Consider the following 144,179-nt stretch of genomic DNA (forward strand, 5'->3'; position numbering starts at 1 on the left):
GAGGTAACAAAAGCATGAATGAGGGTTTCAGCAACAGACAGGCGATATTACGAAGGCGGATGTGGGCGGTCTTGGTGATGGAAAGGATATAGGGTCAGAAGTTCAGCTCAGGGTCAAATAGGATGCCGAGGTTGCAAACAGTCTGGTTCAGCCTCTGACGCTGGCCAGGGAGGGGGATGGAGTCGGTGGCTAGGGAACGGAGTTTGTGGCAGGGATCGAAGGCAATGGTTTTGGTCTTCCTAATATTTAACTGAAGGAAATTTCTGCTCATCCAATATCGGATGTTGGATAAGCAGCGCCGCAAATCCAAGGCAGTGGAGGGGGTCGAGAGGTAGTGTAGTGCCGAAGCGAGCCAGGGATCCTGCCCCTCGTATCTGGCATCTTGCTGCCACTCATTGCCCTGACTCATGGAACCATAGAAAGGCCATTTGGGCAAGGTACTAGAAACGGTGGAACACTACCCAGACTCAAGGCCATTAGGTCAAGACAGGAGAAAAATGTGGGGAAACGTTTTTTTTAAAAAGAAAACATCAGTCACTCATCTAAGTTTTCAATTTATTGTAAAATACAGATACACACAAAATGTATGCAACGTCTAGACTGCAGAAATAAGCCAAATTAGGAGGTTTTTTTGCAACACTGAACATAAACAAGAACACGGAAATGTGACTTATTCCATTGCATTTATGTACCACAAAAGGTAACAATTCTGACACGGTTCTTTCATAATTAATGAAAAACGTACAAGATCAAACAAGTGCGGGATTTTTCTCCTCTCTTAATATTCTATAATTGAGGGCACAGTGGTGCATTGAAGTACAAGACCTGTAGGCGAAGCACTTACAAGAAATGACCTGACCAGTGCGTGAAGAACCGATGAACTGGCTGGCTATTCAAAGGAAAACATCAGTCACTACACAAATGGTCACTGCCACTCACACCAGGAGCTGTTAGTATGCACTACTTATAGTGCTTCTGAAGAGTTTTTTTAAAAAAAGAGACAAAGACTACAGAGCAAAGGACATTCTCAATAAGCTTGGCAAGTTGAAAATATAAGCTGTTTGTTTTATTTCTGGTGTAAGGGGGAAAAGACAGAAGAGGGAAAGAGACGGTATAACGGTTCTCCGAAGCAGCACCGTGTGCGCGGGGGAGAGAAGGCGGAATCGCATTTCAGCGACGTCAGCACAAATTAAATTAAATGCTAATTACAAGTGGCTGCTTTCAGCATGGAACAGGGACTACTGGAGAAAGAAAAATAATTTCTTGTGCGTGTGGACTTCTAGCCTACCACCAGATGGTAGAGCATTACAGATAAGTTTTAACATGACTTTTTTTTCCCTCCAGGAGTTTCCCTTTTAAGTGTTTTTTTTTATTGAAATTAAAACTCACAAGAGTCTTACTACTTATTGGAAGTGAACATGTCAAACTTACTGCAGCTAATCACTAAACTGCACCGCTAGCTATTAAAGATCATCGAAAGTTTATTCTAACAACCCCCCCCCAATATAGAGACTATTTACACAAAGTTAAAAATGATGCCTTGTCCTGAAACTGACAAATTATTACGCATCATTCAAACATTCCTTTCAGTATCTCACCCAAATAGCCTTCATTCGAGAGTGAGCTTTGACAGCGTGTCAGACCGCATCCTCACCCGATGCCCGGCTGGATAGTAATCGGAAGCAAGAGTCTCGACTCCAGCTTTTCCCTTACATAACCCGGGGTACACACTGTGGCAATTGTGGTGCCCCCTGCCCTAGCCGTGCTCAGCTAACTCGGCTGAGAGGGAGGATCGAACGAGAGATCTTCCCAGTCTGCGTGGCTCAGAGGTGGTGTTTTGACCCCTAAGCCATTCGGGAGGGGGGGGGGGGGGGGGGGAGGAAAGCTATACCTGTGGCCATTTTATCCAAAATATCTTTTACAAGTATATGGTACAGAGCATTACGAAAAGAATCATTCCACATTAGCAATTGGCTTAAGAAACTCACAAATGGGTATGTTTTTTTTAATATAAATGAAAGGGTAGTATGAATAACAAGCTTTGTAATGCAAAAGACCCAAGATTAATTTCAAGGGTCAACGTATTTCACAGAAATGGAATTCTAACACAATTATCAGTTAATAGGAAAGCAAGTGTCCATGAAACTTAATTGCATTTTTAAAAAAATCTGCTCATTGTAACAAGTGAACGGTTAATTTGATTTTAAGCCGCCGTGACACGCTTTTAAAAATTAAAATGCTGATGCTTCTACGTCGGTGTGTTGCATTTACAAACCTCACTAACGCAGTAGTAATATTTTATACAGAAAGCAACATGTCGATAAATCAAATCCAGTAACTCTGACGAGGAGGCTGGAAGAATGCACTGAACCTTTTAAAACTAAATTCAAAGAGCTTGGTGCACTGGATCATCATTAAATTCTCAAGACTGCCCACTTAGAGCATGACGAGAGCTCCCTCCGATGGCCTAGTATATAAACGCACTGCCCAATGCAGTATTTGGTCCCAGGTTTAATTTCCGGTCCGTGTTGAGGTAGTTGATTTTTGTCTGGGCAGCAACTGAAGCTTGGAGAGGGTGGGGAGGGGGGGGTGGGGAGGAGGGGAAAATCAGCTAGGCTCCCTGTTCCCGATTGCTATCCAGGTGAACAATGTGCTGGTGGGGATGTCAAACGAGGACAAGATTAGATCCAACCATGATGCCTTTGATGGTTGCATGGGCTGCTGATGCTCACTGGTCCCCCTAAAAATATATCTGCACGTGGAATCAGTACACCTGTATTCATGTCCTCCACCGTTGTCCCATCTCTACTTGGTCGGTTCCCCTCCCCATATCAAGCTCTGAGGAACGACCACAGCCCAAAGCATTAATCTTTGCAAATTGGCCCGTTGCATTTGCAGCTTTCACTGGAAGCCAGTATTTGTAATCCCCCCTCCCCCCTGGGATTGCTGGAATCATATGCTGGTATAATAGGAAAATGCTCCCAAAATTCTCTATAGTCGTCCATCCCCCCGCCAATTCCTCCTCCCACACCTGAAGGCTCATCTCCAGATATGGATAATTGCAGCAATGCTGTATAGCCCTACATGGGAGATGCTATGAATACTCTCTACCGAACTGAATCATTTCCCTTCCTTCCTCTCCTAAGGTGCTGACACATTCTGGCCCGGGGTGGTGGGGGGTGGGGGGGGCAGGCAGGCAGAGTAGTTCCAGTAGTTCCACAGGCAGCAGCAGCCCTCATTCAAGTGGTCATTTTTCATTTGAGTAGGCAGTGAGTGCAGGCAGGCTATAAGACCAGAAGGGGAGGGAGGAATCACAGGTGAGCCCTCATGCTGTGTTCACATATACTGGAGTTACTGGATAGCAATTGTGAATAGAAATCCTGACCAATTTTTCACCTTCACAGCCCACAGGCACTGAAGTCAATTATAGTCTTAACTCCGCACAGACCAGGGATGGAACATGGGCCCTTATGCGTGGCTCAGTTGCACAATGCCTTTACTACCCGAGCCATCGGGAAGAAAATTTAACATTTCAACTAAATGCACTATCAAGCAGATGCAAAATTTGCCCCTGGATGGAAGAATTTAAGAAAATAGAACAAGACAAATAGTAAAAAGGCATCTCATTTTCTGGAAAACAATTTCATTCAATTCAACTCCCAACTGCCTAATCTTCAACTCAAAATATGTCGGAGACACGAATAGTGATGCTGCTTTTTCCCAGGCAACATGAAGTTAGTTCTACAACAGTACTGAATATGTATCTGTATAATCCCAACTTGAATGTTACAAAGATGTACTTAACCTAGGAAGTGACAGTGAGCACTTCTCCCAGTGATTTTGATCAATTTCTTTCTAATGGATGTGGTCATTTTCTATTCCCCACCCCAACTCAGTATGCACAGTCAAGAAAAATGTAGGAACTCCAGTGTATGCAGTGGATTCTTCCCTTCCCTGAATGAACCAGTCACCTCAATTCACTGTATGACTAGCATATTAAAGGAGAATTAAACCCAAACTATGAAGTAACTCTGATATTTTCTGAGTAATGTGGGACCTTGCTGTGTGCAAAGCAACTATCAGATTCACCTACATTGCAGTGACTGCAATTCAAAAGTAATTAACTGGAGGCTCTTGGATGTCCAGAGATGTCATATGGCACCACATAAATGCAAGTTTTTTCTTTAGTGTTTCATTCCTTCAATCAAATAATGGGCTGAGGTCATATTTAGGTTTCTCAAGATGCCATGATCTATCTTGCTGTACATTATTTGTAAGTTCTGTCACTAGGAACACACTTCCAGTGCAAAGCTGATGCCACGCAACAGCAGTTAAATTAACATCTAAAGCAATTAGATGCCATGATGAATCAGGAGAGGTCTTAATGGGGAAAGTGGCCTTTTCCCATATTTGACCTTTTTGGTGGAATATCAAATATTGTGCTGTTGACTGTTGAAATTGTTGATACTGTAACTATCCTGCAAACACAAAACACCAGCTTAGTAAAGAAACTGGTTGTTACAGAGGTTACTGGAATATGTCCTTTTGTCTCCAAGAGACGGGTTTCAATTCATCTCAGAATAATGAAAGTTTTTCCCCTTTTCAGTCTCCTGACCTCTTTAGTAAGCAGTGACTAATGCAGGGGTAGGGGTCCACAGACATCAGCAGCACTAATGCTCTTATCCTGTTGGCCACTGTTAGCAGGTTGTTCAAATCATGATCATTACAGTGTACTGAGCCTGTCCTCACCCCACATCCACATGTCTCAGCAGATATCAATGGACAGAGAGCAGACAGATTTCTCCTCTCTTCCTTGCCAGTGGAGACACAGTCAATTATATTTCCCACCCTGCTGCCATGCTGAGATTAACTAACTCAGCACAGACCAAGGATCAGATCGGGAACTTTCCCCATCTGTATGTTTCAGCACCGCACCGCTTATCCACTGGTCTTTTCTGGTGGCTGTAAGCATTTGTAATGACTGTCAGCAGTTCCAACCCAATTCAATTCCAAAGGGCCACTGCACAAAACTACCCCAAATCTGCTACAAATTGGCCATCTCACCGAGAACCTACAAGAATGGTTGGCACGGCAAGTGGGAAAATTCAAGACTGCTGTACTAGAGAGTGCTCCTCTGAGATTAGGAATAAGGCAGGCTGGAACAGAAGCATTGAGGAAACTTTATTCTCCATAAATCAAAAGCTATAGCGACTTTAAGAGTACTGGATGCTCAAGACAGTCTATCAAAAGTAGGAAAAATGTTTCACGTCTCAGTACTGACATCTCTCACCTTGAGTCTAAACACTTACTTCCCCTAGCACTAAAAAAATATAAAAAAGTATGTTTCTGAAACATTCCTCATCTTAGTCAGGATGGTAGCTACACCATAACCATTGACTAGGGTGGACAGAAAGAAACTGAAACCTATGTCAGAGACAAAAGGACATGTTCCAATAGCCACTGTAACACCCAGTTTCTTTACAAAGATGGTATTCTGTGTTTGCAGGATAGTTAGCCAAGGTTCCCACTCCCAGTTGCTATCCAGTGATCCCTGCTGCTGGACAATGCATGTATAGACATGGATGAAGACAAGATCAGGATCAGTTGAGCTGGTCAGCACTCCGTGAATAGGCTCAGATTGAAGGAGTGGCCACTTGGCTTGGTAGTGAAGGATGTCAGGCATAAGTGCATCTATACTCCAGCAGGAGCCAATGCCTTTAGGAGTGGACGGGGTGGGAAGGGAAATAAAAGATAATTTCTGAAACCATTCATGAATCTCCATTAGACCTGCCATTTCCAATTATTATTAACCAAACAGCATGTGATTGTAGCTTATCCCCATTTTCCTTGGAGTGTGGACTACAACAGACAACAGTCTCACTTCCACATCCACCATTGTATCTGATGCATAGATAGGGTGCAGAGAGAGGGGACAGACTGGGCTAAAGGTGTCCAAAGGAAGTTACTGTAAAACAAATCATATATTTTAAAACACCTCAGGTGGACCATGGGTATATCGAAACATTTGTAAAAAATAAAATTTCATTAAACAAGCTTGATTGGCCTCCAATGACTTGCGGTACAGAGCCATGCAGACCAGGAAGGTAATAGGCTCAATCCCTGATCTATGAGAGTTGGTTGATCTGTGTCTCAATACTAGTTTTTGAAGGGGAGTTGGGGGGGGGGGGGGGGGGGGGGGGAGGGAAAAAGAGGAGGAAGAACAGCACTAAAATAAAAACAGCCAGAGTTCCCACCTCTGTTCAGTACCCAGAACATCAATATGGACATCAGGTAATTCACTGTATGAGCTCATGCAGAGTACCAAAGGAATGTCTCACAGCATAAGTCAATGGCTTAAGGATAAGCAAATTCAACCTCCAGTAGCAAATGTACTTAGGCAAAGATGTTTTATGCTTAAACATTGTTTCTTACTCATGTATAATGCTCAATCACATATGTTTCTATCTACACACCACTTTTTCTAAACTTAATTTTGCAATTGCGACAGAGGCTAATGTTACATTAAAAAAAAAGCACAGTGCTCCTTTAAATAAGCATCATGGGGCAGGTTTTACATGTGGACGCGTCTTTGGCGAGACCATTTTCCTGGGCCAAAATTAAAAGCAAAGAATGCTTGAATCAGAGGTAATTGGAGATGGGCGAGAAGATAAAATAGTACTCAAAGGGGTGGGGGGAAGTAAATAAAACAATGAATGGAAATAATTCAAAATTTTAATTTATTTCCCCCTTAATGAACATCTTGGAGAACCCCATGCAGAAGTCTCCAGATTTAAACATATCCAAGTTTACTTGGTCACAGATTTAGATGTAGACTGTTACGAATATATCCGAAGTAGCACAATTAATCATTTTATTGTACGGCTACTTCAGAACTATTTACATTACTTACACTAGAAATGTTCATTTCTGAATTGCTTTCTTCTGAATTTTTAACTTCCAAAATCTTTATTCCGTGACCGTTTACATCCTGATTGCACACACTCGCACTGTCCACTTCCAAGACGCCTTCTTCTGGATGGTGTTGCAACTCCATTGCCTCTGGACGGTTCTCCAGCTCTACACCGCATGCCTCGGGATACTGCCCCAGCTTCACGGTGCCCGATTCTGGGTGGTGACCCATTTCCACCGCAATTGCATCTGAATGGTGCTCTAATTCCACTGTGTTCATCTCTGGACGGTCCTCCATCACAGTACCAGACTCCAGATGGTGCTGTAGCGCCATCGTGCCAGCTTCTGGGTGACGCTGTAAGTCCATGGCAACAGGTTGGTGTTGTAACTCGGCGGCGTCAGGTTCTGGAGGACACTGGACCTCCGTGACTCCGGCCCCCGGGAGGCACTGGACCTCCGTGACTCCGGCCCCCGGGAGGCACTGGACCTCCGTGACTCCGGCCCCCGGGAGGCACTGGACCTCCGTGACTCCGGCCCCCGGGAGGCACTGGACCTCCGAGACTCCGGCCCCCGGGAGGCACTGGACCTCCGAGACTCCGGCCCCCGGGAGGCACTGGACCTCCGAGACTCCGGCCCCCGGGAGGCACTGGACCTCCGAGACTCCGGCCCCCGGGAGGCACTGGACCTCCGTGACTCCGGCCCCCGGGAGGCACTGGACCTCCGTGACTCCGGCCCCCGGGAGGCACTGGACCTCCGTGACTCCGGCCCCCGGGAGGCACTGGACCTCCGTGACTCCGGCCCCCGGGTGGCACTGGACCTCCGTGACTCCGGCCCCCGGGAGGCACGGGACCTCCGTGACTCCGGGCTCCGAATGGCACGGGACTTCCGTGACTCCGGGCTCCGAATGGCACGGGACTTCCGTGACTCCGGGCTCCGAATGGCACGGGACTTCCGTGACTCCGGGCTCCGAATGGCACGGGACTTCCGTGACTCCGGGCTCCGAATGGCAGGGGACTTCCGTGACTCCAGGCTCCGAATGGCACGGGACTTCCGTGACTCCAGGCTCCGAATGGCACTGGATTTCCATGACTCCAGGCTCCGGAAGGCACTGGATTTCCGTGACTTCAACCTCGGCATAGTGCTGCTGCTGCTCCAATTCTACAGCACTGGGCTCTGCATGTTGCTGCAACTCCGCTACAACATGGTCTGGATGGTGCTGTAACTCTGTAACACCAGGCTCTGGACAATGATCCAACTCCATAGAGCTCTCTTCTGTATGGTTGCTCAACTTCACGGCACTTGTTGTTAAATGGTGCAACTCCACAGCACTTGCCTCTGGATGTTGCAACTCCACAGTGCTGCCCTCTGGACGGTGCTGTAATTCCACAGCACTTCCCTCCAGATGGTGCTGCAATGTCACAGCACCTCCCTGAACTTGGTGCTGTAACTCCAAGGTGCTAGCCTCCAAATGCGGCTGGAACTCCACAGCTCTCACCTCAATAACTTCTCCTTCTGGATGGTGCTGTAATTCCATACCATTCGCCTCGGAGTTGTGTTGTAATTCTATACCATTCACCTCTGGATGGTGGATCACCTCCACCACTCTTCCCTCTATGTGGTGCTGTAGTTCCACATGGCTTTCCACTGGCTGCTGGTTCACCTCAGCCCCTTCTGGATGGTGTTGCAATTCCACGCTGGGCTCTGCTGAATGCTGGGTCACAATCATGGTGCTGCTCGCTGGAAGCTGTTCCAGTTCTACAGTGCTCCCCTCTGCATGCTGGGTCACTTCTATGACATTCTTGTCCGGATTCTGACAGACCTTCATAAGACTCTCCCCTTGGTGATGCAATACCACTCCACTCCCCACTGTGTGGCTCGCCACCTCCATGCAGTTTCCATCCACTTCGTACATTGTTCGAGTACTGACATCCAAATTGTTTATTTCCATGCTGCTTCCATCATGATTATTTACATCCACATTATCCGAATCAGTCACATGCGGCAGCTGCATTTTCTCTGGGTACAGTTTGGCATAGGTATCGACCATCATGTCATAGTCATGTTTCGCATCATAATTGATATGGATCAGTGCCAGACTACTTGTCCTCTCCTCGACCGGAGTGACTTTCAAATATGCTTTGAGTCGTTTGCGTCCAATTTCACACTTGTCAGTTTCAAGTTTAATAATAGGCAGGTTAGAGATAATTTTAAGCAAAGTGTAGACATTTGGAAAGAACTTGATGTCAGGATGGCGCAGCGTGTCAAAAATAGTGCTGGGAAGTTCTACATCTCGGCTTCTATGCTTCCATTTTATCTTCCAACAGTGAAGTTCTGCAGAAAGGGTATCTGGATTTGGGAGATCGTCTTTATATAAATCAGCCATGTTTTCCTCCCCGGTGTTATATTTCAGCTGTGCCATGACAGAAGGCACCAATGACAGGCACTTGAGGGCCTTTAACTGCTGCTCGGAGAACATGTCTTTGATTTCTAAAATAATGTGGTCCAGAAACGGTGCAGTGGTTGATTCTTTGTAGTAATTTTCAGGAGTCTCCTCAGACACCTCTTCGCTCTGAGGTTGCCTGCGGCACCTCCATGGCAACTTTAGTTCAATCCCCATTTTGAACGACAAATTGGTAGCTTCCTCTAACCAGAACTCATGGTACACATCAATATTGTCCCGCATTTCGTTCAACGAGTGCAGGACTGCTGTCAAAGTGCTCGAGGCAAAATAGGTGTCCGATGCTTGACCCTGGAGATTTTTGCCAAAGGCTCTTGTGTAAGAGAGGACGTTCTTCAGGACCATAAGAGAGACGACTATTTCAAAATCTCTCATGGTTGAGGACAGCATGCTGGCCTGGGTTGCTATCTCAGCATTCCACCTACCGCATGTATCGTAGCTGATCTCATCCAAACAGGTCACCAGCACTTCATAAAGATCTGCCAAGATCTCGAAAGTGTCGTGTCGTTCATACCAATTGATTTGAAAAAGTTTTTTCAGCTCCTTTGCCTTTTCCTCATTCGTTTGATAGATGCTGTCGATACTAACATCGAAAACCTTCTGGAGCTGAGGCGACAAACTAAAAAACAATACAATGTTCTCCATCAAGCTCAACACCATGTTAATACCAAAAATCAGGCTGGACTTTGCTATCCATATGTTTAAGGGGTAGGAGGAACAAGGAGTGCACAGTGCCTTTGGGCACTGCTGTAAAATGCTAGTCACCACAACTCGTTTTTTGTAAGACATTGTCCCTGAGCCATTATATGCTTGTCCGCGACAATAATACATGTTCAGGCCCCACTTTTCCGTAAGCGTCTCATGGATCCGACTTGCCAAAAACTCTCCGTCAAGCTCGCACGGTATGAACCCAACAAACTCTTGCCTCAAACAATCAGACTCATCTACAAACCTAATCAATAGGGACACATGGTCGACCCCTGCTACATTGATCACTTCATCGGTCACAATTGAGAAGAAGTTGCTGTCACGTACTTCTCGGAGTACCTCCTCCCGTATGCACATCTCACAAATGTCCAACAGGTCTTTTTGCAAGTTCTTTGGGCAGTACACTGCATTCACGGCAGTAGTCTCAAACCTCTTCCGAAGAATTTCATCACCTGCGTTCATTCTGAACTCCAACAGCGCTTGAATGTTATCAGGGGTATTGCACAAGTTGCTCAAGTTTTCAGTGGCAGAGCCACCCAATGGAACATTTTGCCTTCCCAACAGGAGTACAGTTTCAAATAAAACTTTGAGAAATTCTTTGTTCCCTTTCTCCTCAGGTGTTAAGTTCAAAGATTCTTCCAAAAGAGCGGATTCCTCAAGGCTTTCTGTGGCTCCCTCCAGGTCTGTTTTGTCTAGTTCATTGATTGCCTCCTGCTTGCACTGCAGACCTCTCAAGACATCGCCATCGGCTTAAAAAAATTATTAAAAAGTGGGTTATGAACATATTGTGAAAGCTTAATATTTAACATTAATATAGAACTACAAGTCAAAGAGAGCTAGAAGTTGACTCGGCAAACTCTTAGAATCTACCTCTTGCATAGCACGAAAAGTTCTTCTAATACAAGGATCAGATACACTCAACCAATTGACATCAATTTTTACAGTCATGCCTCAGGTGAGGTAATCAGTTTTAAATTTTTAAATATATACTGAAATTATAAATATTTGGAAGTAATAAAACTTATTCAAAAATCTTTTTAAATGTTGCTCAGGTACCAAACTCAAAATAAATTACTACCTTGTCTTCACTTTCTGTCACCATTAATTTTTAATCTCAAAAAAATGAAAACAATACTAATGATGGCTAAGTTAGTGCCGAACTAATCATTAATTCAGGACCGAAAGGCTATTATGATTTCATCGCTGTACAATATCACAAAATTCAAAAAGCACAGCAGGTTCCAAAAGAACAAAACCACAAGGGAAGTTGCAGCTTCATGGTTATGCACCATATAATGTCAGTAAGTATTAACATATGTCCTAGAGAAATAAACTACAAAGGATTACTCACCATTCTGTACATAAGTCCATGCTCACTGACTCACGATAAAGCAGGTACCCAAGAGCATGTTACATATCCATTATAAAAGAGCGGTTGGACTAGAGTGACTAAGGGAAGTGCATCAGTTCTACATCTCTGGGAATAATGACCATGCTGTTTACAGAGTGCTTAGACTCTTTGGCCATTTGCACTTCTGATACTTGGTACATTTTCAGCAAGTGTTCAAATGTGAATATGGACATAGTTAAACTGTGAGGATAGAACAAGGAGTCGAAGGTTTAAACTAGTAAAAGGCAGATTTACGACTGATAGCAGGAAGTTCTTCTTCACAAAGAGTGATTAGCACATGGAATGAACACGCAGATAAGAGTAGTGGAAGAAAAAAACCCTAGAATGATTTAAGAACCTAATGGACGCTGCAATGAGGAGAGTTTAAGGTTATTTTGGAGGATGCGTTCAGATGGGCCAAATGGCCTCCCCATCTGTAATTATCTTGCGTGAGCTGCTGCTTTCAAACATAGTCAACAAATGAGATTCAGGGTAATTAGAAATGCACTATGGGAATACCATGGATAGATGTGATAGATGCACCAACGGTCTGTTCCTGCCCAAAACTGCTACTATGTTACGATAATGGAAAACAATATGGAGGTTTTTAATCCAGGGAAAAGCTTAGACATGTCTATTTGTTAAAATATTTCCCTTGATGACCCAGTTATTAAACAGCCACTAAGTATGATGTAATGTAATATTCTCAAGTCCTTCTCTCTTCCCTTAGCATCTATACTGAGCAACTCAGTCACTGATTTCAATCTTCACTTCCAACTCCCCTTTCTCCTCAAAATGCACTCCCACCCTTTCTTCTTAATCTCACCCTTCATATAAACTCCCCATATCATATCCTTGGCTACCCATTAAATCTTACCATCTCTCATGGTCTTGGCACCCATAGTTTCTTGAAAACGCTATCTCTGATATTTTCCTCATCTCCCTTACCCTCCCCCAATCCCACTACTTTCACCATCTCTCCCCAGTTGGCTTATAACTAGACAAACTCTCAAATCCCTCAGCTGTGGCCCTGTTCTAGTCATGCCACCACTGCAGCTGTCAGCTTATTAACTGCTCGCTCACCTCTACTTTAAATGCTCTTGTACCCAGCAAAACAATCATTGTCTCCCATTCCTTCATTCCCCTAGTACAGTCCCCATCTTCACTCCAAATCAGACAGGGCATAAACTTGAGGGTGTGTGACAACAACTAGCCTAGTTATTGATCAGCAGATCTAGCTTAGCCCTGTTGAGCATTACTATACTCTCCTTTGCCAAAACCACTCACTACTCCATGATTATCCTGGATGGAAAAGATAACCCATGGCTCCTTTTTTTTAATACCAACCACTTCCTTAAACCGTTCTCCCCCACACTCTTCCCTCACTTAAATAGCATGGGCAAGGAGCTCATGGATTTTTTGCACCACCAAAATCAAGCCCATACACGCAGCTACCTCTGCTTAGTTCTCCCCTCCTCTTGATCTGGACCTAGCTCCCCCTCCCCGCCATGTCCCTCACCCACTCCAGCCATATGCCCTTGTTCTCTGCAGTTTCACCCCATCTCACGCCTGTCCCCTTCAAGCTCATCTTATCCATGAAACCTACCTCCTGCTCTCTTGATCTTTTTTCTAAACTCCGAACAAACCAACTCACCTTCCTGGCCCCCAAGCTAGCAGATATCATCAATAGTTCCCTCTCAGGCAACATCGCCTCCCTTTCAAAACGACTGTTATCATTCCCTCCTCAAATAAATTGACTCGTCCTTCCATTCTTGCCAACTAACCCCCATCTCTAACCTCCCTTCCTCTCTTAAGGTCCACCAATATTTTGTTATAACTTCTACAAATAATTTAATTGGCTGTAAAGCGCTTTGGATCGCCCTGAGGTCGTGCAAGGCGCTATATAAATGCAAGTTCTTTCCCTCTTTTCTTGAAAAGCTCATCTCTTCAACCAAACTTTCGGTTACGCCTCCTGATCATTTGTTTCCTGGCTTGGCACCCCTTTTCTGTATGCCTATATATAACATACTCGGATTTTTTAAAAAACATTAGAGGTACTAATGCAAATTGTTATGGCTCAGCCAGTTACCATCATAGAACTAGCAGCTGTCAGGGGTGCATTTTTGAAAACATGGCAAAGGTAACTATTTTCCAGATGTTTTAAATGTTGAAATAACTTCTTCTGAATTCAAACTTAAATATCTGGTTAATTAGCCTACCACAAAAATACTAGCCCCAGAACAATTTGTTTGAAAGTATATAATCTATACACACTATTTCCTGGGTCACATGCTTTCATTGTGTGAACTACTTACTTCTTGGTGCCTTCACCCTCAGCAAATCTTCCTCGGTCTATAACAAGAAAGGAGGGGGGAAAAAAGGCTTTAGGCTATTTTAAACATATCCAAAGGTTCACAAAATACCACACAAGCAACAATCATCATTGTGAATCGTACAGAAGCAATATCTTACCAGTTCTTTTATCCTCTTGTGCTTTCTGTGTTTGCCTTCAGGTTTATTAAGATGACTTGTTAAATCAAACAAAGTCGGCACTGCATTATCCTTGAGGACTGTTCTGTAAGGGCTCTGAAAAGAAGTTTATGATTTTAAATTATGTTAGATGTTTTATTGTTGGACCTTTGATGTCAAATGCCTTTTGTTAAAATCTTAGTTCCGCCATCTAAATTTTCTCCATTCCTCTCCCACGAGTTCTGGCAGCTCTCTGATGCATCACTGTCAGTTCTTTATGTTTGAAGCCAGACAATCAGCACTACAATCTATTCGACCATTGCAGGCATCACGGGCCACCAATTGGAACAATGTTCGGCGGCAGTGAGTAAAGAAAATCAGATGTTGGGATGTATTAAAAGTTTAATACTGAGCTGAAATAGTGGAGTAATCCTGCCATTAAATTATTAGTGCAACAGCGCTGCAACTTTCACTGCAGAAGTGCATTGGGTTAGCACGTGCCTCCTGTCTCTACTGGGGCTGCTCTCCTTCAGACAAGACCTGATTCAGGAATCCACAATACTGCAATTCCCAACTTAATTCAGAACAATGGGGCATAATTTTAAAATTAGAGCCAGGCCATTTAGGAGTGAAATCAGGAAGCATTTTTTCCACACAAAGGGTAGTGGAAATCTGGAACTCTTTCCCAAAAGGCTGTGAATAGTCATAGAGAGAGTCATAGAGTTAGACAGCACGGATAGAGGCCCTTCGGCCCATCGTGTCCGCGCCGGCCATCAAGCCCTGTCTAATCTAATCCCATATTCCAGCATTTGGTCCGTAGCCTTGTATGCTATGGCATTTCAAGTGCTCATCCAAATGCTTCTTGAATGTTGTGAGGGTTCCTGCCTCCACAACCCTTTCAGGCAGTGAGTTCCAGACTCCAACCACCCTCTGGGTAAAAAAGTTCTTTCTCAAATCCCCTCTAAACCTCCCGCCTTTTACCTTGAATCTATGCCCCCTTGTTATAGAACCCTCAACGAAGGGAAAAAGCTCCTTAGTATCCATCCTATCTGTGCCCCTCATAATTTTGTACACCTCAATCATGTCCCCCCTCAGCCTCCTCTGCTCCAAGGAAAACAAACCCAATCTTCCCAGTCTCTCATCATAGCTGAAGCGCTCCAGCCCTGGTAACATCCTGGTGAATCTCCTCTGCACCCTCTCCAAAGCGATCACATCCTTCCTGTAGTGTGGCGACCAGAACTGCACACAGTACTCCAGCTGTGGCCTAACCAGTGTTTTATACAGCTCCATCATAACCTCCTTGCTCTTATATTCTATGCCTCGGCTAATAAAGGCAAGTATCCCATATGCCTTCTTTACCACCTTATCTACCTGTTCCGCCGCCTTCAGGGATCTGTGAATTTGCACACCAAGATCCCTCTGACCCTCTGTCTTGCCTAGGGTCCTCCCATTCATTGTGTATTCCCTTGCCTTGTTAGTCCCTCCAAAGAGCATCACCTCGCACTTTTCCGGGTTAAATTCCATTTGCCACTGTTCCGCCCATCTGACCAACCCATCTATATCGTCCTGCAGACTGAGGCTATCCTCCTCGCTATTTACCACCCTACCAATTTTTGTATCATCAGCGAACTTACTGATCATACCTTTTACATTCATATCCAAGTCATTAATGTAGACCACAAACAGCAAGGGACCCAGCACCGATCCCTGTGGTACCCCACTGGCCACAAGCTTTCAGTCACAAAAACAACCTTCGACCATCACCCTCTGCCTTCTGCCACTAAGCCAGTTTTGTATCCAAAGTGCCAAGGCACCCTGGATTCCATGGGCTCGTACCTTCTGGGTTAATTGAAATTTTCAAGACTGAGATCGATAGATTTTTATTAGGTACGGGTATCAAGGAATCCAGAGCAAAAGCGGGTAAATGGGAGTTGAGGTACAGATCGGCCATGATCTAATTGAATGGCGGGACATGCTTGAGGGGCTAAAATGGCCTACTCCAGTTCCTATGTTCCTACTAAGAGCAGTAAAACCAGGAGCAGGAGACGCCTGTCAATCTAGCACATTCCTGCCGAGAAAGTCTACAGTACTGTTTGATTTCTTTTTAAAATTCCTGTGACGTACAGACAAAGGAGTCTTTTCTGTTGGCAGATCAAAAGGCTCCACAGGCCAGATAAAACTTAGAAGTGGGTCAGGACTTGGACATCTGGATTAGTTCTACACATTTATTCCAAGTGGTCATTATTATTTCCAACAGCTTGTCATAGAATAAGCTGGAAGAATTCTGTTTCAACTTACGTTTGTGCATATCAGGGATTGTTCAAAGTGTCTCGCACATAGTCTGTACTGTTTGTGAAGCTGTTCAGCAGACCTGTTTTCCAAATCTGCTCTCCGACAGTTCTCCACCCATTTCTGACACCTGCATTAAAACACAAGAATAATGTTTTTTTTTATTACCCAACATCTGATAAAGCGCTTGCATTTTAATTTATTTTATTGACGGGGATAAAGATGAACGTTGAGTACATTTTCTTCATAAAAAGCAGAATCTTTATTAAGGATTTTTTCAATGATATTTTGAATGTATTTGTCTCAAAGGAGTGTCCCTGTACTTCCATCCCCATGTCACAGACTGCAACCTTCCCTACAGTAGATCTACAGTTAAGGCACCTTTTGGATACCAATCCAAAACAAGTGTCAATTTGTGTCTGCTTACGCTCCTGTGAAGCGTCTTGGCACATTTTCCTACGTAAAAAGCGCTATATAAATGCAAGTTTTTGTTGGAATTGAGAATACCAAGCAATTTGTGAATTGTCGTTGGAGAACTCAACACATTCTCTCCTCCCTCCCCCCCAACACACCACCCCACCCCACCCCCATCCCTCCCAGGAACCAAAAGTAGAACACAGGAGGAGAAACAAGTCAGCAATTATGACTCTTCCAAAGAGAGGCAAGGACAATGGCATTAACTCACGGTAATGATTGATAGGCAAAGAGGGTCCCACCGCCAACAGGATCACTGGTAGGCACTGCCCTACTTGAAACTCAGGGACCTACAATGCACCCAGCACAACCATATTAAGAAGCTTTAATCAATCAATGATATTCCTCCTAAGGCACTTTTATGTAATAAGAATGCAGAGGATGGAGGGAGACCTGGTGTCCCTCCCTTGGCTGCACTTCACTATAAATAAGCTCAGTTACCGTATCTCAAAAGCTGAGATCCACATTTTCTTAGAGATAGGTGAGCCGATTTTAGTAAACAAAGAATTGGCTGGCCATAGGATTCGGCATTAAAGTGAAGCCCAGCGTGCCTAAGTAGACCAGCCCCCCACTCCGAATATAGAAGCAGAAGTGCTCCCAAAAACACGATTCAGTTCATGTGTTTAGGATCACTACAAAAATGCAAGTTGCTGTATCACATGTCAGTGCAGCCCTCCTACACCTCCTCCTCCTTGTGGCAAAAGAGTAAGAGGCTATGGGGAAAGAGCAGGGTGTGGGGCTAATTGGTTAGCTCTATGCTACAACAAGGAGCAATTGAGGGTTGGAGTACAAGAGCAAAGAAGTCTTACTACAGTTGTATAGCGCTTTAGTGAGATCTCATCTGGAGTAGTGCGTACAATTTTGGTCTCCTTATCAAAGGAAGGATATACTTGCCTTGGAGGTGGTACAACGAAGGTTCACTAGATTAATTCCTGGGAAGAGAGGGTTGTCCTATGAGGAGAGGTTGAGTTGAATGGGTCTGATCTCTCTGGAGTTTAGAAGAATGAGAGGTGATCTCATTGAAACATATAAGATTATTAGGAGGCTTGAGAGGGTAGATGCTGAGCTTGAGAGTCTAGAACTATGGGGCATAGTCGCAGGATAAGAGGTTGGCCATTCAAGACTGAGACGAGGAAGAATTTCTTCACGCAGAGGTTTGTGAATCTTTGGAATTCTATACCCGAGAGTCGTGGATGCTGAGTCATTGAATATATTCAAGGCTGAGATGAATAGATTTTTGGACTCTAGGGGAATCAAGGGATTATGGGGATCGGGCGGGAAAGTGCAGTTAGGTTGAAGATCAGCCATGATCTGATCGAATGGCGGAGCAGGCGCAGGGAGCCATATGGCCTACTCCTGCTCCTATTTCTTATGTTCTTATGTAAGGAATCTTACAACACCAGGTTATAGTCCAACAGTTTTATTTGAAAATCACAAGCTTTCGGAGCTTACCTCCTTCATCAGGTGAATGAGTGAAGGGTTCTAAGATCTCTTAGAACCCTTCACTCACTCACCTGACGAAGGAGGTAAGCTCCCAAAGCTTGTGATTTTCAAATAAAACTGTTGGACTATAACCTGGTGTTGTAAGATTTACATTTGTCCACCCCAGTCCATCACCGGCATCTCCACATTATGTTCTTATAGCATAGATGCATTTAAAGGGGAAGCTAAATAAACACACGAGGGAGAAAGGAGTAGAAGGATATGTTGATAGGGTTAAATGAAATAAGGTGGGAGGCGGCTGGTGTGGGGCACAAACCAGTTGAGCCGAACTGGTTCGTTTCTGTGCTGTACCTGCTCAGTGATTCGAGATGAAGAGGTGGGGCGAGGGGATTTGCAGCGTGCCGCTTTTTGCGCATGCGCCCTTCCCTGCCGCCCGCCCTGGACGGCGAGGCCTAGCGACGGAAAGTGGAAACACAAGCCCGAAAATAAATTTTAAAGCACCATCCTCGCTCGCACAGCTAAAAAAAAAACCCATATCGTGCAGCTGGTTCCGAACAATGCTCGCGGGTCCCTGAACTAACGACTATATTCTTTTAAAAAAAATCTACCACATTTCCGTTTTTCCATTGGAAGATGCTTTTTTTAAATATATATATTTATAAATGTTTAGTCCTCACCTCTCGGGGTCTCGAGGGAACCTGAAAAAAGGTAGGTCCGGGTAGTTGGTGCTCCCCCTGCTGCAGTTCGGAGCCGCGCAGAAATTCGGCATGTTTTATTTTAAATTATTATTCCCCTCCACCCTCTTGCCCTGCAAAGACGGAAATTAATTTTTCTAAAGCAAGCAAATCCGCCTTTCCCTTCCCTTCGTCGCGTCGCCCCTGCTACAGATGCAGGTTGGGAGGTCACGCTGGTCCTCCGCTATACCACAATGCGCCGCGCCAACGCGCCAAAAAAAAGTGTGTATAATTGCAATTGCTTAAAGCTGTCACACCGCACAGACATTTAGAGCGCTGTAGGTTAACAGCAGCTGCAATACCATCGGGAGATAGCAAAATGATTTAATATCATCTTCAAAGATTTTCTACATTGTAGCAATTTTAAAATTAATATTGTAAAGACCCGTGATGTGGGGGTGGGAAAGTCGTTTCATTTTTTTTTTGGCGGTGATAATGAAAATTCATCAAAACCAAACCTAAATTTATTAATGACTTCACATCATAACACCAGGGGTTGCCCATCACGAATCACCTAATTGGATTTAAAAGGTGATCCATTTTGCTGCATTCCATTCTGAAACTTAAAACCTTGTGTTTAAATGGCTTTGCATTCTACCATGGTTGTGTTCTTCAACATATTTGCAGTGTTGATGGTTCTGGTATAGATGCCATTTTCAGGAGATTTCATAAGCCGGATTCATAGTAATGTTGAAGGTTTTATGAATGCTTATAAAATATAATTTAAATTAGCAGATCCCAGAAAACATGACTGAAAAATAAACCAGTACTAAAGATGAACAATTATACAACAGAAGCAAGCTTACTTCTGTATCACAAAACATGGTTTCAATGCTGCTCTCTCTGTGGACAATTTCACACATCTGCAGGCTGATTCCAGCTGATCCCAGTTTAGGCTTCACTTTCCCTGGCAAAGTTTTAATTGTGTAAAAATACTTTCAATTGCACTCTTAACATGCATCCCATTTAATACATTTACTTCAATTAATATTTTATAAAGTGCAGAATATTAATTGCCAGACAAGGCATCTCTCAGATTGTTGTAAACACCCATTAATGTCCTTCAGGGAACGGGACTTAGCACTCCTATCCTACACATGACTTTAGTCCAACACTAAATGCCCTCTGAAAAATGAATTAAAAGTAGCATGTTCTCCTGAATCTCAATATTTTTAAATCATAGTATCTCAACTGTAACAACTTGCATTTATATAGCGCCTTTAATGTTATAAAACGGTCCCAAGGCTCTTCACAGGAGTGATATCAGACAAAAATTGAGCCACATAAGGAGATATTAGGACAGGTGACCAAAAGCTTAGTCAAAGAGGTAGGTTTTAAGGAGCATCTTAAAGGAGGAGAGAGAGATCGAGGGGATAGGGAGGGAATTCCAGAGCTTAAGGCCTAGGCAGCTGAAGGGATGGCCGCCAATGGGGGATGAAAATCGGGGATGCGCGAGAGGCCAGAATTGGAGGAGCGCAGAGATCTTGGCGGCTACAGAGATAGGGAGGGGTGAGGCCATTTAGGGATTTGAAAACAAGGATGAGAATTTTTTGAAATCGAAGTGTTGCCGAACCGGGAGCCAATGTAAGTCAGCGAGCACAACGGTGATGGGTGAACGGGACTTGGTGCGAGTTAGGATATGTGCAGCAAAATAAGTGGTGCAATAGTGCTGCCTGTTGGCAGATTGTAGTGAGAATGGGAGGATACAAAGGCAAGCAAGAAAGGTGATTGAGAAATTACAAGCAAAGGTTAAGGAAGTTGAGCCTTTTTTGGAAAAGAGAGAGATTTTAAGATGATGTCATTGAAGTTTTCAAGTCTAACTAGCAAACTGATAAAAATCAATCCAAGCAAATTGTTCAATATGGTTAAAAGTTAGGAGCAGAAATGGAAATCAGGCAGAACAATTTCACAGAATGATACAGAATCATAGAATGACACAGCACAGGAGGAGGCCATTCGGCCCATCGTGCCAGAGGATTGTGGAATTAGCTGCCTGTTAGAGTGAATGAATTAAACAATAGAAATGGGTTCACAAGAGAATTAGATACATTTCTAGAGAGAGAGGGATTGAAGGGATATGGCGAGAAGGCAAGTTGGCAGGCTTGATCCACGAAAAAAGGTATCTATGCTTGGGATGATAGCCTTCCACTATTAAAATTTCTTCCGTTCTTATAAATACCTATTTTTAAAAAAAATTGGATTGCAAGTTTTTGCTCAAAACTGGACAAGGAGCATGGAAGTGACTGGGATCAGTTTGAGTTCCAATGTTTGCTTTGTTGCTGATGAATTTTCATTAAAAATGACAATTTTAATAACGTCTGGTCAGATTGTAACTTTGCAAACCAAGCTAAAATCCAATTAAACATTTCTAAATCAATTTTTCCAAGACTGTGGATTTTTGATCAAGCAGAGTAAAGTAGTTACCGGGATGTCTAATACCTGGTAGAATTTAGTATCCGTGCAACTCTTACATTTAGCTTTGGTTAAGGCAAGTGGGCATCGGGTCCAAAAGACCAATAAGAGTTGGTCTGCTAGCACAATTCAATTTTAAAATGGAAAAAATTTAGGAACTGGATTAGGTAATCTAAATAGACCAATCAAAAGCTTAAAAATTCACTGTCAGACCAACTAAAGGAAGACTCTCAATTATCAGCCAATTTCCACTATGGTGAAGCATTGTATACTTTAAAAAGCAGACTTTTGCTATCTCCTATGCATTTTACAAATTTCCAGTCCACAGCTGGACATATCGCAACCCTAATTAAATATCCCTTCCTGCCTCCTGCATTCTTTCTATATAGTCTAATCTTCACATTTAAACATTTAAAAACATGTTTTGATCTACGTGGCTTTATTTTATTTATATCACAAACAACATCTACAGCCCTCTGCCCAGCCGACCAGATACCTCTTCTTCAGGTGTAATCAGATTGGTTACTGCGAACAGAGAAAGACCCAGAAAAATTGTGCTAGGACGGCTATGCAAACAGACAAATGGTAGGCTTAAAGACGCTCTAATATCTCTTGCCATCAAGTGATGGGTAACTGCCTGAAATTTAACTTAAAAGATGCTTAGCATTGGGAGGTTCTAGAGGGGCAAAATACCAAACAGAAAAAAGGGAGTGCTTTTCAGATGTAATGCAGAGGATGCAAACTAAATATACGAATTAATTTCTTGCAACATTACTCACAGACAAAATAATTGCCTGTCTTTCTGTTTCTCAAGCTTTTAATGGCTAGACCTAGATTTAAGTGGCTAGGTAGAATAAGCAGAGCAAGTTAATAAAACAAATTTTCACAAGGTAAAATGGAGAATGGAAAATACATGAATTAAATTAATCATCAAAAGAATCTTGGATGAAAAGTGACATTTTAAAAAAAATAGCAAGGATATGGGGATGATTTTCTTTTGGGGGGGTGGGTGATTTTCTTTTGGGGGGGGGGGTGGCAGATTTTTTTTTCGGGGAGCAAGGTATCTTTGGAATAAGCAAAGAATGGAAGGACAAAAGAGGCGTCTTAAGAGATAGCGGGAGAGGAAAACAATATGGTGGAATTTGGGTTAAACAGCACTTTTCATTAGTATTAATATGTCTTTTTCTTCTCTCTTACCAAAATTAGTGGAACGGTGTTTCCCAGCAGTTAAAGGGGCAGCGATGCAACTGAACTCGTGCAGCAACCGGATTAGTAAATGGTAATCAAAGCAAAACTAGCACGATGTTCTTCAGAATGGCTCAGTGGGTAAAAGCACACCAGGATGTGCTGCTCAGCCATACAGACCAGGAAGCTCAGGTGTGAATCTTAGTCTGCGCTTGGCTGTGATTCCTCTATTTCAAATAACCCACTGACATTCACTCTCTAGGCTGATACACGAAGAATGGTTAGCTGAGTAAGGTGATGAAAGGCTGTCAATACCACACCGCACATGATCTTCAACAGAGATGTGGTGGGGGGGAAACCTAGAATGTTTGAATTATTCATATGAAAACAAACCAGATTAAATACATCCGAAAATATATATATTTTTGGCAATTGTTCCTCTTCTCCTGCTGGGATACAGTTCCATTGGCATTGGGTGCCCTCTGTCACCTCGCCCGAGTGTGATGGCCTAGGCAGCAAGTGCTAGCCAGCTATTTGACCATGAAAGTACCACTGCCAAGTCTAATGCAATCCTCACCAGGTGACCACACGTGCACCTTCCAACAATTAACTGGATATAAATCAGGAACAGGAACCCTAGATGATTTCCCTCCCCTAGTCCAGGGGTGCCGAAGCCAATTGTAGTGCCCATACTGCCAACCCAGCTGAGATCAGCTAACTCAACGCAGACAAATAATCAAGTCTCCAATATTCTGATCTGTGTAGCTCGGTTGCATACTGTCTTTATCAAGCAAGCAATCATAGAATGGTTACTGCACAGGAGGAGGCCATTCGGCCCGTGCCGGCTCTCTGCAAGAGCAATCCAGCTAGTCCCATTCCCCCGCCCTTTCCCCGTAGCCCTGCAACTTTTTTTCCCTCATGTACTTATCCAATTCCCTTTTGAAAGCCATTATTGAATCCACCTCCACCACCCTTTCAGGCGGTGTATTCCAGATTATAACCATTCGCTGTGTAAAAAAGTTTTTCTTCATGTCGCCTCTGGTTCTTCTGCCAATTACAGTAAATCTGTGTCCTCTGGTTCTCGACCCTTCTGCCAGTGGGAACAGCTTCTCTCTATCTACTCTGTCTAGACCCCTCATGATTTTGGACACCTCTATCAAATCACCTTTCGACGTTCTCAGGCAGGTAATAGACACTGTACATTAGGTATTTTACAGCTCACTAAATGTAAGGGTACTATCGTAAGTTTGGAAGATAGGCTTTAAAATTTTCTTTTTTAAAAAGAGTTGAACAGTTGCCCAATGGTCTAGATCCAGATCAATGCATCCAAGTCAAGCCAGGTTGTATCCTGGTCTATGCTAAGCTAGCTGATCTCAAGAGCAGGAACACAACTGACCCCAATGTCACTGGAAAAGGAGGGGCAAGAAAAGCAGCTAGGATTCCAGCTCCCGATTACTGTCCAGTAACCTCTGCTGCAAAGTTTCTGAGTGCAGATGTCAGGTGAGAACATACTGGGTTCAGTAGTGATGGCTGAATAGGCTTCTGACATTCACTTTCTAGCCTCACACATGAAACACAGAAAATAGGAGCAACAGTAGGTCATTCGGCCTTTCGGGCCTGCTCCGCCATTCAAAATGATCATGGCTGATCATCTAATTCAGTACCCTGTTCCCGCTTTTTCCCCATAATCCCTTTTAGCATTAAGAAATATATCTATCTCCTTCTTGAATACATCTAATGACTTGGCCTCCACAGCCTTCTGTGGTAGAGAATTCCACAGGTTCATCATCCTCTGAGTGAAGAAATTTCTCCTCATCTCGGTTCTAAATGGCATACCCCGTATCCTGAGACTGTGACCCCTGGTTCTGGACTCCCCAGCCATCGGGAATATCCTCCCTGCATCTAGTCTGTCTAGTCCTGTTAGAATTTTATATGTTTCAATGAGATCACCTCACATTCTTCTAAACTCTAGTGAATATAGACCTAATCTCTCCTCATACGTCAGTCCTGTCATCCCATGAATCAGTCTGGTAAACCTTCGTTGCATTCCCGCCATGGCAAGGACATCCTTCCTCAGATAAGGAGACTGAAACTGCACACAATACTCCAGATGTGGTCTCACCAAGGCCCTGTATAACTGCAGTAAGACATCCCTGTGCCTGTACTCAAATCCTCTTGCAATGAAGGCCAACATACCATTCGCCTTCCTAACTGCTTGCTGCACCTGAATGCTCGCTTTCAGCGACTGGTGTACAAGGACACCCAGGTCTTGTTGCACCTCCCCATTTCCCAATCTATCACCATTCAGATAATAATCTGCCTTTCTGTTTTTACAACCAAAGTGGATAACCTCACATTTATCCACATTATACTGCATCTGCCATGTTCTTGCCCACTCACCCAACTTGTCTAAATCACATTGGAGCCTCTTTGCATCCTCCTCACAGCTCACATTCCACCCCAGCTTTGTGTCATCTGCAAACTTGGAAATGTTACATTCCGTCCCCTCATCCAAATCATTGATATATACTGTGAATAGCTGGGGCCCAAGCATTGATCCCTGCGGTACCCCACTAGTCACTGCCTGCCACCTGGAAAAAGACCCGTTTATTCCTACTCTCTGTTTCCTGTCTGTCAACCAATTCTCAATCCATGCCAGTATATTCCCCCCAATCCCGTGTGCTTTAATTTTGCACACTAACCTCTTGTGTGGGACCTTATCAAAAGCCTTCTGAAAATCCAAGTACACCACATCCACTGGTTCTCCCCTATCTATTCTACTAGTTACATCCTCAAAAGGCACCTGTGTAACTGTATCCCAGCAAGAGTCAACAACATCAGGAGAGAAAGACAGATGACAGAAGTTTGGAAAAATAAAAGCATTTTTAAGTCAGAAGCATGATCCTTGTGATTATAGTCCTGACAATATAACACTTATAGTCGGACATTGTTTTTTTTGAACTGGCAAATCTTACCTTAAAGCAGGGGCCAGAAATTATGCAGATTATGGGGCAATATGATAGGTGTTTAATATTATGAAAGGATGAGACAGGGAAGATAGAAGCAGATTGTTTCCAGTAGTTGAGGGGTCAAGAACAAAAAGCCATAGATACAAGATTAAATGTAAAAAAAAATTCAAACAGAGGACAGAAGAAACTCCTTTACAGAGTTGTGAGGCTGTGCAATTCATTTCCAGGGTTAGTGATTGAGGCAGAAACTATGTCAACATTCAAGATTGGATTGGATAGGTGGATGAAGAAAAAGGGGTTGAAGGCATATGGGAACATGGTGGGTAATCATCATAGAATGATAGAAAGTTAGGGCAAAGAAGGAGGCCATTCGGCCCATCATGTCCGTGCCACCCGAAAAAAAGCTATCCAGCTTAAACCCACTTTCCAGCACTTGGTCCATAGCCCTGTGGGTTACGGCACTTCAAGTGCACAACCAAGTACTTTTTAAATAAGTTGAAGGTTTCTGCCTCCATCAACCTTTCAGGCAGTGAGTTCCAGACCCCCACCACCCTCTGGGTGAAAAAATTTCTCCTCAGCTCCCCTCTAATCCTTCTACCAATTACTTTAAATCTAAGCCCCCCTCTGCTAAAGGGAAACAGGTTCTCCCTATCCACTCCATCTAGTCCCGTCATAATTTTATATACCTCAATTAAATCTCCCCTCAGCCTCCTTTGTTCCAAAGAAAAAATGTTGACATTTTTATGTATTTTGGCATGTTTAGCATGCAGGGATATACTATGCACTTCAGTTTTTTTGTTCTATGTTGTTGATACCTTAAAAATTCAGAGCCCATGAAAAAAAAAGATCGGCAGTTAACTGTGTAAGTCAGGTAAAACCTAATGATGTATCTTGCCAACAGACGGATGTGGCATGAAACCAACCCTTGAGATCAATTTCCCTAGCATCAGTTCCAACTTGGCCTCAGCAGGGGGGCAAGAAAGCATTCCCCGATGGTCAGCTAATTTATCCAGGAAGTACAGACCAGGATGTTTTAGATGATTCCAGTCAGAATAGAAAAGAAGTCAAGATAAATCAGGAAATACTGATTAGGTGACAACAAGCTTGAGTTTTAAAAGCCTGAAGTTTGTAGCAGGAAGGACTGAAGTTCTCAGAAAGAATTAAAGTTAATGTAGGAGACTTATTATATTTTAGATTTAAAGCTCAAACTATATACCAAGGTATAAAAAGGATCAAGTCCAATTGTTTGAGAAATGTAAAAATCAGGCACTTTCCAGACCGAAACTCCTTTAATATTGTAGAGTTGGTCTGCAATGTGCTTAGGTTTTAATTTTTCATACTTCTCAATAAAATGGATTATAAAGCAGGTTCAAATCCAAATTTATGACTAATGTGGAATGTAATGTATATTAACATAATCTTACACTTCCCTCCCTTCTAAAACAAACTTCTCAGAGTAATGTGGAACACCTGAGGCCCAAAGCAACACTCGGACTGCTGAGCTTTTCCAACTATCATTGGCCCCAGTTCTTAAAGCCTTTACATAGGCTTACATGCCCCATAGAAAAGGATAACAAGATTTAAATAAGATTTACTTCTCATTAAATGGCACTTATAGAGTAAATGAGTGTGTGTCTTGATATAAATTAACATGAAAGAGTGAGATTTGTTAATAAATAATTTGAGTAGCTTGTAATCCCTTTTTAAATGCATACTAAAAAATATGCTTATTTTGGAAGACTGTGACGGAGGAAATGATTAAAAGCTTAAAATGACTAATCTCCCTATAGGACTGACAAATTCCAAAATCATGAGCTTATCATCCTGATATTGTGTTTTAAAAGTTGGAAGATTTGTTTTTTGCAGCATTTTCAATAATGGATGTCACTTTCCTTGCTGATCTGCCTATAAGTTGGTGTGTCATTGAAATGTATAAAATTCTGAGAGGACTTGACAGGGTAGATGCTGAGAAACTGTTTCCACTGGTTGGAGAGTCTAGAACTAGGGGGTCATAGTCTCAAGATAAGGGGTCGGCCATTTAGGACCGAGATGAGGAAAAATTTCTTCACTCAGAGGGTTGTGAATCTTTGGAATTCTCTACCCCAGAGGGCAGTGGATGCTCAGTCGTTAAGTATATTCAAATGTAAGGAATCTTACAACACAAATTTTGTTGGACTATAACCTGGTGTTGTAAGATTCCTTACATTTGTCCACCCCAATCCATCACCGGCATCTCCACATCAAGTATATTCAAGACTGAGATCGATAGATTTTTGGACACTAAGTGAATCAAGGGATACGGGGATAGGGCAGGAAAGTGGAGTTGAGGTCGAAGATCAGCCATGATCTTATTGAATGGCGGAGCACGCTCGAGGGGCCGTGAGGCCTACTCCTGCTCCTATTTCTTATGATGCCATTCGATAACTCACAGGAAGATCAGCCATTTCGAGAGTACTTTACAGGGAGGGGGGTTGCGGGTATCAGATGAGTTATTAGGAGGCTTGCGAAGGCAGGGAGAAAGGGAGCACGTGATGTGAGTTTGGAAGAAATTCCTACCAGTGGGTCCATATCAAAGCACCACCAGCCAGGTTTTGTGTACTCAATCAGCCCACTGTAAAAAGAGCAATCAGACAATACACTGGCTGCACAATGCTGGAGCCCTGCTTTTCCACTACTGCTGGTGCCTATAGAAGAGGATTCATGGGACACCTACAGAAGTTGCATTTGGAGTATTGCTGCTGCAATATCCCCTTTTGCAAAATGGTTGGTTAAATAACCTGCAAGTGATTCTAAGTTCCACCAGCAGCCAATCTTTCACTATCTCAGGAATTCTTTTCCAAACGATTCACCTTGTTCCTTACCCTCAATAGCCTCCTAAAAACTTATCTGTCTTCATTCTTTCTCCCCCCGCCCCCCCCCCACCCCTCCCAATTCCCCACTTTTCTTGCTCGATGTCCACATTTACCCTTGTAATATACAGAGATAGTCCTCTCAGATGTGCTATATAAATGCAATCTATTGTTGTTTTACTTTCTGCTGCGTTACTCTTGAAAGAGCTCGAAGCATTTTTATTTTTAGATTTTGAGTAATTTGCCTTCCATTTTAATGGTATGTATTTTTAATGTGACCAGCCTTTTCCCCCTGCTTGTTGGAAGCATTTTGCAATTGAATTTGTGGAGACCATAACAATGCATTAAAAGTACAGGAAAATAGAAATGAAATATTGTTATTTGAATAATTCATGAGCTACACATATTAAAAAAAAGTCCCTGATTTTCACGAGGTGAACTTATATCACAAGAAAAAAGCCCAATCAGCCCATCAAGCCCGTTCCTTTTACAGACCACATACAAATTAGCACGGACCTCTGGGAGATGTTTAGCTAAAATGCACAGAATGCATAGCTACTGGACTCAGTTCAGTACCACCCAATCCACGCTGGTTTGTTCTATCCCCCATCAGTACGGCTCTCTTCAAAACACCCAATAAGATCAACCTTTCCTGATTCCTTACTAACTCGCTGGCACGTAGAGTTGACAGCAAGTGCTGCAATAATTCGCCACATCATCCCCGACCCTGCAGATGATCAACCAGGATTCAACTGGCCACGTAGTAGCCCTTCGAACTGGACAGGGACAGCGCATCTCAAATCTTCACCTACGGGCACTTAGTGACGATGACAAATGTTCTTGCGGACAAATACAAACCACGTCCCACGTCGCTGATGGCAATTAACTAAACTATCTGGTAGCCTATACGCTTTGCATGCTGTGCTTTAACATGACTGGAATTATAGACCGACTCTGCATACGCTAAACAAGTTCGAAGATTAGATCTACCAATTTTTATTTGTTTATTAGAAATGACAATCACTCGTTTTAATCTAAAGCTATGACCTATCTTTGACATGTCACTCTTTGAAAATAAACATAATTGCACTTATTTAAACAGCTTTTCAACCTGCCTTGTAAATCTTCCTAGCATTTCCTCAACGTTAACAGCTTGCATCAGAATGCAAGAAATTATTTTTAAAAGAAATCGGGAGGATGTCTGCTGCTAGAATAGCTAAATGTTACAACCTACGCCAACAAGAACCAACATGGGGCTTCTTTTAAGAGCAATGCAAGGGCAGGTTTGATAAAAGTGGAGGTGCGGTTATAACTTGGCATGTTTGGGAAGCCTGTAAGCTATAGCAGCAGATCTATTAATATCCATTACGAGTGAAACACATTTATTTTGATTTTAATAATACAACTTATTTAGATGCATGCCCAGCTTTAAAAAAAACATTAACATATGTTTAAATAGGTTTGCAACCTTAATCACTCTCTTTCATAAATGTCACTACAATTCCTGAACGCTGACAACCGTACAAATGGGGGACAAAGAATTTTTTAAAAACCATGTTGAGTTGGCTGGCTCCTGCAGAGGGCCAGACCAGCTCATTGTAATGTTTTTTGCAACTATTGGTATTTATTGGCTCTACCGCATCAAAATTCTTAAGTTGACTCCAGAACGAACCCAAGATGAGTGCAGCAAGTGACTTTTCCCCCAATAAATTCCATCTTCCATGTTTGTGTACTCTTAGCATATATATATCTATGTTAAAAAATGTCTTGTCTCCAGTGTGCACTTCCTGCAAGCATCACTTACTTCTGGTCACATTTCAGACATCACACTTATCATATCCTCTGACTACTGTCAGGGGAGATCTATTGTTACTGATTCATATTCTATTTAGGAACATAGGAACAGGAGTAGGCCATTCAGCCCCTCGTGCCTGCTCCGCCATTTGATAAGATCATGGCTGATCTGTGATCTAACTCCATATACCTGCCTTTGGCCCATATCCCTTAATACTTTTGGTTGCCAAAAAGCTATCTATCTCAGGATTTAAATTGAGCAATTGAGCTAGTATTAATTGCCGTTTGTGGAAGAGAGTGCCAAACTTCTATTTGCTGTATAGTTATCTATATCTATTTCACAGCCATCCATGATATCACTGGCTGGGGGGGGGACTCAGTTTATATCAGTCAAGAACAGTCCCCTAGCAGATTTTCACCTGAGAAACAAGGATAACAGCAGGTGTCAACCGTGGCTCCGTAACAGCACTCTCGCCTTTGCAGTCAGAAGGTCATCGGTTCAAGGCTGAATCCAGAGACTTCAGCACATATTCTGAACTGACACTTCAGTGCAGTACTGAGGGAGTGCTGCACTGTAGGAGGTGCCGTCTTTTGGATGAGACGTTAAACCAAATCTTCCTTCTCAGGTGGATGTAGAAGATTCCATGGCAGGATTTCAAAGAAGAGCAGGGAAGATCTGCCTCAACCAACATCACTGAAATAGATTATCTGGTAATCATTACATAACGCTCCTGGGAGGTTTTACTACGATAAAGGCGCTATATAAATGTTATTGTTGCTGTTTGTGCGACCTTATCATAGAAAGTTACGGCACAGGAGGAGGCCATTCGGCCCATCATGTCCATGCCACCCGAAAAAGAACTATCCAGCTTAAACCCACTTTCCAGCACTTGGACCGTAGCCCTGTAGGTTACAGCACTTCAAGTGCACATCCAAGTACTTTTTAAATGAGTTGAGGGTTTCTGCCTCTACCACCCTTTCAGGCAGTGAGTTCCAGACCCCCACCACCCTCTGGGTGAAAACATTTCTCCTCAACTCCCCTCTAATCCTTCTACCAATTACTTTAAATCTATGCCCCCTGGTCACTGACACCTCTGCTAAGGAAAATAGTTCCTCCCTATCCACTCTATCTAGTCCCGTCATACACCTCAATTAAATCTCCCCTCAGCCTACTTGGTTCCAAAGAAAACATCCTCAGCCCATCCAATCTTTCCTCACAGCTAAAATTCTCCAGTCCTGGCAACATCCTCGTAAAACTCCTCTGTACCCTCTCCAGTGCAATCACATCTTTCCTGTAATATGATGACCTGATCTGTATGCATTATTCAAGCTGTGGCCGAACCAATGTTTTATACAGTTCTGGTATAACCTCCGTGCTCTTATAGTCTATGCCTCGGCTAATAAAGGAAAGTATCCCAAATGCCTTTTTAACCATCTTATCTAACTGTCCTGCTATTTTCAGGGATCTGTGGACATGACTCCAAGGTCCCTTTGTTCCTCTACACCTCTCAGTATCCTCCCATTTATTATGTACTCCCTTGCCTTGTTTGCCCTTCCCAAATGCATTAACTCACACTTGTCTGGATTGAATTCCATTTGCCAGTTTTCAGCCCACCTGACCAGTCCATTGATATCTTCCTGCAGTTTTGTTTTATTCGTTCATGGGATGTGGGCGTCGCTGGCAAGGCTAGCATTTATTGCCCATCCCGAATTGCCCTTGAGAAGGTGGTGGTGAGCCGCTTTCTTGAGCCGCTGCAGTCCGTGTGGTAAAGGTTCTCCAGGATTTTGACCCAGTGACGATGAAGGAACGGCGATATATTTCCAAGTCGGGATGGTGTGTGACTTGGAGGGGGAACGTGCAGATGGTGTTGTTCCCATGTGCCTGCTGCCCTTGTCCTTCTAGGTGTTAGAGGTCGTGGGTTTGGGAGGTGCTGTCGAAGAAGCCTTGGCGAGTTGCTGCAGTGCATCCTGTAGATGGTACACACTGCAGCCAGGGTGCACCGGTGGTAAAGGGAGTGAATATTTAGGGTGTTGGATGGGGTGCCAATCAAGCAGGCTGCTTTGTCCTGGATGGTGTCGAGCTTCTTGATTGTTGTCGGAGCTGCACTCATCCAGGCAAGTGGAAAGTATTTCATCACACTCCTGACTTGTGCCTTGTAGATGGTGGAAAGGCTTTGGGGAGTCAGGAGGTGTGTCACTCGCCACAGAATGCCCAGCCTCTGACCTGCTCTTGTAGTCACAGTGTTTATGTGGCTGGTCCAGTTAAGTTTCTGGTCAGGATGTTGATGGTGGTGGATTCGGCAATGATAATGCCGTTGAATGTCAAGGGGAGGTGGTTAGACTCTCTCTTGTTGGAGATCGTCATTGTCTGGCCCGAATGTTACTCGCCACTTATCAGCCCAATGTCTATCAGCCAATCAGTCTACAGCTTTCCTCATCACTATTAACCACACGGCCAATTTTTGTATCATCTGCAAACTTCTTGATCAAACTCCCCACATTCAAGTCCAAATCATTAATATACACCACAAAAAGCAAGGGACCTAGTACTGAGCCTTGCGGGACCCCACTGGAAACAGCCTTCCAGTCGCAAAAACACCCGTCAACCATTACCCTTTGCTTCCCGCCACTGTGCCAATTTTGGATCCAACTAGCCACTTGCTAAAATCCATGTACACTTCATCAAACGAGTTACCCTCATCGACCCTCCTTGTTACCTCCTCAAAAAATTCAATCAAGTTGGTCATACACGACCTTCCTTTAATAAATCCATGCTGACTGTCCTTGATTAACACGTGCTTTTCTAAATGATGATTTACGCTGTCCCTCAGAATCGATTCCAATAATTTGCCCACCACCGAGGTTAGACTGACTGGCCTATAATTACTCGGTCTATCTCTTTCTCCCTTTTTAAACAACGGCACAACATTAGCAGTCCTCCAATCCTCCGGCACCATGCCTGTGGCCAGGGAGGTTTGGAAAATGATGATGTGGAGATGCCGGTGATGGACTGGGGTTGACAATTGTAAACAATTTTACAACACCAAGTTATAGTCCAGCAATTTTATTTTAAATTCACAAGCTTTCGGAGGCTTCCTCCTTCCTCAGGTGAACGTTTCCAACAACGTTCACCTGAGGAAGGAGGAAGCCTCCGAAAGCTTGTGAATTTAAAATAAAATTGCTGGACTATAACTTGGTGTTGTAAAATTGTTTACAATTGGAAAATGATGGTCAGAGCCTCCATTATTTCCTCCCTTAACAGCCTGGGATACATTTCATCTGAGCCCGGCAATTTATCTACTTTCAAAGATGTTAATCCCCTTAATACTTCCTCTCTCACTATATTTATCCCTTCCAATATTTCACACCTGCCCTCCCGAAATGCAATCTCTGCATCAGCCCCTCTTTTGTGAAGATAGACGCAAAGTATTCATTAAGAACCATACCCACATCTTCTGCCTCCATACATAGGTTATCTTTTTGGTCTCTAATAGGCCCTACTCTTTCCTTATTTATCCTCTTGCTCTTTATGTATTTATAAAACATTTTTGGGTTTTCCTTAATTTCACTTGCCAGTATTTTTTTCATATCCTCTCTTTGCTTTCCTAATTTCCTTTTTAATTTCACCCCTGCACTGCCGATACTCCTCTAGGCTTTCTGCAGCATTGAGCTCTTGGTGTCTGACTTAAGCTTCTCTCTTTGCCTCATCCACACCGTTCACCTGACGAAGGAGGAAGCCTCCGAAAGCTTGTGGAATTTAAAATAAATTTGTTGGACTATAACTTGGCGTTGTAAAATTGTTTACAATCATCTTAACCTGTATGCTATCTTGTCACCTTGCTGTGCGCAATTTGGCTGCCGCATTCCCCTACATCACAGCAGTGACTGCACTTCAAATCATTGGCTGTAAAGTGCTTTTGGGACGTCCTGAGGTTGTGAAAGGCGCGATGTAAATGCAAGTTCTTTCTTTCTCTAGCACCACCCCAGCTGAGATCAGCACAGACCAAGCAACGGGTACTTCCTGGCTTGTGGGGGGGGGGGGGTGGGCAGAGTACCCACCTCAATCACAAAGTGGAAGGTGCCAAGTGCAGACAATCAGCAACAAGAACATAAAAAATCTCCACTATGGAGAGTGAAGTGCGGGCGGGCGGGGGTCCCTTTAATAGGGTCGCAGAGCGCATGCGCGGCTATCATCGGACATTTTTTTTATTTTGGAAGGCCTGTGGCGAGAGGATAAAGAAGAAAACAAACCGATGGAAACATATGTTCGAATAAAAACGGAGCAAGGGAATCCGAGGCAACAAGCACGAGTAATTTCTTTCCCCCCCCCCCCACCCTTTTCCAGGTGGTCGAACATTCTGGTAAAAGATAAGACTCAAAGCCGCCTCACCTCTCAGGGTCTTTGGGGAACCTGAAGAAAGGGATGTCGGGGCAGTTGGTGCTTTTTCTGCTGCAATTCGGCGCCGCGCAGAAGTTCGGCATCGTCTTTACGCTGCTTTTTTGGTTTTTTAAAAATAATAAGTGTTTTGTTTGATTGACCCGCCTACCAGGCTCAGCGTGAAATGACAGGCGGCCGCCGCCGAACGATTGAAAATCCCCAGCAGTACCGGGCCTGCCGCCACTACGTGCGTACATACGTCAGCACGCACGCACGCACGCAGGAAGAGCGTCCGGCCCTCCTGTATCCCACAGTGCAACGCGGTCGGTAGCTATCAGCTGCTTTGTTTTGCTGGTGTAGCAGTTTGGACTGACAGCTGTTTTCCTGCAGTCCAGCCGCCCTCACCGGATCTCCCAGGGCATTGCTGCAGGAGTTCCTCAGGGCAGTGTCCTAGGCCCAACCATCTTCAGCTGCTTCATCAATGACCTTCCCTCCATCATAAGGTCAGAAATGGGCATGTTCGCTGATGACTGCACAGTGTTCAGTTCCATTCGCAACCCCTCAGATAATGAAGCAGTCCGAGCCCGCATGCAGCAAGACCTGGACAACATCCAGGCTTGGGCTGATAAGTGGCAAGTAACATTCGTGCCAGACAATGACCATCTCCAACAAGAGAGAGTCTAACCAACTCCCCTTGACATTCAACGGCATTACCATCGCCGAATCCCCCACCATCAACATCCTGGGGATCGCCATTGACCAGAAACTTAACTGGACCAGCCATATAAATACTGTGGCTACAAGAGCAGGTCAGAGGCTGGGTATTCTGCAGCGAGTGACTCACCTCCTGACTCCCGAAAGCCTTTCCACCATCTACAAGGCACAAGTCAGGAGTGTGATGGAATACTCTCCACTTGCCTGGATGAGTGCAGCTCCAACAACACTCAAGAAGCTCGACACCATCCAAGACAAAGCAGCCCGCTTGATTGACACCCCATCCACCACCCTAAACATTCACTCCCTTCACCACCGGCGCACTTTGGCTGCAGTGTGTACCATCCACAGGATGCACTGCAGCAACTCGCCAAGGCTTCTTCGGCAGCACCTCCCAAACTCACGACCTCTACCACATGGGAACAACACCACCTGCACGTTCCCCTCCAAGTCACACACCATCCCAACTTGGAAATATATCACCGTTCTTTCATCGTCGCTGGGTCAAAATCCTGGAACTCCCTTCCTAACAGCACTGTGGGAGAACCTTCACCACACGGACTGCAGCGATTCAAGAAGGCAGCTCACCGCCACCTTCTCAAGGGCAATTAGGGATGGGCAATAAATGCCGGCCTCGCCAGCGACGCCCACATCCCATGAACGAATAAAAAAAACTGCTCTATGCTGGTGTTTTTTTATATAAGAAGGGTGTGCTTTTTTTAAAAAAGAAATTAAATAATAAAGTGTCAAATAATAATTCTATTGTTCTGGTCAAGGGCGCACTCCAGTCCCTGTAGTGCCCATTGGTTGCGGAAACCTATGCCGGTGTTAATATCGCACCCTACGTCATCTATCCCTATCAGCATAACCTTCTGTTCTTCTCCCCTTCATGTACTTATCTAGCTTCCCCGTAAATGCATCTATGCTATTCGCCTCAACCACTCCATAAACCGGTGAGTAATGATCAGGACCATGAAGCCTGGCCGTTCCCTCCAGCCCAGCGGTGCTCAGGCCAACTGTAGCACCCTCCTCCTCCCCAAAAATTTTGCCTTAAATCAGCTAACTCAACAATAACAACTAGAACTTGCATTTATATAGTGCCTTTCACAACCTCATCACATCCCAAAGCACTTTACTGCCAATTAAGTACTTTTGACGTGTAATCATCATTGTAATGTAGGAAACATGACAACCAAATTGCACGCAGCAAGATCCCACAACAGCAATGAGATGATGACCAGACAATCTTTTTTTAGTGAATGTTGGTTGAGGGATAAAGATTGAACGTGACACTGGGGCTATCTCCCCTGCTTCTCTTCGCAGTAGTAGCATTGGATCTTTTACATCCACCTGAGAGGGCAGACAGGGCCTCGATGTAACATCTCATCCGAAAGACAGCGACTCCGACAGTGCAACATTTCCTCTACTGCACTGGAGTGTCAGTCTAAATTATGTGCTCAAGACTCTGCGGTGGGCCTTAAAACCACAACCTCCTGACATAGCGGCGAGATTGCTACCCCTGAGCCACAGCTGACACCTTGCACTTATACAACATTTCTCATATCATGAAGGCATATCAGAATGCTTCACAGAGCATGAACACTAAGCAAGAGGGTATAAATGGAATTGGGGACGGGGCTGGAAGAGAGGGTGAAACAAGTTTTTCAAAAGCAGGCCAGGAGATGGTAAGGTAGAAAGATGTCAGGAAGGAATTCCAGAGTACAGGTGGCTGATAAAATGGTGAGCAAAGGTGGAGCAAAGATGGCAGGGAACAAGTAGACTCGTGTCTGAGGAGCTAAAGGTGAGAGCGGAAGCACAGGGCTAGAGGAGGCTGCAGAGGTAAGGGTGAGGCAAGGCTGTCGATGCATTGCAAGGTAAGGACAAGAATTTTGAAATTTGCTTGAAGAGGCACGGGGAACCAGTGGATCCTGCCAAGAACCGGGATGGTAGAATTTCTGGGGTTTAACCGAGTAAGGATGTGGACAGCAGCATTTAATTGAGGGTAAAAGCAGGGAGGCTGACCAGAAGAGGTGTACAAGCATGAAATAGAATCTCAACAGTAGTTGGGGAGATGTAGGGTGGAGGCGGCAATGTTTTTAAGACAGTGAAGGCTGTCCTCAGGCTCAAGCACATGTTTTTTTTTATTCGTTCACGGGATGTGGGCGTCGCTGGCGAGGCCAGCATTTATTGCCTATCCCTAATTGCCCTCGAGAGTCAGTATTCTGTATCACTGGACTTAGCCTGAAGTGGCAGTCGGGGAATTTGATGGAATTAATGGAGACAAGCAGGAGCTGATGGGAGCCAAAAGGCATGCTTTTACGAATTCAGGTCTGACGTAGATACTTTCTCAGATTCAGTGATGTCAGTCACTCCCTGAGGCCATCTGAATATCTTTTATGGGAGTTGACACAATGCTGTTATCTCCTTGTAACATAACCCAGGGATGTAACAATAGCATTCTATTATGATCTGGACTGGATACTCATGCCTTTCACACATGTTTTTCTTTAAACTCTCCAAAGGGTGGATCGAGTTAACACTAGGTTCAAAACATTGAGCTGCTTTTTTCCACAGTAAGGTGAATGTACAGAGCAATAGTTATGATCAGGTTCATTTAATTCAATTGGTATGACTTATTTCCACAAAATGATACAAAATAAAGAAGATGCTTTTCCACTTTAGTGGGTCATCTCACTTAGTATCATAGTATGTTACAGCACAGAAGGAGACAATTCGGCCCATCGTGCCTGTGCTGGATCTTTGAAAGAGCTATCCCAATTAGTCCCATTCCCTTGTTCTTTCCCCTTAGCCCTTCCAAGTATTTTTCCAATTCCCTTTTGAAATTTATTATTGAATCTGCTTCCACCACCCTTTCAGGAAGTGCATTCGAGATCATAACAACTTGCTGCGTAAAAAAAATGTTTCCTCATGTTGCCTCTGGTTCTTTTGCCAATCACTTGACTTGCTCCACTAACCTTATCAGGGGAGCTTGGTTGGTATGGGATCTGAGAGACCTTTTCAGTTTTTTCTGTAATCTGAGTGACATTTATATAGTTGTTTGCGCTGATGCTCTTGCTGCTGTTTACCGTGTGCAAATGCCTGTATATAAAGTTCGTTCCCTCTTTCATGCACAGCAGAGAATTTTTTTTCATACAACTGTCACTGTTTTTAACCTGTGTCATCACATTAATTTCCTTTCTATAACTGGAATGCGCTGCCTGAAAGGGCAGTGGAAGCGGATTCAAGAGTGACTTTCAAAAGGGAATTGGATATATATTTGAAAAGGAAAAATTTTGCAGTGCTATGGGGAAAGAGCGGGCATGTGGGACTAATTGGATAGCTCTTTCAAAGAGCCGGCACAGTCATGTTGGGCCGAGTGGCCTCCTTCTGTGGTGTAAGATTCTATGATATATAATTTTACTTTCTTTCAATGTGTGCTGTGTTCTGCTACTACAGATTCTTCTCCACGCCTACAGCTTCATGTTATCTCTGTCAGAATATATTGGATACCATACAGGAAGTAGTGGTAAATGTACAAGCACTTGTGTGGCCTGTGTACCTGCATTTAATTTTTAAAAAAATACTTTTTCACATTGCACTGGAAATTCTGACAAATGATGAATGAGTAATCAGCATTGCCCAACTAACTAGGTCAATGGGGGACATCTTAAAGAAGAAGGGTTTTGCAACCAGTGACTTTTTAAAAACAAACAAACACAGATTACAATAATTAAATTTTAAATCATAGAATCATAGAATAATAGAACCATACAGCTCAGAAGGCCATTCGGCCCATCGTGCCTGTGCTGGTTCTTTGAAAGAGCTATCCAATTAGTCCCACTTACCTCGTTCCCCATAGGCCTGCAGTTTTTTTCCCCTTTGAGTATATATCCAATTCTCTTTTGAATTGGAACAAATCCTTTTTGGTTTTTTTTTGCTGCTGGCTGTTTTCGTTTTGACAATGTTCCTGAAAGTACAGGTCGACGGACGCCAGCAGCCGCTGCTACCTCGTTCAAGTGGCTGCTCTTTGCGTGTGAGCCTGGATAGAAAACGCCTATTCGACTTGTTATAGAACCCTCCCTTCGTTGAGGGTTCTATAACAAGGGGACATAGATTCAAGGTAAAAGGCGGGAGGTTTAGAGGGGATTTGAGAAAGAACTTTTTCACCCAGAGGGTGGTTGGAGTCTGGAACTCACTGCCTGAAAGGGTTGTGGAGGCAGGAACCCTCACAACATTCAAGAAGCATTTGGATGAGCACTTGAAATGCCATAGCATACAAGGCTACGGACCAAATGCTGGAATATGGGATTAGAGTAGACAGGGCTGATGGCCGGCGCGGACACGATGGGCCGAAGGGCCTCTATCCGTGCTGTATGACTCTATGACTCTATGACCACAGAAGGCATCAAGGCTGAGCTGATTCTTTGTTAGCCTGGGTTCCGCACACGCGGCCTTTCTAGCCAGGTTCATTAGATAGGAGACAGGAAGGCGGGGTGAGCCCTGGCTGTGTTTTTCAGACTCCCCAGCCCAAAGTTGCTGAGTCTAATTGTAGTGCCCCCACAACCACACTGGGTTAGATCAGCTAGCTCAGCATTGTCTGGGAATAATGCCTATCAACGGCTCAGTGGGAGAGCACCTGCCAGAAATATAGGGTATGCTGGTACAGTAGTTATGTTATTGGACTAGTACTCTGGTGGCTTGGACTAATAATCTAGGCAGAATGTGAGTTCAAATCCCACCATGGCAGTTTGAGAATTTGAATTCAGTTGCAAAAGCTGGAAATAAAAAAAACTGGCATCAGTAAAAGTGACCATGATGCTGTCAGATTGTCATAAAAACCCAAGTGGTTCATTAATGCCTTTTAGGGAAGGAAACTGGTCATCATTACCTGGCTACCTGTGGCTCCAACAACAACAACTTGCATTTTTATAGCGCCTTTAATGTAGTAAGACGTCCCAAGGTGCTTCACAGGAGCGAAATCAGACAAAAATTGACACCAAGCCAAAGAAGGAGATATTTGGACAGGTGACCAAAAGCTTGGTCAAAGAGGTAGGTTTTAAGGAGCGCCTTAAAGGAGGAGAGAGGGGTGGAGAGGTGGAGAGGTTTAGGGAGGGAATTCCACAGCTTAGGGCCTAGGCAGCTGAAAGCACAACTGCAAATGGTGGAGCGAAGGAAGTGGGTAATGCACGTGGCTAAAGTTGGAAGAACGCAGAGATCTTGTAAGGCTGGAGGAGGTTACAGAGATTGGGAGAGGCGAGGCCATGGAGAGATTTGAAAACTAGGATGAGAATTTTAAATTTGAGCTGTTGCTAGGCTGGGAGACAATGTAGGTCAGCGAGCACTGGGGTGATGGGTGAATGGAACTTGGTGCAAGTTAGGATACGGGCAGCAGGGTTCTGGACGAGCTCAAGTTTCCGGATGAAGATGGGAGGCCGGCCAGGAGAGCATTGGAATAGTCAAGTCTGGAGATGACAAAAGAATGGATGCAGGTTTCAGTAGCTGATGGGCTGAGGCAGAGGTAGAGATGGCCGATATTATGGAGTGGACATAGGCAGTCTTGGTAACAGAGAGGATATCGGATCGGAAGCTCAGCTCAGATTCAAACAAGATGCCGAGATTGTGAACAATCTGGTTCAGCCTTGGGCAGTGGCCAGGGAGGGGGATGGAATGGGTGGCTAGTGAACGGGGTTAGTGGTGGGGACCAAAAATAATGGCTTGCGTTTTCCCAATATTTAATTGAGGGAAATTTCTACTCATCTCTGCCTCAGCTCATCTGCTGCTGAAACCGACATCCAGACTCGGCTATTCCAATGCTCCCCTCGCCGGCCTCCCATCTTCTACCCTCCAAAAACTTGAGTTCATCCAAATCTCAGCTGCCCATATCCTAACTTGCACTGTCCCGTTCACCCATGACCCCTGTGCTTGCTGACCGACATAGGCTCCCAGTCCGGCAACAGCTCAATACCTCGATTTTAAAATTCTCATCCTTGTTTTCAAATCCCTCCATGGCCTCGCCCCTCCCTATCTCTGTAACCCCCTCCAGCTCTACAACCCGCCAAGATCTCTGCGTTCCTCCAATTCCGGCCTCTTAGACATCCCTGATTTTAATCGCTCCACCATTGGTGGCCGTGCCTTCAGCTGCCCAGGCCCTAAGCTCTGGAATTCCCTTCCTAAACCTCTCCGCCTCTCTCTCCTCCTTTAAGACACTCCTTAAAATCTACCGTCACCTGTCCTAATATCACCTTATGTGGCTCGGTGATAAATTTTGTTTGGTAATCGCTCCTGTGAAGCGCCTTGGGACGTTTTATTAAAGGCGCTATATAAATGCAAGTTGGTGTTTTACACACCTATGCTCTTTACTTTGTCTTTTACACACCTATGCTCTTTACTGTGTCTTTTACACACCTATGCTGTTTTACACACCTATGCTCTTTACTTTGTCTTTTACACACCTATGCTCTTTACTGTGTCTTTTACACACCTATGCTGTTTTACACACCTATGCTCTTTACTTTGTCTTTTACACACCTATGCTCTTTACTGTGTCTTTTACACACCTATGCTGTTTTACACACCTATGTTCTTTACTTTGTCTTTTACACACCTATGCTCTTTACTGTGTCTTTTACACACCTATGCTGTTTTACACACCTATGCTCTTTACTTTGTCTTTTACACACCTATGCTCTTTACTGTGTCTTTTACACACCTATGCTGTTTTACACACCTATGCTGTTTACTATGTCATTGCATTGATCTCGATGGAAAACGAGATGGAGCAGCTGATTGGTCACCCGGTGCCTGCCTGGGCTCCGCCCCTTTCGGGGGCTTGCGCTGTGCATTGTGGGATACTGGAGGTCCGCTCTTCGCGTCGCAGTCGGCCATTTTATTTTTTAAAAACTGAGACCTACCGCTCTGCGCCCCTACCTCCCCGAGAGGGGGGGGAAAAAATCTAAACGATGCCGAGTCTTTGCACGACCCCGAAGCGCAGCAGGATAAGCACCGACATCCGTTCCTCCAGGTTGCCCAGAGACCCCGAGAGGTGAGGCGGCTTCTTGAGTGATTTATTTTCCTTTCTCTCGAGGCAGGTCACTGGAATGTTCTACGGGATGAGAGATATGTGTGAGGGGAAATAACCACGGCCCTTGGTGACAGATCGAAGCCGCAGCTTGGTCCTCTTGTCTTATGTTTAACCGTCGCCCGGTTCGCCTTTTGTTTTTTTCCCCCGCCGTGTGGCTCGAGCCGTTAGGCCGTTTCAGGCCCGCTCGGTGCGGGAGGTAAACATTGCGCACTGCGCACGCGCAGTCCGACCAATGAATGAAGCATAGAAATTTAAGGGCACAGAAGGCCGAAAATAAATCAACCAGCCAGCCAGCCTAATCCCACTTTCCAGCACTTGGTCCGTAGCCCTGTAGGTTACGGCACTTCAAGTGCACATCCAAGTACTTTTTAAATGGGTTTCTGCCTCTACCAGCCTTTCATGCAGTGAGTTCCAGACCCCCACCACCCTCTGGGTGAAAACATGTCTCCTCAGCTCCCCTCTAATCCTTCTACCAATTACTTTAAATCTATGCCCCCCCCCCCCTCCCCCTGGTCACTGACTCCTCTGCTAAGGGAAATAGGTCCTCCCTATTAACTTTATCTAGGCCTTTCATAATTTTACATACCTCAGTTAAATCTCCCCTCAGCCTCCTTTGTTCCAAAGAAAACAACCACAATCTATCCAGTCTTTCCCCATAGCTAAAATTCTCTGGTCCTGGCAACATCCTTGTAAATCTTCTCTGTGAAGCGACCACATTTTTTTTTGCAATCTTTCTGCTCAAGTGTGAAAAGCAGTGGAGTGCTTCGGTTGAGCTCCTTGCACGCCATTCGTTGGATGCGATACTGTTACAAAGCCCAGGCAGTCCAGAAGGTTTGATCCACAGTCTGTACTGAGTTATCACCTGAAGCTGACTGTAAAGTCGTTTCTTGGATGGGTGCAAGTTCTTTCTTGGATGCATGAGCTAGGATGGGATGAATGGTTTTCCACATATATATGTAAGGACATAAGAAAGAAATAGGAGCAGGAGTAGGCCATGCAGCCCCTTGAGCCTGCTCTGCAACTCAATACGATTGTGGCTGTTCTTCTACCTCAACTTCACTTTCCTGCCCTATCCCCATATCCATTGATTCCCTAAGTGTCCAAATATCCATCGATATCGGTATTGAATATATTCAACACTGAGCATCCATAACCCTCTGGGGTAGAGAATTCCAAAGATTCATAACCCTCTGAGTGAAGAAATTTTTCTTCATCTCGGTCCTAAATGGCCGACCCCTTATCTTGAGACTGTGCCCCCCTAGTTCTAGACTCTCCAGCCAGGGGAAACAGCCTCTCAGCGTCTACCCTGTCAAGCCCTCTAAAAAATGTTATACATTTCAATGAGATCACCTCTCATTCTTCTAAACTCCAGAGAACATAGGCCCAGTCTACACAATCTCTCCTCATAGGACAACCCTCTGATCCCAGGAATGAATCTAGTGAACTATATATATCTCGTGATCTCAGCCAGGACAGCATTTTGAAGTGTTACAATTGGCCTCTGTGGCCCTAGGTGAGAGAGGGAGAAAAATCAACTGTGGTCCTGCTATCCCCTGCTGAAAAGTGTGTGTATTTGAACTTCAGGTGAGGACAGGACCAGGGTTGTCGTTGATTTTTATGGTTAATTAGCTATTGACTCGTTTTCTAGGTGCATGGCAGCTTGGATATGGAACCAGAAATTTATTGCCACCCATGGAACAGTATCAAGTTGAGTCTAAAACCTTCATAAAATAAAATCTCATGGATTTGTGACTACCCCATTCTCACTTTTATTACACATTTCAAACTTTGTGTTTCTGTGGATTTATGTTGCAACGGTTTATGAATTTTTCTGTTTTGAACAAAGATTCTGGTGCAGTCGCTCCCAAAAAATGTTGATATTTAAAAAAAATCATTAACGCAAGTAATTGAGGATTAGTTCACTGAAAGTTTGTTGATACTTGACAGCACCTGTGGTTATATTATTTAGAAATAATCGAAAGACATGAATGGTTTGGATTTTGGGTTAATTTAAGGGATAGGAGTATGCTTCTTTGTCATTGTGGGCTACGTTTACCTCCCATTGATTTACACGTGTCTACAGATTTAAAATGTAAGTATTATAAATCTGTCCAACACTGTTGGGAGGGAAAGACATCAAAATTCAAACTTACAACACATTTTTCATAAATATTTTTGCTTTGGGGAAAAGCATTAAGAAAATATCAAATCCTTTTGGTGAAGTGAGACAACTTTTTCTTACTGTTTTTTTCCTTGCTGGCCTGAAGGAAATGAAACCTTTCTGGGATACTGTTCCACAGATGGTGGATACCCTCTAATAGTCATTGTTCCTGATCCTGACCATATCTCTTGTCCACACGTATACTTTCAGTGGGAGTTGCTGGATAGTAACCAGGAGTGAGAATCCAGGCTGATTTTCTATTGCCCTGCTTGGAATCCACTAACTGAGCCCACACTGTATAGGGATCAAGACATTCCTTATTAAGGCATATTTGTTTTCTCCCCTTTCTGTTGACACCATGTACCTGTGAGGGTGACTGACCTTCCAATGGTCTGCAAGTGCTCTGGGAAACTGGCAGCAGTAGGTGTTCCTTCCATTCCACTTATCAAAGTGCCGTTTATCTATGCTATCTCTCTTGAGAGCAAAAACTCATCATATGGGGCATTTTGGGGATCAACCCTTGGTCCCATCACTCTGAACTCCATTGTGCAGTCCAGGGTAATAAGCCAGTTTGTAATGTATTTGCCACTAATTTGTGGTTATGATTACAATGGACTGCTTTTAGATTGGAGCTTATAATTAGTAGTTATACCCGCCTGGTTGATTGACAGTGCTCTAAAGTTGGATTGATATTTGTATTCATCCCTGTCCCCTACCATAATGTAAATTGAATATACAGATTTTTGTTCTTGAGATGTGTGTGTCCCTAGAAAAGCTACATTTATTGCCCATTCCTAGTTGCTCTGAGAAGGTAGTGGTGGGCCTTCTTGAAGCACTACAGTCCTTGTGCTGATAGTGTTAGGTAGGAAGTTTCAGGTTAATGCCTAGAGATAGTGAAGGAATGGTGGTATATCAGATCAGGATGTTATGAGACTTGGAGGTGATAGTGTTCCCATGATCTTGCTGCTTTTGTCATACTTTACAGAAAATCCATTGAGTGGCACTTGGGCTCCATAGATGCAAGTGAGTTTATTTACAGTAAGCTTTATTCCACAATGTATTTTATTTGTACTAGATGTGTTTTTTCTAAAAACTTTACACAAAGTCCTGTGTTAGCTGCTTTATGGTGATGGTTCTCCATATATACTGTAATATTGATGATGCATGTATTTTTTTTAAATGAAGAAATCTAGGTAAAATGCTAGGGCCCATGCTATCAAGAATACAATCAAGCTTGAAAAGTTGAATATAGAGGTAGTGGTTAGATGATGTCAAGCTTGGGTTTTAAAGTTCCCTTCCTCTTGCATAGTTTAGACAACATGGGAAAGAATAAGTAGGATACTCTCCTACTTATGAGTCTTGATTTCAACATGGTGAGCAGCAACTACATGTAGGATGGTGTTTTTGGAGCATAGTAGGGACAAGCAAATAAAGTTCAGAGCAGCAACGGCCATAATATCAATAAAATGAAGATAAAGGTTGTGACAGAAATGGAGGTTCCAGGCCAGAGGAGCACACTTTTTTGCGGGGGGGGGAAGCTTCATATGGAAACAGCTGAGAATCAAATAGCAATGAAAGAGAGAAAAAACCCAAGGGTTCAGATGATGGAGTGGAGAAGGACAAAGAGGAAAAAACAGCAAAATCATTTAAACTAGAAGAAAGTAAGCTCGACAGAAAAAGGTGTGCATAAGTAAGTACTGCATTGCTGACAGCTGTGAGGAGGAGATGCTCATCTGTGTGTTCTAAAGAAGCTTCAGGAGTGGTACTGTAGATGCTAAAGTACAGAAATAAGACATTTGAGTAATTGCAGTCCTTGCATTGCATTGGAAAAGCTTTAAAATTCCTAAGCAGGATCTAAACAATATTTTCAAATTACATGTTTTAAAAAAACTCATCCAAATAAAAGTCCAAACTTTTTGAAATCTAATATTTTTGAGCAACTGTTAAAACTGGCATATGAATGTTTTGCTTACATTATCTAACACGGTGAATTTTACACTTTCATGTTTATGTGAAGTAAACAGCATTTATAACTAAGATTTTTGAGTGGCATTCTTTGCTCCTACCAGTGACAGACTAATCACTACTTGAAGCTCATCCTAGTTCAAACTTTTCTCTAGATATAACCCACATTGGACAAGATAAAATCTGTAATTGTGTTGCTGGTTATTTTTCATGATTCTCATGGGCTTAGTGTGAAACTTCTACACACGCACCATTAATGGTTGCTGAAATCTTAATGATAGCACTAGACATAAAGAGGGAGAGTTTCTTGTCATGTTGGCGAGTATGCATGATGAATTGCAGTTTCTGCTTGATTTGGAAAATGCTTCAAAATAAATGTGGAGTCTTGCAACTTCAGTTGAAACGGTAATATTTACTAATATTTCAGTGTTACAAAATCATATAGTTACTTCCATTTCAAAAGTGTTTGTGTAGGTTAGTTTACTTTTTTAAAATTGCTGGATGTGGCAGAGGAATTAAACCTCACTCTTTTCAATTTAGTTGCAGAGTTAGGCTGACCCTGTAGGACACCGCCTACCGCTATGCCTGCTGTTTGGCCGACTCTTCTGGATCTCAGCAGGGATGAGTGCAAGAGAATACTCCGAAAACTTGGTAGAACATTGTGGATTATTTTCTTTTACTTTTCCGCTACAGTCAGATTCTGTTCAGTGAATAACTGGTTTCCCAGATTCTGTCTGCAACCTGTGCTAAGTTAACTGATCTTTACTGGGGCAGTGGTTAGGGCGTTAAAATTGGCCTCAAAGTCTCTGCGTTAGGAATGGGGGAAAAAAAATCAGCCAGGGTTCCTGCTCCTGATTAGCTATTAAGTGATCTCCATCGGTAAATCTGTATGTGGACATTAAGTGATGAAAGGATTACATCTGGCTTTGATGTGCCTTATGTTCAAAAAGTCTGACATTTACTGTCAAGGATGTGGCATGAGTAATAGCCCCCGAAGGCAACTGGCACCCATAGAACAGCAAGGAGAAGAGTGCATAAAATTGGAGAAAATTGATTGGGGTGAGGAACTGTTTTCCTCCAACAGTTTATTCATTTATTAGGAAAATCCTATGTTAGAAATATGTAATGATCAGTGATAATTTTCTTTCTTGCATGCTTTGCATCAGAATAAAATATTGTAGAGCACTAATCTGCTGACATTTGACATGGTGTTGAAATGCATTAGTCAGAGGCTGTAAGTTGCTAAATCTATTCAGATATAACAGTGACTACAGATTGAAAATTACTTCAGATTTACAATTTTGATTTCATGTAATTGGAGATTATTTCCTATTTGTTCAAAATTACATTTCTCCTTTCTGTATATATAGTACTGGAGTCAAACTAATGTTAGAGTTACTAGACATAGGCTAGTAGCTGAAAGTCAGTCTGCAGCAAAAGCAATGGAACAAAATGTTTGCTTGTGTTCAGCTTTGAAATACTGGGAGACTAGTTACCTGGTAATATTTTTCAATTAGTCAGAGGGATGTATTTATCAGAGGATGCTTGAAGATAAGACAACTGTAGTGCTTCATTCTGTGTCGTTTGCCTTCAGAGTACTGCATAGTCTTACAAAGCAGCTGATATCCTGAATAGAATCCTTGTTCTTCCTCCACTATATGAAAATGTATGAAAATACTACATTTTTAAAAGCTGCTCAGTATTTTTCAAAGATTACCATTTGCTGTCTTGTATATTTAAAATTCTTCTGTGGCATTTGTGGTGAACATTCAATTTGGTTACTGGTGTTTATGAATCAGGGTGGAGGAGCCATAATTTGGCATTAATGTGCATCTTCCTTTGAGAAGCTATATGGTTGGTTGGTGTGGGAAATATCTCACTAGTACGTTGGCAGTTAAGCGAAGGTTGGGGCAGAATAGAGGGACATTGCACCTGCATCTAACTCATGCTGTAATTAGCCAGGAAGTGCACGATGCACTAGCTTGCTCAAAGAGGAAAAATCTTATATATCACAGCCATGGAATTTAGCGGAATGATTTCAAAATTTACCTGAATAACTTCAATTGTTAGTAACTTGCCTCTGAAGGCAGATACCGTAAAATCCAGTTTATAAGTCACAGTGACGCCCCCATTTATCTGTATCCTTGGGTAAAACCTAGTAAGTCTCCTTATATTTCTGAGACCTGAAACATACACACAGTTGTAACTTTTTGCATTGGATTTGTAGTAATTGATTTGACAGGCATGCGTTGAGTGAAAAATTTTGGAAAAATAAAGAAAAATCTTAAGTACTGTTGGAAAATAAATGAATTGATAAGCATACACGATACAGCAAAATCTTAATATTTTCCTGGATGGATAGAAAATATGTAGGTTTGAAATGTGATTAGCTTTTTTTCCCTTGCTTTTTAGAACTGGAAGCTTATGCTGGTGCTATCAGTGCACTCCGTGCACAGGGCGACCTTACAAAAGAAAAGAAGGACCTCCTTGGAGAACTGGCCAAGGTTCTTAGGTAAATGTTATAAGGAGAGAAAAACTGTTTTTCTTTAATTTTGTACTTATCATTTGTTGTTTTTTTTATTATCCTCACTCTCAATCTCAAATGCAGTGTATGAGTATTTATTTTCTCATGCCTTTCCAATAGCATTCTTGAAACGATTGCAGGGAGGTAATTTGGAGAGATTCCAAAATGGGTTTGCAATTATATTAAATTGGTTTTTGCTTGTTTCATATGTCCCATGGAGAAATTCATAGCCCTGGCCTTGGGCTTCTTCAGTCTAGCCATTGATATTGGGGAACCTCACCAGGCCTTGAAGGGCCCTTCTCCACAGTACATTAACTTGACATAATGCATCAAAATGTCTCTCAGCGCTTCACACAATAAATTACATTTTGTTGTGTGGTGACTTATTTAGGCAAACAATTCCATATGTACAATTCTAAAATTCATAAAATACCCTTTGCCAGTTCTGTCAAAAGGACGCACACCAGAGTCATACAGTTGCACCAATGTACAAGATCCTCCCCTAGACTTCTGCTAAAATGGAGAAGATGTGATTATATATGCCCCATCTACTGTTCCTCTAGCCAAGTGTTACTTAGAAGCGAGTGGCAGTTTGAAGTATAAAAACTACCTCTATTGTAGATGGACATATTGAAGATTTTTCTTTTCTTCTATAACAGCATTTCTACAGAGCGTCACCGTGCAGAAGTCCGCAGGGCAGTTAACGATGAAAGACTGATGACCATTGCACATCAGTAAGTTGCTCCGCAAAGGCTTTATTTATTTTCTCTAATAGTTTCCTGTTACAGTTCTCCTGGTTTTAAAAGTTAAAATGAGTTATATTGTTCAGCACATCATAATGGTTTCCCAGCAGGACCCTTCTCCACAGTACATTAACTTGACATTGGCAGCAGCATCACTGTACTCTTTAATTCCCAGTTCCCACTGTAAAGTTGTCATTTTCCCTATTGAATCCCACAGTTACTGTAACTGATGTGGACTGAGTAGCTGCCCAGCAGATACAGAAGTTTTTCATGTACATGCATGTTTTGAGGATGAAACTTAAAAAAATATATAATTCCTTCTAATTTTCTTCCTTTCTCTCAGGAATTTGCTGATTAATAGTGGGGTGTGGTTTCACAGGAGCTGGCGGCTCTCTGCACCTAACTCAAGTGGTCATTCTTCCAGAGTCAGTCTAGACAGTGAATGTGGGGAGAGGGGAGAGGGGAGAGGACATCACAGCTGAAGTCAATCCTGATCCTATTGTGCCCATTGTTTGCATGTTTTCTATTTTCCAGCAATGGTCAGTGAATAATCTATTGTGCAGAGATAAGTTGCAGATCCCTTACCACCACCAACTGAGATTAATTTCATTCTACAGACTGGGAATCAATCCTGACACCTGGTGGTCAGTATGGCTGAGTTACAGACTCCCTTTATCAGCTGAGCCATTGGGGAAGCTAAGACTTCCTGTTATTAACATATTGTTTCCCTGCAACATGCACTGCTCTGCTTGAGAGGTGCAAACTTGTCCTAGACCGTTGCTCTGAAACAAGTAACCAGGAAGTGCACCTACTTATGATGGCACAGCTGAGAACAGGAAATTAGTGTGCTACAGAATTTCAGGCACCGACCCATATCTTCCCAGTCTGATGCATCAACTGCCAGCTCAAGGAAAACTAAGGTCTCATGATGGTGCTGTTAGGGTAGCTAATCTGGTGATAGGAGAATAGCATGAAAAGGATTGACCAGAGTCTTTCCACAATAAATCAACTTGTGCATATAAGTGAAAAATGGTGAATGTAAAATTGTCATTTTAAAAATGAGAATAAATTGTCTCTTTCCCTTCTTTTAGCTTCAGTTTTCTTTAAAGCAGTAGTAAGTTTTTTGTGCTCATCAAGAAAGAGTAGAGCGATGTTAGTGCTGGGTAATCTTCCTATTTGTGGCACACTCACTGTGAGCATCGAGCACTTCCAAGGTCAGAAATAGCAAAGCCAGATGCAGAATAACGTTCCATTTACAATGCCGAAACAATGTGATTTAGCCCCATTCTCGTAAGAGCTCACCATACCATATTAGTGTGACATTTCTTCCATTTTTCACAACAGGCCCTCAATGAGATTGCTGTAACCCCATACCCACTAGGAATTTGACTAAGCCTGTCAAAATTTATTTCACATAGGACTCCAACAGCCAGCAAACAGGAGACTTTCATCCCATCGGTCTGGGCTAGAGGTCTCTGGTGAAAGGCCAGTGTCTAACCTATGAGGCAACTGAGTTCCTCAATTTTGATAATAATTCCCCACTCTTATGGTATACATTTGAACTTGTGAATTTGTCCTTTGTTAAAATCTAATGTTCAAATTTCTAAATTGAAGAGTAATGTGGAACATGTATTTTGAGATTTTATATGTATTGTGTATACATTTTTATGTACTAGTTCATAGATTTTTAAACTGGGTGGAGCAGTGTGAGGGAAGTTATCAGGGGAATATAGGAACAGGAAGCCATTCAGCCCTTCGAGCCTGTTCCGCCATTTAGTTAGATCGTGTACCTCAACTCCATTTGTCTACTGTTGCCCCATATGCCTTGATACCTGTACCTAACAAAAATCAATCGATCCAAGTCTTGAAAATTTCAATTGACCCAGCCCTTTGCAGGAGAGAGTTCCAGATTTCCACTACCCTTTGTGTGGAAAAAGTGCTTCCTGACATCACCTTTGCATGGCCAAGCTCTAATTTTAAGATTATGCTCCCTTGTTCTGAATTTCCCTACCAGAGGAAATAATTTCTTTGTATATACCCTATCGAATCCCTTTATTTTAAGCCCCTCGATTAGATCACCCTTCAACCTTCTAAACTCAAGGGAATATAAAACATTTTAATGCACATTTTTAAGTTCTCATAATTTAACCCTTTAAACTCTGGTATCATTCTGGTGAATCTGTGCTGTACCCCTTCCAAGGACATTCAAACAGTGACTGACAGGGAAAGACTCTCTGGTCCATCCAGCCTGTCCCACACAATTGTAATACCTTGTGTATCACTATATATACACTCCCCACCCCACCCAGAACCATGTGACCTCCGAGAAGAGACGAGAAACCAGATCCCCCAGGCTAATTTGTGGGAAAAAATCTAGGAAATTCCTCTCCGTCCCCTTAGGCGATCGAAACTAGTTCTGGAGATCACTCTGGCCCTGATAATTCTATGCTTTACATATCTTTTGTAAGATGGGATCACCTCCCCAGCCAGAAACAGGTTCGACTCTCAACTGAAGGAATTCAGTGATTGTGTCCACCGCACGAGCCGGCAGCCTGTTCCAGAGGTCCACTATTCTCTGGGAAAGGAACCACCTCCTGACATCTAACCTAGATCTGGCCTCATACAACTTAAAATTATGACCCCTGCTCCTCCCTAACCTATTTAATTGAAACAAACTGTCAAGTCGAACACAAACTATTCCCTTCATCATCTTATAAACCTCGATCAGATCACCACCAAGGAGGCACATGGGGCCATGGATTCTGCCTCTCAAATACAGAGATTACCATTGCATAGCACCAAAGCAGTATTGACCAATGTGCTGATGCCACAGCAGCATCCCCTAGCTCTTGCACCCTATATAACTGATGTGCATGTGACATTTTATTTTCAAGTTTATTCAGTAGTATAGTGGTGGTACAGTGCTATTGAATAAACGTGAACATAAAATAACACTTGATAATTCTCCTTTATCTCAGTGACTAGGATGAGCTTGTTTACTAGTACTGGGCTAATTATATTGCTTTCTGTCTTGAGCAATATGTTATGTTGGCTGAAAATCCTCTTGTTCAATGCAAAAATACTGTTTCTTAGAAAGAGGTTGACATGAATCTCTGAAGGTGGGGAGAGAGGGGATCACAGCAAAAGAAAGTTTGGGAACTTCTGTACTAGTTCATCCCCTATGGTGTTGCTTGTGGAATTATATGAATTGCACTCCTACCTCTGACCCCGTTTCTGGTAGGTGGTCCTCAATGCGTTTTGATCAGAGGTGGAGTCCTCACTGCCTCCCAGTTTACTTCCTCTGCTTCAGAGCTTTTGTTCTCATTCTGTGAACTCATTATCTGTCCGTCCCCCCCCCCACCCCCCCCCCCCCATGTGATGTTATTTTAGTTCATAATTCCTTCTGTCTACCCCGCAGTTGGCTTGGTGGCTATCCTGTTCTATTTTCCATTTATTTTTCTTGAAAACAGATCATATGATAGTCAGAAGTCAGTATGCATTGGTGCTCTGGCTGCTGGGAATTGTAGTCAACAACAACAACTTGCATTTATATAGTGCCTTTAACATAGTAAAACGTCTTGAGGCGCTTCACAGGAGCATTATTAAACAAAATTTGACACCGAGCCACATAAGGAGGTATTAGGACAGAAGAGCAAATGCTGGTCAAAGAGGTAGGTTTTAATGAGCTGCTTAAAGGAGAAGAGAGGCTGAGAGATTTAGGGAGTGAATTCCAGAGCTCAGGGCCTAGGCAGCTGAAAGCATGTCCGCCATTGGTGGAGTGACGAAAATCGGGGATGCGCAAGAGGCAAGAATTGGAGGGGCGCAGAGATCTCGGAGGGTTGTAGGTCAGGAGGAGGTTACGGAGATAGCAGGGGCGAGGCCATGGAAGGATTTGAAAACAAGGATGAGAATTTTAAAATCGAGGTGTTCCCGGACCGGGAGCAAATGTAGGTCAGCGAGCACAGGGGTGATATGAGAACAGGACTTGGTGCGAGTTAGGATATGGACGGCAGAGTTTTGGATGAGCTCAAGTTTATGGAGGGTGGGAGATGGGATGCCAGCCAGGAGAACATTAGATTAGTCAAGTCTAGAGGTAACAAAGGTACGGATGAGGGTTTCAGCAGCAAATGAGCTGAGGCAGGGGCGGACACGGGCGATGTTACGGAGGTGGAAATAGGCGGTCTTGGTGATGGAGCGGATATGTGGTCGGAAGCTCATCAATTAGGGGATGTGTTTTGGAGGCCTCCAAAGTGGGGAGTTAGCTGGGTAGGTGAGGATTTTGAAGTATGGGGTGAGAGTGTACCTGGAGCCCAGGATGTTTAGAGGCTCAGCAGGGTACGTTATGCATTTTATTGAAGAGAAAAGGAAAGTTATTGGGGCAACTTTATAGGTAATTTGTGCATTTGTATTTGTGTTGCGGTAAATCTCGTGTGGGTGAAGAACATTCAGGTGACTGAATCTTGGGTAGTTATTTTGTGCTGGAATTTTTCTTGATGGAATGTGATTGGGAAGAAACATTTTACATACCATGATTGGGAAATAGTGAAAACAGAATATAACAAATTAGAAAGGGGAAAAATGCTTGTACTTATAAACTTAACAGATGAAGAAGGAGGATTTCACCAGCTTGACGTAAATGATGGGCTCTATTCCTAATAAACAAAGCTTTATAATAAAGATTTATGACATTTTATAACATTTTTGGAAAATTCCATCTTCCAAAATTCTATAGATTCTGGAATGGTTCCTGCAGGTTGGAGGGTAGCAAATGTAACCTCACTAAGAAAGGAGGGAGAGAGAAAACTGGGAACTACAGACCTGTTAGCCTGACATCAGTAGTAGATTCTAGCATTTTCTCTATCATAAAGGATATGATAACAGGACACTTAGAACATAATAATAGGATTTGGCAGAGTCAACATGGATTTATGGAAGGGAAATCATGTTTGACAAGCCTATTGGAGTTCTTTGAGGATGTAACTAGTAGAATAGATAAGGGGGAACCAGTGGATGTGGTGTATTTGGATTTTCAGATGGCTTTCAATAAGGTCCCACACAGGAGGTTGGTGAACAAAGTTAGAGCACATGGTATTGGGGGTAATATGCTGGCATGGATTGAGAATTGGTTAACAGACAGAAAACAGAGAGTAGGAATAAACGGGTTTTTTTCAGGTTGGCAGACTGTGACTAGTGGGGTGCCGCAGGGATCAATGTTTAGGCCCCAGCTATTCACAATATATATCAATGATTTGAATGAGGGTACCAAATGTAATGTTTCCAAGTTTGCTGATGACACAAAACTAGGTGGGAATGTGAATTGTGAGGAGGATGCAGAGAGTGGGCAAGAACATAACAGATGGAATATAATGTGGAAAAATGTGAAGTTATTCACTTTGGTAGGAAAAACAGAAATGCAGAGTTTTTTTAAATGGTTAGGGATTGGGAAATGTTGATATTCAAAGGGTCCTGGGTGTCCTTGTACATGAGTCACTGAAAGCTAACATGCAGGTGCAGCAAGCAATTAGGAAGGCAAATGGTATGTTGGCCTTTATTACAAGAGGATTTGAGTACAGGAGTAAAGATGTCTTACTGCAATTATATAGACCTTTGGTGAGACCGCACCTGGAGTACTGTGTACAATTTTAGTCTCCTTACCTAAGAAAGGATATACTTGCCATAGAGGGAGTGTAACAAAGGTTCATCAGTCTGATTCCTGTCGTATGAGGAGAGATTGAGCATACTAGGCCTGTATTCTCTAGAGTTTAGAAGAACGAGAGGTGATCTCATTGAAACATACAAAATTCTTACAGGGCTCGACCGGGTAGATGCAGGGAGGATGTTTCCCCTGGCTGGGGAGTCTCAGAATAAGGGGTAGGCCATTTAGGACTGAGATGAGGAGAAATGTCTTCACTGAGGGTGGTGAATCTTTTGAATTCTCTACCCAGAGGGCTGTGGCGGCTCAGTCATTGAGTACATTCAAAACAGAGGTCGATAGATTTCTAGATATTAAAGGCATCAAGGGATTTGGGGATAGTGCAGGAAAATGGCGTTGAGGTAGAAGATCAGCCATGATCTTGTTGAATGGCGGAGCAGGCTCGAGGGGCCGGATGGCCTACTCCTGCTCCTATTTCTTATGTTCTTAAATATATTTTTAGAATTTTCAAAAGTAAGCAGGTAATAATTTAAAGTTGCCTCCTCCGATAAGCACTATAAACAGTGAAAAAAATACTACAACAACATTATTGACCACATAAATGTGTGTTGGACAAATATATCATGTACTCTTCTGTTACCTACAGTATGTCTGGGCCTAATAGCTCAGCTGAATGGTCCATTGAAGGTCGTCGACTGGTCCCTCTCATGCCCAGGCTGGTTCCTCAGACAGCATTCACAGTGACAGCGAATGCAGTGGCTAACGTGGCAGCTCTGCATAATGCCACCCTTCCTTCACCAGCCGAAACTGGCAACAAAGAAGGTGAGTTGATGTTTTTTTTCCTATTGAGCCAGGATTAATTTTCTTTTTGTTTAAAAAAAACTATGGAACAAATAGCTTGTCATTTTGAAAGGGGAGGGGGTAATAGATGGTGCAGTGGATTAGTATACTGGCCATTCAGCTTTGGAATGAATTCTAATCCAGCTCGGACTGGTGGGATGACAACATCCTTTCTCTTGTGAGCTGTAACATAAAAGTTTTGAATCTAATAAGCCTGTGTCCCTCGCACCTCAAGAATTGTACTTCAGGTGGCACTCTTGTCACGTAAAAATTTCTAGTCATTTTTGCCCTTGCCTTCCTCAAATTTAATATAAAGCAGCAACAAATTGGTACATTCCCTGTCTATTCAATTACAATCAAAAATGGGCAGTCAGCAAACAACTACCATTAAAATGAGAAGTGAAATCAAAGAAGACTCTCCAAATACTTTTTGAAAATCTTTTCAACCATCTTGTTTTCTCAGTAACCAGAGTATGTAATAGAAAATAAGCTTTCTATCTTAATTAATCAAGGTTTTTTTAAAATTATGAAGTGTTTTGGTAGGGTGATTTGGAAAAGACTATTCCCTCCTTGGGGGAGTTGGTGATGAAGGGTCGTCAATTTAAAATTGTCACTGAGTGAGGCGAGAAGTTAGGAAAACATTTTTTACGCAGAGTTCTTGCAGCATGGAATGCTTTGTCGCAGGCAGTAGCTGAGAAAGCGATCGTTGCCTCTTTTAAAGGACAAGCGGATAAATATTTGACAGGACAAACAATGTATATTGTATAATAACTGATCTCTCCTGTGGCATTGCTAATGTTGTATGTGGTCTAGAGCATAGTTGTGATGTTTAGCATAATTTGATCTGTGTGTTCTATTAAAATTATTTCAGCGAATCATGTGCAAATGTGAGCATGTTTTTCAGTGTCACGCAGTGATATGTGATGGTCTGACACATCAGACATGTAATATGTATCCGTCTCTTGTGTCTACCTACTATTAAAATGGTACAGCTAGTGCACATTTCCTTTCTGTCAGATGACTACCTCACACCAAGTCTCACACTAAATCTTTGTATCACACTTCAAAAAAAAGTACGAAGAAACAAAGGCAGTCATTTGACATAAGAGCACAATGTCTATAACCAGAGTGACCTTGGCAAACACTTCAAAGACAAGTAAAGCTGAAGTTGTGACCGATAGGCTGAAGAGCAATTAAATTCTGATCACTCCGTGTTAATTTAAGAGGAGTTAAACTTTGTGCCCTTAAAGAGACCCAGCTCAATTTAACAGCATAATACTACATTCTGCACCATGTAGAATAACATGATCCATATAAAATTGCAATGCATGGAAAATTTGCTAGTATAATACAAATGTTATGTCAGTGTGTGTAAATGTCACTCTTTGTTATAAATGCAAAACTATCTCAAGTGGGCATGTAATTGGCAAATTAATTTCAATATGGATAAGTGTGGGTATTACATTTTGGTACGAAGAATAAGGGGGCCACATACTGCTTGGATAATAAGAGTCTAAATGGGGTAGAGGAGCAAAAGGGATCTGGGGGTACAGATACACAAATCACTAAAAGTAGCGATGCAGGTTAATAAGGCCATAAAAAAGTAAACCAAGCACAGGGGTTCATTTCTAGGGGCATAGAATTGAAAAGCAGAGAAGTTACGTCAAACTTGTATGGAACCTTGGATATACCACACTTGGAGTACTGTGAACAGTTCTGTTCTCCATATTATAGAAAGGATATAGAAGCACTGGAGAAGATGCAAAAAAAAGATTTACTAGTAAGCAAAGGGATATAGATAGGTTAAGTGAGTGGGCAAAAAATTGGCAGATGGAGTATAATGTGGGAAAATGTGAACTTGTCCACTTTGGCAGGAGGAATAGAAAAGCAGTTTATTTAAATGGAGAGAGATTGTAGAACTCAGGTACATGAATCACAAAAAGTTAGTATGCAGGTACAGCAAGTGATTAGGAAGGCAAATGGAATGTTGTCATTTATTGCAAGGGGAATGGAATATAAAAGTAGAGATGTTTTGCTACAGTTGTACAGGGCATTGGTGAGACCACATCTGGAACACTGTGTGCAGTTTTGGTTTCCTTATTTAAGAAAGGACATAATTGCTTTGGAGGCGGTTCAGAGAAGGTTCACTTGACTGATTCCAGGGATGAGGGGGTTATCTTATGAGGAAAGGTTGGGCCTGTATGTGCTGGAGTTTAGAAGAATGAGAGGTGATCTTATTGAAACATATAAGATCCTGAGGGGACTAGAAAGGGTAGATGCTGAGGGGATGTTTCCCCTTGTGGGAGAGACTAGAACTAGGGGCCACAGTTTTAAAAATAAGGGGTCTCCCGTTTAAGACGGAGATGAGGAGAAATTTTTTCTCTGAGGGTCGTGAGTCTGTGGCACTCCCTTCCCCAGAGAGCGGTGGAGGCAGGGTCATTGAATATTTTTAAGGCTGAGTTAGATAGATTCCTGATTAACAAGGGAGTCAAAGGTTATAGTAGGTAGATGGGAAAGTAGGGTTGAGGTCACAATCAGATCAGCCATGATCTTATCAAATGGCAGAGCAGGCTCGAGGGGCTGAATGGCCTACTTCTGATCTTAATTCATATGTTCATATACCAGAACTGAGAGGTTATACCTATCAGGAAAGATTGAGTAGGCTGGGGCTCTTTTCTATAGAAAAGGGAAGACTGCGGGGTGACCTGATAGAGGTCTTTAAGATTATGAAAGGGTTTTATAGGGTAGATACGGAGATGTTGTTTCCACTTGAGGAAAAATTTCTTCACTCAGAGGGTTGTGAATCTTTGGAATTCCCTACCCCAGAGGGCTGTGGATTCTCAGTCATTGAGTATATTCCAGGCTGAGATTGATTAATTTTTGGACTCTTAAGGGAATCAAGGGATATGGGGATCGGGCAGGAAAGTGGAGTTGAGGTCAGCGTCAGCCATGATCTTACTGAATGGCGGAACATGCTCGATGGGTCGTATAGCCTATTCCTGCTCCTATTTCTTATGTTCTTATGTTATTCTATGTAATGCTGAGAGCTTCAGAGCTGCAAACTGGAATTGATAAGTGCATTCTATTTGTGAAGTTCGCTGTCTTCAGGCTGTGTTTTCTTAACAATTAGACTTTGTAGCCTTGAGGGTTACAGCTCCACCTTAACAGAGAAATATATTTGTGCATGAAATGATATGACATTCCTGTCCTTTATGAAACAGTGTATTAACCAACTTAACATGAGCAACGTCACAGAGATCTGCTAGCAGATAGAAAAAATGTTATTTCTGGTATGTGTTCATCATGCCTGTGAAGTGTTGGCGCACAAAATGATAAATCAACTCAGATTTTCCAGCAACCAATCAAAAATCACTTTTTCTGTCAATAAGCACATCTCTTTCAGACTTCTTTCCAAATCTTATTGCCAGAGTGCACCCCTAAATAGCAGGTCCGTCGTGACAGAAAGGAGGAAACACGGGTTAACGTATTGGTTAGAGATCCTTTGGTGGAACCTGCCTGATGAAGAATATTTATTTAAAGTGCTAAATGCTCTTAAATACCTGCTGTGCATTTCCAGCATTTTCTGTTTCTGCTTCAAATTTCCTGCCTTCAGTTTCTTTTTAATGTCCATTTGCATTCCTCGTCTCGATAAGAAAAAGAATTATTATAATGCAATTAAAGAAATCTTTGTGTAAAATCCATTGTTTTTCATAGCTATATTTTTATAGTACATTTCATTATTCCATAAAGTACTTTTTAACTCAGAGATTTATCCTTTTACTGGTAGTAATTGTAATAATAGTTGACTCTGGTTACATAGATTTGTGATATGTTTCCAGTTTACCTCCCTTTTTTAAAATGCTACTGGCCGTTGCATTGAAAGTATTGAAACTAATGTCTTGCATTAAGATTATTATGTCGTGACAGAGCACTGCTACACCATAATGTACAACAGCCATGATAATTCTACTGTTCTCCACTTGGGGTCATTGTAAGTAACAGCATTTGTGATCAGTGTTATGCATCACCATAGGTCATTTGACAGGAATAGAATGTTAAGAACTAATGTATCGGAGCACTGTTGCAGTTGAATACCAGTGACCAAAATCTGGACTATTTAGGTGCAGGCTTGCAACTGCGACTGCTAGTGTCAATCACACCTGTTATTTTTCCCTAGCTCAGCATAATAGCAATTAGCCTGATCAAGTCGTTGCACTTAATTATTAAGTGTGAGGAAAATAACAGGGATTTACTTCTCTACCTTTACTGCACGTAGCAGGTTCCATGACAAGACAGTCAGGGTGACTAGAGGTCTGGTTATAACCATAAGAGACCATAAGAGATAGGAGCAGGAGTCGGCTCTTCGGCCCCTCGAGCCTGCTCCACCATTTAATGAGATCATGGCTGATCTGATTTTTTACCTCAACTCCACTTTCCCGCCCTTTCCCCATATCCTTTGACTCCCTCGCTGATCAAAAATTTGTCTAATTCAGCCTTGAATGTATTCAATGACTCAACCTCCACAGCTTTTTGGGGTAAAGAATTGCAAAGATTCACGACCTTCTGGGAGATGAAATTCCTCCTTGTTTCCGTCTTAAATGGGCGATCCCTTATTCTGAGACTATGCCCCCTAGTTTTAGATTCCCCCATGAGGGGTAACGTCCTCTCAGCATCTACCCTATCGAGTCCCCTCAGAATCTTGTATGTTTCAATAAGATCTCCTCTCATTCTTCTAAACTGGTTGCAGTAGATAGCCACTGCTGTAAATGTGCCTGAGTAAATGCCCCAAATAGTCCACGACATTGTTACAGTCACTGAATTTACAAGCTGAAGGTTTCTCTGTTGGATTCGCTGATCTAAACTTATATAAAGGAATGTGTTCTCAAGTATATTCAATGATGAATGCTCATCCAGTTTCCTTGGGTGCATAATCTAGACTGATACTCCATTGCAATTAAGATGGACGTGCCACACTGTCCGAGGTAATGCTCCATGGACGAGGCAGTAACTGAGCTCCTGCCTGCTTATTGTGGTGACTGTTAAAATTTTAATGGGAAGACAGAACGATCTGTACGGTGGAAGAAAGCGATCAACTGACCAAAGGGCAGTCACCGAACGTGGAACCTATTTAAAAACTGAATTTACTGTTTTGGCTGCCGGTGAAAATGTGTGCCACGGGATTTCTCTCCTGATGATAAATAACTTGCATTGCCAGTCAAGGATCAGTGATCCAATGACCCCGCCTTGCTGAATTGAATTTCTTTCGTATATAACATGGTATTGCAGGCCGTATCATCAAAAATTGTGTTGATCGTAGTGCAGACTTTGATCACATGGTGGCACCAAATCAAAACTTTTGCACTCTGACAGACTTTCGTAGAATTGACAAAGTATAATTTTGGAATACTAGAGTGATTTCTAGCAATTTTTTTAATTTAAAAAAAAAAGTTTTGTTTTCTTTTCTTCTAGTGATCGTTTGTTACTCATACACAAGTACCACTCCCACGCCAGCTTCAACTACAGTACCCTGTGGGAGTGTAGCAACGGTGAAATCCCCCAGACCTGCCAGTCCCGCTTCCAATGTTGTTGTACTGCCCAGCGGTAGCACAGTGTATGTCAAGAGTAAGTGCCATTTGTCATGTTAAAAATGAATGTGTGAAACCATCGTCTGTGCCCAGTTTGGACCGTAGACATTGGCTGTTGAAAATGCTGCGCTGTATGCTTGGTTTAGAATTGCACAAAATTAAACATTCCATTCTTGCTCTACCGTACAGTTCCCCAACTGAGAGTGAGAGCAGGTTGTCTGCTCCGTGGTATCCACCAGTGTTGCTGGGAATGCTAAAATAAAACCAGAAATACACAGCCAGGTCCATGAGCAAATGAAAGAGAAAAAGACTGGTTAATTCTTTTGGGGGAGAAGCTCAGGATTCTATAAATCAGTATCAGCAAGGTCCAACTTTTCCAAACTTTCTAGACGGCCTACATAGTAGAGTCAAGATACCTGTAGAGTCACATGGCACTCACATGCATATATTTAAGCCATTTGATCTGCATTACATGCAAGGACACTTAGCATTCAGATTTACATCTTTAATTAGTGGATCTCCCGTGGCATTGCTTACGGTAAGTTGACAGTTGCACTGTTTTATAATCGGAACCTTTTACCCTCCAATACACGTTGCGTTTATTTTGTTGGTAAGGTTACAGTTGTGCTTAACCAGACCAATCCCTTCAAGATTGCAAATCCTAGTTGCTTTAAATAGGCACATCCTGAGGTCAAACAAGCTCCAGGCCTGACTTTATTTATCTTTATATAAAAGTATGGCTCCAGACATTCTGACTCTAGTATTTTTGTGTTGTTGGGGAGTTTCTCTGTACATTGTAAGTGACTTTTTTAAGAAATATGATACAGAAATTTGAGTATGATACAGGTCAAAATACTGGAACTTCCTGGCTAACAGCACCGTGGGAGTAGCTTCACCACACGGACTGCAGCGGTCCAAGAAGTCGATAATCTTGGGTAGTGGGACGTTGCATTGTCAGAGGTGCCGTACTTCAGATGAGACATTAAATCAAAACCCCTTTTGCCTGTTTCAATGGTTTAGGTGGACTTAAAAGATTACGTTGCACTATTCAAAGAAGAGCAGGGAGTTCGCCAGATGCCCCGGCTAAGTTTCACCCACAGAGGAGAATAGGACCCAGAGAGGAGTAACGTAATAATGCAATGGAAAAAGTCCCCCTGCTGGCTTAGTGAATAAATGTACTGAGTGTTGTGGTAGTAAGCCATACAGACTGAAAGATCCCGGGTTCGATCTTGGTCTGTGTTGAGTTAGCTGATCTCAGCTGGGTTGCAGTTGACGCACCAGAATTTGTCTCAGTACCTCATGGCCAGGAAGGGGGGAAAGAGATCAGTTCCCAATCCTGTTTGCAATTCATTGACCTCTGCTGTTTGTGGATGCCAGGTGAAGACAGGGTTGGACTTGGCTTTGATGCCTTCTAAGGTTAAAAGTTTTGTTGACACTCGCGTTCCAGGTTCACAAATGAATGGCCATTCAGCCAAGGAAGTGGTGGAACTGTATCCCAGCAGGACTTGGCAGCTTTGGAGAGATGGGAGATGGAGGAATTAATAAATCTTTCAATGTAGGTAAATGGACAACTTTGCATCTCATTAACTTTGCCACTTTTTTTCTTAAACTACGCGTAGGCGTTAGCTGCGCTGATGAAGATGACAAACCTCGCAAACGCAGGCGTACAAATTCGTCAAGTTCTTCCCCTGTGGTGCTTAAAGAGGTTCCCAAGTCGGTCACACCAGTTGCCAAGTCAATTGCTGTTCCTGTTGGCAGTAGCCCGAAAATAAGCAACATCATGCAGAGCATCGCCAACTCCATTCCCTCGCACATGTCACCGGTGAAAATTACTTTCACGAAGCCCACAACCCAAACAACAAACACAACTACTCAGAAGGTGAGTCCGGACTTTGCTGTTGTCTTTGGTTAAACCTTATTTGAAGTATTGCAAATAAAAGGTTTTAAAAATATTTCTCCAAAAAAAGCACAGTCCCTCAATGGCTCAGTTAGTTATTTGCTTGGTCCAGTGTGAAACTGAACTATTCAGACCAGGAAGATCTTAAGTTTGATCATTGGCCTGTGCTGTATTAGCTGAAGTCAGCCGGGTTTGGATAGGGAGCCTACAATTAATCTTTTATGCCCCTAGGCTAGGCAAAGAAAAATCAGCCACTGTCCCTGCTTCTGGTTGCTATCTGGTGACTACTGTTAGAAATTGCAAATATGTGGATGTTGGGTAAGAGCAGTATTGGGCTAAGCTGTGATGTCCACAATTGACTAGCCTATCAACACTCTCACTTGAAGAATGGACAGATGGGTGAAGTACAAGAGGACTGCTAGGGCCCACGGAACCAAACTGCAGCAAGAGTCAGTGTCTCTTGATGCGGGGGGAGAATTGGTGACAGAAATGCGAAGGTATCCTAGAAAACTGGATTGTAGAAGCTTACACTGTAGCAAGTACAGCATCTTCAACAGTGCAAACTTTCACTGCAGGAAGCGTGTTTCCTGTGAGCTTCTGGAACAAATCCTCTGTTTCTGTCCTGTTAAGTCCTGAGTGTGATTTTTTTTTTACTGATGCTCTGAGAGTTGCACAGTTTACATCTGTGAATAAAAATTGTTTGTTTTTAACTACAAGCAGTTTCTGTTAGTTGAATAAGTCGAGACCAATTATGAATTTTATTGCAATGGACTTTATTTCAATGGAATTACTTCAACAGCAGCTGCTATTAACCACTTAACGATTCTCTTCGTGTTTGTTAAAAATAGGTGATAATCGTAACCACGTCGCCAAGCTCATCGTTTGTACCCAATATTTTGTCCAAGTCTCACAACTATGCAGCTGTGACCAAGCTTGTGCCAACGTCCGTCATCACCACCACCACGCAACGACAGCCAGTGGTCATCACTGCCACACAGCCACCTTTTACCGCCAGCGGCACTCCCTCTCCTTCGTCCACATCCATCGCTGCTGCCACATCTATGATTTCATCAACATCTTCTGTTGTGATGTCAACAATAGCTCAAGGTAATGGAAAGGATGCATTGGTTTAAGAAGTTAGCCTTCGTCATTGTGTATTCTTTCAAAAAATCGTCCAAACTTTTATATTGAGTATTGATATACGTGAAGATTACATAATGTCTCACCATCCAATAGTGCAGGACTCCCTCCGTACTGCACAGTCTAGACTGTCCCAGTCCATGGAGTGAACTTGTATTGTAAGTAATATAATGGTAATTTTAAGGAACCCTAAGTCAGGATGCCAGCCACAGGGCATCCGCTTTAATGGAAGCACTTAAAATAATTACTGTTTGTTTTGTCTGTACTGACAGGTGCAGTAAAAGTTACTGCAGCCAGACTTCAATCCCCCAAGACGCTTATGGGCTCCCCAACCCAGATCTTGACGCAATTTCCCAAACAGCAACAACAACAGCAGCAGCAGCAGCTGTCCCAATCTCCGCAGCAGCAGTCCCAACAGTCTCAGACCTCGCCTGGTGTCAAACCCACCATTCAAATCAAACAGGAGTCGGGTAAGTTGAAAATCAGTAATGATATTATATACATTTTGTTTGTGAGGAGAACTTGAGATAACCCAGCAGTGACAAAAAATGCAGACTTCATTCCATGATGTACGTTGTAGCTTTCATCTGGAAATGAAATTATTTTAATTTTTTTCTTGTGTTTGTGCTTTACAACCTGTGTGTTTATATACATATCATAATATATGTCCCAGCAGCTTACAGCATGTTTCTTCCTCTCTGGTATTCAGCACTCTAGATAAGCTTGAGTAATTTTTTTTATTTATCATTTCATTTTCTTCTGGTTTGTGTTTTATGTTTACAAGTTTTTTTTAACTGTTATGGTCAGAAAGCATGACATGGCAGCATTAGGAGATTGAGTTTAGTTTCTTTTACTAACCAGTTATGAAATTGTCCTGCGTTTTGGAGTAAACATGATATCACACAGGGTGACCTGTTGTGTACCTCTCCATCGGTGGTCAAATGGGCAACAGCAGCCCATCAGAATGTGTAACCATAGAGTGACCAAATTGTTGCAGAATTGGTAGGTCCATCTTTTTTTATTAAGTACCAAATTGCTGCAGGACGTACATTATAAAACAGAAGAAGTGACACCCTTTTAGAGACTTCAGTAACATCTTTCCACTGTTTTGGCATAAAGAAAGCCTATACTTGCAAATACAGGTCAGCTCAGTTAGGAGGAAAGGGGCTCAGTCAATGACCTGATTCAGGAATGTTGAAGCTTTTTGGTCTTTGGGGGCCATTTAGGTGCGTATTACAGAACCTCATGGGCTACAAATGAAGCTTAAATCCATGTTCCCATTAATTTACACACCTCTTAAGCTGCTGGTACTAGTAGATCTTGGAATTCTGATTTAGGATTTATCCACTAATGAGGCAACATCACTAATAACAGCCCGCTGCAAACCTTCAGACCCGTGAAATTCAAACAGTACAAAACTGGGAATAAGCAATACAAGCACAAATAGAACGAAGTCGCCTGAGCTTTGAGGGTTGGATTGCCAGGGCTTGTGAGCTGTATGTGGCTCAGGAGCTGTAGTTTGGACACCTTGATCTTGGTGGTTATAGGCACCACCCAATGTGGTACCAATCCATATAGACCAGAAGCTCCCAGCTTCAATCATTGGTCATCGTTTGCTTATCTTGGACAGGGGAGCAGTTGCGGTGCTATGATTTGTGTTAGTGATCCTCGGTTAAGGAGTGGGTTGAAAAAATCAGCGCGTGTTTTCTGATTACTATCCAGTCACACCTGCTGGAAAGTGCATGTGTGGATATCAGGTGAGGACAGGATCAGGTTTGATTGTGATGCCCTCTACAGTCAAATACTCTGCCAGCACTGAACTGTAAAAGCTCACCCATGAAGAATGGCTATTTAGGGTGAGGTACAGGAGGACTTCCAGCACTGGTGAAACCGTACCCCAGCACGAGTGCACACCTTCAGGAGAGGAAGGGCGGAATCGCAAAACATGGGGTGGGAAGGAACAAAATTGAAAGTAAAGCAACTTCTTTCTTTCTTAATTTATTCAGTACTAAGGGCACCTTTTAGCGTTGTTCGTGCTGCGGCCCCTGGTCCCAAGATGATGCCGGAGGGCGTTGTTATTTCAGGTGTGCACAGTGGATGTGGATTGTATCAAATAATACCTCAATATAAGGGATGCTATCCTGATACTCAAAAACAAAAAAAAGAAGCGAGACATGAACCTTGCAATTTTAAATAGAATTACATAGAGATGAAGTGTCAGTCTTGGCTCAATGGTAACACTCTTGCCTCTGAATATGAAGGTCATGGGTTCAAGCCCCACTCCAGAGACTTGAGCACATAATCTAGGCTGGCACTCCAGTGTAGTACTGAGGGGGTGCTGCACTCTCGGAGGTGCCGCCTTTTGATGAGATGTTGAACCAAGTCTGCCCTCTCAGGTGGATGTAAAAGATCCCATGGCACTATTTCAAAGAAGAGCAGAGGAGTTAGAAATCATAGAATCATAGAAAATTTATGGCACAGAAGGAGGCCGTTCGGCCCATCGTGTCCGTGCTGGCTGAGAAACGAGCCACCCAGCCTAATCCCACTTTCCCGCATTTGGTCCGTAGCCCTGCAGGTCACGGCTCTTCAGGTGCACGTCCAGGTATTTTTTAAATGAGTTGAGGGTTTCTGCCTCTACCACCCTCTCAGGCAGCGAGTTCCAGACCCCAACCACCCTCTAGGTGAAAATTCTTTTCCTCATTTCCGCTCAAATCCTTCACCAATCACTTTAAATCGATGTCCCCTGGTTATTGATCATTCCGCTAAGGGAAATAGGTCCTTCCTATCCACTCTAGGCCCCTCATAATTTTGTACACTTCTGTCAAATCACCCCTCAGCCTCCTCTGTTCCAAGGAAAACAACTCCAGTCTATCCAATCTGTCATCACAGCTAAAATTCTCCAGTCCTGGCAACAGCCTCGTAAATCTCCTCTGCACCCTCTCTAGTGCAATTACATCCTGTAATGTGACCAGAACTGTGCACAGTACTCAAGCTGTGGCCTAACCAGTGTTTTATACAGTTCCAGCATAACATCCCTGCTTTTATATTCTATGCCTCGGCTAATAAAGGAAAGCATTCCATATGCCTTCTTAACCACCTTATCTACCTTCAGGGATCTGTGACATGCACTCCAAGGTCCCTCACTTCCTCTACACCTCTCAGTATCCTCCCATTTATTGTGTATTTTTTTGCCTTGTTTGCCCTCCCCAAATGCATTACCTCACACTTCTCCGGATTGAACTCCGTTTGCCACTTTTCTACCCATCTGACCAGTCCATTGATATCTTCCTGCAGTCTACAGCTTTCCTCCTCACTATCAACCACACGGCCTATCTTTCTGTCATCTGCAAATTTCTTAATCATGCCCCCTACGTTTAAGTCCAAATCGTTAATGTATACCACAAAATTGTAAACAATTTTACAACACCAAGTTATAGTCCAACAATTTTATTTTTAATCCCACAAGCTTTCGGAGGCTTCCTCCTTCCTCAGGTGGTGTGGAAAACCACAAAAAGCCACAAAATACCACAAAAAGCAAAGGACTCAGTACCGAGCCCTGTGGCACCCCACTGGAAACAGCCTTCCAGTCACAAAAACACCGGTCGACCATTACCATTTGGTTCCTGCCACTGAGCCAATTTTGGACCAATTTGCCACATTCCCTTGGATCCCGTGGGCCTTTACTTTTTTGACCAATCTGCCATGTGGGACCTTGTCAAAAGCCTTGTTAAAATCCATGTAGTCTACATCAATTGCGCTACCCTCATCGATCCTCCTTGTCACTTCCTCGAAAAATTCAATCAAGTTAGTCAGATATGACCTCCCCTTAACAAATCCGTGCTGGCTGTCCTTGATTAGTCCGTGCCTTTCTAAGTGACAGTTTATCCTGTCCCTCAGAATTGATTCCAATAATTTGCCCACCACCGAGGTTAGGCTGACTGGCCTGTAATTACTCGGTCTATCCTTCACTTCCTTTTTAAACAACAGTACAACGTTAGCAGTCTTCCAATCCTCCGGCACTACATCTGTATCCAGTGAAGTTTGGAAAATGATTGTTAAAGCCTCCGCTATTTCCTCCCTGCCTTCTTTTAACAGCTTGGGATACATTTCATCCGGCCCTGGTGATTTATCCACTTTCAAAAATGCTAATCCCCTTGCTACTTCCTCTCTCACTATGTTCACCCCAACCAATATTTCACACTCCTCCTCCTCAACTTCAATCCCTGCATCATCCCTCTCCTTTGTGAAGACAGATGCAAAGTATTCTTTTGGTGCCCTGGCCAATATTTATTCCTCATCCAACATCACTAAAACAGATTATCTGGTCATTCATCTCATTGCTGATTGTGGGACCTTGCTGATTATGGGACCTTGCTGTTTACAAATTGGCTGCTGCATTTTACATTGTAGTGTCTACACTTCAGAAGTTCGTTCTTTCAAGCGTTGGAGGGTGGGGAATATTTTGATCAGAGAACTCATATAATTCAGTCACAGTTTTAAAGTCATATGTTCCGTCCTTTCTTTTTGTATTTCCATTACAAGTTCCTATGTCCACATTTATAATGGAATTGCCTATATAAACTTGTCACGATATAATTACAGCCTCTAGCCAGTGATGATATTGCAGCGTTCCCTTCCCCATCCCCATCCCCAGCCTGAGTGACGTTAGTGTGGCTCATGAGCAAGCAATGAGAGGAGGCAGTGGCAGTGTGAAACCTGCAGACTGAGAGGCAGCAGTGAGGTGAAGCCCACAAATGGAGAAGGTGGGGCAGTGTGAGGCCTGTAGGTTGGCCAGGAGAGGAGACAGCTGCGATGTGAGACCCACCGGTCTGCTCGCAGAGAAAAGAGGTGATGGTGGTTTTCAGAGGCCCTGTGCTTTAGCTCTCTTTTCCCCCCACCCATCCCGCGCGCAAGAATTTCCCAAGCTGGTACTTGGATTGTGTGTGTTGCAAGAGAATCTTTCCGGTAAATTTCTGGCCCCAACACCCCCTTATCTCAGTGAGGGAACTATGGAGCAGACTGGCCAAGTTTTTTTGTAAAACAAGGTTCCATCCCTCTTTTTCCCTCCCCAGACCTCTTAGGGTCCCACTTCCAATGCAGATTTCTGTTCCAATTATGACAAGATTTATTAGCAGAATATGTGCTGTCATATGAGGAAAAATACAACAAATATGTAGCTGTGATATTTCGTAGGTAGAGCAAGTGATTATTGTCAGCATACCAAAACAAGCCTTACGATTTTAACCCTACTGCATAACGTTTTCTATCTGTTTTGCTGCTCGCATGAATTTTAATCAAGTGGGTTTTAAAGTGATGTTCTGCCTCACTCAGCTGGCCTAAATGAAAGAAGTTTCCAGATGGTTACTGTCAACAGCTTCTCATATAGTTGGTATAACTTCACTTTCCGACACTGACAGTAATCAGCTGGAAACCTGGTTCAATTGTAAGCGGTCTGAGAGTGGCACAACACTGGCACTTTAAGACAAAATGCTCATTAAAATGAAAGTGCCAGTGAATGGGAAAAACTGACTGGAATTGCAAGAAAGGCACCCCCTGATGTTGCAAATGATTTTTGCCTTTTGCCGCCTCCAATTACTTTTCCTATTTGTTAACCACCAGATGCTATGGGTTGGGGAATAGCAATTCCCTGTCTTCCTGCTGTGGTAGCTATTTGTCAGATGATGTGTAAAATGTACTTTGTTCATAGTGCAGTTCTTTTCAACAGAGATCAAATGCATCTCTGCTCCATACTTCTTTGTAACTGCCACACAGGCTAGCCATCACTGTTAAATCTGTACTTTCTCAGTGGTAGGGAAGTTTTCTATTAAACCATGTTATGGGTCCTGTCACTGATGTCCTAAATTTTAGCTTATGTGTTTGACAGGTGTCAAGATTATAACTCAGCAGATGCAGCCTAGTAAAATCCTGCCAAAACCAGTCACAATGACTAGTACTAGCACTTCACCCATCATGGTGGTTAGCAGCAATGGTGCCATCATGACAACCAAGCTGGTTACTACACCAACAGGTACGCCTCGCCATAACAACATTAAAAAAGCATGTAAATCTGGTCTTCTCAGTGGTGGTTGCGTTCTTGTGATTTGAAGTTTTATTTGCATCCGTTTAAATAAACGCAGTCAAAGTTAATTACAATTTTAAATCGTAATGGAGCTCATGTAATATATTATTTAAAAATATAAGTGCCTTTTCTCATGTAATAGGTACCCAAACTACCTACACACGTCCTACATTGAATCCCACCATCAGTGCCCGTATGGCAGCATCTCCAGGGTCTGCCACCTACATGAAAACTACAAGTGGGAGCATCATCACTGTGGTACCAAAGTCACTAGCCACATCCCTCGGAGGAAAGATTATCAGCAGTAGCATCATGTCTGGTTAGTGTTCACTGGTACAACTATTAACGACGAAAATTCCCCAAAGACTCGTCTGTGACACCAGTAGGGCAAATTCACTTGGCTAGGGTTTGGAATTATGATGTTTTGATACACCTGTGCTAAAGTGAGCAACCCAAAGGTAAAACCGAACAGTTCCTTACACGTGGAACATCTCTTTATGAGCACGGTGTCTTGTCAGTGGTTGTTTAACATGGAACATACAAAGGCAAACCCTCAAAGATGGGCATTTTACCATGCCATCTTGCAAGTATATGTGATAAATCCTTCCTTCACATTATGTTTGCAAGTTAATTTACTCTCTCTTCCATTCCTCCCCTCCTATTTTTGTGAATGTTGCATCGTTGCCCACGAGAGCAATGATGCTGGCGGATTGCCTCTGACATTGCTGATTTTGTTGCTGCAGATATACAAGAACAGCCCCTGGCCACTATGCAGATCCACATCTGGCTCTGCTGTATTGGAACATGTTAAGCATTATATTTAATTCTTAAGAAATTTCTTTTTCTGCAGCCTAAATCTTTGCCTGCCTACATAAGTTCCAAGATCGGCTAAGTGGATTTATGCGGAAGTGTTGGTTAATTCGGTAAAATTATTGACTTAAACTATGCAACTAAAATTATGTAATTTAATGCTTCAATGCATCATATTACTCTGGGTGCACTTTTCTGACAAACCCTTGTTCAAAGTTCTTTCTAATGCTGTTGAAGTTCCCCCCCACTCCACTCCTCAGGCCCATATATACTTGTGCCTGTCTTTGTCCTCAAGTTCCTGCAGATCATGGAGGCAGAGGGAAGGAAGTGAAATTTACCTTGCTGAAATTTCCCTCTTGGTGAAATTTGTCTTCCTAACAGATGACCCTGTGCCGATCTATGTGTCAGTAATTTGTAACTTTTTTTAAAAACAAAAGAGGGTAACCTAGATGAAGGACCAAAGTCCATAGTTCAGGACACCACTGAACTGGGAAAAGAGTCGGAGGGAAGATGGGATAAATAGGGATCCTTTTGCGGGTAAATTTAAGTGCCTCGGTGTGGGATATACAGGGTGAGAAGTAGACCTTTTCGTGTCAGTCTGCAATGAACAGCCCAGGTCAGGTAGAGTACAGGTTTGATGCTGAACAAAGCACGTGACATCTTAATCATTGTGTCCAAATCATGGTCGGGCTCTGCCAGTAGGGTACTGCACTCCATTCAACTTATTTGTCTTTTTTTTATTCTTGATTTGACTGTACACACCCAAAAAGGGAATACACAAAAAAAGTTGAGAAAATTAAACTGTTGATTGATTTTGATCCAAGGTGTACATATTTTTCTCCAAAGATTTAAATGGGAGAAAACGTTCACGGGGAGAATTTTACAACTACTTTTGCTTTTATCTTTTGCTGCTGTTCTTACTCCTCTTGGTCTTAAGGTGCAGGAACAATAACGATCAACTTGCCAAGAATTTCAACAGCCATTGCAAAAACAGTGTGCTGGCCGAACGGTTTGCAGTTTTCATGTTCGTTTGCTTCATTTCCTATTAAATAGGTGAATGTATAAATGCTGCTTCACCCCAGCCTCCAGTATTCATTATTGCTTCCAAAACCAGTCGTCATTGTGGTCTCTGAGACCATCAGTATAGTTCCATTTATGCAGGGGTGGGTGGGGGTGGTGGGGGAGGTTGTGTTGTAGACAGTTTTAGATCAGTAGAAACAGGACAGAGCGTGGCCCAACCAGTTTTTTTTTACATAAACGCTTAAAACCTCAGAGTGCCTACTTTGACCCTCAGTCTGGATTTGGAACCAGATACCAAGGTTGAAAGAAAAAACTTGCTTGGTAATGTAGCCACGCGTCTGCTCTTTTAATATAAAAACTTGAGAGAGAATATTTAACCCATTCCATCATCACCATTCTTCCTGTGGAGAGTACGGACAGTTGAGCTGTTCCTAGTCTGCTGATGCCACTCAGTAATGTTCCTAGTAGTTGTGTGTGCCTTGCCTTACATCCTAATTATGTTTTTTTTTATCTCTTATTTTCCCTTCTTGAAACTGCCTTCCTCTCGGGTGCTCATCATGTGGTGAATTTTGGCCATGAATGCATGTTGTACTGTTGATTGGGGCTCATATGTCAGCCTAATAGTAATTGTATATAATTACATTTGTTTAATGCATTTCCATTAGGAACAACAACAACGAAAATAACCACTATCCCAATGACATCTATGACGTCGAAACCAAATGTAATTGTTGTGCAGAAGACCACAGCGAAGGGGACGACCATCCAGGGTATTCCCGGAAAAAATGTAGTCACAACATTGTTAAATGCAGGGGTAAGTTTGTAGTTAACCTTTGCAGTTTTAACATCAAGCTCCTCCCCACAGTAATCCCATTCACCACTGCCTAGTCCCTAGGTGAGATCATTGAAACATTTCGGGTTTCACAAAATTAGGAAACAAGCAATAATGGAACACCAGCATGTGCATTTAGTGATGCCACAAGATGGTTGCATGTGGCTGTGTACTGATAATTCCCCAATGTCACTGAACTTCCCCAGCCTCAGCGCTGAGCAAAGAGCAGACACTTACCCACAGGAAAAGAGGGAGTGGGAAAAATAAAGGGGCGAGGGTAAGTCGTCCCAACCAGTGCTGTGCACCTCCTAGTGGCTGGTTTCAAAACAGTATTATCTAAGGCCTGGGAGTAGTTTGCTTGTCTGGATTGTTGGGGTAAAAGAGGGTGGGGAACTGATCCAGTTGAGAGAGGAAAGATAACTCGAGCGGGATTACATAATGAAAAATACAGAAATTGACTTAGAAACTGAACTTCATTTGTACACCGTATCTCATTTCTGGAGCAATTATAGTCATAACATTGTATTGTGGCATTTGACTAAGTGGCATGGTTGAAATGTGATTTTAAATGCTATTTTGGTACTGAGGTGCTTTTGCAAGCTTTAAATGTATGGATGAGCCTGTTTTGTAACAATTATCAAAATTATGGACATTTGTGTGTGTGTATACTTAATTTGGGTTGAAAATTGTACTTTAGCCCTCAAAGCATTTACTTGTCTCTATCTTCCCCCCCCCCCCCCCCCACCCACACTTTTAATCTGCCTGCCAGGGTGAGAAGACCATTCAGGCAGTACCTGCAGGGACAAAACCAGCAATTATCACTGCAACAAGACCCATCACTAAAATGATTGTGGCTCAGCCAAAAGGGGTGGGTTCATCGGTACAACCCACCACAAAAATCATCCCTACCAAAATTCTCTATGGACAGCAAGGGATTCTCTACGGACAGCAAGGGAAAACGCAGGTGAGTGCGTTCTAATGCTGTGGAAGTAAAAAGCAGACATTATTGGCTGATGAAGGGTGCCATCCGAAATATTGAATTTCTCTTTTATATTTGTGTACTTTTACAGTTGTGTACTTCCAGCATTTTGTTTCTCTATTTCTGATTGCCAGCATTCACGATTTTGCTTATTATCCCCAAGAGTATTGATGCACGTGTTTGTTTTTTTTGGTTAAACAGTGATATTTAGCTACCTTCGTTATTATCACACCTGCTCTCCATTTTGCTACCGTTCTTCACTGGGAAGGTTTGACCATAGAAGTTGATTTTTGCATGTCTGAAAATGCTTAAATTTTTAGTGTATAGAATGGATTAACTTTGCAGTTTCCTTTCTTGAGTTTTGAGTTAGAATCTAAGTCTCCTCGTCTTCTCCCTGCTCCCCAGCCCAAACAGGTCTGCAAGTGTGAATGTTCCTGGTGAAAATAGGAAGGAGATCTTTATTTTTTCATGCTGCTGTTTCAAGCATTAGTCAGTCATTTTATATACTTCCTGTGCTTATTTTACCTCACTGATCGTGTTGGTGTTAGTCATGAGTTTCCATCAGTGAGTTCCAAATCTTGGGCACATTGTTGGAAAGACGAGGAGCGGTGGCCTGACATTTGCCCATACATGGGGAAGGGGACTGATCCAAGAGTGAGCCCTGAACCCTGCTCAACCACCTCCTTGCGGATGGGTTGGGTCATAGTGAGAGAGCCATGGGAGCAGATTCTCAAACGTTGTTGGGACAGTCATTCCCACATTGTTCTTGCTGCTGGGTCAGGGTAATAAAGTTCTTGGTGGCAGGCATCCTATCAACGGGGAGAAAGCTGCTGTCTCAGCCATGTGTGTCTGAGACCAGTAGAAAATAAATTGGGGAATGGGGAAAGTGAGTTTACCCACAATTTGCAACTGCCCCTATATTTTACAAAGCAAATCATCGTGAAGCTGATGCTTAATGATCTTGGAGCATGCTTGGTAAATTATTTGAAATCTTGGATGGGCGGTGTAAAAGATGCCTTTTGTTTGTGCTTAATTTTATCCACTTATTTAAGCAGCAAATGTATTCTACATAGATTGACGTCTACTTAGTCTGTAGAATTGACAGGCTGTTTGAAAATTGAAGTGAAATATTTTAAGAGGGAAACTGAGATGAGGCTGTTAGGACTTGCTCAGTCTTAAAATCCTCCTGCATCTCCCTGTCGTCTTGTTTAATTGCTTAAGTTTTAATAGTCTGTTGCATCTATAAAGTTTATTTTTCTGTGTACGTTCCAGGTTTTGATTAAACCAAAGCCTGTAGCTTTCCAGGCCACAATGGTGAGTGAGCAGACCCGCCAGCTGGTGAGTGAAACTCTTCAGCAGGTCTCGAGGGTCACTGAGGGAAGCAGCTTGTCTGGACAAGAAGGCAGTCTGAAAGAAGAGGCACAGTCCTTCGCTGAGGGCAGCAGTGGGAGTGTTTCCTCTAGTGACTCCGTACAAAGCTCACATGGTACAAACATCTTTTATTGGTATTTTTTTATTGGGGGAAGTGGGGACTGAATATATCTTCTGAGGTTTATGCATGCATATAACAGGAAGTGCAAGGGAGGAAGATCAGAGATCAGAAGAAGTGGAGCTGAAGTGTGAACAGCAGATTTAATAGCTGAATGGGTCAATAAAAAAAGGATTTAGTTACAGTACTTCCTGTGTCTGTGTGTCTCCATTTCACCCCTCCCCCCACTGCCTTGTGTTTTACTTTGGTGGGTAGGAAATCCCAAGGCAGCCACAGAGGCCATGCATAATCCTCTAGTTATTGGAAAGGAGAGTAAAGCATAAGAATTTTTTTCCTACTGTTATCAGTTGTATTTTTCTAGTTTAAAATGCAATCTCGTTTTAGTGTTTATTTGAATTGTCATATAAATTGTAAACAAACTGCTGCTGTGCCACCCCTTTTTGATATTCGTGGAATGAACTCTGGGGGCAATCACCAAACAACCAATAAGAACCATGGAATTGCAAAGGAAATTGGACTATTTAGTCACCATAAACCAATAGCTAGTTCTCATCATTGGGCAAACTTGTTATTCAGTAATTTCAACACATTTAAACCCCTCCAGTTTTTTGACTTGCAACAAGCTGTTTCTTCTCCCCTCTCTGCCATGATTACATTTATTGTCTGATCAAGAAATAGTATGCAGTCTTTTCCCATAACTTTCCCAATTCACTGTGATTTGAGCACTTGCCGTGGATTTTTTTTAACCGCACCTGTTGTCAGACTGTGGTTCATTTACATGTTGGGCTAACTCCAAACTGTATTTGTACATGTGGATGTGTAATCAAAGACTTAATTAGATTTGAATCAGATTTTCAAGTGACTTCTTTTTGTCAGATAGTGGATTTTTAATTTTATTTTTAATTTGTCTAGATAGTAAATTTCCATGCTTGTTTTTCAGTGTATGAGAGTGTGTGTGAACAAGATTGTAAACCTAACTCCATAAATAATATGCTAAGTTCGCAGATTGCAAGAAAATGCTTAAATAAAGATAAAACACATGAAACAAAAGCAAAATACTGCGGATGCTGGAAATCTGAAATAAAAATAAAGAACATACTTTTTAATTTGAAAAAACATGCAGATTATAAAATGCCAAACTTAATTTTGTGTTAAAACATGCTTACGATTACACATTTTTTTGAAAATCAGATATCTGCAGTGTTGTCAGTTCATGCTTCATATCATTGGGACCCAAATTTTATAAATTGGCATCCACTTTTCTTCTAATGATTTGTTTGTACTGCTTTCAGAATGTTGGCTGCATCTTTGGCATGTGTTTTTAGGAGAGAGGGAGACTTTTTTTTTTAGGTTGAGATTAGTTCTGCCATTGTTTCTTATATGGACTTGATTAGGTCAACAGCTATCACGCCCCTATAGCATGGTGCATTGGTGTCCCAGCAGGCTGTGTCGCTGAGTGGTTGTTGATGGTGCACTCGGCCATTTCCTCATCTCAGCCTTGCCATTCTCAAAAGTGCTAAGTGGAGCCAAAACTTTTTGCTTGCTGAGCAGTGATCATCACACTCCTGAAATAATTCCACGGAGTGCTAGGTGCTAAGTAAATGCAAGTGTTCCTGGATTTGCCCTTGCGCACATCCTAGTGGTTGATGACAGAACAGGATCGTCAAAGTTTTTCTCCCCTCTCATCTGGGAATGTTACGTGAAAGGGAAACATTGGTTTAAAATTTTAAAGGGATGATCTTGTGGCTAAGTGAAGGATTAGTGTGGGACCAGGTTCAACATAAGCTAGGGAGGGTTGGTAGTACACAATAGTCTGACGTGAGATGAACTGCCTTGTTTAGTTAATGACATAGAACAGTTTTCAGTATTAATCAACAAAGAATTTAGTCTTGTACTCATTGAATAAAGTGGGGGTGGAGTGCAACGTAGATTTGAAATTTACTTTGTTGAGGTGCCATTTTTAAATACAAAGCCTTGTGGTCTTCCTTAACCCCTGCTTGTTGTTTTGTCTTAATTGTCATACTAGGCAAAAGCAGATCGTACATCGAGATACAGAAAACCCGAAATAATTATTTGAGTAAGTCCATATATTGTGCCGTCCCTGTTACTTTTTTGAAACTGCCCACCCCTTGTAAGTCTACATGGGATGTTATTCACAACATGTATTTTATATCTCCTTCCTCTTTTTAATTTTATCTTTTGATTATAAGGTGTTGTTGTTCATTTCAACTCATCATATGGAATCAGGTTTTTTTTATTCATCAAACTATCACAGAATATTCCCGTACATTGCTTTGTTTGTCATGTTTTCTTTCCTCCCTCCCCTTTCAATTGAATTGTTCTGTTTAAACTGACTCAATTCAACTTCTGGTTATGCTGAAAACAATACATTGTGCACACATCTGTGGATTTTATTGAACTATTCTGGCAGGATGAGTTGATGTGGGAATATAAATCAGCATACCTTTCAAGGTGAACAAAAATATAGTTAAGTTAAAATGATGCAGAACAGCTTTATGCTTAATATGTTTATATAACACCTCTGGAGTGAGCAAATGATTTCAATCAGGACAGTCATAAGTGATGCATGTGAATCACAAGTAACTTGCTGACATTCATACCACATGTATGTATCGTTTAAATTTATTTTGTACCAGATGCATATAATAGTCTGTGTATATTATTCTTCTGTGGAGGGGTGATTTTAAAAAGGACAGACATTCTCTTTTCCTGCTTCTTATCCACGAGTCCACAGGTCCCTCTTGGCTATTCTTTGTGTTTCAGATTTTTCTTCAGTTGTAAGTACTTTTCCATTCAGATTTATGAAGGTCTTGAATCATAATGTCTTGACACTTTGTTGAACAGTGTATCATATTTAATTGAACATGCCCGACTCTACAAAAAAGATCCCATCTTTGCTTGAATATCCCAGTGGTTAAATATTAAATGGGCGTGCAAAATCTAGTATCTAATTAAACGACATTCTGTAGATTAAGGGTCCAATCATACTGCCACTTATTCATTGCTGCAAGGTGGTTTAATTCTTTATAGCGACAGAAAATTGACAGAATATTTCCCAGAGTCAGGTCTTGATCTGGAGTGGAACAGTGTGAGATCCCCGAGGCAGGCTGTTTAACACCACTTAGTGAGTATAATCCCAGTATCGCGTTGAGCTGAATTTTACAAAGTTCTCAGGGTCCATTAGACCCCTGGGCAGTTTATAAAATGAGGCAGACCTTATTTAAATGTTTTGAGAAAGTGAGTACTCCCACCTGAGCTCCAAATGCGTTTAAAATATACGGGGCAGGAGCAGAGCTGTATGCACGCATGGTACATGATTGTGCTCAGAGCTCTTTCCTGGCCATGAGAATCAGATTCCCACTGGCAGTATAAATAAGGTTACTAGCAGCTATGAATTAATACTGTAACTACAGTGTAACCTTAGTCTTGGTCACTACTTCAGTATTTAATATTTTAGTTTGACCATTTAAGTTACTTGAATTTGTCACTTGAATTTATGTGCTAGTAATTCCAGTAGTCAGAATAGATGAGCTGAGGTTGCTGAGTAACCAGGTTTTTCAGACACTGAAGCTTTGTTATGGCCCTAATTTACATCTTGTCCAGATGTGTAAATGCAAAGAAGACATTGCAAAATTTCAAAAGTAGCAATTTCTCTTTTTTACAGAAATTGGGACAATATTCCTGTTCCCTGTATATTACTCTTCAAAGACCATGACAAATCAGTATTCTGAGGGCCATCATGGGCTTTGAGGGAAGAGAACCACTTTTTAATCTGCTGGCATTTTTAAAGAAAAAGAATTACATTTTTCCACGAGGGTTGGAATATTTTCCTGTTGCTTTCCCCCCCTACATCTCGTTCCACCACCACCGCTTCATTCCCCCCCCGCAAATGATCTCTCCAGCAAGCATCGACTCATGATTCAGGTACATTTTCTATGGTAACAGAAGCCCTCAAATAGCTTTTTATGTGTGGGCCTGCACAGCGGATGTTGTCAGCCTGTTTGACTGTGGGAGAAATCATAGCTATCCTTGGTCCTGCCTTCCCCAGATGCACACTTCAGCAGCAGAAAACCTTGTTGCTTTCCCTCTTCAGCCCTCCCCCAAGCCCAGAGACACTGAGGCCTGTTGCCCATCAAAATGTTGCTTCCAAGCAGCCCTTAATGTCTACTTGTAGACTTCAGCCCTGATTTTAATTACAGTGCAGATGGAAGAATTTAATGTTTTTGTTGGGGGGGGGGGGGGGTGGGGTGGGGGTTGGTAGGAAATGAAGGAAAGCAATTTAATTATTTTGCTCTAACTTTCTTATTGGAAATGCCTCCTAAGTGTCGCCCTCTTAATCCCGTGAGTCATAGATTGTGGCTTCCATCCCCATTCATGAGGCTTGAGCATGTAATCTTGGTTGACACTTCAGTGTACTAATGGGAGAGTACTGCACTGTTTTCATGTGAGACGTTAAACCGAGGCCCCGTCTACCCTCTCAGGTGGAAGTAAAAGGTCCTGTGGCACTATTCAAAGTGCAAGGGAGTTCCCTCCAGTGTCCTGGTCAATGTTTATTCCTCAACCAATATCATTAAAACAGATTATCTAGTTCCTTATCTCATTGCTGCTTGTGAGCCTTTGCTGTGTGCAAATTGGCTGCTGTGTTTCTCTACATTACAACAGAGACTAATTCATTGGCTGTGAAGGGCTTTCTTGAAGAGTGAATGCAAGTTCTCTTTTCTTTGTATGGTAAAGTCAAGTTAATTGTATCTACTTGAGTTATCTTATGTTGAGAAATTTTTGTAAATTTCTTCAAGAAAGGAAATTAAGGCAATAATAACTGCTTTAGTATGCTCTATTTGTCCTTACAAAGTGCTTGTGTATTTCCCCGAATTACTGCTTTTGTCTCCATATGTTGGGACGTTGAATTTCACTGTAGGAGCAGCACTGTCACTGCAAAATACTCTTGATTAGGGTACAAAATGTAATCAAAAGGCTAATGGAATGTTGGACTTTATCTGAATGGGACTGGAATGCAATGGGGAGGAAGTGTTGCTTCGGTTGTACAGAGCCTTGGTTAGACCCCATCTGGAGTACTGTATTCAGTTTTGGGCACCGCACCGCAAGAAGGATATATTGGCCTTGGACGCGGTACAGTGCAGATTCACCTGAGTGATATTAGGGCTTGGAGTTAAATTGAGGACAGGTCACATAAACTTGGCTTGTATTCCCTTAAGTTTAGAAGGTTGAGGTGTGATGTAATTGAGGTTTAAAATGATAAATGGATTCGATAGAGTAGAGACTGAGAAACTATTTCCTCTGGTGGAGGAATCAAGAACAAGAGGGCATAATCTTAAAATTAGAGCTAGCCCTTTCAGGAGTGCATTCAGGGAGCTCTTCTCACAAAGGGTGGTGAAAATCTGGAACTTTTCCTCCCCCCACCCCCTTCAAAAGCTGTGGATGCTGGTTCAATTGAAACTTTCAAGACTGAGATCAGGAGCTTTTTATTAAGTAAGGGTATCAAGGGATATGGAGTAAAGGTGGGAAAATGGAGTTGAGGTACAGATCAGCCATGATCTGATTGAAAGGTGGAACAGGCTCGAGGGGCTGAATAGCCTACTTGTGTTCCTATGCACCAGCTTACTGCTATTTTCCCCAAGCAAATTCATCAGTTTTCTCACTTCTTCACTTTGAAGGTATTGACTCATGCAAAAGGGAATGGTTCCAAGGGTACCAACTGCCCTCCAACATCTTTGGCTATGTAGCCCTTCTGTGTGAGCCAAGATGGTGAGTGTTGATGGTATATTTGATCACGGGAATCATTAAAGATGATCCTGTCATCACCTCACATCCGTATACTATCACCTTCCAGCAGGTATTGCTGGGCGGAGATCATGAACAGGAATCTAGCTGACTTACTCCAGCTGAGGATTGCTGGAGTAAGTTTCCCTCTATTGTACTACCCCAGCTGTGATCAGCACAAACTAGGAATCCAACCTGGATCCTTCTGATCTGTATGGCTCAAATGCACTCCATCATTATCAACTGAGTCATACGGAGAGCTTACTACCAAGTATATATATTTTTGTGTGTATGTTGCTTGCTGTTTGAAACAAGAAGAGAAAGTGTTTGACATAATGTCCTAACCATGTGAACTTCTGTTTCTTTAGCAAAGTGAAAGTTAAAATTGTGAAATGCTGCAGCTTTAATAAGCTTCTGTTTTTCTTTGCAGACTCTCAGCAAGTGGTTCATGTGATTTCATCAAGAAGCCAGGATTGGGCAGAACACGAAGTTGCCATGGACACCAGTCCCACTATTATCTACCAAGATGTTTCTGGGGAACCCCAATCAGCGACCTCCACCATTAAAGCACTGCTGGAACTCCAGCAGACAGGTGCACATCTCAGTTTATCTTTTACTGCTGGTTTTATCTTCCTGCAAAGTGCAGAGGATTACTGTGATGGTGGAAAAGTGGGCAAAGTGCTGTCTTCCTGGGCCAACCAATTTTTGCTTGTGCACTTGGGAGGCTGAAGTAAACAGCATTACAGTAACAAACTACTCGCCTCAGAAATAGCTCCTTTAATTTACTATTAATCTTGGATTACTACAGTAACCTTTACTGATTCTTAGGTTGCAGAAACTCCAGAGTTCCTGAGTCCCCAATAATCACTGCCCCACCCCCCCCCCACCCCCAAACCAACCAGGCCCAAGTCATTGTGCTCCCAAAGCCTTGCCCCATCAGTTTCTGCACTCATCGCCACTTTCATTTTAATCATGGTCATGTTTTAAAGTGCTGCTTCTGTGCCTCTCTCTGCTTCTCTGACCATGAAGGAAGTTACCAGCTGGCAGAGTAACCAGCTGGTGTTGCATTCAACACTTGTTTTGATTTTCCCCATTCTCTGGCACTTTAATTAAAAGACACTAATCTGAACCTGTGGTGGCAAATGTCTAAAGTCTTTCCTCCCCTCCCCATTCCTTTAACTCCATCCTTGCCATACACCTTTCCTGAGGAAAATAACAGGTTAGGCAGTACGTTTCCAGGGTTCTTCCAGTTCCAGTCTTCGACTCTGTGATATGCAATAGCCGTCTAGATAAGCTTGACTAATTACTATTTATTTTTTGACTTTGGTTGCCACGGTATAGATGCTGATGGCTGAGGCAAGATGCTATATGGCAGGGAAGGAGCTAAAAGAATGAGGAGGGGAGTTGGTAACTACTTCCATAGTCCAGAAGGAGCTACCTGCAAATGTCACTTCATCACTTCTACTTTAGCTAGCTATAATTGAGTGCTGATTGCCAGAAATAACACTGTTACAGCAATTTAAAACAGTGAGGTACACCAGGAATTGCTTTATTACTTAAAAAAAAAGCAATATTTTAAGCTGTTTGTACCTTGAGAAAAAGGGAGGACAGAACTTTGGAAGTAAGGTGCTGCTTTCAGTTCTATTTCAAGTAAGTAGCCTAACCTCCGTTGCCAATGATTGTAAGGCTGACTGGCGAGTAATTTGTTGGAGCATCTCAATCATAGACGTTTACAGCGCAGGGGACCATTCGTCCATTGTGTATGTGCCAGTTCTTTGCTGGAGCAAATCCAAAACTAATCCCATTTCCCTTGTCTCTCCATAGCCTTGTATTTTCCTATTTTAAATATTTATCTAGTTTTCTCTTAAAAGATACATTGGTCTCTGTCTCAATCACTCTCTGTAGCAAAGCATCCCATGCTCCAACAGAACTCTGTAAAGAAATTTCTCCTAACTTCTCTCCCCACTCTTGGTACTGATTTCAAATTGACTTCCCAAACAGAGGAAATAGTCTCTCTCTATTCACCTTACCAAAACCCTTCTTGGTTTAAAAATCTTTATTAAATCTTCTCTTAGCCTTTTCTGCTCCAGTGAAAATTGGCCCAGTATCTCCAGTATAGGTTTCCATCTCTGGCATATCTGTGCTCTGTAATCTGTATGGCTTGAATGTCCTTTCTGTAATGGGGTGCCTAAAACTACGCACATTACTGAGGCCTACACAATGCGTTGTACAAATGTATTATTACATATTTACTTTTTTTTACTCCGTGCCCGTATTGGCCTTTTTTATGGCTTTATCTACTTGTACTTTCACGGAATTGTGAACATGTGTTTAATCAAGCCCCCACACATGTATACTTTCCAGCAGGAGTCAGTAGATAGCAATCTGCAGTGGTCCCTGACCTATGCTGACTCAGCTGACCTCACCTGGTGCAAAAAAAAATCAGCCAGGGTTCTTGCTAGAGATTGCTATCCAGCAACTCCTGCTGAAGTGTTTACATGTGCAGGCTTTAATTAGACACCTATAATTTCCAACTATCTTGTTTGAATCAATCTTGACGAGGGACCAAGTGGACCGACAGAAACTACTTTGGGCACTCTTTTATATTCGGTATAGGAAAAGAGAAGCTGGAGTCAAAACCTCGGCAGCCCACTATTGACCTCAGTCAGATGGCTGTTCCGATCCAAATGACACAGGAAAAGAGACAGTCACCAGAAAGCCCGGCCATCACTGCTCTCGACTCAGAACTGGCTTCAGAATACTTCAGCTCCGGTAAGTGACCTCCAAGACGTCTTGAATTTAAAAAAACATGTTTATGAAATTCAAGTAGCATGCATAGAAACATGCAAAAGAGATATTTATTTTGTTGGCCTTTATGAAGAAACCCCAGTCTAAACAGCATTCTCTTTCAATCACCTTCTGCAGCTTCATGCCAGAAGGTCAAAGTCTGAGAGGCTTAGAAACTTTGTAAGCTGATCTAGTGCCAGTTTATAATGGAGTTGCTGCAGAGCTGATGTGTGGACTCTTAATAATCGTTCTTTGTTGCTAATCCAGAGTTAGCCCATTTATGCTATCCTTTAGGTTCCTTTGAAGGAGTGTGCTACAATTAATCTTAGCTCCCCTAGGTTAGGGAGCAGTGGAACAGGGGAAGGAAACAGCCACGGTACTCGCTTCTGATCCTTATCCACTGACACCTGCTGAAAAGTTTAGGGATATAGGCATTGGGTGACAGGATTGGGTTCAGCTGTGAAGGCTTCCATAGTCAAATAGCTTGTAAACGCTCACTGTCTAAGGTTGCCGGTGAAGTACTGCAAGGTGAACAGTGGTCTTGTCACACTACACCAGTGCATGCCATTGCCTTCATGAGAAAAATCTGCAGAGGGAGGATGAATGGGAAAAGAATGAATTTCAAGCTCAGCTTCTTATTTGTATTTATTGAAGAGTGAATCCAATTTCATTGATGTGGCACTGTAATCCATGTTGCTGCCAATGTGCCTCCCTTGTGTGTTCTGAAGCATTGCAGTATTGAATCCTCACAGATTTTTGCCAAAGGATCATTCCTTGTGAGCAGCAAGCATATTGAACCTTTAACTCTTTAGGGATTGTAGTAGTAGTGGTATCCAAGATGACACTTTTCTTGAGTAATATGTGAAAAGGACATGTCTGTTGAACTTTTTTTTTCACTGTCTGCAATAGTTATTAGCAGCAACTCCTAAGTAAGATTCTATAACATGTTAGGGTCGGAAAGTCCACTCACCAGCTAGCTTGAGACAAGTTATTTTCCAATTTCCAATAAAGGCAAAAGAAACTCAACAGCTTGCAACTAACCCCAGTTTGTTTATCTTTCCACCTCCAAACATTCTTTATTTTTCTCTTTATTTCTTGCTGCATCTGGTCCTTTTTGGATCATTTCCTCTGGGGAAACAGTCTTTGGTGAGTGAAGTCAGACAAATTGCTCAGACGCGACTATGTTTAAAAAAAAATCCCATTGGAGTAAATGTTGAAATATTTTATACATAGTGCATAGTACTTGGAAGTGGATGGAGCATTATTTTTAAAAAGGCATGGGACAGACTGAGTATATTAGTAAAGGACAAAGCAGTCTGCTTGATTGGCACCCTATCCACCACCCTAAACATTCACTCCCTTCACCACCGACGCACCGTGGCTGCAGTGTGTACCATCCACAGGATGCACTGCAGCAACTCGCCAAGGCTTCTTCGACAGCACCTCCCAAACCCGCGACCTCTACCACCTAGAAGGACAAGGGCAGCAGGCACATGGGAACAACACCACCTGCACGTTCCCCTCCAAGTCACACATCATCCCGACTTGGAAATATATCGCCGTTCCTTCGTCGTCGCTGGGTCAAAATCCTGGAACTCCCTACCTAACAGCACTGTGGGAGAACCTTAACCACACGGACTGCAGCGGTTCAAGAAGGGCAATTAGGGATGGGCAATAAATGCTGGCCTTGCCAGCGACGCCCACATCCCATGAGCGAATAAAAAAAAAGTGCGAGAACCATACAAGATTACAGGGAGACATATAAAAGAGAGAGAGAGGAGGAGCGAGAAGAAAGAGAGAGGGAAGGAGAGACAGTCAGAAACTGAGATGCAGACCCTACAATGGGCATAGTGCATGAGTTGTAAGCAGATGGCGAGTGATAGACAAAGATATAGATGGACATGAAGAATTAGAGAGTGGAAAAGAGGCAGACAATCACAGGAAGATATTTTTATTGTCATGGGAGATCAGCTAGTTTTTTTTTTTAAGCGACCGAGATATAAGTTGGTATATCTCAGTAATTCATACACAATTCATAATATAATTTTCCTGATCTTTTTTGAATAGCCACCAGGTGGCAGCATTTCAGTAGTTTTAGGCATAGCTCTCGAGCAGTAAGCTGACGTCAGAAGGTCCAGTCTGTGTGTGTGTGTGTGTGTGTGTGTGTGTGTGTGTGGAGGGGCCAGGAGAAAATGCTCCTGCAGCAAGTGTAGAAAACTTAATGGGCTGGGTCATGACTGTAATTGCTTTGCAACTTGGGCATTGACTGGAATTTTACATGCATATAACAAGGAAAATTGACACGACATTCAGTTATTTGCACTTGTGTGTCTTGAATTCTCACTTGCCATCATCAGACGTTTGTCATTTTTGTTGACTATTCCCTTTGGCACTGCCTACGCTCTTTACCCAAACAAACTGACATAAGCTCTAGAAATATCTGTGTTAGAGCAGATCATAAGCACTTGAAGGATTGTTGCCATTATTTTAGTAATAGGGAACTACGACCAGCAAGCTCTCACTAGCTGAAACATTTTGGAAGTCTGCCTTTTGCCTGCCCAAAATTATTTACTAAACTAACTACTTTGCGCCAAACCCGAGGAAAAGTATATGTAAAAGCAATTCAAGGTAAACTTTATTTAATTACTTCACTGCAGGAAATTTTAGTGGATGGTGCAGAAAACATACAGGGCCGGTTTTGCATATTTTTCTGGTGTTGACTGCGTACCTGCATTAGCGATTAAGCTGTGTTGTTACGAAGGCGGCAGTGGAGTAGCTTCAAATGAACCAATGTTTCCCAATACACGTTGATCCTCCACTCCTCATCATAGTGTATCTGTGGTGATGAGCACCAGAGCTTGGCTGGGGCATGGACAGCCTGGCGCAGGTGACCCCGTTGGATTGGTTTTGTGGCCTGTCCAGTTTTTTTGTTCAATTCAAAACCAGATGGTGATTTCAAATGCCTGCAATTGCCCTGTGCTGCTGTTAACTACTGTATCAGCACTACTTGATTCCTCCAGCCTACCTCTTGAAAAACTGTAACTTATTGTGAAGCCTAAAATGTGGATTCAGAGGTAGAGTGTTCTGAGCCAGTAACTAGAGAATGCATTCGTCTGCAAAGTAGACCAATGAAATTAAAAAACCGAGTAATTCTCTTAATTCTGTTTTGCAACACTTCACTGGTGCTAGTGTTAGGAATCGTACCAGGTAAGACACTGTGCACGTTTTGGCCCGTTAGATTTTAAAAGTATATCTCTTTTGTCAACCTGATGTAAAAGCCAATGGATCTGGGAGCAGTGGAATTTTAAAATATAAAATAAAGTAGAAGCGAGCTGGAAGCTCTTCTGGCTCCTTCCCCTTTTGTAAATTCTGTCTGGCAGTAATGAAAAAAGTGTGTTGCTAAGGGGGGTGTTGTGCATAGGTTAGCTGTTGGAATACATCTTCACTGCTCCTTACTAGCAAGAGCCACCTAAAGAGAACATGCTGCGCCAGGTCTCCTGAGGAAATGTCTCTTGTAGCACAAAACAAGAAGGGAGGATGGTGGGAAGGGAGAAAGCGTTACACTTTGGTTTAGTACCAGAACTTTCACCACCTTCCAGCTTCATTTACCTATGTACACTCATGTCATTTTGTTCTTCACAATTTTACTATTTACCACTTGTACACACTTTTGTTAATGACCATCCATTCCTTTTAATGTAGGGAAAAGTATCAAAGCAGCAGTGTCCAGTTCGAGCATTAGTTCTGGCGAAGTGGCGCTGGCATCGCTTCTACCAAGTGGTCAACAGCAGCAGACAGCGCAGACTCCTGCAGTGATGAAATCAATCCCAGCTTCCTCAGCAATCGCAGTCACACACATTCTACAGCAGGTATTTACTTGGGCGGATACTGTGCACAGTCTATTTACAAATTGCACTGCCAGTGGGATTAGTTAGAATATTATACATGGGGAATTTATTAGCTGTAATGGAGGATACGCCTTTCAAGTAGAAGCTGGTATACAGTCGAGAGTCCTAGGATTACACTGGGGCTCGCTGTTCTGAATTTTGGAAGTCCTGTCCCATCCCATCTCCTGCCTCAGCCTTCTCCACCAGCACTCCTCGCCATTGTTCTTCCAGCAGGAGCTGAGGAGATCAGCTGGTGCTGGAACTGCTGCTCAGCTGGACTTTTGGTTCACCCACTTGCAACTCCAGGTGCTGGACCCGTCAAAGGAGTCGGCCAAAAATGTTCCCCCGGTGCCAAACGCTGGACCCCCAGCTAATGAAGACATTGAATGCTAAGTTCCAATGATCTGTTGGCAGCTTCCAGTGAGATCGTCACTTGAGAGCTGTGGGCATTAAAGTCATGAGGCAGTAGAGTGCTACATTTGCTTGTCTTAGAGTGAAAAATCAGCCAGGCTTCTCATTCCTGATCGCTATTCAGCAAATCTTGCAGGACGTGTGCATGTGGATGTCGGGTGAGGACACGATTGGGTGTGATCCCCATGAATAAAAACCTGCCTGCACATCGTTGGGCCTCATGGACGAATAGTGATGATTTGGGTGAGGTATCCGAGGGCAACTGGTGCTGTTGGGTACTTCTTCAACAAGGAGGCGAGAAAATTGATTAAAAAGACAGTAATGATCACTTTATAGAAAAATATGCAGTTGCTAATATGGAGAGAGCAATACCTTTGAGATGTGCTTGTGGTTTGTCATATTCTTCAGAACTCCGCTCGCACTGCGAAACCACGCAGTGCATTGACCAAGGGAAGGTTGAGCTAATGCCCTATCAACACAAGAAAATGGAGCCACCTGCTCCCTCGATTAATTGATTGACTTTCCATACAACTGGAGCTTGCTTAATCATGGCTTTAGGGAGTTGGGAAGAATTTCTCAGGGTTTTTCCTGAAATTGGTCATGAGTTTTTTTTCCCTTGCTCAGCAGTTGACCTTGCTAGCAGTTGGGGAGGGTCGTGGACGAGGTTGTACTGTCTAATTTGCCAGAGTGCGCATTGATGGGCCTGATGGTCTTTTCTTGCCCTTTTTATATGCGTATATGTTTAGGTTAGAGTACTAGGAATAAGATTGTTTTACATCATATTTGATGCAATTGTAGCAACGCAGGACTAAACATAAATGAAAAGGTAACCCGTGTCCCGCCAAGTTTGCTTAAAGTGTAACTGACCGGAATAAAGAAATATTTGATTTTATATAGTGCCAATCGTGTCTCAAACATAAATCAAAGTAAAACGAAGCAGCCATTTTGTACACAGCAAAATCCCACAAAGAGCAATAAAACAATGACCAGTTAACCTGTTTTTAATAACGCCACTGTTTTGAAATTATTAATCAATTATAATAAATCCAAGCATTCATCTTTGTGGGAACTCCATTGTATTGCTGTCTGATCCACTTCAAGTGCTCCTATTTTGTTTTTATTTCCTCCCCCCCCAATCTTTCCTTCCTATAGTTTCACTGCATATGGGCCCAGGTTTCTAGCTGTGTCACACAGAGGCTGGTCACGTGAAGGGTAGCCAAAGTGGTAAAATCAATTGCTCAGGAAGAAGCCCACCATCAAGGAAATAGGGATGGGCAATAAATGCTGCTTTGTCAACATCATCCACAACCTGAGATCAAGCAAAATAGTGTTTTTCTAATCCATACAGTTCCTTTTTAATTTAGTTTTCTTTCAAAGTTGTGTCTCTGGTTCAGGTTGCTGTAGATGTAGCCTAGTTCAACGCCCTATTGAACAAACATCAGAGAGCTTAAAATTGTCAATTTGAATAATGATTATTGGCCATGTACTTGACAGTAATGTATAGATGAAATTTTAAAAAAGTTTTGAGATAAGAATGATTTAAGCGATTAAGTGTATATCAGAGTTAAGACAAGTTTCTTATTTAAAAATATGTAAACCAACCTTAACTTTATTTTTACAAGAAGACTTGGTGCCTTGTCATGTCTCAGAAACATATCAGCTCTTCACATACAAGGAATTACTTTGAAGTGAAGTGACTTGTTATATAGGCAAATGCTGCACCCATTTTGTGCACGAGATCCCATAAATGACCAGATGACACGTTTTTGATGGTGGTGTTGACTGAGGAAGAAGTATTTGCACAAAACTAGAAAATCTCTGCTCTTCAAATAGTGCCGTGGGATCTTTAACGTCAACCCGAACCTTTGGAACAAGCAGACAGGGCCTTGTTTTAACATCTCATCTAAAGGATGACGCTCCTTCGACAGTGCAACAGTTCTCGTACTGCACTAGTGGGTCAGTCTAGATCATGTGTTCAAGTCCTGGAGTGGGACTTGAACCCACACCTTCGGTCTCAGGGATTTCATCATAATTGATCATTTTTACTATTGTACTAAAAATTCTGTACAAGGACCTCTTCCCAATATCATAACCTGGTTTGTATTTCTCTTCCCCCGACCTCCAAAATTTGGCAAACTTTAAAATGTTGAGTTTCAAATTTGTCTTGCATTAATTTTCTGTGGTTGCTTCATTCTTAAAATCTTCATCCAGATCCCAATAAAATTACAGGCAGTCACCGGTCAGGGTACCATAGCCAAGCAAGATGACTCTGACGCCGAAGAAAGTGAAGTAGAAGAGGGGGACACATTGGATCCGCAAACAGGCCTCTTCTACAGATCCAATACCTCGACCCAACCACCACCGCAGCAGCAACAGAAACAACTGCAACAGCCTCGGGAGGTGACACAGACCAAATCCCTGGCACTGCAGCAAACGTCTATAGCGACAACCCAGACACAACAAACCATGGTGCAGGTGATTGCAGTGAAAGCACAACAACAGCAGCAACTTCCAAAACTGCTGCACCAAACACAACAGAAGCCACAGTTGCAGCCCCCACATCTACAGCATCAGCAGGATAAAATGCAGCTAGCCTTAAAACACCAGTCTGTCTCGTCGGAACAGCATCTTCCTGGCCAGGTAACACCATTGCATAATATCAGGGAGCATTTAATACCTGTCAGCAGTTTTAACATGTTTTTGCTTATTACAACATTCTAAAGATAGCAGGGGACAGAGTGGGTAGTAGTCAGGCGCTGCATGAAATTGGTCAGCAACATTCACACTGGAATTTACTCAAGTGATCTGGACTTGATTACCGTAAATGCTGTTGTGTATTTGGATGTGTTTTAACCTAACTATTTATACCCTTTCCCACCTCCTGTCCCCACCTGAGGTCCACATGTGCATATATTCCAGCAGAAGTTACTGGATAATGATCGATAGCCGGAACCTTTGCTGATCTCTCCCTCCCGTCCCCTCAAACCAGGAGTGTGAGGCCAAATGTAGCAAACCTACTACTGTTCCGGCTGACATCTGTTAACTCGGCGTGACTTTATATATGTTTAATTACTAATTATAATTCTTTGTTTTACACACTGAAGTTCAGTTGTCCAGAACAAGCCCCATTATTTCTCATCCCCAACAACTTGATCACTATGTTTTTAAATACAGATTTTTCTGGCAAGAGTGGTTTAGAAGATAGATTGAGTAGTAGGTGTGCACTGTAAAAGCTAGAGAGAGTTTAGCAGGTTAAAAATCCGTGACTACAGATTTCTTGAAGCTGCCACAATTAGTTTGCTCTCTGTGCTATCTACTAATCATTTATAATTAATATTTTAGTGTGTCTTACAGGAACAGTTTATATGGCCCAGGGAGTCTGCTCTGCTATTTTTGTTAGCCATGGTCAACTCTTATCTTTTAAATCCAAAATCCCTGCCTTTTTCTCCATGTTGCTTAATACCTTTACTTTCTTGTAAACATCTTCTGAGACAGTGCTCTCTGTATTCTCACAACCCTTTGTTTTGAAGGAGTTTTTCCTGGATTTGCTTTTAACCAACTTTAGTTATAATTCTAAGATTTTGTCCCTCTATTCTGGAACAGAAAGTCTGTAGCTGATAAATGCCCTTGGTCTGTGCACGTTGCATTAATTGTCTCAGGATCTCTTCCCTCATTCCAGTTTAAAACACACTGGGATGTTTATTAATTTCAGTTGCAGCATGAGAATTGCAAGAGCTGCTTTGCCAAGACTGTGGTGTCAACAGTAGATGAAATGAGCCTGCTCACTTGGAATAGTATTACACTTCCAAGTGTAATACTTGGAATTCAAAGCTAAAACATACTATGCTTTAAACAAAAAGAAGCACGGTGCTTTGGGGCTTCAGCACGACATGCTAGATATTGATGGGATGGAGTTTTTGCACCTACAGTTCCTCACGTTATATTCCCAATCTCAGTTGTGCTGTCTAGGCAAGTCACTAGGTGGTCAGCAGCACTTGCCCACATGTAGGATAGGTAGAATTGCTCTAAGCTACTCTGCATCTCTCAGCAACTGCTTACAAAGCAACACTGGCAAAGGTTTGGGAACATCTCTGGGAGATTGTAACTATCAGGAAAGACTGAACAGGCTGTGACTCTTTTCTTTAGAAAAGTGAAGGCTGAGGGGTGACCTGATAGAGGTCTTTAAAATTATTAAGGGGTTTGGTAGGGTAGACGTAGAGAAGATATTTCCACTTATGGGGGTGTCCAAAACTAGGAGCCATAAATATAAGGTAGTCACCATTAAATCCAGTAGGGGATACAGGAGAAACATCTTTACCCAGAGAGTGCTTAGAATGTGGAACTTGCTACCACAGGGAGTAGTTGAGGCAAATGGCATAGATGCATTTAAGGGGAAGCTAGATAAGTACATGAGGGCGAAAAGAACTGAAGGATATGGTGATAGGGTGAGATGAAATATGGTGGGAGGAGGCATAGACCAGTTGGGACAAATGGCCTGTTCTTGTGCTGTAAATTCTATGTAATGTCAGCTACCATGCCCCTTGGCCAGCAGATTGTTTAAGGGGAATGGATTGTCAGTGGATTAGTTACTGGCCTTTCACCTCTGGATTCTAGTCTGCCTTGACATTCTACCTCGGCCAAAGGCTCAGAAAGGTATCCCTTCCTACGCCAGTGTGACATTTTCCCATTTCCCGGACCAGTCATTCTGTGGCTTCGGAGACTGAGATTGCTAATGTAGTGTCAAAATAGGAGCAGTTTGGTGCAGTGGGTCATGCCCACCAGGAACTGGATTGAGACTGAACTCATTTTACAGCGAACAGACAGGCAAGACTTTCATCTCGTCAGTTTGTATCTTCGCACTTTCCTAACCGCATCGTGTGCAGGAATCGACTTGCTGTCTCTTAGCCAACAAGGCTGGTGGAACAGGTCAAATTTAAGAATTATTTTTTTAAAATACTCCGAGGGATAAGTATAAGGTAATATTTCCTTTTTAAACTACCTTTTTAAGCTAGGCTAAGTTGTAAATATTACAAATTTAATATTTTTTTATAAGCACTGTAAATATTCTAATTTCCTTGCATAGCTAGTTGAGTGTAAGGTTCTTCTCTTCCCTCCCTCCATGCTGAGATGCAATTTCATGGATTCTGGCCGCCCTGTCATAACTTGCACAAGTTGCCATTCTTCATGTATGAGCTTAGATGGAGTGTTGGGAGGCTATTCAACTGTGGGTAGCATCACAGCCAAGCCTAATCCTGTGTTCGCTGGACACCTGCGCACAAGTAATTTTCAGGAGCAGTCTGAAAAACAATCAGGAATGGACGACACTGTATGATTTACTATTCCTCTCTGTCTCTATCCCAGAGTACTGTGGCCAATTACAGGATCCCTACTACCACCCTGTTTAAAAATTCAGTAGCTCAGTACAGATGAGGGATCAAACCTGGGAATCTCCTGGTCTGTATGGCTTAATTTGACGGTGGGTAGTGCACTTAGAACTGATCCATGGGAGCCGCCCTGATTGAGTTTTATGGGGGGTTGCGGGGAGGATTGAGTCCCTAGATCAGCCTACTGTGACATTCCAGATCTGACTGATTCAGAGATACAGAGCAAAAAAACTTCAAATGCTGGAAACTGAAATGAAAACAGAAAATGTTGGAAATACACAGCCGCTCCATCAGAGAAAAGATGGGTTAATGTTTCAGTGGTAGACCCTTCAGCAGAACTGCTCTGATTCGGAGTAACTTTTAAAAACGTTCCAGACTGTTCTGCTGTGTTCTCCCGTTGTCGTTTTATGGTTACTGTAGGGCTTCTGTTGACATTTGCAGGCACAGCCACCCATCATAACGCAAGGAGCAACGGTCACCAAAATAACTTTCGGAAATTATCAAGCCACTACCATCACGAAAACGGCCAGTGGCAGCTCAGAGAGTTCAGTAATGGCGACAAACTATTACACGGTGCAATCTTCCAAAAAGTCAATGGAAACAGACATTTTAAAGATTTCCATGATGGAGGCCCAGATCGAAATGAACGAGGAAGCCTCCAGTGTAGAAGCTAGCAAAGAGAGGAAGCCCACTGTACAGAAAGTAAGCGCACCGCAGTCAGCCCCTTCAAATCAGCTCCAGAAAGCAGCTGTGACCCCCGTGCTAAAAGATCAGCAAAGCAAACAGCCCCCAGAGAAGACCCTTCCACCTCGGGAGGCCGAGGGATCTGGAAAGACTGTTCAAAGCCACTTTCTTCAAATTCAGAATGTAACGCAAGAGAAGCCTGATGAAATATCTGCAGATATTCTTATTCAGGTAAGCATGCATATCTGTTTAAAATCTTGACGCAACCTGGAAGTGCGTGCAATGCACGGGCATTCTGTGCCCTGTCACGTGTCATCAGCACCGAAAAAGAAATGATCCAAGACAAATTAAACAGCAGTTTTTTGCTAAAAGCAGTGCCAGGGACAAGTTTCATTCCAGATACAGTTGTAAATGGACTCTGTGAAGCTTAGATTACAGACTTGCCCAGTTATGTTTTTCTGTAATCCATGTCTGACAAAATACTCGTAAGGATTTTATTTGAAGTTTTAACTCATTATGATGTCCGGCTTCATTGAAAATATATTACTGGACACACAAGATACTGAAGAGTATAATCTTAACTAAAACTTCTTAAAGTGAAACATCAAAAAAAGACCCTTCCTTTTCCTAGTGCTGCAGATGAGTTTACTCAATTGGTTGTTGTCCAGGTCTCGGGACTGCCGATGGGTTTACCAGCCCTCAGTGTCTCTTCCTATTTTGACACGAAAAGGTGTCAAAGTTTGATGTAGTCCCACCTATGATGCACTCACATCTGTTTTCCAAAGTCTGGCTGAAAAAATAAATTTCAGCCAATGAAAATACAATATTTTTAAGAACTTGCTCCCACCTTCAAAATGGACATGCCAGAATAGAGCAGATTAACAAAAAACCCAAATTACTTATTCATTGAGTAGATGGAGAGTTCCGATGGTCCCCTCCACTCCTACCCCTGCCCTCCAGCCCAGATGAATAAACCCACTTAGTCAATGAGTAGCTGAGCCATACAGCGCAATTAGGTCCCAAGTTCGATACCTGGTCTGTGCTAACTTAGCCTGCGTGGTATAGCTGTTAGAATTGGCCTTGGTGACCTGGGTTATGGAGGGGAAAATCTGCCAGCTTTCTGCTCCTGATTGCTATCCAGCAACTCCTACTGGAAATGCGCATGCAAGAATGCCAGTTGAGGACAGGATTGGGCTTGGTTGTGATGCACCCTCTAGTTGAATAGACTGCTGGTGCTCGCTGTCGAGGCTGATACATGAATTAAGGACAGGTTAGCTGTCGAATGATAACCAGCACACGCGGGGCGGTTCCAAGCTGTAGTTTTTGACTTTGGGGGAGGTGGGGAAGGGAGAAAATTAGGAAGAGAGAACTGGCAAGGAAAATTGATCAATGCAACATGCTAAATTCATGTTTGTGTAGAAATTTTTAAGGAATAGATAGTTGGCATTAGACGAAAAGTTAAAGATAAAAATAGGTCACGATGAAAGGAGAATGGGGGACAAAGCGAAAACTAGGTTTACTTATATAGGGTTACTATAGAATTAACATGAAGCATCAACACAGGCCTTATAACTGTAATATTAGTGTTTGTTTCAGCTTCTGTTTGTAAGTTGATAACTTACAAACCAAGGTTGCAAATTGCCATGTACTGTTGGAGGTCTAAGCGTTACTGTTTTGTGCAGTGACTTTCTTTTGACAGTGTGGTTTCACAATTCTCCGTACCCAAACTCTTGCAACAATTCTGTTTGTCAGGAAATTGATTATTGTGAAACTCTGGGGAAAAGTTGGTGGTTTTTTTTCTACAATTTAATATCATTAAGTTGAGAGGTGTTACTTTAGCTGTATTTTGAAACTATATGTCACCATAGAACACAGGACTAGAACTGATATGTAAGGTTTGATGTGCATACACCTTAATACAGAGTATAGTTATATGGCTAATTTAGGTACCAAATAATCAATCAGCAGAGCAAATTAATGAAAGCAAACATAACCATCAGATCTAGAGGATATTAGTTGAGCTAATGAGGGAAAGGGAATCTGTCACACAGCATGAGTATCATGTTGAAATTAAGACTCATCACAGTCTCTGGTTTAACTGGTCCTTTCTGAGGACCTCAATATTGGAAACTCCTTCCTTCTTCCTCCTTCCCTTTTTAATTCAATTTAAAACCCAGGCTTGGTCTCACGTAACCACCACTAGATTTACTTCATCTTCTGTTCTATTCTTTCTAATGTTTATGATTTCTTGCACTATGGGCCTTGCCCTTTATTTGGTTGTTTCAATTTAAATAGCACAACATATTTTGACATAGAATAATATACTTTTAAGTTTCACTTGGTAATTGGAGACATTCATAGAGATGTTTGTAACTTTCCAGAGATCAGAAGGGATGGTGCAATGGGGGGAAAAATATTATTACACATATTACATAAATTATATACAACTGAATTTTACATACAGGGCTTCATACATTTGGTAATTGACTACAAAAGCATGGAAGTGATGCTGACTTTGTAGAAGACATTAGTTAGGCTACAGTTAGAGTGTAGTGTGCAGTTCTGGGCACCCCATTATAAATGGACTGTTAAAGCCATGGAAGAGGTACTACAAAAATTTAATAGAATGATAGCGGGAATGAGAGGTCATAGTTATGAAGAATCACTTGGAAAAATTGGGGCCTTTGGAGAAGGCTAAAGAGGCAATCTAATAGAGGCTTTTAAAATCATGATAGATTGTTTCCACTGGTTAGCAAATCAGTAACAAGGGGGCAGGTGTCAGCCCAGCCTCAGTGGTAGCACTCTTGTATTTTGAGTCAGAAGGTCGTGGGCTCAAGCCCCGCTCCAGAGACTTGAGCACATAATCCAGGTTGACACATTAATGCGGTACTGAGGGAGTGCTGCACTGTCGGAGGTGCCGTCTTTCAGATGAGACGTTAAACTGAGGTATCGTCTGCCCTCTCTGGTGGATGTAAAAGATCCCATGACACTATTTGAAGAAAAGCACGGGAGTTCTCCCAGTGTCCTGGCCAATATTTATCCCACAACCAACATCACTGAAAAAACAGATTATCTGGTCATTATCACATTGCTGTTAGTGGGACCTTGCTGTGCGCAGATTGGCTACCACATTTCCCCACATTACAACAGTGACTACACTTCAAAAGTACTTCATTGGCTATAACGTGCTTTGGGACATCCTGAAGTCGTGAAAGGGGCTATATAAATGCAAGTCCTTTCCTTTATTGACTTAGGTTTGGCTGTTGAAGAATGAAGGGGAAGTTATTAGAATATTTTTCTATCCAGGGATATTAGAACATGAGGCTATTGAGGCATTTTCTATAATGTTATTTACAAGGAAATTCAATAAGTATCTGCAAAGGGAGAATATAAAAGGATACAGGGAAATACAATTAGATAGATAACTCTAATTGAAGAGCAAGCACCCGCACAGATGTAGTTGGCCAAATGGCCTCCTTCCGGGTTGTAATTTCTGTGATTCTATGATCAATATTTTTTTCTTTCCCAGTCTATACCTCAATATTCCATACCCAGTCAATCCAGCTCAAATGTAGTGGTCGAACCCAGTGGTCTCTTGGACATCACAAACTTTACCAGCCAACGAATCGCGGATGAGGAATCTGTACAGTATTCAGCCATGGAACAAGATGTGGACAGTAGCAATGAAGAGAGTACAGAACCCAGTTCAACAGAAAGTACCGCTGGACAGTCACATTGAAAGAAAGAGAGGCAAAACAAAACGTATACTAAGACATTCTTCAAAGTCTGAAGAAATCTCTCCATAAATGTTTGTTTTTTTAAAAAATATGTACATAGAAGCTTTTTTTTAAAAGAAAAAAAATGTAAAGAAGGTCCTGTAACATACATTTAGACTTTTTAAACTGAACCTTGTGAAGGAAGTCCATTTTTTAAAAAAAACACAGCTTTTCGGCCTGATCAGCGAAAGTCCCAACATTTTCACCTTTCTACTTCTGTAAGAAAACTGACCATGCCTCAGAGAATTCTTCTGCTCAGCATTCCTAATAGGAATACTAGGATTCTGGGCACACCACTGTGGCCCTTTGGGATGCTTTTAGATTGTTATTACTATCGTGATAGCAGATCTGGACTCGATGAGGTTTTCCTCCTAAGTATGTATGGACAAGTGTACCATTAATAATAATAAAAACAAAATTCTACACAATTCATCTAACTGAAGTTCCCACCCTGATAATCCGAGACATCTAGAATCTTACCTATTGGTGGCCTGGTTTTGCAAGGCCACTTCACCCAGGAGAATGATACATGCAGGATTATTTAACCTTTTTTTGGTGTGGTGCTAATTATAACTTTTATTATGCTAATCGTGTGGAGTTGTTGGTTGTCCAGAAGTTGAAAAGTTGGGGAAAATATGGGTAAGTACTATGCACGGTAAGATGATTATTCTCTCTCTTGTTTAAAAAAAATCATAGAGGGAAGACACATATAAGTTGATTTTTTTTTTCTTTTTTGCAGACCTCATTTTAGTATCTGCCAGATCCCTGGATAAGAAATTACGGTAAAACTTAAAGCAGGTCCATCAGCACCTGAAAGCGAAGAGATAGGTTAACGTTTCTTTAAACGTATACTTTTTAACAGCTGCTCTGATTTTTAGAGCAATTCTACTTCTCCTGTGGACGTTTTCAGTGTGCTATGTTGCTTATAAATGACAGTGGCAAGGATGCGGGAGTGCTAGACACAGAACCTATGCTCCCCTGACTGAAGGCGAGTAATGACCTGAAATAAATCTTAACCTGGTGACCTATTGCTATTCTAGTGGCCAGCCTTTTTAATAGTTTATTGAAGTGCAGCCTGCAGAGCAGGTAGTATACATTCTACAGTAGCTTTATTCTAAGCCATTGCCCCCACATCATTCTTGCAGGGTGGTGCTGCAGAAGTATGCGTGTGCAGAGTATAATTGCACAGTTATCATCGCACTACATGCAACCAGTTTGTGAATTAAAAAGTGAAGCATAAAACAGGAGAATTTTACCTTTTCGTGGCCAGACAAATTGGCATAAGCTAACGTGTGTGTGTGTGTGTGTGTGTGTGTGTGTGTGGTGTGTGTCAGTCTTCCCTGGAGTATTTCTTTAAATTTAAAGCACATACGCACCTAAATCTGTTTTCAGACAAATTTCACTTCTATCATTCATAAGACTGACTGTGCGTCAGGGAGATTCCCCAGCGTTACGTCACTCACCTGAACTAAATACATGGAAATGATACATGGGTAGTTACTTGCTATGCCCTGCAGAGTTAACATAATTTATTTTGTAATAATTGAAGGGAAGGGAAATTCCAGACCCAGTTGGCAAGCAGAAACATTGAATGGATGATGGGGTATCAGCTGCAGGAGGCCGGGAAAGGTGCTAGATCTGACATGCATTACCACTTTTGCAAAGGCATTGGTTTGTGTTTCTCACTGAAAGATGAACAGAATATAGTTTCCGATAGAAATAGAATTGAACTTAGTCACCATACGTAAGTGGCCCTGACCTTTTATATGCAGTGTTGATTTGTATTGTTTCTTTTTTTGCTATGTCACATTGGCAGATCATTTCTTATTACACCAAGTAGCAGTTGTTACTATTAGACACATTACCATTTTGGACCAGCATTTGAAGCCCATTTGCGCTCATTTAGCGTGACTGGCTCCAGCCTGATTAAGAAATTTGTATTCTCTTTTGTGAAATTTAGTTTAGGGATTATGTCCAGCTCACGTGCCAAATTTTTTTCTTATTTTTCCGTAGATTTTAGTGATGTGTTTTCTTTGTGGTCTTTTGCACTTGTGTTGCGATTTAAAAAAAAGATCTTTAGGGTTGCCTCATTGTTCCCTTTAGAGGGATTGAACAAATAATAAAATTCACTGCTGTGTTTGATTGTTTTATTTGATACCCAGCAACACAAGCTTGGTATTGCTGCTTTCATGCATTTACTATAAAAATGGGCATTGGTGCAAATGAGACCCCAAGTGACGTTCTGGTGTACGTCATCACTACCAAGCCCATGTAGTATCCCAATTGCTCACCCAGGCTGAGATTAGCTACCAAACTGGAGATCAAAACCGGGACCATCTTTGGGAAATTTTGAGTGGATAAGATTATAAAAGAATGGCTGTTTAAATTTTCTGGAGCATTTTATACCTTCTGGAGGGCATTTTTTTTACTTTTTAATTTTGTGCTATGAAGTTCAGGGATGTTGGTGATGTGGAATGAAATTCCCTGCGCTTCAGGAATCAAGTGTTCCCAGGTTAGGTGCAGCATGGTCAGATGCAGAGATTGCCGATTTTGTGCTATGGACAACTGACTACTAGGACCTGAATTGAGACCCAAACTGATTTCTCCTTAGTCAACAGACAAGAGATTTTCATCCCATCAGTTGGGCCGGATTTGAATCCAGGGGCACGATTTTCACTTGGAGCCGGGAAACCCCTCCTCCCCCCCCCCCCCCCCCCCCCACCGTGTCTGCAGATATTCGCGTGGGGAACCCGGAAGCGAATTAAGTGCATCGCAATCTGTGATTGCAACTCAGTTGAAGGTGAGTATTTGAGCTTCCGGGTTTCCCATGAACCAGGCAGCCAGATTGACAGGCTGGCTGCCTGTCGGCAGTGAAAGGAGCTGTGAATCAGAGAGGTGGGGGGGGAAGGAAGAGAGATTATTGGGCTTGGAACAAATCAGAGTGGATGACGTCGGGGTGGGGTCAGCCAGCCTCGGGAAGGGGGGGCAGTCAGCCAGCATTGGGGGGGTGGAGTGAGGTGGGTTAGCCAGCATTGGGGGTCAAGGGGGAGAGCGCCAGCCAGCATTGTGGTGGGTGGGGGGGGGGGGGGAAGTCAGCCAGTAGCGGGGATAGTGAGGGGTGGGGGTGAATCAGCTAGGTGAGCTTGTTGAGCCTGAATGAAGCACTGCTGCTCCTCCAGGCCCACAAGCAGTGCAATAAAGGCACTCACCTCATGGATATGGCCCTTCCTGCCTGCTTTCACCTGACGTGAATCGGAAGTGATGGAAAACCTGAACAGGTAAGGTTAAATTCATTTAAGTTTTCCAATACATAAAAAGTACCTCAAGTATCTCAATGAGGTACATTGCCCCTTTAAGTATCAGCCTGCCGGCTTTAAGTGGAGGTGGGACTTTCTGGTGTCTGCTGTGCAAACGTGGACAAACCTGCCTGGGTTAAACCCAGAAGTGGGCGCATTGGAGCAGGGATGCCGTCCTGCTCCAAATATCTACTATTTTGACTGCCTACTGGCCCCTAACCCACCTGTTCTTGGGGGTTAAAATCCAATCCCCCCCCCCCCCCCCAAATTTCCGTTTCTAACCCTTTGCACCATCCAATCTTTTTTGGCCCTTCATTTTTAAAAAAAATTGAGTTCTTGGGCACGCATTCTGTCTCCCTTCAAGTCAGCTGCATTGAGCAATGCAGTAATGAGGCCGTCACTACCATATATTGCCTGGGAAAATGAGTTTGAGCAGGAAAGCACAACTGCATTCTGAAAGCTGCCCGTGTTGAAAGTTATGGCTCTGGTCTGGTAGCAAGAGTTCTGCTCTCTTTGCAATTTTACATATTAAATCATTTTTGGAAAATTGTTCATCAGGTCATTAGCAATTATTTTTTACTACTAGCAATTTCCGTACCCACCTTCTGTAAGTCTGCAGAATGGTACAGCTGTAAGGTGAAATTTAATTGGTTAGGACAGTTGTGACAACTGTTGATTATAGTATGAGCACTTGTGTTCTTGGAGTGTCTTTTTAAACAAATTAAAGCTGATGAGTGATTCATAAATGCTCCATTAAATAGTCTCAATTGCCTCCGACCTTCTGGCCCTTAAACTACTAAGGGGAAGATTACACTGAGGAACATCAATAAATCTCTGGTTTTTAGAATATTAAAGTGCTTTTTTTTACGTTTGGATTACTGGTTGGCAATTTTGTCTCATCTATTTCTTAAGAGTTGCATGTTGATGCACTTAAGGAAACTAGTTGTTTAATGGTACTCAAAATTAACCATTTAACACAAGACACCACCATTTTGATTATGTTCTAAAATTAATTTTACATCTCTAGATCGGTTCAGAGGAAGGCCAGATTGATCTCATCCTTCCAAATCTATCTTTCCATTGCAGCATTTAGGTGTTTCTTAAATATGTCAAGCAGTCTGGCTTCAACCATCTCTCCTGACAGTGCATTCCCACTATTGATCATCCTTTACGTAAGATGAGTCTGTTCTAAACTTGACAATGTAATACATTGCAGAAAGTTCTGCACCAGTTACTTCATTGTGTTTTCTAGTCCAGCATCAAATCTTCATGTCTTACTGTATGATTAAAACACTGTCAGCTCCTCCTGACAATTTTTGTGGTTTGTTTAGGTTTCTATGTGACTCAGAAACTGACTAACACAGACAGTAGATTTCTTTTTTCTTGTTTCTTTTATTGGGCATTTTGACTATACATACAATCAATCATTATTTCTTATCTAGGTTTCCCCATTAATCATACAATGCAAATGACCTGATATTTCAACCTCCCACACCTGAGTTTGTACTCCCATTCAAATCTTCTTACCCACCCCCAGGCTAACCTGTTGGCATTCCACCTTACCCATCCCCAGGTTCGAATCATAGAAAGTTACGGCACAGAAGGAGGCCATTCGGCCCATTGAGCCTGCACCGGCTCTCTGCAAGAGTAATCCAGCTAGTCCCACTCCCCTGCTCTTTCCCCGTAGCCCTGCAAATTTTTCTCCTTCAGTTACCTATCTAATTTCTTTTTGAAAGCCACAATTGACCCTACTTCCACCACCCTTTCAGGCAGTGCATTCCAGATCCTAACCACTCGCTGCATAAAAAAGTTTATCCTCATGTCGCCTGTGGTTCTTTTGCCAATCACCTTAAATCTGTGTCCTCTGGTTCGCGACCCATCCGCCAGTGGGAACAGTTTATCTGTATTTACTTTGTCTAGGTTTAGGCTTTCCACACCTGCAACTGTGCTCTTCTGCTTGTCCCCTCTTTATTTTGGAATAAAGTTTTATTAACTTTTTCTTGACCTAAACAATTCTTTCAATAGACTCAATTCCATCACTGGCATCTCCACATCACATCTTCAATAGACTCCTCAGCCTGTTTTTTTTTTCATGGAGCTTCTTGTAGATCTGATATGTGGCCAGGTCATTCTGTGCCATTCCACTCCATACATGAACTCAAAGTTAGTTTCTTTACTCTAAGTGATAAATTAGTTTGCATTTTGTCAACAGCATTAATTATTGCAGTAGTTCCAAAGAGTAATTAAATCAATAGTCCATACCCGCCGTCGTGAATTGGTGGTGCGAGCGGATAAGATTGATAGGAACAGGAGTAGGCTATTCAGTACATTGATCAATAAGATCATGGCTAATCTGTATCCTAACTCCATTTACCTGCCTTGGCTCCCTAATCCCTTAATATCCTTGGCTAGCAAAAATCTTAATGAGCTCAGATTTAAAATGATTAATTGAGCTAGCTTTTTGTGGAAGAGCATTCCACACTTCTACCACCCTTTGCGTGAAGAAGTGTTTCCTGACTTCTCTCCTGAATGGCCTGGCTCTGATATTAACGTTATGTCCCCTTGTCCTAGACTCCCCCACCAGTGGAAAAAGAGTTTCTCGCTACTCTTATCAATTCCTTTCAAAATCCTAAAAACCTCAGTCAAATCACCCCATAACCGTTTATATTCCAGGGAATACAAGCCTAGTTTATGTAATCTCGCCTCATAATTTAACCCTTAGAGCCCTGGTAACATTCTGGTGAATCTGCACTGCACTCTTTCCAAGGCCAATATATCCTTTCTAAGGGGCACTGCCCAGAACTGTACGCAGTATTCCAGATGTGGTCTAACCAGAGCTTTGTATAGCTGTATCAAAACTCCCCTTTATATTCTAGCCCTCCAGATATAAAGGCTAACATTCCATTAGCCTTTTTGATTATTTTTTGTACCTGACCACTACATTTTACAGATCTGTGTACGTGGACCTCTAAATCTCCTTGGACCTCCACTGTTCCTAGCTTTTCACCATTTAAAAAATACTCAGATCCATCATTTTTTGGCCCAAAGTGGATGACCTCACACTTACCTGCGTTGAAATCCACCTGCCACAGTTTTGCCCACTCATTTAATCTATCAATATCTCTGTAATTTTATGCTCCCATCTACACTATGTACAATTCTACCAATATTTGTCAATGGCAAACTTGGATTTATGACTCTCTATAGTGAGAGCAGATGGTCTCTATTTATAATGTTACTTAAGAAGGAGCATGTATACTGCAAAAAATATCTGCTCCCAGGCTGTTTAATGACCAGCAGATTTGAAGTGTAAAACTCCTATGCAAGTTAGGACAGGGTGTTACATCCTTACATAAGTCACTTCACTTCAAAAGGGATTTTGTATGTCTAGTGCTTTAGGATATTTGTGCGACATATTACAACAATTTAGGCAAATGCAGTTTTATTTGAAGGGTCATTTAGTGAGTGGGTTTGTTCAGTATTGATCTGGTTGACTGCACAAAATTATCTGTGTGAATAATTTGGATAATAATGGACAGAATTAATTAAAGCACTTTTGGGAGAATAATTGGAGCCAAGATGCTCAGGAATCAAACTGACATTGTTTGCATTTTTACAGTTTTGTAATTAACTGCAAGACACTGTGCAATATTAAGAAAGTTGGCCCAGGTCTTTGTGGTAACATAATGCACTAATTAAAGATTGAAATCATCAGTTAAACTCGTGGACTGCCAACTAATGTCATAGATTAAAGCGTGATTGTAAAGCAAAAGATTTATATCCTTATAGTTCTCTTGGTATACCTGAAAATGTACAGTGGTGTCTGTCACTGGGATTTCATAAAATCTGACTATGCATACCCATGTGCAGCATCTATTTGTGAAAAATATCCAGTGATAGAATTATAGATTTTATTTTTCCAAACTTGGATTTTGCCCAGAGAGAGCATGTCGAGCTCCATAGTGTCCTTTAGCTCCTCAAACAAAAGGTTGTGTTTTTAAACCTCACTCCAGTACTGGAGCACATAATCTAGGCTAACGCTTCAGTGCATTACTGAGCAAATGTTTTACCGGCAGAGGTGGTTTTTTTTCAGACCAGGTGTTAAATTGAGACCCTGCCTGCCTGTTCAGGTCGAAATAAAAGAACTCACAGTATTACTCAAAGAGAAGAGTTCTCCCAGTGTCCTATAATACATTCTTCCCTAAGTCAACACTACCAAAATGGTTATCTTTTTTGATCTCTCCATTGCCTCTGTGCTGTCGGACGGTTTGTCTGACAGCTGGTCTTGGATGAATCTTCACTTCCAATGAACATTGGGAAGACCGAAGCCATTATCTTTAGTCTCCGCCACTAACTTCACCCTCTCCCTGGCAACTCTGTTAGACTGTTTGCAACCATGACACCTTGTTTAACACCATGCTGAGTTTCTGACTCCATAACAAAAACTAAAAAAATGTTCGTAACAGTCAACAGGCCTGGCAGCATCTCTGGAGAGAACAGTTAAGCGTCAATGTTTTGGGTGTGTGGACTGATCCAGTATAGTCTTCCCATCACAAATTTTCACCATTTAAAAAATACTCAGATCTACTTCCACCTCTGGAACATCGCCTGCCTCCATCCCTTCGCCACTGAAACCCTCATACGTGCCTTTGTCACCTCTGAACTTGATTACTGCATTGGACTCCTGGCTGGCAACCCATAGACTCTAGTTCATCCAAAACCATGCTGCTTGTATCCTATCCCACCGCAGGTTCCACTGGTCTATCAGCCTCGTTCTTACTGTCCTACATTGGCTCCTGGTCCTCTGCAACTCAAATATATAATTCTTGTCCTCTTTAAATACCTCCATGCTGTCTTCCAGCCTTACAAACTCCTAACCTCTGGTCTCCTGTGCATCCGATTTCCTTCCCTTTGCAGCCATGCTTTCAGTCACCTAGGTACCACTCAGTGGTTCCTTCCCTAAACCTCTCCTCCTTTAAGACCATCCTTAAAACCTGTCTCTTCCTTCAAGCTTTTTGGTCACTTCTAATTTCCTTTGGCTCATCTCTTTTCCTTGAACTTTTTTTCTACATTAAAAGCTCTATGTACATGCAACTTCTCTTCAAATTGGCAATTTTTCCGCTATCAAGTATTTCGGAACGTTATGCGGATGTAACTTGCTGTATAAATGCAAGTTCTTTTATAGCTGTAGTGTACTGTGCTGTAAATTCGGTTACAGGTCTGTTGGTGGGCTAGTTGAAAAGTTAACATTTTGGGTGAGACCCATCATTCTCTTCTGGATACTAAGTAGCCTGTTGCACATTTCCAGCATTTTCCGTTTTTAGTAAAACTTTTCATTTTACTTTGGGGGCATGTCAGGGGCTAAAGATAAATAGTTCCTGAAGTTATGCAATGGAACTATCAATTGCTGTACTGCATATGAAGCACGCACATTCAATGGGTGTTAACTCCGTCAGCACCAGAGGCTATGATATCCTCAGCATGATGTGGCTCTCTTCAATGTATTAGTTGCATTCACTCAAATGACCACTTGGCCTTGGGACACCACCAACTGACCCAAGCCACAGACATCTCTGTTAATGCCACTATTTCCTGCTATGATTAACCAACAGAATCCATACTCATTTCCTTAATCGTTGTTATGATAACCCAATGGAGCTGGTCCAGAAGTTATATTGAGGACTCATTGTACTTTTACTTCTTTATCACAGACTGATGGGAAGGAAAAAATCTTCTATGCTTTTTTTGGTGTAGGTTAACAGCTCATTTGATTGCTGGCGACGCCAGCTGATTTTTGTGAATTGCCAAAACAATTACAGCTGATTAGTTTGTCATGAAATGACTAAGCTCATTTAAGCCTGGTAATCTGCTGTAGACAGGTGTTTGTTATTAAGAAGGATCTCTCATCAAGGTTCGTTAAACTCCCTAGATTTTAGCAGAGTTTTAATCTCAAGGAAAGTATATAGAAGGAAAGTTTCTCTCCTTCAATTAGTTTCCTATCTCCTAAAGAAAGTGCCTCTTACTGAAATAAGAAAAGAAAATGCTGTAAAAACTCAGCAGGTCAGGCAGCATCTGTGGAGAGAGAAACAGAATTAATGTTTCAGGTCGACGACCTGTCATCAGAGCTGGTGATGATGAAAGGTTCATGGACCTGAATCGCTAACTCTGTTTCTCTCTCCACTGTTGCTGCCTGACCTGCTGAGTGTTTATAGCATTTTTGCTTTCTATTCTATACTTCCAGCATCTACAGTATTTTGCTTTCATCTTGAAGGAGTAGTGTCCAAAGAGGCTTTTTGTCATTTGTGAGCCTACAAAGTGAGTGTTGACAAACTATTAGACTGGCGGGCAGCATGGATGCGCCCCATCCTGTCCTCACCAGCACACACAGACATCTTCCAGCAGGGGTCACTGGATATTGATCAGGTCTCACTTTCTCCGTTCTTTCCTCAGGAGGGCCGAGGCCAATTGTATTACAACACCTGCTGCATTAGACCCGGGACCTTCAGTTCTGGTTGGCTCAACGCAACACTAGACGGTGCATTTACTCACGGGGCATTTGGAGAGTGAGGTTTGTCCTAATGAAGTTTGATCACTGCAGTGCCCTGGGACATTTTTTCACATTAAGAACATGAGAGATCAGAGCAGGAGTAGGCCATTTGGCCCTTCAAGCCTACTCCACCATTTAATGAAATCGTGGCTGATCTGATTCTGGCCTCAATTCCACTTTCCCACCTGTACCCCATATCCTTTGACTCCCTTGCTGATCAAAAATTTGTCTATCTCCGCTTTGAATATATTCAGTGACTCAGCGTCCACCACTCTTTGGGGCAAAGAATTCCAAAGGTTCACAATTATCTAAGAGAAGAAATTTCTCCTCACGTCTGTCTTAAATGGGCAACCCCTTATTCTGAGACCATGCCCCCTAGGTCTAGATTTCCCCCATGATGGGAAACATCCTCTCAGCATTTACCCTGTCAAGCCCCCTCAGAATCTTAGATGTTTCAATAAGATCTCCTCTCATTCTTCTAAACTCCAGTGAATGTAGGCCCAACCAGTTCAATCTTTCCTCATAAGAAAACCCTTTCATACCTGGAATCAACCAAGTGAACCTTCTTTGATTAAGCCGAAAAGGGGTAAAGCTAGGTTTTCATTTTTGGATAAAAAGAAGAGTTGTTGAATTTCTCATGAATTAAGGTTTGTAGCTAATCAGGCTATACTTATAAGTCTGCCTCCAATGCAAGTATATCCTTCCTTAAATAACGGGACCAAAACTGTATGCAGTATTCTAGGTGTGGTCTCACCAGCACCCTGTACAGTTATAGCAAGACTTCCCTGCTTTTATACTCCATCTCCCTTGAAATAAAGGACGATATTCCATTTGCCTTCCCAATTACCTGCTGCACCTGTATCTAACTTTTTGTGTTTCATGTATGATGATACCCAAATCCCTCTGTATCGCAGCATTCTGAAGTCTTTCTCCATTTATATAATATTTTGTTTTTTTATTCTTCCTACCAAAGTGGATGACTTCACATTTTCCCACATTGTCATCCATCTGCCAAATTTTTGCCCACTCGCTTAACCTATCTATATCCCTTTGCAGACACTGTGTGTCCTCCTCACAACTTACTTTTCCACCTAGCTTTGTATCATCAGCTAATTTGGCCACAGTACACTCTGTTCCTTCATCCCAAGTCATTGGTATAGGTTGTGAATAGTTGAGGCCCCAGCACTGATCCCTGTGGCACCCCACTAGTTACAGATTGCCATCCTGAAAATGACCCCTTTATCCTGACACTGTTTTCTGTTAGCCAACCCTGTATCCATTCTAATATATTACCCCCAACACCATGAGCTCTTACCTTGTGCAGTAACCTTTTATGTGGTACCTTATTGAATGCCTTTTGGAAATCCAAATACACTACAACCACTGGTTCCACCCTGCTCGTTACTTCCTCAAAGAACGCTAATAAATTTATGAAACACGATTTCCCTTTCATAAAACCATGCTGACTCTCCTTGATTTTATTTTGAGTCTCTAAATATCCTGCTACTACTTCCTTAATAATTGATTTTCCCAATGAGAGATGTTAGGTTAATTGGCCTATGGTTATCTGCTTTCTGTCTCCCTTGTTTCTTGAATAGGGGTGTTACGTTTGCGGTTTTCCAATCCGCTGGGACCTTTCCAGAATCTAGTGAATTTTGGAAGATTACAACCAATGCATCTATCTCTGGCCACTTCTTTTAAGACCCTCGGATGCAAGCCATCGGATCCAGGGAACTTGTCAGCTTGCAGATCCATTAGTTTACCTAGTACTTTTTCTCAGTGATAGTGATTGTTTTTAGGTCCTCCCTCCCCTTTGTCCCTTGATTATCTACTATTATTGGTATGCTTTTCGTGTCTTCTACTGTGAAGACAGATATAAAATATCTGTTCAATGCCTCTGCCATTTTCTTGTTTTCCATTATTATTTCCCCAGTCTCCTCTAAGGGACCTATATGTACTTTAGCAACTCTTCCTTTTTATATACTTGTAAAAGTTCTTACTGTCAGTTTTTACACTTCTTGCTAGTTTACTCTCATAATCTATTTTCTCCCTCTTTATTATTTTTTTAGTCCTCGTATGCTGGTTTCTAAAGTTTTCCCAATCTTCGGGCTTACCTCTAATCTTTGCCACATTGTATGCCTTTTCTTTTAACTTGATACCATCCTTAGTTTAGCCATGGCTGGTACACCCTTCTCGTGGACTCTTTCCTCCTTACTGGGATATATTTTTGTTGAGAGTCGTAAAATATCTTTTTAAAGAGGCTGTATAAATGTAAAGCAAAATACTGCGGATGAAATAAAAACAGTAAATGCTGGAAACACTCAGCAATCAAGCAGCATCTGTGGAGAAAGAAACAGAGTTAATGTTTCAGCTCGATGACCTTTCATCAGAAATGGAAGAAATTAAAGATGTAACAATTTTTAAGCAAGTACAGAGCCAGTCAAGGTAGGGGGGGTGGAAAAGAGAGGAAAGAACAAAAGGGAAGGTCTGTGATGGGGTGGAGAGCAAGAGTGATGAAATGACCAAAGGGATGAAGGTGCAAGGCAAGGAAGGTGGTAATGGGACAAGTAAAGAAACAAAAGATGGGTCTGAGGGAGCTGTAAATGGCAACATCAGCACCATTACCAGCACCTGCTGTCCGAAAAATTGGGAGCAGTGGTTATGATTATCTCCCCAGGAATAAAAAATTAGAAAATCCCACAACGCTATCCTGAGCTTGTGAACTTTAATGAGATATAAATATTGAAGTTGGACAGATGTCAGAATTAAGCACTGGCAGCAGAGTTTAACCTGTCAATTTAAAGTCTCAAAAAACTGATTTTTCTTTTGTGTTTATTCCCAGAGTTTGTTTATTATTTAAGAAAAATGAGGATTGATGAGCTTATTAAGGGAATGAGTAGAACACAGTTCCTAAACTCGATGACGTGAAAGAGCTCAATTAATGTGCAACACAAATACATTTGGAATAACCAAAATTGCACAAGCACCCATTTTAATTGCTATGCCACCACCAATAGTAACTCCGTTCCTTTGTGGTCTTGGGCTCAATAATTCCTCCGAGCCACATCCCCAATTATACTGTTTAAACTGAATTGTGTGTGTTTTTCTCTCCGTGTAGGGTTAGCTGGGAAACAGCAGAATGATTCAAACATAATTGCACAAATCCTTTTTCAGTTTAAAACAAAAATATACTGATGATGTGAGATCTTTTCAGAATTCCTAACTTCTCTTTTACAGTGAAGAAGGAAGTGTCACCTGTGGAAATCAGCCAGCCAGCATGGAGTGATTAAAAAGCAAATGCTGGAAATGTGAGCTAAAGCAGAAAATCTATAATTGAGCTGAATCTCGGCAAGGTACCAAAATTGTTTGAGTTCCACTCCTTGATACAGTATATTGTTCCTTTCTAACACTTTCCAGACTTGCCACTACTCTTTGTCTGGGTGTAGGCTTGTGGATGTAACATGATAAAATGTTAACAAGCAGAAACAGAGATATAGGATGAAACTTAAAAATAATAATTTTAGAGACCAAAAAGTTAACCTATGTGTGGAGGCAGAAGATATGGGTATGGTTCTTAATGAATACTTTGCGCCTGTCCTCTCAAATGAGGGGGATGATGCAGAGATTGTAGTTAAGGAGGAGAAGTGTGAAATATTAGATGGGATAAACATAGTGAGAGAGGAAGTATTAAGGGGTTTAGCATCTTTGAAAGTAGATAAATCGCTAGGCCTGGATGAAATGTATCCCGGGCTGCTAAGAGAAGCAAGGGAGGAAATGGCGGAGGCTCTGACCATCATTTCCCAATCCTCCCTGGCTGGAGACGTGGTGCTGAAGGATTGGAGAACTGCTAACGTTGTACCATTGTTTAAAAAGGGAGGAAGAGATAGACCGTGTAATTATAGGTCAGTCAGTCTAACCTCGGTGGTGGGCAAATTATTGGAATCAATTCTGAGGGACAGCATAAATCATCATTTAGAAAGGCACAGGTTAATCAAGAACAGTCAGCGTGGATTGTGGAAGGTGGGATGAGAATAGGCACCTGGTTGTTCTTTGAGCCGGCGCAGACACGATGGGCCGAATGGCCTCCTTCTGTGCTGTATCTTTTCTATGGTTCTATGGATTTGTTACGGAAAGGTTGTGTCTGACTAACTTGATTGAATTTTTTGAGGAGGTAACAAGGAGGGGCGATGAGGGTAACGCATTTGATGTAGTGTACGTGGATTTTAGCAAGGCTTTTGACAAGGTCCCACATGGCAGACTGGTCAAACAAGTACAAGCCCCTGGGATCCAAAGGGAAGTGGCTAGTTTGATCCAAAATTGTCTCAGTGGCAGGAAGTAAAGTGTAATGGTTGATGGGTGTTTTTGCGACTGGAAGGCTGTTTCCAGTAGGGTCCCGCAAGGCTCAGTACTGGGTCCCTTGCTTTTTGTGGTATATATTAATGATTTGGACTTGAATGTGGGGGGCTTGATCAAGAAGTTTGCAGTTGTTACAAAAATTGGCCATGGAGTTGATAGTGAGGAGGAAAGCCATAGACTGTAGGAAGGTACTATGGACTGGTGGGCAGAAAAGTAGCAAATGGAATTCAATCCAGACAAGTGTGAGGTGATGCATTTGGGGAGGGCAAACAAGGCAAGGGAGTACACAATAAATGGGAGGATACTGAGCGGTGTAAAGGAACAAAGGGACCTTGAAGTGCACGTCCACAGATCCCTGAAAGTAGCAGGACAGTTAGATAAGATGGTTAAAAAGGCATACAGGATACTTTCCTTTATTAGCCGAGGCATAGAATATAAGAGTATGGAGGTTATGCCAGAACTGTATAAAACATTGGTTAGGCCACAGCTTGAATACTGAGTACAGTTCTGGTCATCACATTACAGGAAAGATGTGATTGCTCTAGAGAGGGTACAGAGGAGATTTACAAGGATGTTGTCAGGGCTGGAGAATTTTAGCTATGAGGAAAGTTTGGATAGGCTGGGGTTGTTTATTTTGGAACAGAGGAGGCTGAGGGGAGATTTAATTGAGGTATATAAAATTGTGACGGGACTAGATAGAGTGGATAGGGAGGACCTATTTCCCTTAGCGGAGAGGTCAGTGACCAGGTGGGATAGATTTAAAGTAATTGTTAGAAGGATTAGAGAGGAGCTGAGGAGAAATTTTTTCACCCAGAGGGTGGTGGGAGTCTGGAACTCACTGCCTGAAAGGGTGGTAGAGGCAGAAACCCTCAACTCATTTTAAAAAAGTACTTGGATATGCACTTGAAGTGCCGTAACCTACAGGGCTACGGACCAAGAGCTGGAAAGTGGGATTAAGCAAGACAGCTATTTTCTGGCTGGCACGATAGGCTGAATGGCCTCTTTCTGTGCTGTAACTTTCTATGATTCTGTGAATATACCCTATATAAAGAAAAAAAAGACTTGCATTTTTATAACGCTTTACAGCCAATGAAGTACTTTTTTAAAGTGTAGTCACTGTTGTAATGTAGGAAACGTGGCAGCCAATTTGCGCACAACAAGCTCCCACAATTAGCAACATGATAATGACCAGAGAATCTATTTTTTAGTGATGTTGATTGAGGGACATCGGGGAGAACTCCCCTGCTCTGCTTTGAAATAGTGCCATGGGATCTTTTACATCCATCTGGGAGGGCGGACGGGGCCTCAATTTAATGCCTCATCCAAAAGACTGCACCTCTCTCAGTGCAGCACTCCCTCAGTACTACATGAAGTGTCAACCTTGATTTTGTGCTCAAGTCTCTGGAGTGGGACCTGAACCCACAACTTTCTGACTCAAACGTGAGAGTGCTACCTTCTGAGCCACAGCTGACACGTTTTATACATCTTCATTTTTTAATTGGAAATGATGATCTTGCTGCGATTAATATTCTATTCATAGTCTTCTTCCTCTCCTCTGAGTCACGTGCCATTCCATGGATGAAATGTGTAAGCAACTTTGCATCCAGTGTCAGAGAATAGTCTAACCTTTGGGTGTCGTCTTGGATAGAAGCAATGTCCCTCTTTTGGTTATTTGATAGAGGCGAAAGACATGGTAGAGGTCTTTAAAATTATGAAGGGGTTCAATAGGGTAGATGTAGAGAAGATGCTTCCATTTGTGGGGAGTCCAAAACTAGGGGTCATAAATATAAGACAGTCGCCAATAAATCCAATAAGGAATTCAGAACAAACTTCTTTACTCAGAGAGTGGTTAGAATGTGGAACTCGCTACCACGGAGTAGTTGAGGAAAATAGCGTAGCTACATTTAAGGGAAAGCTAGATAAACACGTGGCTGAGAAAGGGATAGAAGGATATGCTGATAGGGTGAGATGAAGTAAGGTGGGACGAGGCTTGTTTGTAGCTGAATGGCCTGTTTCTGTGCTGTAAATTCGATGTAATTCTGTGTGTTGGGAGGTGTCATAGGTACCTATGAGACTGGAAACCTTGTTCCTTCAGACAGTAGGAAGTAGGTACATCTCGGTTTTCCTAATAGTATTCTCAATCACGTAGTAGCTAATATCCTCACAATTATAGTTTCACCTTCACTAAAGGTATACGTTTTGTTTGGCATTCTCCGAAGGGCCTATCGAGGCACCCGTCACTGCCTCCTTACAGACTGTAACCCCCAACTACCCCATCCTCCTCTTTCGCTGACCTTGGTGCCCAGAACTCCTGCTGGGGGCTAATCTCGGTCAATGTCCTTTCCATCCCTCTCACCCCACCCATGACTGTCTGCTCGGACTCTTGCTGACAGATCAACAATCACCACTCCCCTCTGCATTTCTCTCCTGAATGTCCGTTTGCTTACGAACACAGCCCTTGACATCTATGACCTTATTCTGGATGATTGCATTGACATAATGACTTTGACTGAAACTTGGCTCATGGTAGCAACACCTTGCCACTTACTGATGCCTCTCCGCCTGTGTATACTTTCCATTTCCTGTCCTGCCTAAACCGCCATGGTGATAGTATGGCCTCTATCACCAAATCACACCTCTTTAGTTAAGCTTCTGTTCACCCCACCTAATAACCCTTTTATTTTTGGTGCAGCCCATTTTTGACTGATTACACCTCTGTGAACTACTTTGAACATATTTTCTATGTTAAAGGTGCTGCATAACTGCAAATTGTTATTACCAACAATGCGGCGGCTGTTATTTCTCCCTCGCAGTCTTAGCTGATCTCAACAACTCATAGAGATCAAAACAGTTTGGCAACACCAAAGTGTTAGATATCTTCCTGAATGGCCAGACATTGCTAGTAAATGGGCCATTGTTTGGTATCTATGCAAACCAACTGCCTGTCCTGCATTTAAACCACCTACCTATAAATGCCCAACCCTGCATGGGGCTATCTAAGTAAACTACTCACTTTCAGGCAAGATTCTGCCCAAAACGTACATTAAAAATGTTTGTCTCCCAAATCCTTTACATGAAATAAAAAATGACAACATCCAGGCTTGGGCTGATAAGTGGCAAGTAACATTCGCGCCAGACAAGTGCCAGGCAATGACCATCTCCAACAAGAGAGAGTCTAACCACCTCCCCTTGACATTCAACGGTATTACCATCACCGAATCCCCCACCATCAATATCCTGGGGGTCACTATTGACCAGAAACTTAACTGGACCAGCCACATAAATACTGTGGCTACAAGAGCAGGTCAGAGACTGGGCATTCTGCGGCGAGTGACTCACCTCCTGACTCCCCAAAGCCTTTCCACCATCTACAAGGCACAAGTCAGGAGTGTGATGGAATACTCTCCACTTGCCTGGATGAGTGCAGCTCCAATAACACTCAAGAAGCTCGACACCATCCAGGACAAAGCAGCCTGCTTGATTAGCACCCCATCCACCACCCTAAACATTCACTACCTCCACCACTGGCACACCGTGGCTGCAGTGTGCACTATCCTCAGGATGCGATGCACTGTAGCAACCCGCCAAGGCTTCTTCGACAGCACCTCCCAAACCCGTGACCTCTACCACCTAGAAGAACAAGAGCAGCAGGCACATGGGAACAACACCACCTGCACGTTCCCCTCCAAGTCACACACCAGCCCGACTTGGAAATATATCACCGTTCCTTCATCGTTGCTGGGTCAAAATCCTGGAACTCCCTAACAGCACTGTGGGAGAACCTTCACCACACGGACTGCAGCGGTTCAAGAAGGCGGCTCACCGCCACCTTCTCAAGGGCAATTAGGGATGGGCAATAAATGCTGGTCTTGCCACCGACACCCACATCCCATGAACGAATAAAATAAATAAATGGGCACAGAATTCTGAACGGTGACGTTAAGCCGAGGCCCAGCCTACTCAGGTGGACGTAAAAGATCCCATAGTACTATTTGAAGAAGAGCATAAGAGTTCTCTCCGGTGTCCTGGCCAATATTTATTCCTGAACCAACACCTAAAAAAACAGATTATCTGGTCATTTATCTCATTACTGTTTGTGAGACCTTGTGTGCAGATTGAGTGCCACTATTGCCTGCAAAACATCACTTCAAAAATCCCGTTAGTTGTGAAGTGCTTTGGGACATTCTGAAGATGTGAGAAGTGCTACATGAATGCAAGTTCTTTCTTCTTGAGACACAGAAGCTGAAAAAATATCTAGAGTTTAAAAAAAAATGAAGAAACCGCAAAACATAATGGTGCTAATTAAATACAATGCTTTATGAATGAACTGCTGAACTCTCTATGGACTGGTTTTGAAGGTGTGTATACAGCATTTCTTCTGTGTTGTTTGGAGAAGAAATAGAAATAAGTATCAATTGGCTTAGTAGGTAGCACACTTGTCTCCGAAGGTTGTGGGTTCGAGCCGGGACTTGAGCTCGTAATCTGGGCTGACACTTAAGTGCTGCACCGAGGGAGTGCTGCACTGTTGGAGGTGCCGTGTTTCAGGTGAGATGTTAAATGGAAAGCCCCTTTGTTGATTCGGTTGGGCGTCAAAAGATCTGATGGAACTATTTGATGCAGGACCATTTTCTGATGGTGTACAGAATGAAACGAGGGATAAGAAGGAAAGTTATTCCATAAACTTGCCTGCGGTCTGAAACGAGGTTTCAATTTTAAGTGCTTCCAAACTGGTGGTGTATTGTAGCTGTTCAGTTGGGGGATGAGGAATTATTCAACAAGAAAATGGATGGTGCAAAAAAAACGAATGCCCTTTTTGATGATTTTACCTTCCCTGTTTCAAAGTTAAACACATGCCTGGTGAGCTTGCATGTGGTATCAATGCTTGAAAGGGGGAATGTTTAGTCTAATAAGAACATTCCAACACTGAGATTTGATTTATGCATTAAATATTTCAACACAAAGCTACTAAAGGTTGATATTTTTTTTCAAAAACAAATTGTCAAACCAGGCCTATAAAGGGAATCTTGACAGCTGTTGCTAAGGGATCTGGTGCAATTTAAGAGCAACAAAAAAAAATTCCTAGAAAAATTTTGCAAATAAGTAGCTGAAGGGAATTGGATGTTAGATATTCAGGGGAAACACCTTGCTTAATATTTCCCCAACTCCTTGTAAGAAGGTGGAAATGGTCACCTTGGACATCTAATGCATAACATGAATTTGAAGACGTATTTAGCCAGTAGTATTTGGCATGGTGGCCACCGATTAGCTATTACTGCGATTCTGTCACCATCAACCTGTCAGGTCAGAATATAATGCTGACTGTTGTTGCTCAGCAAACCTGCAGTGACCATCACAATCATTAATGTTTCAATGTGGATATCACCATACATCTCTGCTGTTTCTTTCATTACTAATTGATCTTCTGTGGTGGTATATAGAATTACATATTACATAGAGTCCACAACACAGAAACAGGCCATTTGGCCCGACTGGTCTATGCCAGCGTTTATGCGCCACACGAGTCTCCTTCCACCCCCCCCTTCACCTAACTCTATCACGGGGAGTTTAAATCAAGTGTCAGCTTTGCTCAGTGGTAGCACTCTTGCCTCTAAATCAGAGTTGTGCATTCAAGTTCCACTTCAGAGACTTGAGCCCATAATCTAGGCTGACACTTCCAGAGCAGTACTGAGGGAGTGCTGCACTGTCGGAGGTGTCGTTGTTTGGATGAGATGTTAAACCGAGGCCCTGTCTGCCCTGTCAGGTGGTTTTAAAAGACCCCATGGCACTACTTCGAAGAAGAGCAGGGGAGTTTTCCCCGGTGTTCAAGCCAATATTTATCATAAGAACATAAGAAATAGGAGCAGGAGTGGGATATATGACCCCTCGTGGCTGCTCCACGATTCGATAAGATCATGGCTGAACTCCACTTTCCCGCCCGATCCCCATATCCCTTGATTCCCTTAGAGTCTAAACATCTATCGCTGTCAGCCTTGAATATAGTCAATGAGCATCCACAGCCCTCTGGGGTAGAGAGTTCCAAAGATTCACAATCCTCTGAGTGAAGAAATTCCTCCTCATCTCAGTCCTAAACCCCTTATCCTGAGACTATGTCCCCTAGTTCTAGACTCTCCAGCCAGAGGAAACAGCCTCTCAGCATCTACCCTGTCAAGCTCTCTCTGAATCTTATATGTTTCAATGAGATCGCCTCTCATTCTTCTAAACTCCAGGGATTATAGGCCCATTCTACTCAGTCTCTCCTCATATGGCAACCCTCTCACCCCATGAATCAATCTAGTGAACCTTAGGTAAGGAGACCAAAACTGTACACAGTACTCCTGGTGTGGTCTCACCAAATCCCTGTACAATTGTAGCAAGATTTTCTTACTCTTGTACTCCAACCCCCTTGCAATAAAGGCCAACATACCATTTGCCTTCCTAATTGCTTGCTGTACCCTGCTTGTTAACTTACATGCACAAGGACACCCAAATCTCTCTGAACGTCAACATTTAATAGTTCCTCACCATTTAAAAAATATTCTGTTTTTCTATTCTTCCTACCAAAGTGAATAACCTCACATTTCTCCACATTATACTCCATCTGCCACCTTCTTGCCCACTCACTTAACCTGTCTACATCCCTTTGCAGACTCTTTGTGCCTTCTCACAGCTTACTTTCCCACTTAGCTTCGTATAATCTGCAAACTTGGATACATCACACTCAGTCCCTTCATCTAAGTCGTTAATATAGATTGTAAATAGCCGAGGCCCAAGCACTAATCCTAGCAGCACCCCACTAGTCACAGTCTGCCAACCTGAAAATGACCCGTTTATTCCTATTCTCTGTTTTCTGTTTGTTAACCAATTAGGGATGCAAGTTGAGGGAACTGTTATCCCTCAACTAACATCACTAAAACAGATTATCTGGTCATTTATCTCATTGCTGTTCGTGCTATGTTTCCCTATAATACAACAGTGACTACACTTCAAAAGTTTTTCATTGGCTGTGAAGTGCTTCAGAACATCCTGAGGATGTGACAGGTGCTATATAAATGCAAGTTTGTTCTTCAAGTTAAGTGGGGGTAGAGGATGGGGGACCAGGGTGCACAGATGTAATTCAATCCCCATTTTAAAGTTATTGCATTCTGTCCTTATTTTTATGTTACCACTCGTAAATTCCAATGTCCACATTTCTAATGGGAACTGCTTATGTAAACTTGTCACACCATAATTACATCTTCCTGCCAGTAGTGGCACTGCTGGAGTTTATAATGGAAATAAGTTGATGTGAAGTGCAAGTTTTAATATATTCCTTGAAGCTACAACCTTCCGACCCAGAGGTTGAGAATGCTACCAACTGAGCCAAACTGACATGTTAAATGCAGTTGCAAAATGTTCCAGTTGTTCAGGATAAAGAAGAAGCAATGCACCTCTTTTATGTAACATGGTTGGCACATTCAGGTCATTACAAAAAAGAGAAAAAACTAGAAATGCACAGCAAGACTGTCAGCACCTGAGAGAAACGATAGTTTACATTTTTAAGTGGGAACCCTTTATCAGAACTGGCCAGTGTGCATTTTCAGTATGAAGTTTTTCTATATATTGTCCCCTGGTGGCTCTGTGGTAGCATTTCCTGGTGGGTAAATTCAGAACAAGGGGGCTTAATCTTAAAATTAGAGCTAGGCCGTTCATGGGTGATGTCAGGAAGCTCTTCTTCACACAAAGGGGAGTGGAAATCTGGAAAACTCTTCCCCCAAAAAGCTGTTGAGGCTGGGGGTCAATTGAAAATGTCAAAACTGAGTTTGATAGATTATTGTTAGGCAAGGATATTAAGGAATATGGAACCAAGGTGGGTAAATGGAATTAAGATACAGATCAGCCATGACCTAATTGAACAGGCTCGAGGGGCTGAATGGCCTACTCCTTTTCCTATAAACGACCTTGTGTTATAGAGGATATTGCACGGGTGGGTATATATTACGGAGCTTATATATTATAAGGTACGTAATTCACAGTTAGGAGTTCTACCTAATGACTTCAAATCCAGTATTGCACCCACACCAGTGGAACAGCCTATTTATTGCGCATCTGTCACTGTTTAGGAATTTCAGATAAGGATCCTAAGTGAAATTTTGGGGCCGGCCTTGACCCAGTCTGCAGTGAGTGTAAGCCGCCACCAAAAAACTACCCAGAGCTTGGCATAGTATCAGCGGCCTCACTTGGAGAGCCTACAAGAATGGTTAGTGTGGGAAATAGAAATATTGCACTGGTCAGGGGTCCGCACGATGCTGTAAACCATGGGAATGCTGCTGGAGCCGTTTGTGGATCTTGCTGCAATTGAATTATGACTGTCGACTGCTTTTCCTGGTATCTGTTTAAAACAAAGCACTGTATTGTGAGGAGGTCATTTTTGCAAAGTGTGTTTTTCTCCCAATTTCTCTCCTATTACCTCCCCATTTTATCAGTGGTTCTCTGAGTGAATTGACAGGCAATGAGGTGGGGGAAATAATGTGCGTGCGTGTGTATGTTTGTCTGTAGTTAGAGAGGCTGTAAATTGTCATTGGTTTATAACTTTTCTTTACACTCAGGACGATAGACCCTTATTTCTCTGTAAGTGACGCATTCTAAGTGGGGCTGAGGTGTTTTTATAGTTTGAGGATAACGTGCATTACAGTAAAGAGAAGAATTCCTTCACCCTGACTTGAGAGTGAATAATGTATCTCTTATCTGGCTGAGAAAGTCTCAATGGTTTGTGTGCAGACTCAGTTCACTGTAAGATTGCCATGTTCACAACTGCAGAATGGTGTGAACTTTTACAGTGTGGTTTTTGAGTCATATTCACCATTCTTGTTTCCGTAAATTCAGGGGTATGGTAGTGTAGTGGTTATGTTACTGCTCATGAAGCTGTCGGATTGTCGTATAAACCTGACTGGTTCACTAATGCCCTTTAGGGAAGGAAATCCTTTTCCGGCCTGGCCTTTATGTGACTCCAATCCTACATCAATGTGATTGACTCTCAACTGCCCTCTGAAGTGGCTGAGCAAGCCATTCAGTTGTATCAAACCGTTATATGTGCACCGATTCAAAATGAAGGCCCACCACTGCCTTCTCAAGGGATGAGCAATAAATGCTGGCCTTGCCAGCGATACCCACATCCTGAGAACAAATAAAAAGAAAATTTTCCCCATTATTAAAAACATACACAAAACAGAAATATTGCAATGAAATGAAGAAGAATAAATCGTGATTTTTTGAATGTCCCCTCGAGCTTTCAGACTGGGCACGTTTCCTTTATACAACTAATAAATCAGTCCAAGAAAGAAATAAAATGTTGCTGCACTAAAAGTGTCTCGTCTGCTGCCTGGAAACTTTTTTTTTGCTGTTTCCAGAACCCTGACATGGAACAGACTTGGCTCATTATTCACCTCAATAGGGTGGGAGTGAAATTTTTTTTTTAAGCAATGAAAGAAGCTCGCTCTTCATGCTAAAAGATGGAAATTACTGTTCAGACTCCCCCCGGGATAGATCCTATTGAAAACAATGGTTGCTTGAGAGGGAATCTGAGTTCAGTTGAACAGGTTTCAATGATGTTATAAACCATGAGAACACAGCTGGAGCAATTGGTGGATCTGGCAGAAACCCCCCAGCGATTGAATTATGGCTATGAACTCCTTTTCCTAGTATCTGTTTAAAACAAAAAACACTGTATACGATGAGATCATTTCTGCACCGTTTTTTTCCCCCCGTTTCTCTTCTGTATTATTCTCAAAGTGAGCGGACAGACAACTCGCTCCCAATCCTCAGTGATTGACTCCTTCTAACCACCCAGAATGATCCATCCCTTTCACCCTCTTCCTCCCTTTCATGGGGAATATGTGAATGTATTGATGCCAGCTCAATTGCTAAATTTAAATCTGAGATAGATAGCTTTTTGGAAAGTTTGACTTCTGGACTGGGAATGTGAGGTCTTTAGCGATGACATTCCTGAATTGTGCGCTGAACTTTTTGGTATTAAGGGATATGGGCCAAAGGCAGGTATATGGAATTAGATCACAGATCAGCCATGATCTTATCAAATGGCGGAGCAGGCTCGAGGGGCTGAATGGCCTATTCCTGTTCCTATGTTCCTATGTATATATTGTGAAGGTCTTCATAGAATCGTGCGGAGCAGAAGGAGGCCATTCAGCCCATTGTGCCTGTGCCAGCTCTTTGAAAGAGCTATTCAATTAGTCCCACTCCCCTGGTATCATTCTAATAAATCTCTTCTGCATCCTCTCCATGATATCCTTCCCAAAGTGTGGTACCCAGAATTGGACACAGTACTCCAGCTGAAGCCTAACCAGTGATTTACAAAGGTTTAGCATAACTTCTTTGCTTTTGTACTCTATGCCTCTATTTATAAAGACTTTTTATAAGTCTTTGATTCAACCAGAGACACAAGGGCCATATTTTCCCATTTGCTTTTAAGTTTTGGAAAATAATGAACCCAAATCAAGATGGGTGGGTGTGTGCAGCAAAATTCAAATCCATTATAGGAATGGAAGAAAGCTTGTAATAATGTTCCTTTCACGTTTCTCAAGCATCTAGGTTGCCAGCTAATAAGTATAAATATTTGGAACATCCATCTATGAGGTGTTTGGAGAGAAAAAAAAAGGTGCAATAAAGATTTTAGAAAGTTTGACTTCTGGCCTGGAAATGTGAGGTCTTTAGCGATGACATTCCTGAATCGTGTGCTGAACATTTTGCTGAGATACACTCAAACTTGCGCAGGACTCAACTCAACTATTATGAGATAAAGAAGGAGGTGTGGAAAATGTTTCACAACTTGAGAAAGAGCACTGAAGTAAAAAGAAAAAGAAAGACTTGCATTTACATAGCGCCTTTCATGACCTCAGCATGTTCCAAAGTGCTTCACAACCAATGAAGTACTTTTGAAGTGTAGTACATGTTGTAATGACCAGATAATCTGTTTTATTGGTGTTGGTTGAGGGATAGATATTGCCCAGGACACTGGGGATAACTCCCCAGCACTTCTTCAAGTAGTGCCATATGGGGTCTTTTACGTCCACCCGAGAGAGCAGGCGGGACCTTGGTTTGACGTCTTATCTAAAAGACGGCACCTCCGATACTGTAGCACTCCCTCAGTACTGCACTGAGAGTGTCGGCCTGGATTTTGTGCACAAGTCTCTGGAGTGGGACTTGAACCCACCACCTTAACTCAGAGGCAAGTGCTACCCACTGAGTCACAGCTGACATCCATGTAAGAAGGTATTAATATGGAATGAATGACTTTGTGCTTGAAGGGCAGTGAGCAGAACGAGTCCAAGCTTGTCCCAGGACAAGCCTTTGAAAACATATTGGCCATAGACTTTTTGTTTGCCTGCTGTGTTACCTCAACATTGGGATAGGGATTTCGACATTTCTGTTGCTGTCCTCCTCCACAAATACCACACCCTGCTTCTCCCCTTCCCCCTCTTTCCTATCATCCTACTCAACACTCCTGCTATTTACAAGTGCCACATCCCTGTTTAACTTCCTCTTACCCACAGACACCACAATCCCAAAGATATTGCTAAACGAGTGCTTCCACGATGAGGAAATCTTAACCATTGAATCGTTGAATTTTGTTTGCCCTTCAGTGCACCTGAGTTGCTAATGCCCATCTTTGCCTTTGTGGGGAAGGGAAGATCCGTGCTTTCCAATGGGATGGGGAAGGAAAATCGGAGGGACGGTCACCTATGGCCATTGCTTGTGTGTCTCTTAGGAACATAGGAACAGGAGTAGGCCATTCAACCCCTCGAGCCTGTTCTGCCATTCAAGTAGATCATGGCTGATCTGTATCTTAACTCCATCTACCCACCTTGGTTCCCTAACCCTTAATATCTTTACCTAACAAAAATCTATCAATCTCAGTTTTGAAATTTCCAATTGACCCTCCAGCCTCAACAGCTTTTTGGTGCCTGATTTAAGAGTACAATTGGCAGATGAGATTGGAGGAGGCCACACCTGTTTGTCTCTACATCCAGGGAGGGTCCTTGGCAGAAATACAACACAGTGAGATTAGCACCAAAAACCTGCAGGCCTTTGATGCCGGCATTAATGCCAGGATCTGCCCATCGGGAAACCTCCAACACTCTACCCTGGCAGAGTATCCGTGGGCAGGAGAGTTGCCCTCATTCTAGTAAAACTGGTGGGTGCACTTCTTGGGTACCCACCAGAGCAGGACAAGCAGTGGTGGCCAGCTGCCTGTTAGGACCCGTGCTCCAGTTAGTGAAGGACCAGAGGCCTGTCAACTATGAAAACAGTCTGAAGTCTGCAGGGGATCCCAACCAACCAACACCCAGGCCCAGATTCTCAGATAGGCCCCGTATTTGCTGTTGACAGGGCTGGTAAACCTACTTCCTCCCCTGCTGTACTGTCTTTGGGACTTCCCTCCTACCCAGCCACATTCCCTCCGACATAGGGGGCTATATTTGAGGTGGACAGAAGTTCCGACCCAAACAAACAGCACCCACCGCCTCTCTTTCTCCCCCTCCCCCCCCCCCCCACCCCACAAGAAACTAGTAGCAGAGGTTAGTGGATTTCAAATGTATTGGAAAGGCTCTTGGGATTTTTATGGGCCATTATTTATTTTAAGGAAAAGCAACTACTGCTGCCATTGAGGGCCAACTTTACATATTGATTAAAAAAAGAAAACACAGTAAACCGATTCCGTACAGAGCCTCGTCTTTTTATCTTAGTAACGAGACTCGGTGTATTAACCGCTGCAGCCAACCTAGAAAACTAGCAAACTCCCAACAACAGAGCTGAGAATGCAATAGCAGTTCTGGAAACAGGCCAACGCCATGTAAGTAGACTGAAAGTGCAAGTACTTGTTGTAACAAGTCAACGTTCCATCACCTGTACGCCTTGGGACGTTTTAATGTATTAAAGGCCCTATATAAATGCAAGATATTGTTGTTGTGGTTGTACAGCAGAATAGTGTGACACGAAATGTTGGGATTTTCCATCATTTCCTGTGGGGAAATTGCTATTGCGGCTAGGTATCGATACTCACTGTTGCTACACGTGGTTGTTAAATTGTTTTAAGATAGTTATTAAAGTTGTCACAGAGAGATGAAGGTATTCTTTCCTCCCCCTCCCCCCCCCACCATGCTGGTTCACAGAGACACTTAACCGTGTCCCCCTGCACCCTCACCACCGCCCCCCTACCCTTCCCCGCCCCCCTCCCCCACCAAGTTCAAGGACACCCCTATTCTTCCCTCTTGCTAGTTTACGGTCTTTCTCTTTCCACACCCCTGGCAGAATTTCTCCAGCAATAGACTGACCCACATATCTTCCTCTCTTTGAGAGGTCCAGAGGATATTTTATGGAATCGTATAGCAACAAAGGAGGCTGTTCAGCCCATCGTGCCATTGCCAGCTCTTGGAAAGAGCTCTCCAATTTGTCCCACTCCCCCTGCTCTTTCCCATAGCCCTGCAACCTTTTCCCCTTCGAGTATTTATCCAACTCCTTTTTGAAAGTTACTATTGAATCTGCCTCCGCCGCCCTTTCAGGCAGTGCATTCCAGATCATAACTAGGGTACTGTAATTGTCCTCAGTGCCCTTACTCCTGATGGAAAGTGCTAGTGGATGGACACAAGGCAGGGTCTGGACTTGGTGTGATCGACAGTCACTGCCTAGGCTGCACGTAGAGAGTGCCCAGTTGGGAGAAGGGCTGCTGTGAAATTGGACCCCAGCAAAAGTTAGCAGCTTCAGCAGAAAATATTGACTGGTGCCATGACTTTGACATCTGATTTACGCATAAAACCAGAGGATATTCACCATAGACGAAACCTGCTATTCATTTAGTGACCGGGTTTCCTTAATCCCACATAAACACAAAGTCATCATTTCCTGTTGACAAATCTGAACTAGTTCAATCAACCACTTTGCAGGATTTCTTTGACAAGATTCTCTGAAATTGATGACTAACTTAGTGAGCAAAACCGCCATTTGCTGTCATTATCAGTCGTAGAACTGGTTCAAAGGAAATCTGATGCCACAAATTATAAGAATAACATTTATGATCAATGAAGTCCAAGTAGGAAAACAACACATTCTGACTAAATTCGAGTGATTCTCCGCTCCACCATTGGCCTTCAGCTGCCTAGGCCCTAAGCTCTGGAATTTCCCTCCCTACACCTCCCCACCTCTCCTCCTTTAAGACGCTCCTTAAAACCTAATTCACCTGTCCTAATATCTCCTTACGGTGTCAATTTTTGTCCGATAACACTCCTGTGAAGTGCCACGGGACGTTTTACTACGTTAAAGGCGCTATATAAATGCAAGTTGTTGTTGTTGTTGAATGTAAGGAATCTTACAACACCAGGTTATAGTCCAACAGTTTTATTTGAAAATCACAACCTTTCGGAGCTTACCTCCTTCATCAGGTGAGTGAGTGACGAAGGAGGTAAGCCTGACGAAGGAGGTAAGCTCCGAAAGCTTGTGATTTTCAAATAAAACTGTTGGACTATAACCTGGTGTTGTAAGATTCCTTACATTTGTCCACCCCTGTCCATCACCGGCATCTCCACATCGTCGTTGTTGTTGTGCGCTCTATTATTAGACAGGTGTAGACCATTGTGTCAGAATCATAGAATCTTACAGCACAGAAGTAGGCTATTCGGCTGGTCATGCCTGTGCCGGTTCTTTGAAAGAGCTGTCCAATTTGGTCCCACACCCCTGCTTTTTCTCCATAACCCTGCAGATTAGTCCTCTTCAAGTAGATGTCCAGTTGCCTTTTGAAAGTTCCTATGGAATCTGCTTCCACCACCCTTTCAGGTAATGCGTTCCAGATCGTAACAACCATAGAACCATAGAAAAGATACAGCACAGAAGGGGGCCATTCGGCCCATCATGGCCGCGCCGGCTCGAAGAACAACCAGGTGCGCATTCTAATCCCACCTTCCAGCACTCGGTCCGTAGCTCTGCAGCTTACAGCACTTTAGGTGGGGTCCAGGTACTTTTCAAAAGAGTTGAGGGTCGCTGCCTCTACCACCAATTCGGGCAGCGAATTCCATACACCCACTACCCTCTGGGTAAAAAGGTTTTTCCTCATGTCCCCTCTAATCCTTCCACCAATCAGCTTAAATCTATGTCCTCTAGTTCTTGAACTCTCCATTAGGGGAAACAGGTACTTCCTATCTACTCTATCTGGGCCCCTCATAATTTTGTACACCTCAATCAAGTCTCCCCTCATCCTCCTCTGCTCCAAGGAAAACAACCCCAGCCTATCCAATCTCTCCTCGTAGCTGCAATTTTCAAGCCCTGGCAACATTCTTGTAAATCTTCTCTGCACTCGCTCCAGAGCAATTACGTCCTTCCTGTAATGTGGTGACCAGAACTGTGCACAATACTCCAGCTGTGGCCTTACCAGCGTTTTATACAGTTCCATCATTACATCCCTGCTTTTGTATTCTATACGTCGGCTAATAACGGAGAGCATTCCTTTTGCCTTCTTCACAACCTTATCTATCTGTACTTCCACCTTCAGGGACCTGTGCACATGCACTCCAAGGTCTCTCACTTCCTCTACCCCTCTCAATATATTCCCATTTACTGCGTATTCCCTTTTACTGTTTGCCCTCCCTAAGTGCATTACCTCACACTTCTCCGGGTTGAACTCCATTTGCCACTTTTCCGGCCACTCCACCAACCCATTGATATCTTCTTGGAGTCTACAGCTATCCTCTTCACTATCAACTACACGGCCAATTCTTGTGTCGTTGGCAAATTTGCCAATCATGCCCCCTACATTCAAGTCCAGATCATTAATATATACCACAAACAGCAAGGGACCCAACACTGAGCCCTGTGGCACACCACTGGAAACGGATTTCCATTCGCAAAGACATCCATCGACTTTTACCCTTTGTTTCCTGTTACTGAGCCAATTTTGGATCCAATTCACCACATTTCCCTGTATCCCATGGGCTTTTACCTTTCTGACCAGTCTGCCATGTGGGACCTTGTCAAATGCCTTACTAAAATCCATGTAGACAACATCCACTGCACTACCCTCATCAATCCTCCTTGTCACTTCCTCAAAGAATTCAATCTGATTTGTAAGGCATGACCTTCCCTGGACAAACCCATGCTGACTATCCCTGATTAAACCATGCCTTTCCAAGTGACAGTTTATCCTATCTTTCAGTATTGATTCTAATAGTTTGCCCATCACCGAGGTAAGACTGACCGACCTATAATTGTTTGGCCTTTCCCTCGTACCCTTTTTAAACAATGGTACTACGTTTGCAGTCTTCCAGTCCTCCGGTACCTCCCCTGTATCTAGTGAGGATTGGAAATTGATCCTCAGAGCATCCGCTATTTCCTCCCTGGCTTTCTTCAATAGCTTTGGAAACAATCCATCTGGCCCTGGTGACTTATCAACTTTCAAGGATTCCAGTCCCTCTAGTACTTCCTCTCTCGTTATGTTTACCTTAGTCCAATATTTCACACCTCTCCTCTTTAACTACTACGTCCGGATCATCCCCTTCCTTTATGAATATGGAGACAAAATATTCATTTAAAACCCTACCCACATCCTCTACTTCTACACACAAGTTACCCTTATCATTCCTGATAGGTTCACCTTTTCCTTAGCTATCCTCTTGTTTTTAATGTACTGATAAAACATCTTTGGGTTTTCTTTGATCTTACTAGCTAATATTTTTTCATGCCCTCTCTTTGCTTTCCTTATTTCCTTTTTTACGTCATCCCTCTACTTTCTATACTCTAGGCTTTCTGCAGTATTTAGTTTTCTGTGACAATCATAAGCTTTCTTTTTCTGTTTTATCTTGCCCCGTATACTTCTAGACAACCAGGGGGCTCTAAATTTGGCAGTGCCACCCTTTTTCTTTGAGGGGACGTGTCTGCATTGTACCCGTAGAATTTCACTTTTTAGTGCCTCCCACTGGCTTGCCACTGATTTCTCCTCAAGAAGATGTGTCCAGTCCACTTCTGCCAAATCACCTCTTATTTCTGTAAAATTTGCCTTCCCCCAATTTAAAACGTTTACTCCTGATTTAACTCTGTCCTTTTCCATAATAATGCTAAAACTAACTGAATTGTGGTCACTATCCCCAATATTTCTAGTGAGAGGGAGGAAGTGCAGGAAACCAGTATTCGTAAAAAAAAATAGTGCTAGGGAAATTAATGGGGCTAAAGGCTGACAAATCCCCAGGGCCTGATAATCTACATCCCAGAGTACTAAAGGAAGTGGCCCTGGAAATAGTGGATGCATTGGTGATCATCTTCCAAAATTCTATAGACTCTGGAACAGTTCCTGCAGATTGGAGGGTGGCAAATGTAACCCCACTATTTAAAAAAGGAGGGAGAGAAAAAACAGGGAATTACAGTAGTGGGGAAAATGCTAGAGTCTATTATAAAAGATGTGATAGCAGAACCCCTGGAGGGCATTAACGGGATTGGACAAAGTCGGCATGGGTTTATGAAAGGGCAATCATGCTTAACAAATGTACTGGTGTTTTTTGAGTGGGCAAGACCTGGACAACATCCAGGCTTGGGCTGATAAGTGGCAAGTAACATTCGCGCCAGACAAGTGCCAGGCAATGACCATCTCCAACAAGAGATAATCTAACCACCTCCCCTTGACATTCAACGGCATTACCATCACTGAATCCCCCACCATCAACATCCTGGGGGTCACCATTGACCAGAAACTTAACTGGACCAGCCATATACATACTGTGGCTACAAGAGCAGGTCAGAGGCTGGGCATTCTGTGGCGAGTGACTCACCTCCTGACTCCCCAAAGCCTTTCCACCATCTATAAGGCATAAGTCAGGAGTGTGATGGAATACTCTCCATTTGCCTGGATGAGTGCAGCTCCAACAACACTCAAGAAGCTCGACACCATCCAGGACAAAGCAGCCCGCTTGATTGGCACCCCATCCAGCACCCTAAACATTCACTCCCTTCACCACCGGCGCACAGTGGCTGCAGTGTGTACCATCCACAGGATGCACTGCAGCAACTTACCAAGGATTCTTCGACAGCACCTCCCAAACCCGTGACCTCGACCACCAAGAAGGACAAGAGCCGCAGGTACATGGGAATAACACCACCTGCACGTTCCCCTCCAAGTCGCACACCAGCCCGACTTGGAAATATATCGCCGTTCCTTCATTGTCGCTGGGTCAAAATCCTGGAACTCCCTTCCTAACAGTACTGTGGGAGAACCTTCACCACACGGACTGCAGCGGTTCAAGAAGGCGGCTCACCACCACCTTCTCAAGGGCAATTAGGGATGGGCAATAAATGCCGGCCTCACCAGCGACGCCCACATCCCATGAACGAATAAATAAAAAAAAAACTAGTAGAATAGATAGGGGAAAAACAGTGAATGTGGTGTCTTTGGATTTTCAGAAGGCTTTTGATAAGGTCTCACACAAGAGGTTAGTGTGCAAAATTAAAGCACATGGGATTGGGGGAATATACTGGCATGGATTGAGAATTGATTGACAGACAGGAAACAGAGAGTAGGAATAAACGGGTCTTTTTCCGGGTGGCAGGCAGTGACTAATGGGGTACCGCAGGGATCAGTGCTTGGGCCCCAGCTATTCACAATATATATCAATGATTTGGATGAGGGAACTAAATATAACATTTCCAAGTTTGCAGACGGGAAGAATGTGAGCTGTGAGGAGGATGCAAAGAGGCTCCAATGTGATTTAGACAAGTTGGGTGAGTGGGCAAGAACATGGCAGATGCGGTATAACATGAATAAATGTGAGGTTATTCACTTTGGTTGTAAAAACAGAAAGGCAGATTATTATCTGAATGGTGACAGATTGGGAAAAGGGGAGGTGCAACGAGACCTGGGTGTCCTTGTACACCAGTCGCTGAAAGCGAGCATTCAGGTGCAGCAAGCAGTTAGGAAGGCGAATGGTATGTTGGCCTTCATTGTGAGAGGATTTGAGTACAGGACCAGGGATGTCTTACTGCAGTTATACAGGGCCTTGGTGAGACCACATCTGGAGTATTGTGTGCAGTTTTGGTCTCCTTATCTGAGGAAGGATGTCCTTGCCATGGAGGGAGTGCAACGAAGGTTTACCAGACTGATTCCTGGGATGGCAGGACTGATGTATGAGGAGAGATTGGGTCGACTAGGCCTATATTCACTAGAGTTTAGAAGAATGAGAGGTGATCTCATTGAAACATATAAAATTCTAACAGGACTAGACAGACTAGATGCAGGGAGGATGTTCCCGATAGCTGGGGAGTCCAGAACCAGGGGTCACAGTCTCAGGATACGGGGTATGCCGTTTAGAACCGAGATGAGGAGAAATTTCTTCACTCAGAGGGTGGTGAACCTGTGGAATTCTCTACCACAGGAGGCCAAGTCATTAGATGTATTCAAGAAGGAGATAGATCTATTTCTTAATGCTAAAGGGATCAAGGGATATGGGGAAACAGCGGGAACAGGGTACTGAGTTAGACGATCAGCCATGATCATTTTGAATGGCCAAGCAAGCCCAAAGGGCCGAATGGCCTACTCTTGCTCCTAGTTTTTATGTTTCTATGGTCACCCACTGTCACTTCACCCACTTGCCCATCTTCATCTCCCAGGACTAAATTTAGAATTGCATCCCCTCTTGTTGGGCTTGTCACGTACGGGCTAAAAATGTTCTCCTGGACACTGATCAAGAATTTTGCGCCCTCTGTGCCCCTCACGCTGTTTGAATCCGAGTTGACGTTAGGGTAGTTGAAGTCCCCTACTATTATTGCCCTCTTATTTTTGCACTCAGAAATTTGCCGACATATTTGTACTGTGTGAAAAATTTTCTCCTCGTTTCTCCTCTAGTTCTTTTGGCAATTATCTTAAATCTATGTCCTCTGGTTACTGACCCATTTGTCAGAGGAAGCAGAGCAAGTTGGGAGAAACTATCAAAACCCTTCATAATTTTGATTAACTCTGTTAGGTTTCCCCTTAACCTTCCCTGCTCCAAGGAGAACAATCCCAGCTTCACCAATCTCTTCACATAACTTACAACTTTATAAACTATCTTCACATAACCCTCATCCCTGGTATCATCCTGGTAAATCTCTGTACCCTCTCCCGGGCCTTGATATCCTTCCTAAATTGTGGCCCAGAATTGTACACAATACGCCAGCTGAGGCCTTATCAGTGATTTGTAAAGGTTTAGCATGACTTCCTTGTTTTTGTATTTAATGCCCCTATTTACAAAGCCAAGTATCCCAGACGCTTTCTTAACCGTCTTATCAACTTGCCCTGCCACCTTCAAAGATTTGTGAATATGTACCCCCAGGTCCCTCTGCTCTTGCACCACCTTAAAATAGTACCATTTAGATTATACAGTCTCTCCATGTTGTTCCATCACTTCACACTTATCTGCGTTAAATTGCATCTGCCATGTGTCTTCCGATTTCACCAGTCAGTCTACATCCTCGTGAAGTCTGCTACTATCCAAGTTTTGTATCATCCACAAACTTTGAAATTGTACTCCCTATACCCAAGTCCAGATCATTTATATTTAACAAGAAAAGCAATGGTCCTAATAGCGACTCCTGTGGGACCCCACTGCATACTTCTCTCCAGTTCGAAAAATGTCCGTTCGCCACTGCTCGCTGCCTCCTATCCCTTAGCCAATTATGCACCCAAGTTTGTGCGCGAGCTTTGCTAGTCAGTAAATAATGGCTTCATCCAAATTATAGTGTTCAAAATTATGAGGGGTTTTGATGGAGCAGATAGGGAGAAACTGTTTCCAGTGGCAGGAGGGTCGGTAACAGGAGGACACAGATTTAAGATAATTGGCAAAAGAACCTGGGGGGAGATGAGGAGAAATTTTTTAATGCAGTGAGTTGTTATGATCTGGAATGCACTGCCTGAAAGGATAAAATAGTGATGTGGGATCTTTTATGTCCCACCTGAGAGGGCAGACGGGGCCTCGGTAAAACATCTCATCCGATAGTGTGTGTGTCATGGGTTGGTGCCTTTACACGCCAGTCCACTGCAGGGGAGGGGGGGGGGTGTTTGAACTTTAAATAGGAAAATGAATTCTGAAAATAAAAAACACACATAAAATGGCATAGCAGGACTAGGGGCGAGCTACAGTGCATCAAAATGGATGAGACGCGGCACAAAAATGCAGTAGAAACCATGAAGGAGGGGAAGTCATATAATATATGCAATGTTATTACTCACAAGTTGGTGACATGGTTTGGTTGTGCAGTCTTCCCAAAACTGGAAATTATCACACCCTTTTTAATATACAATGTGAGATAATAAAAACTCAACTGTCTGATATTCCAGTACGCTTGTGGTATAAAAGGACGATTCCTGCCAGATTCCAGTGATGTGTGTATATAATTTATTCCATGAATAACTCACCCACATTGTTATGGTACGAGTCACTCTTGGAATAAATTTATACCTTGTGACAAACTGACATTACTTAATGTGTACCAGCTCTCAGAAAAAGAAAGAACTTGCTTTTATACAGTGCCTCTCACGACCTCAGGACGTCCCAAAGTGCTTTACAGCCAACGAAATACTTTTTGAAGTGTAGTCACTGTTGTAATGTAGGGAAATGTGGCAGCCAATTCGTGCACAGCAAGATCCCACAGGCAGCAATGAGATAAATGACCTGATCATGTGTTTTAAATCCTGTTTGAGGGATAAATGTTGGCCAGGGACACACATTATAGCCATGACTACCATTATTTATAAAGAATGTTTTGTGTTTTTGTAAGGTCTCCTCATGCCTTTGTGGGAAAAGGCATCACCCAACGTCTGATTGAACCGTACAGAATGGTCGGTCACAGGTCCAATTCCTGACCTGTGCTGAGTTTGCTGATCTCAGCTGGGGGAACTGGTCACAGGTCACAGACAAAAGACCCAGTCTGCGTTCCCGTCAGGTGGATGGAAAAGATCCCACAGCCACTATTTCAAAGAAGAGCAGACGGGGAGTTCTCCCTGGTGTCCTGGGCCAATATTTATCCCTCAGCCAACACCACTTTTAAAAAAAAAACAGACTTTGTGGTCATAATCTCATTGCTGTTTGTGGGAGCTTGCTTTGCACAAATTGGCTGTCGCATTTCCTACATTACAACAGTGACTACACTTCAAAATAAAAAGTACTTCACTGGCTGTAAAGCACTTTAGGACAGCCTGAGGTTGTGAAAGGCGCTATATATAAATTGAAAGCTCTTTCTTTTACCCGTGGACCTTGACCCTTGCAAGAATCAATGACTTCAGATGGGCCGGGGGACCAAAATTGGCAAAACAAAACTGCACGAGTTCCTTTGTCCCAAGGATTATTTTGTAACAGCCGCAGTCCTGAAAGGGTTAAGGATCAGGCTGTATTTGACTGCTGTTCCCCCAGCGCTCTCCCAAGGACAGTCCTGTTCGTCCAGAGCTTTCTTTGATTTCTGACCAGGAAAAAAAAAAGCCTGGGACATTTGGCGTCTTGGGAAAGTAAGAAACTTGGCCAAAGAAGGCTAAAATACATCATGAGGAGACGATGTGATTCTGGAACCGAGGGGATGGAGGAGGAGGAGGAGGAGGAGGAGGAGAGAGAAAAAAAAATCCCTTTTTATAGATTCTCGCAGGATGTTGCTGTTTAGGACCACGTGCAGTTTTATTACGTTGCCAAACCTCAGCACATTTCCAACGTTATTGGGAATATAGCAACGAGTTATTATGATCTGGTGGTGGAAACAGATTCAATAGTAAATTTCAAAAGGGAATTGGATAAATACTTAAAAAGGAAAAAATTTCAGGGCTGTGGGGAAAGAGCAGGGGGAGTGGGAATAATTGGAAAGCTCTGGATAGAGCCGGCACCGGCACGATGGGCTGAATGGCCTCCTTCTGTGCTGTATGATTCTATGATTCAATATAGTTAAAGATTCAAAGAGCAAGATTGTAAGCAACTCGTTTTCTGTTTAAAATAAAACCCATTTTCTCACATGCTCGATTTCAAAAGGACAATTTTCTTGGGTTTCAACCGAACGAAGAGTTCGGAACCCTCTGCGAGATCTTGGCGTCTGGGAAAAGTACTCAATCAACGCAGTGCAGCCCTCAAAATTAGTTTTAAAATTTAAAAATTCAGTCTCCGTACTCATTGTTGGTCACTTTTTTTTTGCGGGTCCCTGGATGTGGAGTGTTTATCACATGTCACGTGTCTGTCCAGTTGCCACACTGTGCTCTAGAACCATTTGAACTTCCAACCCAGTGATAACAACAACATTTATATAGCGCCTTTAACATAGTAAAACGGCCCAAGGTGCTTCACAGGAGCGTTAACAAACAAAATTTGACACCGAGCCAAATGGGATATTAGGACAGGTGACCAAAAGCTTGGTCAAAGAGGTAGGTTTTAAGGAGCGTCTTAAAGGAGGAGAGAGAGGTGGAGGGGCGGAGAGGTTTAGGGAGAGGGAATCCCAGAGCTTAGGACCCAGGCAGCTGAAGACAGGGCCGCCAATGGTGGAGCGATGAAAATAGGGGGTGCACAAGGGCCAGAATTGGAGGAACGCAGAGATCTCGGAGGGTTGCAGGGCTGGAGGAGGTTACAGAAATAGGAAGGGGCGAGGCCATGGAGGGATTTGAAAACGAGGATGAGAATTTTAAAATCGAGGCATTGCTGGACTGGACAGCAAGGACCCACAGTCAGCAATGTGATAATGACCAGAAAATCTGTTTTTAGGTGTTGGTTGAGGGATAAATATTGGCCAGGATTCCCTGCTCTTCTTTGAAATAGTGCATGGGATCTTTTACGTCCACCTGAGAGGGCAGACAGGGCCTCAGTTTAATGTCTCATCTGAAAGACGGCGCCTCTGACAGTGCAGCGCTCCCTCAGTACTGCACTGCAGTGTCAGCTGGATTGTGTATTTAAGTACCTGGAGTGGGCCTTGAACTCACAACCTTCTGACTCAAGCAAGAATACTACCCACTGAGCCATGGCTGACACTGAAGGCTGAATGAAGAAGGACCTTCAGCCCATTTGATGTCATGCGTCCAGAACACCAAACCCACCATCTTCTCATTAGACAATCTAGCTGTTCCCTGAACGAGTCTAGTTTTATGTATCTCAAATGCATTTATAAAGAACTTACTATTTCACTTCACACAGATTAGATCTTCTTCCAACCCTCCCTACACTTTTTTTTTGAAGAAAGTAGCAGGAATAGAATGGAAATCCTAATTCGTGGGCTGCACAAATGATTTCATTTAATTTGATTTCATTGGCTGCATCACTGACAAAGTGTAGCACCATGCTTGTGAAGGTGGGCGTGCAAACCTGCTCTCCTTTTGTTTGGGTTAATGTAACTTGTAGGGGTTACATCAGGTGGTGGTTGGTCTGACTATCAGCGTGGATGAGTCGCGTCTGCTTTTCTACCACACAAACAGCTGTTCAGACTAGCTACACCCAAGTAATGCCTTGTTCCCCAACCAGCATCGATCATCTCCCACCTAGTGATTTTCCAGTGTAGTAGTTCGGGGAAGTAACTTAGCTTCACATCACCACCAAATCAAATAACCCAGAACTCTGATTCCAGTAGTCGCCAGCAAAGGTGTAGCTGGCAATGATGTCACCTCCCACTTCCCCTCCAGATTTCTGGAAACCATTGGCTGATGCTTTCGGGAATTGTGGAATGTTATCTGCCATTAAATGAATGAATGACTTGCATTTATACACTGCCTTTCGTGACCTCAGGACATCCCCAAAGTACTTTACAGCCAATTTGCGCACAAAAGCCAGGCTGACACTCCAGCGCAGTACTGAGGGAATGCTGCACTGTCATAGGTGCCATCTTCCGGATGAGACGTTAAACCGAGGCCCCATCTGCCCTCTCAGGTGGATGTAAAAGATCCTATGGCCACTATTTGAAGAAGAGCAGGGGAGTTCTCTCTGGTGACCTAGGCAATATTTATCCCTCAACCAACACCTTAAAAAAAAATAGATTATGTGGTCGTTATCAGATTGCTGTTTGTGGGAGCTTGCTGTGCGCAAATTGGCTACCACGTTTCCTACATTACAACAAAGACTACACTTCACAAGTACTTCATTAGCTGTTGGAACATCCTGAGGTCGTGAAAGGCACTATATAAATGCAAGTTCTTTCTATTTTTCAATTCTTCTAAAGAAAAATCTTCCATTTGAAAAAGACACGGCACAGGCCAGTGGAGAGATGCGGAAACAGCCCAATGTACCATGTGTGCTTGCCTCACAATGTGATTCTATGCCACACTGCAATAGCTTTGCTCAATTACAAGACCATTGTGCCTACTATAGCTCTGGAGTTGCCTTCACAATATATTGGAGCTCCAACTCATTGGACAAAGCCGTGGTATGAGATGGACTTCAAATTCTTGATTCCCCCAAAGGACAAGTTAACAAGCGAGCCGTGCCATTTTGGGAGGTGCAGACTGATAGCCAACTCTCTTTCCTAGAGGGAGGCCGGGAATGTCAGAGGCTGAACCCTATGCTGTAAGTAGGTCGGCCTCCCTGCCCTCTTGCCCAGGGATAGTGCCTGGCTAGAGGAACATCGGATCAGGAGTAGGCCAGTCAGCCCCTCGAACCTGTTCCACCATTCAATTAAATCATGGCTGAGAGCATGCAACAAATGGAAGAAGAGAAACAACAATAAACACTATTGGACAGGAGACCGTTATTTGTTTAGTGGAGCTCATAAGAACAGGTTTTCGCTAGATACTGAACTTAGTACGTTTAAAACATAAGACTTTATGTAGGTTAATAGCTATCCTAAAAGGAACAAAAAAAAGTAACAATCCCATCAAGGCAATGACTAAATGGAGAACAGTTTTTATTATGAAGACCAATTATTCTTTGGTCGGATTGGCGGTTGAAATTGGAGGAGTTGCATCAGAAGTTGGAGTTTTCTTGTTCTGGGGTGGAGTTGGCTGCTAGAAATAGCTACCGTCCCATTTTCCAACCAGAGAATCCGGAACTACTTGTTTCCACACCCTCCCGTACCCCTTCCACCTCCCTCACCACTTTCCTACGTTACAACAGCGACTACACTTCAAAGTAAAAGCAAAATACCGCGGACGCTGGAAATCTGAAATAAAAACGGAAAATGCTGGAAATGCTCAGCGGGTCAGAGCAGCGTCTGTGGAGAGAGAAACAGAGTTAACGTTTCAGGGCAATGACCTTTCATTAGAACTGGAAGAAATTAGAGATTTAACAGTTTATAAGCAAGTACAGAGCCATGGGAAGCAACCTGCTTCCTGCTCGATTCCCCAGAAAGGGCAACAGATCCGGGAACGCAACGATCGTGAACCCCGTCGACATCATTTAGAACACTAGCAGATGTCCTGTCCCGTTTCTCATCCCTAGTCTGGGGTCAGAAGCACAGTTGTGAGCCTAGAAATTGGATCTCGTTGTACCTGCTTTACGGGCCAATTTCGGAGACCAATATCCCGCGCCCCAAAGACGTCCAGTCCGATATTGGGTCGGGCCATTTTTTCAACCGTCCGCAGTGGCTGCCGAAAATGGATGATAGGCTTCCTTGCACATGCTAATGACGGGCCTAACGCCCTGTTTCAGGTCCCCCTCCGAGGAATTGGGCTGCATGGCTCAGGATTTGCTGGTGTGGATGTGGCCCAGCAGTGGGCCGCCAACAAAAAGTGTGGAGCCAGGAGGAGCAGGAAGCTCAAACAAATAATTTAGATGAGGCCCGAAGACTAATCTTGGGCTTTCGGGTCCATTGTGGCCACATCGCCTCCTTCGTAGCCGAAACTGGGGACCGATGAATTTCCACCCCGTGATGTTTAACTGCTACTCTAGTCTGTCCCTTTAAGGCCACTGCTCAACTGCTTGCCATGGGAATCCAGGTAATTGTAGCCGAGCCAATTAGAGGCGAATTAAGTGCCAGTAAATTTCAAATGTAAGGAATCTTACAACACCAGGTTATAGTCCAACTGTTTTATTTGAAAATCACAAGCTTTCGGAGGCTTTCTCCTTCACCAGGTGAAGTGTGGGATTCCTTGAACGTTACCGCATTTATAGTCAGAGAACAATACCTGGTGATTACAGATAATCTTTCCAACTGCCCGTGGTCAAGGCAATCAATGTGTTCAGACAGAGAGATGTTACCTACAGGACCACTGAATATACAAACGGCCAGAACAAAAGACAGAGAGAGAGAGAGAGAAACATCTGAAAGGAAGAGAAAGACAGAGAATGACCCGCTGTATTAAAAACAGATAACTTTTTTTCGCTGGTGGGGTCACGCTGGTGTAGCGTGACATGAACCCAAGATCCTGGTTGAGGCCGTCCTCATTGGTGCGGAATTTCAAGGCTGCAATTCACTGACTGGCTTTACTTTAAAATTGTTTTATAATCCGTAACTACTTGTTTCCACACCCTCCCGTAGCCCTTCCACCTCCCTCACCACTTTCCAATGTTACAACAGCGACTACACTTCAAAGTAAAAGAAAAATACTGCGGACGCTGGAAATCTGAAATAAAAACAGAAAATGCTGGAAATGCTCAGCGGGTCAGAGCAGCGTCTGTGGAGAGAGAAACAGAGTTAACGTTTCAGGTCAATGACCTTTCATTAGAACTGGAAGAAATTAGAGATTTAAGCAAGTACAGAGCCATGGGAAGAAGGGGAGGGGAGGAAAGAACAAGGTCTGTGAAAGGCTGGGGGGCAGGAGTGATTAACCGACAAAGGGGATGATGTGCAAGTAAAGAAACAAAAGATGGGTTCGGAGGAGATGCAAATGGTCACAGCAGAACCATTACCAGCACCCGCTGTCTGAGAAAATGGGAGCGGTGGTTATGATCTAAAGGTGTTGAACTCAATGTTGAGGCCGGCAGGCTGTAAAGTGCTCTTCAAAGTACTTCATTGGCTGTAAAGCGCTTTGGGACGTCCTGAGGTAGTGAAAGGCACGATAGAAATGAACGTTCTTTCTTTTCTTCCAACCATCCCTTCATTCATTGCCCTATTGTTTCCCCTCCCCTACCCCCTCACCCCCACCTTCTTCCCCTAAAGCGTTCAGTGAAGAGGCCAAGAGGATGGGGATGTGAATGGAGGGAGGGGATTTCTGAGGCCTGTAGTTGGGTGAAGCAGTCAGCAGGACGGCAGAGGATAGAGCAGCAAGGACCTGAGACCCAATACACTGAACCTGCGGCCCACGATAGTGCCAGTCTGGTGGGGGGGGGGGGGGGGGGGGGGGGGAGTGAGAGGGGAGGGGTGTTGCATGCGAAATTTTATAATTCTCATCCTTATTTTCAAATCCCTCCATGGCCTCACCCCCTCCCTATCTCTGTAACCCTCCTCCAGCCCTACAACCCTCCGAGATCTCTGCGCTCCTCCAATTCTGACCTCTTGCGCATCCCCGATTTTCATCGCTCCACGATTGGCGGCCGTGCCTTCAGCCATCTAGGCCCCTAAGCTCTGGAATTCCCTCCCTAAAGCTCTCCACCTCTCTACCTCTCTCTCCTCCTTTAAGATGTTCCTTAAAACTTACCTCTTTGACCAAGCTTTTGGTCACCTGTCCTAATATCTCCTTACGTGGCTCAGTGTCAAATTTTGTTTGATAGTCGTTCCTCTGAAACGCCTTGGGACGTTTTACTATGTTAAAGGTGCTATATAAATGCAAGTTGTTGTTGTTATTGGTGGTCACCAAAAGGTGGCAGTTGGCAGGACGCCAAGGATGTAGGCAGTTGACTACCCCAGGGCACAAAACCAGCGAGAGAGGGAGGCTATTAAAGATCCCAGGCCAGTGAGCAGGCGAGCATCGGGGATGAGGAGGGTGGGCTAAGAAGCATCAGAAACGGAGCAGATGGGTCAGGAGCAAGGTGAGGCAAATGGCCTGCAAGACAGGACCTCTGAAAGGTTAAATGGTGGGGAGGCAAGTGAGCATGGGGAAACAGAGAAGCATGGGGAAAATACATCAGATGGTGCTGTGGAGTATTCACCGCAGCGTCAAGTTGCCAACCCTCTGGGATTGGCCTGGAGTCTCCAGGAATTGAAGATTAATCGCTGCAAGCAAAACCCAGGGAGAACAATTATAGAGGCGTTATACAAAAATTCTTTGTTTTTTTCATTTTCTTTGGACACCTCTGCTTACTAGTGATAAAAATATTGAAGATGGGGAGAAAAGGCTGTTTGACTGACGGTCAAGAATCATCCATTCGGGGAACGAAGAGTCTTTTCGCTTTCCGATTGGCCGTGGGAAAACGGGGCACCGTGAGGACGGACGTGTTGGGTGGCCGATGGCGGGAGCGTGGGGGCAGGGCGGCTGGAAGCAGGAGGTCATGTGACACAGCGCCACCTTGCTTCTGGAGGACTGAGAAAGTAAATAGAACGGCAACCATACAAACCTCAGATCTCTTGTACAGATGAGATTAAATTAGAAAAAGTTTCGCTGAGAATGTTCTTAGTTTGAATTGCTTTTCCAATCCAGCGTGCAGAGTTGTTGAAAGTCACTCCCAGCGGTCGGACAAGCTGACATAGATAGTTTGAAAACAAATGAGGCCAACGGATATTTGAGTCAGTAGCAGAAGAAATTGTGCTTAAACTGGGACTGAACTTCTCCACGGAGGGAATACAAAATGATTAATTGTGGAAAAACACATACAAGCAGTTCTAGGAATGTCAAAGTTGGCCAGGCTATTGGCTTCAGTCAATGGTCTTCACATTTGGAATCCAGGATTAAGTCATTGTCCAGTCCAGTGGGTGCTGTAGATAAGGCACCAAAACACTAACTCTTGCTGTCATGTGCTTTCATGTTAAAGGGGAACAGATATCAAGCAGCCTTTTTAGTGATTTACCTTACGTCACTTAGTGTTCCATTCAATACTGATGGATGTACACGGGTCTAATGTAATTACGATAGATGCAGTCATCTATTGCCTTTTGTTTCTGTACAACTTCAAAGAGGTACTTTCGTGGATAAGTGTACCTGAGCTCGCTGTCCTACATTGGCTCCCGGTTCGGTAATGCCTCGATTTTAAAGTTCTCATCCTTGTTTTCAAATCCCTCCATGGCCCCCCCCCACACAACCATCTCTTTAACCTCCTCCAGCCCTACAACCCTCCAAGATCTCTGCGCTCCTTCAATTCTTGCCTCTTGCGCATCCCCGATTTTAATCGCTCCACCATTGGCGGCCGTGCCTTCAGCTGCCTAGGCCCTAAGCTCTGGAATTCCCTCTCTAACTCTCTCCGTCTCTCTACCTCTCTCTCTCCTCCTATTAGATGCTTCTTAAAACCTACCTCTTTGACCAAGCTTTTGGTCACCTGTCCTAATATCTCCTTATGTGGCTCGGTGTCAAATTTTGTCTGATAATCGCTCCCGTGAACCGCCTTTGGGCGTTTTACTCTGTTAAAGGTGCTATATAAATGCAAATTATTGGTGCTGTTGTCCCCAAACCACCTACGGATCAAAAAACCAGACCCCTCCTGGGTTAGTGGGTATGATTAACATAGAGGGTGGTAGCTGCCCTTGAATCTTTTAGTCTGAGAATTTTGAGAAGAGGACAGGGTCATTGATTGGCTGTAGTCCTCTTTGATGAATAGCTCAGTAGCTAGGGGTCTCCTATCATAGGTTTATATTGGGCTTCATGTGGGCAGTCTGCAGTGAGCATCTGGGTCTTGCAGCCAACAACCAAAGAGCTGGACATTCTTAACTTCTGTGTGGGTCCAGCAGGATAGCAAGGCCGTCTGAAGTTACACTAAGTAAACATAATGTCAAAGTCTTTGTCCAGAGAGAAAGCGAGAGGTGTGTTTATTATTTTATGTATCAACGAGGTAGTGGAGTATATTTCTACTCCCTCCACCACCGGCGCACCGTGGCTGCAGTGTCTACTATCTAGAGGATGCACTGCAGCATCTCGGCAAGGCTTCTTCGACAGCACCTCCCAAATCCCGCGACCTCCACCACCTAGAAGGACAAGGGCAGCAGGTGCATGGGAACACCCTCACCTCCAAGTTCCCCTCCAAGACACACACCATCCCGACTTGGACATATATCGGCCATTCCTTCATTGTCGCTGGGTCAAAATCCTGAAACTCCTGACCTAGCAGCACTGTGGGAGCACCTTCACCACACGGACTGCAGCAGTTCAAGAAGAAGGCCCACCACCACCTTCTCTGGGGCAACTAGGGATGGGCAATAAATGTTGGCCTTGCCAGTGATGCCCACATCCCGAGAAAAATGTTGATTCACTGTTTTTGTACCAGATACTGTTCATTCACTTGTTTCATTTAAACAAAACCATCTGTTG

General features: G+C 42.9%; 2 protein-coding genes across 12 annotated transcripts; one reads left to right on the plus strand and one right to left on the minus strand.

Moving 5' to 3' along the window:
* Positions 1 to 538: 538 nt before the first annotated feature.
* LOC137322701 (52 kDa repressor of the inhibitor of the protein kinase-like) lies at positions 539 to 34,704 on the minus strand. Of its 2 annotated transcripts, none has more exons than XM_067985649.1 (5): positions 34,474 to 34,704; positions 16,233 to 16,353; positions 13,938 to 14,051; positions 13,781 to 13,817; positions 539 to 10,824 (listed from the first exon to the last, which is right to left on the minus strand). In XM_067985649.1, exons 1-5 carry the CDS (start codon positions 34,563 to 34,565, stop codon positions 6,872 to 6,874), a joined length of 4,317 nt encoding a protein of 1,438 aa, XP_067841750.1. In that variant the 5' UTR covers positions 34,566 to 34,704; the 3' UTR covers positions 539 to 6,871. The 2 variants fall into 2 exon arrangements, with proteins under 2 accessions (XP_067841750.1, XP_067841749.1); XM_067985648.1 differs by lacking the exon at positions 34,474 to 34,704 and adding an exon at positions 18,818 to 19,023.
* A 7,334-nt stretch (positions 34,705 to 42,038) lies between these two features.
* On the plus strand, positions 42,039 to 99,736 carry emsy (EMSY transcriptional repressor, BRCA2 interacting). 10 transcript variants are annotated; one of them, XR_010963214.1, is made up of 23 exons: positions 42,040 to 42,217; positions 46,923 to 47,033; positions 48,795 to 48,894; positions 49,566 to 49,640; positions 55,949 to 56,124; positions 61,612 to 61,764; positions 63,347 to 63,606; positions 64,473 to 64,731; positions 65,037 to 65,234; positions 66,771 to 66,848; positions 70,649 to 70,792; positions 70,986 to 71,162; positions 73,339 to 73,487; positions 74,275 to 74,469; positions 75,757 to 75,970; positions 78,000 to 78,050; positions 82,206 to 82,367; positions 84,392 to 84,547; positions 88,265 to 88,431; positions 91,072 to 91,500; positions 94,686 to 95,159; positions 98,458 to 99,343; positions 99,444 to 99,736. XR_010963214.1 is itself a non-coding variant. In XM_067985651.1 (23 exons), the coding sequence occupies exons 3-23, from the start codon at positions 46,964 to 46,966 to the stop codon at positions 98,665 to 98,667; spliced, it is 3,897 nt and encodes a 1,298-aa protein (XP_067841752.1). In that variant the 5' UTR covers positions 42,040 to 42,217; positions 45,403 to 45,455; positions 46,923 to 46,963; the 3' UTR covers positions 98,668 to 99,132. The 10 variants fall into 10 exon arrangements, 9 of the variants coding, with proteins under 9 accessions (XP_067841753.1, XP_067841759.1, XP_067841752.1 ...); XM_067985651.1 differs by lacking the exon at positions 99,444 to 99,736 and adding an exon at positions 45,403 to 45,455 and having other exon boundaries at positions 98,458 to 99,132; XM_067985650.1 differs by lacking the exon at positions 99,444 to 99,736 and adding an exon at positions 45,403 to 45,440 and having other exon boundaries at positions 98,458 to 99,132.
* The last annotated feature ends 44,443 nt before the right edge of the window (positions 99,737 to 144,179 follow it).

The sequence above is a fragment of the Heptranchias perlo genome, chromosome 6 (genome assembly GCF_035084215.1).
Source record: "Heptranchias perlo isolate sHepPer1 chromosome 6, sHepPer1.hap1, whole genome shotgun sequence".
Classification (NCBI taxonomy): Eukaryota; Metazoa; Chordata; class Chondrichthyes; order Hexanchiformes; family Hexanchidae; genus Heptranchias; species Heptranchias perlo.

What these genes read in the sequence shown, in the direction of transcription:
- LOC137322701 (XM_067985649.1), bottom strand. Translation starts at nt 34,565, where the DNA reads ATGCCGAACTTCTGCGCGGCGCCGAATTGCAGCAGAAAAAGCACCAAC. An exon ending in AATCCCTGATATGCACAAAC is followed by an intron (nt 14,052 to 16,232) that starts GTAAGTTGAAAC and finishes ACTTCTTTTCAG; the next exon opens with AGCCCTTACAGAACAGTCCT. An exon ending in ACAAGAGGATAAAAGAACTG is followed by an intron (nt 13,818 to 13,937) that starts GTAAGATATTGC and finishes TTCTTGTTATAG; the next exon opens with ACCGAGGAAGATTTGCTGAG.
- emsy (XM_067985651.1), top strand. Translation starts at nt 46,964, where the DNA reads ATGCCTGCTGTTTGGCCGACTCTTCTGGATCTCAGCAGGGATGAGTGC. An exon ending in CAAACACAACTACTCAGAAG is followed by an intron (nt 63,607 to 64,472) that starts GTGAGTCCGGAC and finishes TGTTAAAAATAG; the next exon opens with GTGATAATCGTAACCACGTC. An exon ending in CAGCAGTAGCATCATGTCTG is followed by an intron (nt 71,163 to 73,338) that starts GTTAGTGTTCAC and finishes CATTTCCATTAG; the next exon opens with GAACAACAACAACGAAAATA.